Source organism: Cervus elaphus, chromosome X (genome assembly GCF_910594005.1).
Source record: "Cervus elaphus chromosome X, mCerEla1.1, whole genome shotgun sequence".
NCBI lineage: Eukaryota > Metazoa > Chordata > Mammalia > Artiodactyla > Cervidae > Cervus > Cervus elaphus.
In genome coordinates, this window is record NC_057848.1 from 144402099 (window position 1) to 144546277 (window position 144179).

At 39.4% G+C, this 144179-nt stretch overlaps 2 protein-coding genes and 1 pseudogene across 5 annotated transcripts; 1 reads left to right on the forward strand and 2 right to left on the reverse strand.

The window, feature by feature from the left end:
- Window positions 1-11281: 11281 nt before the first annotated feature.
- On the forward strand, window positions 11282-102486 carry TAB3 (TGF-beta activated kinase 1 (MAP3K7) binding protein 3). 4 transcript variants are annotated; one of them, XM_043895567.1, is made up of 11 exons: window positions 11282-11558; window positions 43738-43822; window positions 44055-44176; window positions 61487-61597; window positions 64693-64884; window positions 70629-72090; window positions 72914-73074; window positions 78434-78527; window positions 81858-81941; window positions 89394-89505; window positions 98359-102486. In XM_043895567.1, the coding sequence occupies exons 5-11, from the start codon at window positions 64783-64785 to the stop codon at window positions 98405-98407; spliced, it is 2064 nt and encodes a 687-aa protein (XP_043751502.1). In that variant the 5' UTR covers window positions 11282-11558; window positions 43738-43822; window positions 44055-44176; window positions 61487-61597; window positions 64693-64782; the 3' UTR covers window positions 98408-102486. The 4 variants fall into 4 exon arrangements, with proteins under 4 accessions (XP_043751502.1, XP_043751503.1, XP_043751500.1 ...); XM_043895565.1 differs by having other exon boundaries at window positions 11283-11558; window positions 89394-89495; XM_043895568.1 differs by lacking the exon at window positions 89394-89505.
- On the reverse strand, window positions 22813-23200 carry LOC122689286 (60S ribosomal protein L10-like). Its single transcript, XM_043895570.1, has one exon. It carries the CDS (start codon window positions 23182-23184, stop codon window positions 22882-22884), a length of 303 nt encoding a protein of 100 aa, XP_043751505.1. The 5' UTR covers window positions 23185-23200; the 3' UTR covers window positions 22813-22881.
- LOC122691084 lies at window positions 23244-23359 on the reverse strand (annotated as a pseudogene).
- Window positions 102487-144179: the final 41693 nt, after the last annotated feature.

The following is a 144179-nucleotide window of genomic DNA, read 5'->3' on the forward strand; positions in this document are numbered from 1 at the left end:
TTATGGGGGATTTCCCTGGCGGTCCAGTGGTTACTCCACATTTCCAAAGCAGGGGGCACAGATTCAATCCCTGATTGGGGAACTAAGATCCAGTATGCTGCATGGCATGGCCAAAAGGAAAAAGAAAACAAGGCATGCCTTGGGCAGCATCCCATCTAGCAGATAGAAAGGAGCTCCAGAATGCTATAAGAAGTGGAAGACTTACAGGTAGAAGGAGGCAGGACAAGGAAGTTATTCTAGCAAAGAGCTGATTGTTTCAAGCCAGGTCATCTTTCTTTGGGGGACAGAAGGGGATCTATCAGACAGATTACCTCACTACTACAGACCAGGTAATTCTAGATTGACTGGTTGAAGTTTCCATTTCTGAAAGAGGTTGAAACTGCAATTTAGATATTAAGTCTCAGTTTGGTGTTGTGAGCTTAGCACAAGTGACTCCATTTTAGGCCTGTTGTTCCCTTTTTAACAATCACAATATCACAAGAACTCACTGTCATATACCCTGATTTATCATCTCCCAGCTATCACCTTCCAATTTTGTATGCCGATGACCATAGGTCAGAAGATTATACAGTTAGAAGTTAAGGAAGAGCTCCCTCTGGGAACATAGGATTTGAGAGACAATCAGTGATCTTTCTAGGTATAAAAAGGACAAATTCTAAAAAAAAATTTTACGTGTAATTTCTCCTTGGTAAAATTGAAATAACAATATACTTTAACTGAATACTTATTGTTTCATTTATAAGAACTGAGCATATATTTACTTATTTTGAGTTTACACATGACCTCTTTCAAAACAATCTCCCCAAATGTCTTCTTCCTGTAACTTTTCCCAATTTTCCCTCTCCCAAACACTTTCTCCATAGTTTCTAGAACACCAAAGGCATGAACTATGGCTTCATTTTCTACACTCCATTATGTTTATTGGGCTTCCCTTGTGGCTCAGCTGGTAAAAAAATCTGCCTGCAGTGCGGGAGACCTGGGTTCAATCCCTGGGTTGGGAAGATCCCCTGGAGAAGGGAAAGGCTATCCACTTTAGTATTCTGGCCTGGAGAATTCCATGGCCTATATAGTCCATGGGGTCATGAAGAGTCAGACATGACAACTGAGCAACTTTCACTTTCATTATAGTTATTTGTTGATGTCACATTTTTCTCCAAAAGACTGGAAAATACCTCTAAGCCAGAAACTTTGTCTTTAGTTCTGTTCAGTCCCCCAGTCGTGTGCGACTCTGTGACCCCATGGACTGCAGTACGCCAGGCCTCCCTGTCCATCACCAACTCCCAGAGCTTACTCAAACTCATGTCCATTGAATTGGTGATGCCATCCAACCATCTCATCCTCTGACATCCCCTTTTCCTGCCTTCAGTCTTTCCCAGCATCAGGGTCCTTTCCAGTGAGTCAGTGCTTTGCATCAGGTGACCAAAGTATTGGAGCTTCAGCTTCAGCATCAGTCCTTCCGGTGAATATTCAGGACTGATTTCCTTTAGGATGGACTGGCTGGATCTCCTTGCAGTCCAAGGGACTCTCAAGAGTCTTCTCCAACACCACAGTTCAAAAGCATCAATTCTTCGGTGCTCAGCTTTCTTTATAGTCCAACTCTCACATCCATACATGACTACTGGAAAAACCATAGCCTTCACTAGATGGATCTTTGTTGGTTAACTAATGTGTCTGCTTTTTAATATGCTGTCTAAGTTGATCATAACTTTTCTTCCAAGGAGTAAGCATCTTTTAATTTCAAGGCTGCAGTCACCATCTGCAGTGATTTTGGATCCCAAGAAAGTAAAGTTTGCCACTGTTTCCACTGTTTCTCCACCTATTTGCCATGAAGTGATGGGACCAGATGCCATGATCTTAGTTTTCTGAATGTTGAGCTTTAAGCCAAGTTTTTCACTCTCCTCTTTCACTTTCATCAAGAGGCTCTTTAGTTCTTCACTTTCTGCCATAAGGGTGGTGTCATCTGCACATCTGAGGTTATTGATATTTCTCCCAGCAATCTTGATTCCAGCTTGTGCTTCATTCAGCCCAGCATTTCTCATGATGTACTCTGCATAGAAGTTAAATAAGCAGGGTGACATTATACAGCCTTGACGTACTCCTTTCCCAATTTGGAACCAGTCTGTTGTTCCATGTCCAGTTCTAACTGTTGCTTCTTGACCTGTATGGAGATTGCTCAGGAGGCAGGTAATTCCCAGCAAGGGACATAGATGTAAGCTGTTGGAAACCAGTAGCTCCAGCAACTTAGGAACAGGTACATTGCCCTGAAGAGGAAATCTTGGTGGCATCACAGTATTCACTACATATGTTCTGTACCATTGCTGTAATCTTAGGGAGGTCACTCCATGTGAAATTCTTCCTAATTTACCTATCCATTCATTCTCTTCCATCTGCCTAGTCAGAAATGGTGTCTTCCTCTCCTGTCTAGGAAGGGTCCTGTATACCATTTATCAACCCACTGGATCTGTAGCAAACATACCTTGCTGGCTTTCTAGAGAAGATATATATTTTTTTAATCTATTTGTGATTCTTTCAACCTAATGGTTGGGGAAAGTGAGCTCTCTCAGCCTGTGGATGAGGATTCTCTTACAGCATCACTGAGCTGATCTAGCATGAAGGAAAGTCACAATACGTTTATTTAGGAGTAAATATAGAGCATATTTTCTATTTGAAATGGACTTTAGGGAAATGAAATTAGAGATAACTTTGTACTGGTTTAGAGAACTGACTCCGTACATATTTTTATTCCTATTATTAATTGACTTTTGACCCCAGACAAGAAAATCAGATGGTGAGCCAATTTTAATGAGACTCTTTCTTCTGAGAGAAAGGTTACCACTGCTGAGATGACTGCCTTGGCAGAAATGATCCAGTGAGGAATTGACCACTGGATAGGAGCATTGGTGTTTAGAAATGGGGGCCAGCAGAGAAAGGGAGGAATGTGAAAGACTGATCCTGGTCATCAGCTGAAGTTGCTGAGATTGCTGTACTATAGGCATCCAGCTCAGGTCACAGCCTGAGCCCAACTCTATTCCTCTGGGTTGTTCCAAAAATAGTCCTGGTGAGTGTAGGTGAGTCAGGTACCAGGAGGAGCACTAACCCACTATCCATCCCCAGATACACAACTGTCAAGTTAGAGAATTTTGAAACAATGAGTACATTCTGCCCTGGGATCAGGGGTAAAAGGGTGGGATGATGGGCAACTGGTGTCTCTTTGTTCTTTGTCTTTTGCACTTCATTAATAATTTTTCCCCTCTTTAGGTGTCTTGGTATAAAAAGGCTCAATTTTGTTTTTCATTGTGGTTATGATAGGAAAAGTAAGCACAGGCTACCTTTAGTTCTTTCAGCAAGCTCAGAAAGCATTCTGACACCCTCATTATCAGGATGCTGGCCAATACTGAGGGAAGTGCTAAATGAAGGTTAGGTGGGAAGCAAAGTAGATTGTAGAAGAAAATTTAGATTATAAGGAACCCCTTTCTCATTGATACCCACCAAATCACAAAGTAAAAGTGAATCAAGGGCTTACACAGAAGTGAAAATTAACATAATTTAAATACAGTACTTTTAAAACAAATTTGTCTGAAAGTGATTCTGAAAATTCACGCTAGGAGAAGACATATGTATACCTATGGCTGATCCACATTGGTGTATGGCAGAAACCAACACAGTATTGTAATTATCCTTCAATTAAAAATAAATTAACAAAAAATTCATGCTGGATTTCAGGCATAAAGCTAACTGGAACCAGAGACCTGCCCTTCTCCCAAAGGGGTGGGTTGCACCGGAGCTCAGTTTCCCTTGGGACTTCCTTCTCTCACAGGAGGACTGTCACATCTCTTCAGCCTCAGAGTCCCAGACAATGCCACTAAGCAGCTGGCACCCCAAACCCAGATTTCCTGGCACCCAGCTGCCTATCACCAATGTTTCCTCGTAGGCTTGCTCTACGAGAACGTAGAGCCAGTCATCCTGTCAACAGAATCCAGGCTGGCTCTTCAGGTTTGACAAGGGTTCCCTCTCACTCAGGCACAATTAGCCACTGCTGGCCCAACCCACCACCTGCAGAAACCAACACTGAGCCACATTATGGCACCGTTTCTCAAGGAGACCAGCCAGTCACTTGAGCAAATTGATTGCTTTGGATCCCTTCCACATGGGGTGTGTGTGTGACTGTGGGGCAGAAATTCATTCTTTCCAGAACTGATTCATACTCTCATTATGAGTTTGCCTTTCCTATTCACAGTTCCCCCAGCAGCACCACCATTCAAGAGTTTACAAAATGGTCACCTATTGATGTGGTCTCCCACACCATATTGCTTAAAAGCAATGGACCCATGTTAACTGCAAAGAGGTTGCACAGAACCATCAGAATCACTGGTCTCATCACATACCTCAGACAGCCTAATGAAATGGCCCATTAAAGGCCCAACTAACTTTTTAGCTTTTAGACCATACTCTGTAGAGTTGGGGTGACTTGGTGAGAGGGAGCCCTTGTTGGTACCATGAATTGCCTCTATTCTTATCACCCTAAGTGACCCTGGGTGAGACCAGAAGTGCTGCCAGCTGAGCCCAACCCAAATTGCAAATCTGTTGCATAATGAGCAAATAAAATGGTTATTATTCTAGGCTATTATGTCTTAGAGTGCTCTGGTTACGTGGCAATAGTTTATTAATTCAACAAATGAAGCCAAAAATATCTTAAATGGTACACATCTCTGAAACAACTAAAGAGGATATATTACAAATTCTATCACATTCTTTTTTTAAATTAGTTTTTATTGGCATATAGTTGCTTTACAATGTTGTGTTGCATTCTGGTGTGCGGCAAAGTGAATCAGTTATACATATACGTGAAAAAGAACTAAAGAGCCTCTTGATGAAAGTGGAAGAGGAGAGTGAAAAAGTTGGCTTAAAGCTCAACATCGAGAAAACTAAGATCATGGCATCTGGTCCCATCACTTCATGGTGAATAGATGGGGAAACAGTGGAAACAGTGGCTGACTTTATTTTTCTGGGCTCCAAAATCACTGCGGATGGTGACTGCAGCCATGAAATTAAAAGACGCTTACTCCTTGGAAGGAAAGTTATGATCAACCTAGATAGCATATTAAAAAGCAGAGACATTACTTTGCCAACAAAGGTCCGTCTAGTCAAAGCTATGGTTTTTCCAGTAGTCATGTATGGATGTGAGAGATGGACTGTAAAGAAAGCTGAGTGCCAAAGAATTGATGCTTTTGAACTGTGGTGTTGGAGAAGACTCTTGAGAGTCCCTTGGACTGCAAGGAGATCCAGCCAGTCCATCCTAAAGGAGATCAGTCCTGAGTGTTCATTGGAGGGACTGATGTTGAAGCTGAAACTCCAATACTTTGGCCACCTGATGTGGAGAGCTGACTCATTTGCAAAGACCCTGATGCTGGGAAAGATTGAGAGCAGGAAGAGAAGGGGATGTCAGAGGATGAGATGGTTGGATGGCATCACCGACACAATGGACATAGGTTTGGGTGGACTCCGGGAGTTGGTGATGGACAGGGAGGCCTGGTGTGCTGCGGTTCATGGGATCGCAAAGGGTTGGACACGACTGAGCGACTGCACTGAACTGATATCCACTCTGGGTTTTTTTTAATAATTTATTTTTATTTTTGGCTAGGCTGAGTCTTTGTTGCTATGTGTGAGCTTTTTCTAATTGCAGCAAGCAGGGGCTACTCTCTAGTTGTGGTGTGTGGACTTCTCATTGCAGTGGCTTCTCGTTATAAAGCATGGGCTATGGAGGGCGGGGTCAGTAATTGTGGCACACAGGCTTAGTTGCTCTCCAGCATGTGAGATCTTCCCAGTTCAGTTCAGACACTCAGTTGTATCCGACTCTTTGCAACCCCATGGACTGCAGTATACCAGGCCTCCCTGTTGAGTAAACTCCTAGAGTTTACTCAAATTCATGTCCATTGAGTCAGTGATGCTATCCAACCATCTCATCCTCTGTCGTCCCCTTCTCCTCCCACCTTCAATCTTTCCCAGCATCAGGGGCTTTTCCAATGAGTCAACTATTCACATCAGGTGGCCAAAGTATTGGAGTTTCAGCTTCAACATCAGTCCCTCCAATGAATATTCAGGACTGATTTCCTTTAGGATGGACTGGCTGGATCTCCTTGCAGTCCAAGGGACTCTCAAGAGTCTTCTCCAACACCACAGTTCAAAACCATCAATTCTTTAGTGCTCAGCTTTCTTTATAGTCCAACTCTTACATCCATACATGACTACTGGAAAAACCATAGTTTTGACTAGACAGACCTTTGTCAGCAAAGTAATGTCTCTGCTTTTAATATGCTATCTAGGTTGGTCATAACTTTTCTTCGAAGGTGCAATTGTCTTTTAATTTCAAGGTTGCAGTCACCATCTGCAGTGATTTTGGATCCCAAGAAAGTAAAGTCTGTCACTGTTTCCACTGTTTCTCCACCTATTTGCCATGAAGTGATGGGACCAGATGCCATGATCTTAGTTTTCTGAATGTTGTGCTTTAAGCCAACTTTTTCACTCTTCTCTTTCACTTTCATCAAGAAGCTCTTTAGTTCTTCTTTGCTTTCTGCCATAAGGGTGGTATCATCTGCATATCTGAGGTTATTGATACTTTTCCCCGCAATCTTGATGCCAGCCTGGCATTTCTCATGATGTACTCTGCATATAAGTTAAATAAGCAGGGTGACAATACACAGCCTTGACGCAGTTCCTTCCTGATTTGGAATCAGTCTGTTGTTCCATGTCCAGTTCTAACTGTTGCTTCTAGTAAAGTGTGGGATCTTCCCAGGCCAGGGATCAAACCTGCAGTGTCCCCTGCATTGACAGGCAGATTCTTAACCATGGACCACCAGAGAAATGCCTAACCACTCATTTTTAGATTCCAGTCCCATTTAGGTCCAGAGCACTGAGTAGAGTTCCCTGTGCTATACAGTAGGTTCTCATTCTCTGCTTAATCACTCAGTTGTGTCCAACCCTTTGTGACCCTATGGACTGTAGCCTGCCAGGCTCCTCTGTCCATGGGATTCTCCAGGCAAGAATGCTGTAGTGGATTGCCATTTCCTTATCCGGGGGATCTGCCTGACTCAGAGATTGAACCTGGGTTTTCTCTATTACAGGCGGATTCTTTATCTTCTGAGCCACCAGGAAATAGTTACCTATTTTATACAGAGTAGTGCATATATGTCCATCTCAGTCTCCCAATTCATTCTGCTTCCCCTCTTGGTAACCATACATTTGTTTTCTATATTTGTGACTATTCCTACCCTGCAAATAAGTTCACTTGTACCATTTTTCTAGCTCCACATACGAGCTATATTATATTTGTTTTTCTTCCTGTGACTTAAACTTCACTCTGTATGACAATCTCTAGGTATACCCACGTTTCTGCAAATGGCACTATTTCTTTCATTTTTATGGCTGAGTAATACTCCATTGTATATATGTACCACATTTTTATCCATTCCTCTGTCGATGGACATTTAGGTTGCTTCCTGCTGCTGCTGCTAAGTTGCTCCAGTGGTGTCCGACTCTCTGCAACCCTGTGGACTGTAGCCAGCCAGGGTCCTCTGTCCATGGGATTCTCCAGGCAAGAATACTGGAGTGGGTTGCCATGCCCTCCTCCAGATTAGGTTGCTTCCATGTCCTGGCTATTGTAAATAGTGCTACAATGAACACTGGGGAGAGAGCTTCTAGGCCCTTCCCTAAAGGCTCATCAAGAGGTGGCAAAACTGGTTCTGTGACTATGTATAACTTAAACACTTCCTGTAGCTTAAATGAGAGAAGACTAGAAGGGAAATTTTTATTAGTTAACACATTTGAGAGTGTTGTAGATTTTCTCTTCCATTGGGGAAGGCAAAGCTAAGTGAGGGGACTTCTGAAAGCTGAGCGAGGAGTGTCTTCAAAATGTCATTGTCCAGCTGCTTGGTTACTGAACTGCAGCTGTTAATACCTATAGGTCCAATCTAGAGAGAATTTTAGGGGAGAGTCAACCACATATCTTTGGGGTTTGGAGACCTGTGGCAACATAGACAATACTGCCTACTTCTTGCCAGAAGAATTCTGAAGGCTGGAAGCTTGGTGAGCAGCAGTGACAGGGCGCCACATCTGTTGTTCAGCATGGCCAGGACATGTGAGTTTCTCACAGATCTAGTGACTTTCACAGAAAGCAAAAAAGGTTGAGCCTCTTGCTTGTGCCCTGCCAGTGGATGAGGGGATACTGGAAGTAAGAAGTTGTGGGTATTCTACAGGAGGCAGGAAGTGAGAAATTAGAAAAGCTTGATTCATATCAAAGAACTGAGCCACAAGGAAGGTGCTGAAGAATCATACTCACCCCATGAGAGAGCCAGCATTTGGATGCCTGTCACATAGAAGAAATTGACAGCCTAGAGAGGACTTAAAATAGCATCAAAAAGTAAAAGAGACAAGGGGCTGAGGAGAGAGAGGCCAAATAGAAGAAAGAGCATCATTTATGTCCTAGGATGTGCTATCACATCTTCTCAGTGGGAGCCTAAGAAGAACCCCCAAATGAAACAGCGAAAGAGCTAATTTTAGACATCTGTCATGTCCAGAGAGGACAAAGCTATCCTATGATTGTACCTGTCAAGTGATAATTTACCATCTTCATTGCCACCCTCTTCCCTAGAAAAGACTGTGGTTAGCAAAACAAGGGGAGAAATAGAAGCCTAAGGAACAGAAAGATAAGGGTTATACCTGCTTCTTTGGCTTTAAGCTCCTCACTGAGGGCAGGACCGAACTGGAGAGAGAAGAAGCAATTTTAAATCAAGGTCTGAGTTTTGATCATTTTGTGGAGCTGCTGGCTGTGTTCCCAACCTTTTTTCTAAAGTCATGACTGCTTAGAATAAGACCCTATTTTCCAGTCTACCCTGCATGTAGATACAATAACATGGTTAAGTGATGGTAGTCGCCTTAAAGGAAATGGGGAGGCCTTCCTTTTCCTAATGACTAGAATGTCATGTGATGCTCAGCCATACTGGACCAAATATACCAGGATGGCAGTCTAGGGTGGTGAAGGAACAGGATAGAAGGAAACTAACTCTTGCTCAGGGCTTCCCAGATGGCGCTAGTGCTAAAGAACCCACCTGCCAGTGCAGGAGATGTAAGAGATCCCTGGGTTTGATCCTTGGGTCGAGAAGATCCCCTGGAAGAGGGCATGGCAACCCACTCCAGTATTCTTGCCTGGAAAATTCCATGGACAGAGGAGCCTGGTGGGCCCCAGTCCATAGGGTCACACAGAGTTGGACATGACTGAAGTGACTTAGCGTGCAACTCTCGCTCACTTTGTGGGACAGAGCTACTGTATTAGTCCACATATGATATGTAATAAGCAAAAGCTTCAGTGCTGTACTACAATACAGGTTTATTGCTCACTCATGGTTTTTTGAGTTGGCTGGGGCAGTTCTGTTTGGTTTGAATCCTTGAACTTGAAGCAGGTTTGCTACAAATGTTTTAACACACTGGTTCCCACTATGTGTGGGTGTGTGACCTGACTGAATGGCCCCCTTTCGGACCACACCCAGCTTCCAAAATAAGTGGTTCTCAACACTGCAGCTGCTCTGCTTCAGGCCGTGGATCAGGTTCAGCTTTGCCCTGTGTCTCATTCTCATTCCCAGGCTGCACGGAGACTGGAAGCGCTCAGGACAGTGGCTCCTTCCCATAGCAGCAGTTGGAAGCAGTTTGCCGTTTTCCCAATTGCAGACACAGCATCTCAAGCCTCCCTCAGAGATTCCAGCATCAGGAGATGCTGCTTCCAGCTCAGCGGTTTCAGCTCCACAATGCCCCTGGTCTAAATATCCAAATTATAATGACTGGAATAATCCTAACTGCTTTCCTTGGTTCCACCAGCTCTAGGCATAGGAGCTGCTTCACACAGTTGCTAGGTCAACAACATATTAAAAAGAGTTCTCTTGCCTTTTGAACTGTGGTGTTGGAGAAGACTCTTGAGAGTCCCTTGGACTGCAAGGAGATCCAGCCAGTCCATCCTAAAGGAGATCAGTCCTGGGTGTTCATTGGAAGGACTGATGTTGAAACTGAAACTCCAATACTTTGGTCACCTGATGCGAAGAGCTGACTCATTGGAAAAGACCCTGATGCTGGGAAAGATTGAGGGCAGGAGGAGAAGGGGACGACAGAGGATGAGATGGTTGGATGGCATCACTGACTCAATGGACGTGAGTTTGAGTAAACTCCAGGAGTTGGTGATGGACAGGGAGGCCTGGCTTGCTGCGGTTTATGGGGTCACAGAGTCCCACACGACTGAGCGACTGAACTGAACTGAACTGAACTTGCCTTTTCAGTCATCTAATGATCAATTCTTTAAATTCTCTCCGTGAAAATAATCAGGATGGTTTGTTTCCTGACATCTCTCCGTCTAATTCACTGGACTAAAATCCCATGACTGTGAGACACCCCTCAAGAATTTTCTCACCCCCAGTATCAGTCTCTCCTCATTTCTATCATAGAATTCACTGTACTGAACTATCATAGTTTTTTCCTTGCCCGTCTCCATCCTAGGCCAACAAATCCCTGAGGTCAGAGCACATGTTTCCTCAGTGATTGGCACATATGAAAAACTTTGAAAAACACTGAGTTTGAATGGATGAATAAATGAAAGAGAGAGGAAAAATAAAACAGGAACAAAAGCAGCTGTTTTAGTATGAGATTTGGAAGGCTCCTGTAGCGCCAAAATGAAAGAGAAAGTTAGATGGTGCCGTGGGAAACAGGAGGACTGTGGTTGCACACAGCAAGCTAACCGAGAACAGGACGAACGGGCAGCTGAGGCTTTTTGCAAAGAATACTCGGTGACAGGGAGAGTAGGGAGAGGAAAGGGTTGGACAATCCCCAGAGTCTCCAAAGTGTGCAGGTTGTAAACGAGCTCTCGAGGGATGACCAAGCCTTAAGTGACGTCGCTCTCTTCGCCTCCGGGTCCCGCCCAGTTTTTGCCCGGGTTTCAGTTCAGGTTACTCCGCCCCCTCCGTCTCTGCCCCGCGCCTCCGAGGAAACAGGTAAAACCCGGAGAACTGGGTACTAGTTCAGTAGTTGTTTGGGGCATGCGTCCTCGTCGTTCCGCGCGCAGGCGCCGTAACTTTCGTCTGGTGCTGCCCGTTTCCGATTTGGGGTAGCGTTTGAAGTCAGTTCAGGCTACCCTCATTGACCGCCTTTCCCATGGGTCCCCGCCCTCCCGTGTTTGTGGGGGAAGCCTCGCGAGATCGCCACCGGCCGTCCCCGGCGGCGCCATCTTTGTGCCTGGCGAGCGACGGCGCTCAACGCGAGCTCTGAAGCTGGAGGTTGGCTTGCCAAGCTCTCGCCGAGACCGGATCCAGGAAATACGAGGCGGGCCTCGGTGGGAGGGACGCACTGAAGGAGGAGGGAGGAAAGGGGGCGGCGGCGGCTCTCACCGGACTCGGGCCCCGCTCGGCGCGCACCCAAGGGGGGTCGGGCGGGGAAGCGGCGCCGGGCCCGGACCCCCCGCGGGAGCTGGCGGTTGGTGTGAGGGCGAGGCGGCGGCAGCGGCCAACAGGGAGCAGCGGCTGCGGGTGAGTGCCCGCGAGGAGGCCCGGCACCTGCCCGAGCCGGGGCGTCGGGAGTGGCCCCCGGGTCGTCTCGGTGACCCCGCTCCCGGGCGGTGGGCGTGTGCTGGTCTGCGGGTGTCCCGGGGACTCGTCTCGGCCTTGGGCTGCGGCGGACTCGGAGCACTGCAGGGCTGCCGGAGGTCTGCGCAGGGCCTGGCGCGCCCGCCCGGGACGCCCCGGGAGGCCGAGAAGAGAGGGAGTGGCCGGGGGCCTGGGTTGGCCTTCGCCCCCCAGCAGAGGGGATGATGGTCCTTCCTCGCCGGACCCTGGGCATTGCAGATAGTGAACCTCTGTGTACTGGCTTCAAGCGCCCCCCCCCCCAAAAGCGTTTGGGAATGAAGACTAGCAAGGTTGGGGTGGTTGAGGGTGTTGAGAGAACCTGGGGAAGACTAGTAGCGATAGGAGTTAATTGTTCGAAAAGACGTTTGCCAGTGATTGTTGGCAGGTGTGGAGTAAGGCGAACATACTGTCGACGTTCTTTTAAAGAAGATCACACAAGCAGTCCTCAGAGGTCCAAAACAGAGTTATTCCCAGTTGGAGTTCTATAGTTTAGTGCTGTGTGCCAGCACATTAAAGTGCCTAAATAAACGCAGGACTTGGGCGGGGTTGGGGGAATGGGGGACAAGATGGGTTAAAAAGTAAGCTGCATGTAAAGTCAAAAGTTCATACCGTTGATGCAAAGCATTTTTGTCCTTACTGAAACGTAATTTATTTTAAATTGCTTAGGAAAACTTGTCACCTTTGGTCCAGACATGGCTTGTCAATTCCACGAGTTCCTCAGTGACATTTGTCAATCAGACAGTAATTTTGGCTTGTCATGTATTTCGGTTTGTAAAAGAACAAGAATGAATGGGCAAGAAGAACAACTTGACAAACTTAGTTTTTTTTACACACTTTTTCCTTTTAGAACGATAAGGGGATTTAGTTTATGTCTTTGCTTTGCAGATATTTTGCAATAATATACCAGAACATTTGTAAGAAGGAAGAAACATTTCTATTAAGAAAGGGCTTTTGAGAGGAGAGTTTAATGTTTCACAGTATTTGCTTTTAAAGGCATCATCCTAGCTTTTAAAAGCAGTACCATAGGCATCACCTCTGGTAAGGTGTTTTTTTTTTTTTAATGCACCTAAAATTTTTTTATTGGGGTATAGATGATTTACAGTGTTGTGTTAGCCATGGTAAGTTTTGTGATGGTATCTTTTATGAATACCTGAAGAATGCAAACATACGCATACATAATTTTAAATGCCAGTATGATAGGAAGTGTTTCCATTTTAGCCCCTTCCCCCTTACAGCCTTCTTAATCAATGGGCTTTAGTGAAGGTAAATATTACACATGTGATTTTTGTTTTTACATTTGACAGTATCTGTGTTGACAAATAATCTGTGTTCTGTCACTCTGAATTTTCTTCCACATGTTTCTTTGACACTGTCAGCACACTCTGTACAGTTTGTGTTGGAGCAAAGGGATCAAACATTGAGTATTCAGACACTGGGCTTGGTGGGTTATGTATGTTTGCATTTAATCCTCATAGTTACCGTGTGCTAAAGGTAATAATATTATCTTTGTTTTACAGATAAGGACACTAATCTCCAGTATTCTTCAGTAACTTTCCTGAGTAGGTCGTATAGCTGGTAAATTGTGGAGCTAGAACTCAAACTGATGTGTGTCTGATTCTAGAATATGTGCTTTTTCTACTGTACTCTGCATAAGTATATGTGCTGACTAATACACATTTTGGGAAAATGGAAATTTTTATTACAAAGAAATCTTTCAGTTCTGTTGGTAATCTTGAAAGCAGTTGGTGTCCTTGGTTGAAAATTATCTATTTTTTCTCCTTTTCATATGTGTCAATTTTCTAGCCAGGGTAACATTTTAGCACAAGCCTGCTGATTAGTGAGAGCTCCTAGTAGCCGGTAGTGACCTATCTGAAATTCAGATGTTTTCAGTAACTTTGCCTTCAGTTTCAGCATGCCAAAGATACTTCAGAGATCAAATATCTTGTTTATTCTTGTCCTGAGTAGTTTTTTAAATTATATGACTAAAATAAAATATAAACTATTTATAAGGATTTGAATTTGCATTATCATAATTTGGAGCTTTATGCACACATATCCACCCACCTGCTCACCCACCCACCTACCTTCTCCAGCAAGTGAAGTACTTGATAGCAGATGCTGTTTTTCTTCTCTTTAGTACAGAGGTTTTGGACCGAGTTTGTATTTTGCAGAAAAATACAGCAGCTGTTCTGGGATCCAGCATAATCTTTTACAGGGCTAGGGAGTGAAAGACCATCTGAGATGTTGGTGAAACAGTAGAAACATCTTCCCAGCATGTGGCCCTTTGTTCACTTTCATCCCCCACTGGTCTCTGCTCTTGCATGTTTGTCACGATGCTGAACTTGCCTACCTGACCGTTATCTCTGCTCAAGAGAGAGTTCAACTGGAAGAGTAGCCGCTGAAAGCTGAAATTAAAAAAAAAAAAAAAGAAAAGAAAACAAATGCTAAGTGCTGGCACTCATCTTCTAGCAGGTCATTTGGTTAAGTTTACCTGTCAAATTAATTAACCCAGGCTGGAAGTTCTGGAAACATGGGCATAAGAGGGTGGAGGAAAAAGAAGTCCTGCACTCCTCAGGACGCATCTGTTCATGTTTTATGGAGTTTGGAGCTTTGCTTGTAATATAATATCTTGAAGTCTTCATGGGTCATATTTGGTAATGATTGAGCAAGTTTTTCTTATTAAGAAAAGAACGGGTTAAATAAATTCCTTATTTGTGAAGGTTAATTACTCATGATATTTGGGTTATTGGGCCAGAAAAGTCAATAAATGATAATGTTGAGTGAGTGCTCACCAAGTAAATAAAAAAGATTTTCTGAAATGATTTATATTGCCACTGTATTAAAAAAAAAGATACCAGGAAATTGTCTCATATGTATTTAGAAGTTTAGCTTCATACCTTCCTCATAATAAGCCTCAGTTTATTACCATGACCACATATTCATGTCAGAAAGTGAAATGGTCCTGATGACATATTTGAAACAGCCAAAATGATTTCTAAATATTTAAGAACATATACTTTGATTCATTGGCGATTCTGTTAATTTATTTGTCTGACCCTCCAATATCTTATTTCCCCCCTGCTTCAAATTTCTGTCCTAATGTTTCTTCCTCTCTTTCTGACCCTGTTTTTGTTGGTACCTGGAGCTTTCCCTTAGTTCTCAGTTGACACTGAGGTCCTCGGCAGAATGGATGATGACAAAGAGGGCAATGAAACTCTTCTAGGTCCGCTCCCCTTCTCCAGATCCATGTGCTCTCTGAGGTCAAGAGGGACCCGGATAAGACCCCTTAACTCACTGCATTCTTTATTGCACAGGAGAACAAGAGTAGCCAAAAAGAGGGAGGCTTTGTCAAGACTCTTCCTGTGGTTTCTTTCTTTTCCTTGTCTCTCCTAAGCATTAAGGGGGAAAGCTTGTAACAGCCCATCTGCTGTCGGAGTAGCCACTGTTCCCTCGTTGTCTTTTGCAGTCCAGCCCAACCCTGACATGCTTTTGCCTTGCTCCTTTTAGCTGCCATCCCCCTCCTTCTTCCTTTACTCCCAAGTAAGTGTTGCCTTCTCGTCCCAGGATCTCCTTCCACCACAGCGCTGCCTTTTTGTCCTTCTAACTCTGAAGCCTAGTACACTGTCCACTGCCCTCTTTCATACCTTTCCTCCTGCTTGGTCTTGATCATGGAAGCCTAGGCCTGTGGTTCTAGGGAAGCTGACTCAGTTAAGATGAGGGAAGAATTCTTTTTTACTTCCAAGGTTTAGTGGGGCAGGGATATTCTTTTATTCTTGACTGCTAAATGAGTTTTCTGATAGAAACATTGCTCATGAAGGTTCAGTATTTTATTATATTTCTGTATCCTTATGGTTGTTTAAGCTTTAGTGGACTGTCTTGAAAGCTAGGCACATTGGATCTTTGTTTCCTGGGAAGGCAAGTTCGAGGCTCAAGTAGATGACTGAAAAAACCAGCTTGCGCTCCAGACGTTGTTTGGGGTTGTGTGCTTTTTGTTACTCAGTGGGATGGTAGGGAGCAGATGTTTAGCTATCCAAAATTACATGTTAGGGGAATCAGGTGGCTCTTTTCGGAGATAAGCTGATAGTCTTTTTAGATGGTCAGTGAAGAATTTCTGAATTTAGACACATGTTTTGAAATACAATTGAAGTTCAGTCTATCCAGGATTAATTAATGTTTGTCCTTGGAGCAGATGTTACAGTGTTGTGGAAAGAACAGAGTTTTTCTTTATCATAAAAGAATATCTTGTTCCCACTATTTCTTGCTGCTGTTCTGAAACTTTTCAAGGGTATTGGAACTATTGCAGTTATTTAACCCAAGTTTCTTTACTTAGTGATAAACATGGACAGTGTGTTTTAAGTTTTACTAGTTTGTTGTTCAAGTTGCATGCTGTTACCACCGTTTCTATTGTTCAAACAAGTAAGGAATTTCAAAGTGATAAAAGCAAAGCAAAACACATTTAAATTTTTTTTATCCCTAAATGTGTTCAGTCTTAGCTTGTTAGAAGGACATATTGCTAATAAGTGCTTCCCTGATAGCACAGTTGGCAAAGAATCCACCTGCAATGCAGGAGACCCCAGTTCGATTCCTGGGTTGGGAAGATCCACTGGAGAAGGGATGGGCCACCCACTGCAGTATTCTTGGGCTTCCCTTGTGGCTCAGCTGGTAAAGAATCTACCTGCAATGTGGGAGACCTGGGTTCAATCCCTGGGTTGGGAAGATCCCCTGGAGAGGGGAACAGCTACCCATTCCAGTATTCTTGCTTGGAGAATTCCATGGACTGTATAGTCAGTCCATGGGATTGCAAAGAGTCAGACACGACTTTCACTTATTCCTACTAAAAGGCAAGGTGGGCCCCCCTTTTTTTGTCTCCAAGCCACTCATTTTAAAAATGAATTAGAGTTAAGTGCCCTTCATTTAAGGTGGTGAAGAATCCACCGGCCAGTGCTGGAGACACAGTAGACACCAGTTTGATCCCTGGAGAAGATCCCCTGGAGGAGGGCATGGCAACCCACTCCAGTATTCTGGCCTGGAGAATCCCATGGTCAGAGGAGCCTGGCGGGCTACGGTCTGTGGAGTCACAAAGAGTTGCACATGACTGAGCCACCGAGCACACTCTCATGCCCTTTGTTTAAGAGTTTACCAAATTATTTAATTGCACACAGATTGCAGTGGCTAAAATGTAATCTCTAGGGGTAAAATTCTCAGATACTCAGATCTTACTTTTCACACTAACTAGCTCTGTGATCTTGGGCAAGTTGCTTAATCTCTGACCTGTTTCCTCATTTTTGAAATTGGAATAATGTAATATCTACCTCACAGGATTTTCATGAAGGTTAAATGAGCCAGAGGATGCATAGTATTTAGAACATGCCTGGCCATGGTAAAGGCTCAAAAAGAGTTAGTTCTGTTATTACTTTATCATCATCATTATTACTGCTGCTATTACTCCTTTAGCTACCTTCTGATATGATACCCCTTCTGTTCTGGGAGTTTGTGTGTATGTGTAAGATATATTTGTTTATTCTGTAATAGTTTTTTAATGCAAAACTTGGGGGGAGTGGCAGGGAGAGCAGTATATTCATTGTTGGATACATCCAAAATCAGCCACAGTACAGAAGATCCATAAAATATTAAGCTATTTTTTCCCAGTAACACTGTTTCTACTATGTTAGATAAAAGGAACTGCGCCACTTTGACTTTATGAGCAAAACTGGGTTATTTGAGTAGCCACAGTGTCTTTATTAAAATTTGTGTAAGTATAAGGCCAGAGTCTATGTAGCCAGAGCCTTAATTTCTAAATGGTTCGTTTATAAGTATTACTTTTTGAAAATCAGCACCAATTTCCCACAGAAATAATGTCCCATATGGCCTTCAAATTCCCAGGCCAGCCCAACATATCTGAATTTGAGGACTGATAGTACTATAAAAACGAACTTCTATGTATAACAATGTCTCAAGAAGAATATGCACTGAGTTCATCGGGTACAGAGAGATTATGAACACAATCTTGAAGATGGCGTGTTGGGGTCACATTCGTTCACAATTCTAGCAAGGACTCCCAAGCCTTGGGCAGAGAGCTTTCTTTTCTGGTGGAAGCTAAGCACAGGGTAAGTAGTGGGACCTGGTCTCTAGAAGGCAGGAGGTTTTTCTTGGCTTGCCTCCTCCAAAAGCTGTGTAGTATAGTTGTTGTTCAGTTGCTAAGTTGTGTCTGAATCTTTGTGACCCTGTGGATTGCAGCACGCCTAGTGGTTGCTGTCAAATTTCTGTTCTGTCACAGAACCTCTCATGTAAAATGTAAGTACTGCTTACTTCACAAGGTTTGGGGCAGTGTTAAATGTGTTAATACATATAAAGCAGTTAAAACAGCACCTGGCCCATTGGTGAGTGCATAAGAAATGTTTTATCTATATATATGTGTGTGTGTGTGTATGTATTAAGCTTTGGCTGTTCATTGCACATATCTGTTGTAGTTAAATAGTATTATTCTCCTCCCTTTCCACTGAGAAGTACTTTCATAGCTTTTTATTTTCATCCCTGCCTAAAATAAGCATCTTTTTTTTTGAGGCTTTTCTGGGAGTTTATTTTATAATATTGAAGCATTGGAGAAATAGGTGACTCTTAAGTAAAGAGTCCCTTCTGTGTATATCTCCTCATCCCCGTTTTAGGGGGGATCCTTGTAGGGATGTGGAGATGCATTGCCTGAAAATATTGACTGTGGATCAAAATTGAGATATAAACTTTTTGCCTTCTGGTAGTTCTTGCTAAGTTATTTTTTTAAACAGGCAAAAATAGAACAGAGTTCCCATATACTCTTCATCCAGGTGTATGTAGCAATGGTATGTTTGTCAAAACTAAGACACCAACATTGGTATATTATTATTAGCTAAACTGAGACTTATTTGATTTCACTAGTTTTCCTACTACTGTCCTATTCTGTTTTAGGATCCATTTGAGGGTACCATGTTATATTTAGTTACTAGGTCATTTTTAATCTTTAGGGGATACGTTTCTGTGGCCATAAAACCATTTTCTGATTTAACCTTTCTGCAGGTCCTCAAAAGGCCAGGTGTTTTCCCCTGGGGATGTCTAGTTCAGGGATTCATCTTGGCAGTGAACTTTATAGTTTGAAATAAAAGAAGAGTCCTACGACAGAGGAAAGAATGCTGTGGTGTTAGGGTGGAGCATAAAGCATTTTTATAATTTAGAAATATGTTGGACTAAACGGGTTATTTCATGTGCTGTTTGTTCGCTTTCGATGGATTTAGCTTCAGAATGACAAGACATCTTTTTAAATCATTGAAGATGTATAAAAGGCATACTTCATATTGGATATAGAAACTAACTGGAATGAATTGCAGAAAGTACTTGTAATTCTGGTTGAGAAATTAATGTTAAGTTTGTACAATAACTTGTTGCTAATTTAGCACATTTGTTTATTTATATGTATTGACCTCAGTGTGAGGTCATGATTGATCTTATTTTGTCTTTTTCAGGAGTACTGTATGCTATAGGTGCCATTGTCATTCTAAATTATCACATGTGCCTTACAGTTGATGTCACGGTCATCATTTAGTGTAAACAGAAAGTTATCTGTTAGGTTGCATGTCATGAACTTTACTTTAGAAAGTCTTATCTTTTCTGCCCCAGAAATAGTATTTGGCTATTAGTCATGGATGGCAAAAAAATTAATTTTGGGTTGGTAACATTTGGATGAAAATGTTTTAATTGAATGTGGTATGTATTAAGGGACCCTGCCAATAAACAAACCCTTGGTGGGTTGAAGTCCCCTAGAACTTATAGAAAACTGGGAGAGGGGAGAACTTAAATAGCTTCAGTTGTTTCTACTTATCAAGAGCTGCTTATGACTTTGGACAAATCACCCAATTTCAAAGGACCTTAGTTTCTTCGTTTGTGAATTTAGGAGATTTGACTAGATGTGTCAGTCTATTCATTTCTAAGATTTGAAAGAACCTCTTATTTAATGAAAAGCTATATAGCACAGGGAACTATATTCAGTATCCTGTGATAAACCATAATGGAGAAAAATGTGAAAAAGAATGTATATATAACTGAATCACTTTGCTGTACTGCAGAAATTAACACAACATTGTAAATCAACTTACTTGAATAAAATAAACTAAAACCCTTATAAGATCATGTTGCTTGTCTTGCATCTTTATGAATCAGCATTAGTCACTAATCTAGATATAAATCAGTTTATCTTTTGAGGTTTGAATAATTACAAACCACTGTTACTGTAAGTTTAAGAATCTCCAGTTGGTTTGAGAGCTCTAGCAATTAGCATATTGTCTGATAACCTGCTTTTTAAAATTTTTGTTATTTAATTTCTGTGATTTGCCCTGAAAGCAGTGGACTTCAAACTTTTTTGCTCTCATATCCTCTAATCAGTTTTGAAAATTAGTTACCCCTTTGTGTACCCTTTTGGTCACTTACTGCCCTCTAACCATTTCCCTGACTTTTAACATCAGAAATTGTTTTTGCCTATTTTGTATTTTATATAAATAGATTCCTACTGTAGTCTCTTGTGCAACATGAGAATATAGATAAACCTCAAATTATGAATGTGAGATTTATCTATATTGTGTATAGTTATTAACTGTTCTTTCTCATTACTGTATATTTCATTGTGTGACTATATCATTATGTATCATTCTATTGTTGATGGATATGTAGGTAGGTCTCAGTTTTTGACTTTGGAGTAGGCAAAAATTTCTTAAACAGGACTTTTTCAATGATACATATTTGTTTTAGAGTTGTGACTAGAGAATGAGAAAACTGGCTTGGCATCTGTAAACAATTTTGAAACCATTAATATATGGTAAAATGTTTTACTTTGTGAATCTTAAAGTGTCAATATTTATAACTAGATCTAGGTGTTGTGCTTTTATAACTGTTTTCGATGGAATTCCTTCAGAAATGTGTCATGTACCATGTACTTCCTTGCTTATTTTGACTTGCTGATTTGTAAAAGTTCTTTACTATGTGCTAGAAATGAGCCCTCATTGTGTATATATACCGCGGTTTCCTGCATTCATTCCTTGATGGACACTGAGGTTGTTTCCATATTTTCACCATTATAAATAATGCTGCAGTGAACGGGGGGGTGGTGCATATAACTTTCCAAATTAGTGGTTTTATTTTCTGTAGATAAATAGCCCAGCAGAATTGCTGTACTGTATATGCTAGTTTTATTTTTAATATTTTTGAGAAACCTCCCTGCTGTTTTCCATAGTAGCTGCACCAATTTACATTACCACCAACAGTGCACAAGTATTCACTTTTCTCTACATCCTTGCCAGCATTTGTTATTTCTTGTCTTTTTAATAGTAGTCATTCTGAGAGATGTTAGGTGGTCTCTCATTGTGGTTTTGATTTACATTTCCCTGATGATTAGTGATGTTAAACAGCTTTTCATGTACCTTTTGGCCATCTGTATGTCTTCTTTGGAAAAATGTCTATTTGTATCTTCTGCCAATTTTTTAATCAGATTTTTTTGCATGCTATTGAGTTATGTGAGTTCTTTGTCTATTTTGAATATTAGTCCTTTATCAGATACGTGATTTGAAAATATTTTCTCCCATTCTATAGGTTGCTTTTTCATTTCTTAATGGTTTTTTTCTCTGTGTAGAAGCATTTTTGTTTTGAAGTAATTCCACTTGTTTTTTTGCTTTTGATGTCAGATCCAAAAATAATAACCAAGACCTATGTCAAGGAGACTACTGCCTATGTTTTCTTCTAGGAGTTTTATGGTTTAGAGTATTATGTTCAAGTCTTTAATCCATTTTGAATTAATTTTTTGTATAGTGTAACATAGTGGTCCATTTATTGTTTTGCATGTGTGACTGTCCAGTTTTCTCAACACCATTTATTGAAGAGACTGTCATTTTCCCAATATATATTCTTGGCTTCTGTGTTGTAATGGACTGTCTATCTGCTCCATTGATCTATATGTCTGTATTTATGCCAACTCCATACTGTTTTGCTTGGTATAGCTTTGTAATATAGTTTGAAACCAGGAAGCATGATGCTTCCAGCATTTTTATTTCTCACGATTGCATTGATTATTGGAGGTCTTTGGTGATTGTGTATAAATTTTAGGATTGTTTGTTCTCTTTTTGTGAAAAATACCATTGGAATTTTGATAGGAATTTCATTGAATCTGTGGATTGCTTTAGGTAGTATGGACATTTTAACAATATTAATTCTCCCAGTTCATGGGCATGTACTATCTTTTTTTCTGTCTTCAGTTTCTTTCGACAGCGTCTTGTAGTTTTCAGTATATAGATCTTTAACTTCCTTCATTAGATTTATTCCTTGGTAGTTTATTCTTTTTGATGTGGTTGTAAATGGGATTGTCTTCTTAATTTCTCTCTGCTGTGCTGTACTTAGTCGCTCAGTCATGTCCGACTCTTTGTGACCCCATGGACTATAATATAGCCCACTAGGCTCCTTTGTCCATGGGGATTCCCAGGCAAGAATACTGGAGTGGGTTGCCATGCCCTCCCCCAGGGGATCTTCCTGACTCAGGGATCTAACCCAGGTCTCCCGCATTGCAGGTGGATTCTTTACTGACTGAGCCATCATTTTATTAGTAAAACGAAAGTTTTTTGTGTATTGATTTTGTATCTGTTAGTTTTATTGAATTCGTTTATTGGTTGTAACAGTTTTTTGATGGAGTCTTAAGAGTTTTCTGTATATGATACCATGTCATCTGCAAATATTGATAGCTCTTCTTTTGTTTCCAGTTTGAATGCTTTTTCTTTCTTGCCTAATTTATTGGCTAGGTCTTCCAATGCTGCATTGAATAAAAGTGATGAGAGTGGACATTTTTAGCTTGTTCCTGATCATAGAGGAAAAGCTTTCAGCTTTATACTTTTGAATATGATGTTAGCGGTAGACCTGTACATATATCTTTCCACTCCCTCTGTACCCACTTTCTTGAGAATTTTAATCATGAACGAATGTTGAATTTTGTCAAATGTTTTTTCTGCATCTATTGAGATGATCATATGATTTTTATCCTTTATCTTGTTAATGTAGTACATTGTATTAAATGATTTGCAAGTATTGCACCATACTTGCCTCCCTGGAATAAACCCTTTGATTATAGTATATGGTTCTTTTAATGTACTGTTGATTTTTTTTTTTTTTGACAGGAAATAGCATTTATTGGTGAGCGTGATTAAGGAGGGAACAGAGCTGATGCTCATGAGTGCAGGGCCCGCCATTTGTCCAGGGGACCACGATTAGGGATGTATTTGACCCCACAGCCGTCCGGGATGAGTCGCTTTTCTGCCACCATGTTCTCAAATTCATCCGCATTGAACTTGGTAAATCCCCACTTCTTGGAGATGTGGATCTTCTGACGGCCAGGGAACTTGAACTTGGCCCGGCGGAGGGCTTCAATCACATGCTCCTTGTTCTGCAGCTTGGTGCGGATGGACATTATGACCTGGCCAATGTGGACCCTGGCCACTGTGCCCTGGGGCTTTCCAAAGGCACCACGCATACCTGGTCTGGAGTCTAGATTGAGAAACAGCAGGCCAGTCATGAATGCCCACTAGGAAGAGTTGTCTCCAAGGTCCCTTAGGGCTACCTGTACAGGCAACAGGTTGCATACACTACCAAGGAGGCTGCTGTTTGCAGCCATTGCACACTGGTGTACTGTTGATTTTCATTTGCTAATATTTTGTTGAGAATTTTCTCTATGTTCATCAAGGATATTGGGCTATAGTTTCCTTTGTTTTGGTATCCTTGTCTAGTTTTAGTATCTGCCCAATTCTGGCCTTTTAAAATGAGTTTGGAGGGTCCTCTTCTGGTTTTTGTTGTTGTTGTTTTTTCTCTCTTCTGTTTTTTGGAAAGAGTTTGGAAGGGATTTGTATTAATTCTTTGAATGTTCGGTAGACTTCACCAATGGAGCTCTCAGATCCTGGATTCTTCTTTGTTGGGAGATTTTTGGTTACTGATTCAGTCTTCCTAATAGTAATTGATCTGTTCGCATTTTCTAGTTCTTCATGATTCACTCTTGGAAGATTGTGTGTTTGTAGGATTTTATTCATTTCTTTCAGGTTGTCCACTTTATTGGTATTTAATTGTTCATTGTGGTCTCTTATGATCCTTTGTCTTTCTGTGGTATCCCTTGTAAAGATTTGTCAGTTTTGTCTACTTTTTCAAAGAACCAGCTCTTAGTTTCATTGAACTTTTCTGTTGTCATTTTGGTCTCTATTTCATTCATTTCCACTCTGATCTTTGTTATTTCCTTCATTCTACTAACTTCGGACTTCCTTTTTTCTTCTTCTAGTTCCTTGAAGTGTAATGTTCTGTTGTTTATTTGCATCTTTATTGTTTCTTCAGGTAGGCCTTTGTTACTATGAACTTCCCTCTTAGAACTACTTTGTTGAATCTCATAATTTTGGTGTATTTTATTTTCATTTGTCTCAAGGTATTTTTTGCATGTTTGTGTTAGTTGCTCAATTGTGTCTGACTCTTTGCATCCCCATGGCCTGTAACCCACCAGACTCCTCTGTTCATGGAATTCTCCAGGCAAGGATACTGGAGTTGGTAGCCATTTCTTTCTCCAGGGGAATCTTCCCAACCCAGGGATTGAACCCAGGTCTCCTGCATTGCAGGCAGAATCTTTATCATCTGAGCCACCAGGATTTCTCTGTTGACCTATTAGTTGTTCAGTAACATGTTTAATCTCCACATGTTAGTGAATTTTTCAGTTTTCCTCTTGTGATTCATTTCTAATTTATATCATGTTTGGGAAAGATGCTTGATATGGGTTTATTTCTTCATAAAACTGTTTGGTAAGTTATATTTTTTAAAATTTGTCCTTTTAATCTGAATTTTCAGTTTATCAGCATTAAAATTATACTTCTGTCATTTGTTTTTCTTCAGATTCCTCAGTGAAGATCCCTCCTTTTATTCTTTTTTTAAATGGTCTTGAGGTATAACCATACAGCTTCCCCATTCAGTGGTTTTTATAACATTCACAGATTTGTACAACCATCAGCATAATCAATTTCAGGACAAAAAGATACACTGCACCCATTAGCAGTCACTCCCCATTTTCCACAAGCTACTTCTTGCCCCATCAGCCCTAGGCAGTCACAAGTCTTTTTGCCTGTATAGATTTGTTTCTTCTATAATTTTCATATAAATGGAACCATGCAATTTGTGGTCCTTTGGTGCTGGCTTCTTTGACTTAGCATAATGATTTCAAAGTTCATTTATGTTGTAGCATATATCAGTACAGTTGACTCTTGAACAATAGGAGTTTGAGTTGTGTGGGTCCACTTACATGGGGACTTCTATCAGTAGAAAATGCTGCAGTACTACACAATCCACATTTGGTTTAATCTGCAAATATGGAACAGTGAATATAGAGGAACTGTGTATATGGAGGAATCATGTATATGGAGGACCAACTATAAATTATGCTCAGATTTTCAACTGTGTGAAGGGTTAGTGACCTTAATCCCTATGTTGTTCAAGGGTCAACTGTACTTTGTTTCTTTTTGCTGCCAGATAATATGCTGTATGGATATACCATATTTCATTTGATCATTCATCAGTGGATGGACATTTGAGTTGTTTTTGCTTTTTGGCTAGTAGGAATAATGCTGCCATGAATATTCATGGACAAGTTTTTGGGTAGATATATGTATTCATTTTTCTCGGACCTTCTTCATTTTTGATACTGGGTATATTGCCTTTTTTTCCCCTCCCTCTATTTTTTTAATTTTTATTTTACATTGGAATATAGCCACTTAACAATGGGTTGTGATAGTTTCAGGTGGACAGCTAAGGGACTTAGCCATACATGTTATCTGTTCTCTCCCAAACTTCCTTCCCATCCAGGCTGCCACATTACATTAAGCAGGGTTCCCTGTCCTATACAGTAGGACTTATGTCAGTTATCCATTTTAAATATAGCAATGTGTACATGTCAGTCCTAACTCCCTAACTATCCCTTCCCCCAACCCTTCCCTTGGTAACCATAAGTTCATTCTCTAAGTTGTGAGTCTGTTTCAGTTTTGTAAATAAGTTCATTTGTATAATTTTCTTTTTAGATTTTGCACATAAGGGATGTCTGATGATATTTCTCCTTCTCTGACTTAACTTCACTCAGTGTGATAATCTCTAAGTTCATCCATGTTGCTGCAAATAGCAGTATTTCACCTTTTTTAATGGCTGAGTTATACTCCATTGTATACATGTACCACATCTTCTTTACCCATTCCTCTGTCGATGGACATTTAGATTGCTTCCATGTTATAGTTATTGATAATAACAGTGCTGCAGTAAACATTGGGATGTATGTATTCTCTCAGACCATGTTTTTCTCTAGATATATGTCCAAGAGTGGGATTGTAGGGTCATATGGCTTTATTTTTAGCTTAAGGAATGTCCGTACTGTTCTCCGTAGTGGCTGTACCAATTTACATTCCCACTAACAGTGTTGGAGGGTTCCTTTTTCTCCACACCCTCTCCAGCATTTATTTGTAGACTTTTTGATGATGGCCGTTCTGAGTGGTGTGAGGTGATAACCTCATTGTAGTTGTGGTTTGCATTTCTCTAATAATTAGTAATGTTGAGCATCTTTTCATGTTTCTCTTGGTCATCTCTGTGTAGTCTTTGGAGAAATGTCTATTTAGGTCTTCCACTCATGTTTTGATTGAGTTGTTTTTTTGGTATTGAGCTGCATGAGCTGTTTGTAGATTTGGAGATTTATCCCTTGATCACATGGTTTGCAAATATTTTCTGCCATTCTGTGAGTTGTCTTTTCATTTTGTTTATGGTTGCCTTTGCAAAGGCTTTTGAGTATAATTAAGTCCCATTTGTTTATTTTTGTGTTTATTTCCATTACTCTAGTAGACAGATCGAGAACGATACTGCTGTGATATATGTCAAAGAGTGTTCTTCATATGTTTTCCTGTAAGAGTTTTATAGTATCATGTCTTATATTTAGGTCTTTGATTCATTTTGAGTTTATTGTTGTAAATGGTATTAAAGAATGTTCCAGTTTATTATTTTTATTCATTTATTGATTGACAGATTTATGGCTGTGTTGGGTCTTTGTCACATATGGAGTTTCTCTAGTTGGTGTGAGGAAGGGCCACTCTTCATTGCTGTGTGTGGGCCTCTCATTGCAGTAGCTTCTCTTGTTGTGGAGCACAGACTCTAGGTGTGCAGGCTTCATTATGTGCAACTCATGGGATCTAGAGTGTGGGCTTAGTAGTTGTGATGCATGGGCCTAGTTGCCCTGAGGCATATGGGATCTTCTTGGACCAGGGATCAAGCCCATGTTGCCTGCATTGGCAGGCAGATTTGTAACCATTGGACCACCAGGGAAGTCCCAAGAATCTTCTAATTTAATTCTTTTACATGTAGCTGTCACGTTTTTCTCAGCACCACTGATTGAAGAGCCCTCCATTATATATTCTTGCCTCCTTTGTTGTAGATTAATTGACCATAGGTGGGTGGGTTTATTTCTGGGTTTTCTGTCTTGTTCCTTTGATCTGTATTTCTCTTTTTGTGCCAGTACCATAATACTGATTTGAAGACTGTAGCTTTATAGTATAGCCTGAAGTCAGGGAGCCTGATTGTTCCAGATCCATTTTCTTTTTCAAGATTGCTTTGGTTTTTTTGTGTCTTTGTACAAATTTTAAAATTTTTGTTCTAGTTCTGTGAAAAATACTATTGGTAATTTGATAGGGATTGCATTGAATCTGTATATTGCTTTGGGTGGTATACTCATTTGACTATTAATTCTTCCTATCTAAGAACACGATCTATCTATCCATCTTTCTATGTCATATTAGATTTTGTTTATCTTTGTCTTACAGTTTTCAGAGTATCAGTGTTTTGCCTCCTTAGGTAGGTATATCACTAGGTGTTTTCTTCTTTTTGATGTGATGGTAAATGGGATTGTTTCCTTAATTTGTCTTTCTGGTCTTTTGTTGCTAGTTTGGTGCCATTGCCTTCTCCATCTGATCTGCAGAGTTTCTGCTAGTAAATCAACTGATAATCTTGTGGTAATTATCTTATAGCTATTTGTTGCCTTTCCCTTTGTTGCTTTTAATTTTTTTCTTTTGTCTTTATTTTTTGTCAGTCTGATGACTGCGTGCCTCTGCATGCTTCATCTTAGACTTATCCTGCCTGGAACTCTCTGTACTTCCTGGACTTGGGTAATTGTTTCCTTCCCATGATAGGAAGGTTTTCAGCTGTTATCTCTTCACATATTTGCTCAGGTCCTTTCCCTCTCTCTTCTCCTTCTGTGACTCCTATAATGCAGTTCTTGGTACATTTAATGTTCTCCAAGAGGTCTCTTGGCTGGTTGGCTGGTTTGATCAAACCTGTCAATCCTAAAGGAAATCAATCCTAAATATTCATTGAAAGGACTGAAGCTGAAACACCAATATTTTGGCCACCTGATGCAAAGAGCCAACTCATTGGAAAAGATTCTGATGCTGGGAAAGACTGAAAGCAGGAGGAGAACAGGTGACAGAGGATGAAATGGTTCGATGGCATCACTGACTCGATGGTCATGAGTTTGAGCAAGCTCCAGGAGATGGTAAAGAACAGGGAAGCCTGGTGTGCTGCAGTCCATGGGGTCACAAAGAGTCAGACATGACTTAGCAACTGAACAACAACACAGAGGTCTCTTAGACGGTCTTCATTTTTTTCATCCTTTTTCTCTTTATCATGTAGCAGTGATTTCTGCCATTGCTGTTGGTTGCTTCTAATACATTTTTTATTTCAGGTATTTGTATTATTCATTTTGTATGTTCTTTAGTTCTTCTAGGTCTTTGTCAAGCATTTCTTGTATCTTCTCAATCTGTGCATCCATTCTTTTTCCAAGACCTTGGATCATCTTTACTACCATGACTCCAGATTCTTTTTTGAGTAGTTTGCCTGTCTCCACTTAGTTGTTCTTCTGGGGTTTTATCTTTTTTCTTTTTATTTATTTTTAAATGAAACAAAGATGAACATTTTTAATGATGAAAGGTACAGTTCACAAAGAAGATAGACCTCATAAACCATTAGACACCTTATAACTAAGAAAGGTACATAAAGCAAAAATCAGAAGAAATATAAGGGAAAAGAAAATATATATATATATAATCATAGTGAAACATATTAACATTCCTCTGAGAATATTTTATCAAGTGCAGAAAAAAGAATCAGAGCATCTTGAATGATGTCATTAATAATTTCAATGTAATAGATTTGTATTTATATCAATTTATATTAATCTTCTGTCCTACACAAATATATTTAAAATATTGTATCTCATACCTTGTTATTAGATTTCTACAGGACATTTTGAAAAACTGGCAAAAAGATAAACACTCCTAAATTTCAAAAAGTAGAATTCTTTTTCTGTGTGATTTAGTTATACATATACACATATATTATTTTTGAAATTATTTTCCATTGTAGGTTATTACAAGATATTGACTATAGTTACCTGTGCTATACAGTAAATCTTTGTTGTTTGGTGCATATCTAATTTTTAAATTAGAAATCTAGTATTCTGTTAATAATTGAAACAGGTGGAATCAAAATGTCATAAATTTTTTAGCTAGGCAAAAATTCATAAGTTTTCTAAAATATATGTATAATATGTTATTTATATATGTATACAAAAGCTTTTCTACTATGTTTGATAAAGGCTTGAGAAAGAAAAAGTGAAAGTCCCTTAGTCATGTCCGACTCTTTGTGACCCCATGCACTGTAGCCTGCCAGGCTCCTCTCTCCATGGAATTCTCCAGGCCAGAATACCAGAGTGGGTAGTTGTTCCCTTCTCCAGGTGATCTTTCCAACCCAGGATCGAACCCAGGTCTCCCACAATGCAGGCGGATTCTTTGCCAACTGAGCCACCAGGGAAGCTCAAGAATACTGAAGTGGGTAGCCTATCCTTTCTCCAGGAGATCTTCTGACCCAGGAATTGAACTGGGGTCTCCTGCATTGCAGGTGGATTCTTTACCAACTCACCTATCAGAGAAGCCCTAAAAGGCTTGAGAAAGAACATCAAAACAAAAGAGATGGAGAAATTGGAAAACATAAACTAAGTGAAATGGGAGCACTGAATATGAAATAGATAAAGTGAAACAAACTAGATAAAAGTAAAAGATCCTTATATAGTCTAGTTGTTTTTAAATATGACTGCTCACTAGAAACATATCTGGAGCTCTAGTGAAAACAACACCTGGGCATTTGTATTTTTCAAAAAATTCCAAGATAATTCTGGTATGCATCTTTTAAAAAGTGATTACAGATCTTTCTATTGAATGGTAGTTTGGTGATACAGAATTCTGTTATTTTTCTGTTGACCAGTCATGATACAATGGTATTGAGTGAGTAATAGTTACATAATCACAGTAGTAAAAGATGTTTATTAGTTTTCACAATCAATAGCCACACAAAAAATAAAAGATAATACAATTGCAAACAGTAATAGGAACATGATTAACCTAACAATATGAAATAATTACATGCAATTTCAGGGGTCAAGCAGAGTGATGTGGTAAGTGGAAGTTCATACATGCACATGTTTTCTTCTTCTCAGCCAGTCTATGTCTTTTGGTTGGTGCATTTAATCCATTTACATTTAAGGTAATTATCGATATGTATGAGCCTATTACCATTTTTCTTAATTGTTTTGTGTTTATTTTCTATAGGTAAGTCTTTTCCTTCTCTTGTTTCCTGCCTAGAGAAGTTCCTTTAGCATTTGTTGTAAAGCTGGTTTGGTAGTGCTGAATTCTCTTTAACTTTTGCTTATCTAGAAAGCTTTTGATTTCGCCATCAGATCTGAAGGAGAGTCTTGCTGGGTAGAGTATTCTTGGCTGTAGGTTCTTCCCTTTCATCACTTTAAATATATCATGCCATTCCCTTCTGGCTTGTAGTTTCTGTTGAGAAATAAGCTGATAGCCTGATGGGAGTTCCCTTGTATGTTATTTGTCATTTTTCCCTTGTTGCTTTTAGTATTTTCTCAATGTCTTTCATTTTTGTCAGTTTGATTACTATGTGTCACAGGGTGTTCCTCCTTGTGTTTATCCTGCCTGGGACTCTCTCTGCTTCCTAGACTTGGTAGGCTATTTCCTTTCCCAAATTAGGGAACTTTCAGCTATTATCTCTTCAGATATTTTCTCAGATCCTTTCTCTCTCTCTCCTCTTTCTGGGACCCTTATAATGCGAACGTTGGTGTGTTTAATGTTCTCCCAGAGGTCTCTTAGGCTGTCTTCATTTCTTTTCATTCTTTTTTCCATATTCTGCTCTGTGGCAGTGATTTCCACCGTTCTGTCCTCCAGGTCATTTATCCATTCTTCTGCCTCAGTTATTCTGCTATGTATTCCTTCTAGTGTATTATTCATCTGTCTATGGTTTCTTTAGTTCTTGTAGGTCTTTAGTAAACATTTCTTGCATCTTCTCAGTCTTTGCCTCCATTCTTTTTCTGAGATCCTGAGTCATCTTCACTTATCATTTTTCTGAATTATTTTTCTGGAAGTTTGCCTATCTCCACTTCATGTAATTATTTTTCAGGGGTTTTATCTTGTCCCTTCATCCGAGACATAACTTTCTGCTTTTTCATGCTGATTAATTTTCTGTAATTGTGGCTTTTCTTTTAGTCTCTCTGGGGCTGTGATTCTTGCTTCTTCTGTCTGCCCTCTGATGGAGGAGGAGGCTCAGAGGCTTGTATAAGCTTCCTAATGAGAGGGACTGGTGGTGGGAATAACTGGATCTTGTTCTGGTGGACAGGACCTTGCTCAGTAAAGCTTTAATCCAATTATCTGCTGGTGGGTGGGGTTGCGCTCCCTCCCCGGTAGTTTTTTTGGCCTGAGACAACCGAGCCCTGTGGGCTCTATGGGCTCTGGGCTCCATTTCGGGGTTAATGGTGACCCCTAAGAGTGTTAACACCAAGGGGAGTCTTCCAGGACTGCGGCTGCCAGTTCCCTCATCCCTGTGGTGAGCCCCTGTTGACCCATGCCTCCACAGGATACCCTCCAACACTAGCAGCTGGTTTTGGCTCAGTCTCCTATGGGGTCACTGCTCCTTTCTTCTGAGTCTTGATGTATGCAAGGTTTTATATTTGCCGTCCAAGACTGGAGTCTCTGTTTCCCCCAGTCCTGTGGAAATATTATAATCAAATCCAGCTGGCCTTCAAGGTCACATTCTCTGGGGATTCCCAGTCCCTTTGTCAGATTCCCAGGCTGGGAAGCCTGACATGGGGTTCAGAACCTTCACAACAGTGGGAGAAGTTATTTGGTATTATTTTTCTCCAGTTTGTGGGTCACCCACCTGGTGGGATTGGGATTTAGTTTTTAATCGTGATTATGTCCCTCCTACCGTCTTGCTGGGGCGGCTTCTTAGTCTTTGGACATGGGAGTATCTTTTTTTGGTGGGTTCCAGCATCCTGTTGATGGTTGTTCAACAGCTAGTTGTGATTTTGGTGCTCTCATGGGAGGAGATGAGTGCACTTCTTTGTACTCCACTATCTTGAACTGGAAGCCTAAGGTTTTCTCTTATTCCTCCATTTGGGACATACTCATCTACCATCTCATTTTGTCTTAACTTTCTGTTGTAGTAGCTTCTATTCTGCAGGCTGCAGAGTTGTGGTTCTTGTTTCTGCTGTCTCCTTTGGTGAATAAGGCTGTCTTAGATGCTTCTGCAGGCTTCCTGGTGGGAGGGCCTTGTTCCTGCCCATTGGTGAGTGCAGCTGGGTCTTGTCCCTCTGGTGGGCAGGGTCCTGTCAGGTGTTGTGCTTATCAGGCAGCTGTGGGCTCCAGAAAACTTTATAAACAGCCTGTCTGCAGATGGGTGGGGCTGTGTTCCCGCCCTGTTGTTTGGCCTGAGGCATCCCAGCACTGGAGCCTGTAGGTTGTTGGGTGGGGCCAGGTCTTGGTGAGAAGATGGCTACCTCCAAGAGGGCCCATGTCAATGAGTACTCTCCAGAACTCTTGCCGCCAGTGTCTTTGTCTCTGCAGTGAGCCACAGCCACCCCCTGCCTCCACAGAAGGCCCTGAAATACCAGCAGGTGAGTCTAGCTCAGGCTCTTATGAGTCACTGCTTTTTGGCCCTGGGTCCTGGTGTGTACAAGATCTTGTATTAACCCTCCTTTGGGAATTTCTGTTTCTCCCAGTCTGGTGGAATTCCTGCGGTCAAAGCCCTCTGGCCTTCAGAGCTAGATTCTCTGGGTGTGCTTCTCCTGTTGCCCTACTCTCAGGCTAGGGAGCCTGACTTGAGGCTCAGACCTTTCATGTCTGTTGGAGAGCTTCTGTGGTATAATTTTTCTCTTAATTTGTGGGTTGTCCACCTGGACGTTACGGGATTTGATTTTATCACGATTGCATTCCTCCTACCATCTTGTGACTTCTTTGTCTTTGGATGTAGAATATCATTTTGGAAGGTTCCAGTGTTTTTTTGTTTTTGTTTGTTTTTTTCAATGGTCATTCAGCAGTTAGTTGCGATTTTGATCTTTTTTAAGAAGAGGCCAGCTCTTTTTCTTCTACTCTGCCATTGTGTCTCCCTTCCCTTACTTTTCACTCTTGATTGGTATTTTCTCTGTATGGGAATACTAGGTTGGCAGTTGTTTTTGTTTTTGCTACTTAGAGATTCCATTACACATGTTTTTAGCATCCATCTTTATCATTGAGAATTAAGCATTGTTGCTTCTTTCAAAGTAATCATCTTTCCACCTTAGGATGCCTTAGTGGCTTTTTCTTTGTTCATTTTCAGCTAATAACTCATTAATATTCTTAAATTTGTGGCTTGACATTGTTCATCAGTTTTGGAAATTTTCAGCCATTCAAATGTTGCTTCTACCCCGTACTCTCTCTCCTTTCCTTCTGGAATTCCAGTTAACTGTATTGTATGTTAGATCTTCACACCATTTCCCCATGTTTTTTTCTGTCTTTTTATCTGAGCTTTTTTCCTACCAGCCCTTCTCTGACTCACCGTCTCAGCTGTGTCCATTGGCTGTTAAACCTGTTCATTGAATGGTTAATTTCAGTTTTTGTATTTTTCAACAAAATAATTATTTGCTTCTAATGAAAATCTGGTATATCAGGTTTTATGGTTTCATGTTCATTGTTGAGATTTTAAAGTTTTCATCTCCTTGAACGTGTTAAGTATAAAGTCTTTGTTAATTCTATTATTTGGAGTCTCTGTGAGCCTCTTGTTATTTTATGTTTCTGTTGCTTTTGATCTTATGTGTCTTGTTTCCCCAAGTGCCTGGTTGTCATTAATTGTTTACTGGGCATTGAAGTTGAAAAATTACTTGAGAAATCATGAGCCACGGATGATATCTTCCAGGAAGGATTTTTTGGGGGGAGGTCGGAGGTACTGGCATCTGCTTGAGGGAATCTAGGATTACTTAGACAAATCTCTGCTCTCAAGATATTTTTGGCCTAACCAGATGACTCAGAGCCAAATTGCTTTCAATTTATGGACTGTTTAATTTCTGGCTCACCTGTATTCTTAAGCTCCCTTCAGGTTTCTAATCTGAGGTTAGTGAAGAGGATTTTCCTGTTGTCCCTCTGGGCCTACCTAGCTGTAAGGTACAAGTTAACTTTCAGTTTCTTCTGAATTGCTGGTTTCACCTCTCTGAATTCCAGTCCTTTAATGGATCGGAAAGCATTATCCCGTTCATTCTTTGATCCTTTAAGAAAGTCATTTTTTATATTTTGTCCAGCTTTATTATTTGTCTTTAGTGGGAAGTTTGGTTCAAATTAGCTAATATGCCATAAACAAGAGAAGGAGCCTTCCCTTTGGCTCTTATGACAGAACATGATTTTGTCTTATTTTCTAGGTCAGACTCAGACCCTTGTTTTCATTAAATTTTGTTTCATGTAGCTGTAGTCACTTGGTTAACTTTGTTCATTTTAATTAAAAGGTTACATCCCATATGTGTGTGTGTGTGTGTGTGATTATAAATAAATTGTTACCTGAATACTCAGCAGAATTTTAGTCTCTTACACCTAGGCAAGTTTCTAGTCCTTGACAATGGACAAATTAAAGTTTCAGCTAAAAATAAGTCTATGGAATGACAGAACGTGAAGTCCCTTTTAATTAATATTGAAATTGGGGTATACAATATCAATTAAGTTTTTTCCCCCACTTGTTGATAAGAATGGTTTTCTGGTTCTACTATTACCATTATGACTTCTGTTTTAGTATGCCCATTTGTAAATATAATGTGTTTGTCTTGGTGAAATAGAAAAAAGGAGGCAGTTCTGTTGAGATTCTTGTTTGATGCATTATTAAAGCTCTCAAGCATCCTCTCGGAGAAGGCAATGGCAACCCACTCCAGTATTCTTCCCTGGGAAACCCCATGGACTGGGGAGCCTGGTAGGCTATAGGCCATGGGGTCGCGAAGAGTCGGGTACGGCTGAGTGACTTCACTTTCACTTTTCACTTTCATGCACTGGAGAAGGAAATGGCAACCCACTCCAGTATTCTTGCCTGGAGAATCCCAGGGATGGGAGCCTGGTGGACTACCATCTGTGGGGTCGCACAGAGTCGGACATGACTGACGTGACTTAGCAGCAGCAGCAAGCTTCCTCTTGAATGAATATGGTGCTTTACAAATTACAGACATTTTCCTTCTGTGTAAAACTAATTTCTACAACATCTTGTGAGGTATGGTATTAAGCAAAGGATTTGGAAACAGGGGCTAACAGAGGTTAAGAAACTTGTCTGTGGCCCCACAGCTGGTGAGTGGTTTATGTCGTCTGTGACTATTACAGTGTTTCATTTCAGCTATTGTGGCCAGTTAACACCTATATATGTCACTGATTTCCCAGTTTTGTCACATTATGCTTTCTTTTTTCTGTGCACCATGTAATATAGTGATCTCATGACTTGTGTCCTAAAGACTGAGATAATTGGGACATTATTCCTTCATCCTCACTGCCTCTCACTTTACCTCGTTTCTAGAATATGGTCGTGCACTAGAATTTGCCAACCCCTCTGCTCTGTTGTAAAGTTTGCTTTGTCACTGATCCTTTATCACCCCACATGGATAGTTAACCCCATTCCCTGTTTGCTCATACCTCAATTTTTCTAATTCTAAAAAAGATGTCTCTTTTGTTTCCAATGTACTTGTCATCTTTCTTGTCACTCATGGTTAACCTCAAAGTCTCTGACCTTACTGGGTATTTTCTGTAAGCTTTCCTTTCTTTTCTAATCACTGTTTATGTGATCCTAGCCTAAATCTTACTTGTTTTGATCCTCTGAATCTTTTTTTTTTTCCATTTATTTTTATTAGTTGGAGGCTAATTACTTTACAATATTGTAGTGGTTTTTGCCATACATTGACATGAATCAGCCGTGGATTTACATGTATTCCCCATCCCGATCCCCCCTCCCACCTCCCTCTCCACCCGATCCCTCTGGGTCTTCCCAGTGCACCAGCCCCAAGCACTTGTCTCATGCATCCAACCTGGGCTGGTGATCTGTTTTACCCTTGATAATATACATGTTTCGATGCTGTTCTCTCTAAACATCCCACCCTTGCCTTCTCCCACGGAGTCCAATCCTCTGAATCTTATGGAAAGCAAAAAGCTTTTATGCCTCAGAAGCCTTTCCTAGCAGTAGTGTCAGTGTTTCTATATGTCTGGTGGTGCTTCTGCTTCTGAATGGTGCTCACATCTTATTTTCAGCATCCTTATAATGAAAGCCTTGAACAGTTATCTTACATTTTTGTTGTTCTTGCTCAGTCGCCAATTGTGTCTGACTCTTCGCGACCCCATGGACTGTAGCATGCCGGGCCTCCCCATCCCTCAACATCTCCCGGAGTTTGCCCAAGTTCATATCCATTGAATCACTGATGCCATCCAACTGTGAACATCAAATGCCCTTGTTTACTTGAAGCTTTTTCATTTACATAGTGTTCAGTTATTACTTGTTTACAGGTATGAGGATGCATCCTCCTCAAATTTAGTACTACTCCATTTTCTCTTGAGAACTGTTGTCACTGTAATTTTTTTGTCACTATCCAAGGATTCTTTTTTTTAATGTTTAATTAAATTTATTTATTTTTGATTGAAGGACAGTTACTTTACTATGTTGGTTTCTGCCAAGCATCAACACGAATCAGTCGTTCTGCTGCTTCTGCTAAGTCACTTCAACTCTTTGCAACACCAGGGGCTGTAGCCCGCCAGGCTCCTCTGTCCATGGGATTCTCCAGGCAAAATACTGGAGTGAGTTGCCGTTTCCTTCTGCAGGGGATCTTCCCAACCCAGGGATCAAACCCATGTCTCCCATATTGCAGGCAGATTCTTTAGTCTGTGCCACCAGGGAAGCCCTCCCTCTAACTATCCAAGGTTTCTTTTCTTGGAAGTTCATTCATTGGTTTTCTTCCCCATCTCATTCACAAAACTGTCATGCTTTAAAATGTTGATAGAACTGTGATTGGTACCAGTATCTTTTGAATGTCCTCCTATTTCAGACCTTTGCACTTTTCCCTCTTCCTTCTCTTTTAATCCTGTATCTTTTCTGTTGTCTGCTTTATTTTTCTTCAGTATACTTGATATACTTCACTCCATCTCTCCTTTCTCTGAACTCTTTTTGTTATCAGGGTACAGAGTGTGTATGTTATTTTTAACCAGCTCAAGAGTAAGCTTTAAGATATGGCATGGGCAGCTTAAAAAAATAAAAAGGGCATGGGCTTCACCATTTTGCCTTATCACTTATTTATTGCAGGGCCTTGCATATAAAAAGATTCAATAAATATTTAAAAGTTTGAATTTAACATAATTGTAAACTATGTTTACAATTAATAATATAATTATTAATCATAATATTAGTTAATATTAACTGACTTTAAATATAATGGTTTTGTCTCTAAGGATTTACCATCTCTGGACTGCCTTAAGAATCCTTTCAATTGTTTTTGTATTTTAAGCTTCTTTTTATGTGATCTCTATACAAAAGAATTAAAATCATCAGCTTTTAAGTATTATTTTGAATACATTGTTTTTTTTCTTCCTTAAAGGACTCTGTAGTGACCTTCAGTTGATCATTTTCTTTTTAAATTTTTATTTGGAACATTTTGAAATGTACAGGAGAAAAAGTTCAGTGAACATCTATGCTGCATTCATCAACATTTCACCATAGTTGTGTCATCGTCCCCTTACCGCTCTTTTTTGCTGAGAATTTATAGCATATCCAAGACATTATTTCATCCTTAGGTGACATGTATGTAAAACAACACATTTTTGTACATGACTGCAATGTGTTGTCATATGCAACGCACTTGATAGTGATTCCTTAATTACATATATAATACTTCTTAATCCATGTTCAAGTTTTCCTAGTTATCTAAAAAATTTCTTTTTGTAGTCAGTCTGTTTGATGCATGAGAAGGTTCAGATGTTGACAGCCTGATCCCTTCACAGAGCCCCAGTTTTCACCTAATGCTTTTAAGATTCATTATCTGCAATTGCATGGTGGTGGTGGTTGCTGTTTAGTTGCTAACTCATGGCTGACTCTTTGCGACCCCATGGACACAGGAGCTTGGGATTTTCCTGGCAAGAATACTGGAATGTGTTGCCATTTCCTTCTCCAGGGGATCTTCATGATCCGGGGATCAAACCCTAGTCTCCTGCTTGGCAGGTGGATTCTTTACCTCTGAGCCACCACAGAAGGAAGCCCTACAATTGTATGGATTAGTTATTAAATTAAAAATTGCAAAATAGTGTTGTAAATTGGTCACTTCTGCCATTATTAGCTGAAACTTTTGTCTCAAAGAACTTTTTACTCATTCACTTAGACTAGTTGGTTAACCTAAAATATCTCAGTAGTTCTTGAGTTGTTAATATCCTCTGTGGGGAAAGAAGACTGCTTTCTTTTTTAGTTAAGACTTTATATTATTTCACCAAGGCTTATAATAAAGTACTTTTTTTCCTTCCTGAGGAAGTTAAAAGTTATTCTTGAATGGAAGATTAATGATTTTGTGGATTGGTTTATTGGGAGGGCCTCCCAGTCCTAAGTGAGCAGTCACAATTCTCTTAAGGTGTAGTGGGGTGTGGAGGATGGGGAGACAAAGGGGAAAAATAATCCAAGCATACCCTCTTCACTGTTGGGTCTTGCGCTGAGGGTGTGGCACTCACTTGAGGTATGGAAATTTTTAAACATTCTTCTACTTTCCCAGAGACTAAATTAGACTCAATATAGAGTCTATATAGACTCATATAGAGTCATTTAAAGATCTATGGCCTTTAAACTGTCTTAGCACAGTTTTGTAATCAAACACATCAAAATTTAATAACTAGTATATCATGCGGTGCTGCAAGGACCCCTGCTGGTCTGCCAGGGATGAAGCAGAAACCTCAGAAAAGCTTTGGCCATTCCTTCAGCTGTTGTGAGCTGTGCCTTAGGCACTAGAGGTGACTGACTGGGAAGGGGATCAGAGTGGCTCAGGCAGTCAGATGAACATTTTGTTACTGATTGAATATAAACATCATTCATTGAAATTTCAGGTAGTGAATGTGTACAAATGGCTGCTTTCCTTTTTCTTGATCTTTTATTTGTATGCTGTATCACTTGCTCATGTAGCCTTCCTTAAGTCTTTCATAGTTTGAATCATACCTCTTCAGTCTTTCATTTGTTTAGGACAGTGTCTTCAGCATTTTCTTTATTTTTTTTTACCCTGAATTGTTGTTGCATGTCAAACTGGACAAGGTGTTTTAGTTGAAGTTTCACCAGTTCAAACATTGAAGATAAGGAATGTATTTTCTGTGTTTGTGTGTTTTTGTAATCATATTAGAGCAGAAAAGTTTTTTGAAAACTAATCTGTATTGCTGTCAACATGTTTGTTTACTCCATCTCCTTGCCCCCATCCCTTTTGTACATTTAATAACAAGGATGAAAAAATAAAAGATAGATGTCCAGATAGGTTCATATGTTAAAAATTAGGCCCTAAATCAGGACCCAAAGCAAGTTCTTTGTCCATTTCATTTGCTATTAGAAACTTCATCAGCAGATGAAAGAGTAACTTAGCTGTTGATTTTGAATAAAAAGGACTAATCCTACCCATGAAATTAAAAGACACTTGCTCCTTGGAAGAAAAGCTATGACCAACCTAGACAGCATATTAAAAGGCAGAGGCATTACTTTGCCAACAAAGGTCCATCTAGTCAAAGCTCTGGTTTTTCCAGTAGTCATGTATGGATGTGAGAGTTGGGCTATAAAGAAAGCTGAGTGCCGAAGAATTGATGCTTTTGAACTGTGGTGTTGGAGAAAACTCTTGAGATCTCTTGGACTGCAAGGAGATCCAACCAGTCCATCCTGAAGGACATCAGTCCTGAATATGCATTGGAAGGACTGATGCTGAGGCTGAAACTCCAGTAGTTTGGCCACCTAATGTGAAGAACTGACTCATTGGAAAAGACCCTGATGCTGGAAAAGATTGAAGGCGGGAGGAGAAGGGGACGACAGAGGATGAGATGGTTGGATGGCATCACCGACTCAATGGACATGAGTGAGTAAACTCCGGGAGTTGGTGATGGACAGGGAGGCCTGGTGTGCTGCAGTCCATGGGGTCGCAAAGAGTTGGACACGACTGAGTGACTGAACTGAGCTGAATCCTACCCAGGTCCCAGAACCCCAATGGTTTGAGCTGGTGAGATTTAAAAGACATTTTGCCCCAAGGAGTAACTGGGTGTGTGTGCCTATGCTTATCTTCCAGCTTGCTGGTTTTTATTGTAATATTTGTAGTCTCAGATACATGTTCAATAAATGAGTTTATATAGATGAAAAGTCTAGTATTATGAAAAAATAAGAGTATAATTTTAAAGTGGTATTATAGCCTAATTCTATTAGTACATCTATATCAAGAAAGACTGTATAACAATATGGCAGAAAGCGAAGAGAAACTTAAGAGCCTCTTGATGAAGGTGAAAGAGGAGAGTGAAAAAACTGGCTTAAAACTCAACACTCAAAAAGCAAAGATAATGGCATCCAGTCCCATCACTTCATGGCAAATGAAAGGGGAAAAAGTGGAAGTAGTGACAGATTTAAAAATGTTTGCTCCTTGGAAGAAAAGCTTTGACAAACATAAGACAGTGTATTAAAAAATAGAGACATCACTTTGCCAACAAAGATCTGTATAGTCAAAGCTATGGTTTTTCCAGTAGTCATGTATGGATGTGAGAGTTGGACTGTAAAGAAGGCTGAGCACTGAAGAATTGATTCTTTCGAACTGTGGTGTTGGAGAAGACTCTTGAGAGTCTCTTGGACTGCAAGGAGGTCAAACCAGTGAGTCCTAAAGGACGTCAACTGTGAATATTCATTGGAAGCACTGATGCAAAGAGCTGACTCATTAGAAAAGGCCCAGATGCTGGGAAAGATTGAAGGCAGGAGAAGGGGACGACCGAGGACGAGATGGTTGGATGGCATCACTGACTCGAAGCACATGAATTTGAGCAAGTTCAGGAAGATGGTGAAGGGAAGCCTGATGTGCTGCAGTCCATGGGGTTGCAGAGTTGGACATGACTGAGTGACTAAACAACAACAGTATAACAGTGTCAGCTTTAATGTCTATGGATAGTTTATTTTTCTTCCTTATAATAATGTTCCTATTCTTTTTAACATCTGTTTTCTAGAATAATCACATATGTGGGTTTGTGTTGTGAATTAAACACTGGAGATGTTATGAGACCTGTTTTGTAGTCTTGGCTTTCTAGCAAGTTTTTAAATCCCTCTAGCCTTCAGTTGGAGAAGGCAATGGCACCCCACTCCAGTATTCTTGCCTGGAAAATCCCATGGACAGAGGAGCCTGGTGGGCTGCAGTCCGTGGGGTCGCGAAGAGTCGGACACGACTGAGCGACTTCACTTTCCCTTTTCACTTTCACTCATTGGAGAAGGAAATGGCAGCCCACTCCAGTATTCTTGCCTGGAGAATCCCAGGGACGGCGGAGCCTGGTGGGCTGCCATCTAAGGGGTTGCACAGAGTCGGACACGACTGAAGCGACACAGCAGCAGCAGCAGCAACCTTCAGTTATCTTCTTGTGTGAAACAAGAGCATTGTATGGAGGTTGGGTTCAGGATTTCTCAGCCTCGGAGCTCTTGACATACTGGGCTAGACGATCCTTTGTTAACGGGGGTTGTCCTGTTTACTGTAGAATGATGAGCAGTATCCCTGGCCTGTGCCCACCACATCCCAACAGCAACTTTCCCAAGTATGGCAAACAGAAATGTCTCCAGACATTGCCAAATGTGCCTTGTGAGGCAAAACGCATCCCCAGTTGAGAAACACTGTGTTAGATGATGTGTAGATTTCTTTCCAGCTTTATAATTCTATGGTTTTTATTTTTAAAAATCCTGCTCTTTGCAACCCAGTTTAAATGTCGTCATCTCCATGAAGCTTTGCTCCCCACCCCCCCTTTTTTTTTGGTTCTTAATTAATTCTTTTACTGGCAAATTATAGGATTTAACCTCACTCTATTGTCTCTCTCAGTGCATTTCTCTCACTTTGAGGGTATTGGCCTCCTTTATCTCCAAGCTGAGTGCTCTGATTTTATTAAATGAATGAAAAATGGATTCAGGAGTATTGAAGGTTAGACATTGTAAAATAAATGTTTAAAATGGCTTTTTTTGTTGTTAATCTTTCCAATCAGAAATTACCACAGTTTCTGATCTTTAGTTTCTGGGTTAGTGAGATTGACAACTCACATTTTTTTGTCTTTAACAAAGGCAGGAGTCTCCTGGGAAGCCCCAAGTTTGAAGCACTCTGATACTTTCTATTATATTTATTTCCCTAAATACTAATCACCTAGATAATAAACTAGACAGTTTACTGTCACAGCCCACCATTTGTAAAACACTGTTCAAAGTAAACTCTTGAAGTAATAAAATGTCAAGATGATTTGCCTGTTGTATAGGTTACAAGTAGGTTGTCCTGTGTCTTTTTAGATGATGTCTTTTAATAATTGACCTAAGGAAAACCTTGGAACACCTCAACCAAAGCAAATTAGATTTGCACTTATTTGGAACTTTATACATTTATTTATTTAGTGTGCACAAGGCACTGTAGGTCAAAGAACATGTTTGGTTCTCATTCTCAAGGTTTACAGTTATAAAACCCAGAGGGAAAAAAAAGTTGATAAACATTATTTCAAGTGCTCAATATGGTAACAAACACACAATAGCTTTTATAGTCATTTAGGAAGGAGAGAAAACTGTTCTGATTAAAGTCGATAGGGATAAGGTTAACATGAATGCGGGGTGGATTTTTGTCATATCAGACATCTGAAAAAGCTATTTCACATGGTAGAAAACAGACTTCATGTAGGTACAAGCACTTCTTGCTCATACTTGAAGTTAAGTTTTCAGGTACTATTTAAGATAAAGTAACTGAGAAGTTAAAAATAAATATATAGTAAAACACTGAAAAAATACATTATAAACAAGAAATGTTATTTTAGGTCTGCTGTGGTTATAAAGAGGTTGTCAGTAGATTAATTGGAAACTTATATGCATGATGACTCTGATATGTAACACAAGCCAGTATTTGCCCTAAAATGATAAGGTTAACGTTTTATTAAGATTTACTAAGAATGAATATAGTTTCTAAATGATGGAGAGAAAGAATGCTCATCTGTCAAAATAAGCCAGTAAGATCACTATTGTATATAAAAATTGTTCCTTGTGGAGCAGAAATGGGTTATACAGTAGCATTGCTTTAAAAGTTATATACTATTTGCCTGTGTAATTGAAAATTTTGTACATGCTTGATAGGCCTGGGCTTCATCCTTTCTACTCTTGATGGAATGGGGAGCTCAAGGTGGTAAATCACAACCAGGTGTGTTACACAAGCCTTATGAGGAAACAGGCAGTGGACTTGTTGTCTTTCTGAACTGCTCTATTCTGTGGGATAATGTAGAATTTACTGTAGAAGATATTTGTGACCTAAAGGAAAAGAGGAGTCTGATTATGATGATACTTGGGAAAGAACCACTTGCCCCAAAAGTGTGGTCTAGCACCCTGTCTGCTTAAGTCACTGTATTGAGTTAGGAAGTTAATAAAAGGACAACTTATCTCCTCATTTTGTCAGATTTCCAGTCTACTGAAAAGAATGTGCTTTGAGAGCTGGAGATGTGAATAAGAGTCCTGTGCCACGGCTCATAAACCATTTTGAGGTAATTTAAAAACCAAAGTTTATTTTTTAGAACAGTTTTAATTTTTCAGAAAAATCGAGAAGTTAATAGTTCCTTTATACCCTGCACTCGATTTCCTTTGTTACTAATAACTTACAGTAGCATGGTATACTTGTTACAATTAATTAACCAATATTAAAACTGTTATTAACTAAAATTTATATCTTATGCAGATTTCCTTAGTTTTTAACCTAATGTATTTTTTCTCTTTCAGGATCCCACCAGGGTACCCTATTTCAGTTATCGTCATGTCTTTTTAGGCTCCTCTTGGCTGTGACAGTTTCTCAGACTTTCCTTGTTTTGATGACTTTGTCAGTTTTGAAGATAATTGATCAGGTATTTTATAGAATGTCCCTCAATTAGGATTTATCTGATGTTTTTCTCATGGTTAGACTGGAGTTACGGGTTTGGGGGAGGAAGACCATAGAAGTAAAGTACCATTCTCATTATGTTATATACAGGGTGTCATCATCATTTATCACTGTTAATGTTTACTCTGTAACCTGGCTAAGAATATATTTGTCAAGTTTCTCTGCACTGAAGTTAACTTTTTATTTTTAATAAAAACTCTGTTCCATGCTGTGTTGTTTAGAAATAAGTCACTAAGTGTAGTCCTATCTTAGTTCTAAGGAGTGGGAAGTTTGCTCTATCTTCTTGAGGGTGTTCTACATAAATTACTGGGAATTCTACATGGGAGATTTATTTATTTATTTATTCAGTCATTTGTTTATCAGTTCGGGCTTATGGATATTTCTTTTCTATGGTGGGTCATAATCCAATACCACCTATTTATTTCGTTGCTCAACTTTTTTATGTTTTGGCCATTAGGAACTCTCTTGGTTGGCTCTTGTTTCACTCTGGCATGCCCTCATCTTCATGTGTTTCTTGGTTTTTCTTTGTTTTTTTTGTTTTTGGAACATGTCCTTAACTTTCTGGTACTAAAAGACCAGGTTTCTTTTATTAGAGAATGCTATTGGAAGTGAAGATCTGGGTGCTAGGTGTGCATGTGGCTACTAGGGTTTTCCTGTTTCTAGGCCCTCTTAGCTGAAATCCTATGTATATGTTACCTGTATATTTATGCCTATCTGTAAGTATTTCTGTTTATTCATTTCTCTGTGTGTGTGTGTAGGTAAACATGAGTTCATATTGATGTCTCCAAGTCTAATCCATTATGACATAGGTCATTCTAGCCTCCTCCCCTTGCTTTTCTGCAACCTCCCACTCCAACAGTGAGAAATCTGGCTCCCATCATTCACCGTCCATTTACTTAGTTGTTTAATCCCATTGTACATGCATAGTTGTGTATCAGTTTTGCTAACCTGGACCCCTGTGGCAGCTTGATCAGCTGGAATACAATACTCATGTACAGTTCCTTTTGTCTTTAGCTTTACAGACTAGTCCGAAGTTATTTAGATTGGCAGCTTTCCCCCATCCCCTGCAGTGATAACTGTTTCCTATGCTAGTAATGCAGTTAGATTTTGTCATATGGTCTCCATTCCTTCCTGGGACTTCTAAAAGATTTTCAAAAATTTGTGTACTTTAAGGTTGGTTCTTTGTGTTAAAAAGTTCTACGGGTTTTGACAAGTGCATAATGTCATGTACCTCCCATTACAGTATGATGCAGAATTATTTCACTGTCCTAAAAATCTCTTATATTTCACCTATGAGCTCTCCTATCTTCCCCACAAACCTCTGGCAACTGTTAGTCTTTTTACTGCCTTCTATTGTTTTGCCTTTTCTAGAATGTTCTTGAAATATTTTTAAAGTCACTTTATAAAGGAAATCTTTGATTTCTCTAACCAAGATACCATTTTCTCTCCTACCACCAACTCATTCTTAATTGAACAAAATATTTCTAATAAGTAAGAATCAAGGCTTTCCCATTTCTTTTGTCCATTACCACTATATAAGGTCTTTAAGCTTTGTTTATCTTTTAATATCCAACCTCTTTGTTACCAGCCTCGGAATTGGGAGGAAATACCAAGTACCTTTATTTTTATTTCTGTTGGGGAGGTTGGTGGGGGAAGGCAGGCAGTGGCATGTATGGTATGTCCTGTATAGGTGGCAGCTGGCAAATAGATACTCATGGGGAGGGGCATTAAGCTTCCATTTAATCTGAATATGCTTCTGTTTCTTTCTGGGGATTTATATTTAACTTGAAAATAGCTTTGATGAATCTTTGAATATGAATATTACTTTGGTCTACAGTCTCTTGAGAATATAACAATTTGAGATAGATGCAGTGAATATGTGACTGTCAAAATAGTTTCTAATATGAATGAAAATCCTGTAGGATAGTTTTAGAAATTATTTGGAAGGCTCATTTAGGGGAAATAATAACTATCCTATTCCTATTTCTCACTTGTTTTTTGGTAGCATCCTTACGGGTATATGTATGAAAAATCCTCTTAGCTTTCGACTGAAAGATTATCTTAAAAGTTCTCTCACTATAAGGCTAACTTTTTTTCAAACCTGGGAAATGCTCACCTCACTAAACTTAACATGCTAGCAGTGATTGTCAGCCAGAGATACTGTTACCTCTCCTGGGGCCGTTTGGAGGTGCTATTGGGATTTTCCAGGGGGAGACCAGAATGCCAAACATCTTGTGTCACGTGCAGCGGACTTGCATGGTGAATCATTGTGCCTCACGTTACCACGTCAGTAGCATACTGTTGAGACACACTAGGCAGACTAATACTACCTTTCAGCTTCTCTGTTGAACACATTTCAGCTGTCAAGAGACCCAACAAGTATGTCAGTGAATGGAGTAAGACATGGCCTCTGTCTGGGACACGTGAGGGGAGTGTAGGGATTAGGCACGCTAGAAAGTATGTGTCCTTAGCTTCAGCTGGTTGTTGACTACTCCTGGTAAATCTGACTTTTTGGACAAAAGCTGGATACCCAAAGTTTTATGTAAAATTGTCCTAAAGTATGGCTCAACTTTTTTTCTTTTTATCACACCAAGGCCAAACCCAACAGATTGGTGGGCTGGTTTTGGCCCACAGACCATTGGGTTATAACCTGTGATGTAGTTATCTCAGAAAATGAGCTAAAATTTTGGCAGAGGTAAACAGTTAGGGTCATCACAGCCCTGAATATTTGCTGAGCTCAGAAAAGGCTGTGAAGACAAAGCGCTAGGTGTTGAGTTCATCTTCTATAGTGTAGAGAATTGTGGCATCAGAGTAGAGCTCTGGGGGAACTTCCTCTCTGGTTGGAAGGAGGAATTCTGTTGAGAGAAATTCTACACCGCTGGAGGACGCCTTAGGTAAGCCTGCCATCCCAGCCCTCCAGTTGCTGTAGTGCCCTAAGAAATAAGGAATCCTGCAAAGCTTGCAGGCAACAAAGGCTCAATGCTACAGAATCTCCTGGTTTATGTGGCTCTGGAACTGTGTGACAGTCGTAGGGTTTATGCCTTCGATATTTGTTCCTTCTTGATCTAGGGTTACTGCCTACACAGCTCCACAGTCCACAGCTGTGCCCATCTGTGGTGTAGTGGGGTTGTTTTCAGGGGTGTCCCAGGAGTTTGCTCATGTCCTAGTACAATTCAAATACTACTTGCATCTTCTGGCTGGTTTTAAGGTGTCACATCATGACTTATTTTAATATGATATGAAAAGTAGCAGCCCATTATAATATTGTTAAGTAATAAAGTCTGTATGTGTTTTGCATAGTTGTTAAATACTGTAGTATATATGAGCAGGAATCAATTGTATGTTTTAATCTGAATCATTCAAATCTATAATATGAGATCCTATATGACAGTGTGTAATTTTAGTTGTATTCTATGAGATTAAATACACAAATCCATTGTAGTACTTTACTATAAAACTTTGTGTTTTTTTTTAAGAAATTGGTTGATCTTATTGGTTGGAATATTTTCTGTTTGTAAACTATCTGTTGTCCTAACCTCCCTCTGAGCAGAAAGGAAATAGCTTTTTAAAAAGTATTTCAGTATTTTATCATCCCCAAAAGTCAAGTTTATTTGAGAATGTTATATATTGTGAAATACGTAATTGATTATTCATGTTAATTACTGCTTATGTGAGTGAATGTTTGTACAGAGCAGACTACTTATCATATTTAAGATTATTCACACAATCCCTTGAAGAGTGAGCTTTTATCAGTTTAGATTCCTACTCCTTGTGAAAAGTAGGTCTACTATTAATCATCTTTTCAGATGGTAGCCATCTTTGTGGGTTAGCAAGCTGTTGGCCTCAATTGTAAAGATGCTTTTTAATGTTTTTTCAAAGGCAAGTATTTGTAATCCTTAAAAAAGAAAATGGCAGCTTTTCCCCTTCAGCTGTTTCTTGTATGTCTGAAAACAGCTTATTTGCAGAAGGATTCTTTCCTGCCCTCTCTGTCTTCCACATCCTACACACCTATACCCCGCTATTTCGATGATAAATTGATGAGAGTTTGCTATCTTTTCCCCCCTACCAGCTAGTGAAAGAAGAGTGCTTGACATCACTCAGCTGGGAACATCCTTGATAGCTACCAGTGACATTGTGGAAAGAAAAAACGTTGAAGAAGGCAGGTTTGGGTTTGAGTCACGAATCTGCCATGTGCCCATTCTCTGAGTTTGATTTTGTATTTGTAAAGTGGAGGTAATTATAACTACTTTTCAGGGCATACCATAGTTGTCCAGTAAATGGTAGCTGATAAATAATGGTGATAAAGGCAGTAGTAACTTTGCTGTCAGTGCACCTGAGGTTCTGAATGGTAATAAAGCTACCCAGGATCTAGAAACCCCACAGAGGTCTGAAGTAGTCTGTGGATCCCAGGCTCTTGACATCTGAAATATCCTTGTTTTTATTGACCTTTGTTTTTCTTTCTTATAAAAAGGCAGTTGTTTTACCCATATATTTTAAGGACTTGAAAGTAGGGTTGAAAAATTAATAAAAACCGTTCTTTGAAGCCCCTTGGAAAGCTTGAGTGAAGCCTTCGGGTGCTTTTGAAGCTCTTTATTGATGATGATTAAATAGCCATCAGGTGGTCTGGATGTGGTTAAATCCCTTTTTGGTAGGAAAGCCATTATCATTTCTATAAATATCAGGAGATTTGATTACCTAAAGTCATGAAGCGTGAAGCAAAAGTCGCTCATTTGTGTCCAGCTCTTTGCAACCCCATGGATTATACAGTCCATGGAATTCTCCAGACCAGAATACTAGAGTGGGTAGCCTTTCCCTTCTCCAAGGGATCTTCCCAACTCAGGGATCGAACCCAGTTCTTCCATATTGTAGGTGGATTCTTCACCAGCTGAGACACAAGGGAAGCCCAAGATTACTGGAGTGAGTAGCCTATCACTTCGCCAGCAGATCTTCCTGGCCCAGGAATCAAACCAGGGTCTCCTGCATTGCAGGCAAATTCTTTACCAACTGACTTATGAGGGAAGACCATAAAGTCATTCCTATCATTAAATGTAATGAACTGCATTTTGTTCATTTCACCTAAGAAATATTGAACACCTTGTCTGTGCTAGGCCCTGTGCCCAGTAAATTTTATACTCTTAAAGAAGATACTGACTTGAGATTTAAGAGTTGTAGCTCTTAGCCTGTAATTTAAAATCAAAATCTGAAGGCCTTAGAGTTGCGCTGACCAGTAAGGTCAGTCAGTTCAGTCGCCCAGTTGTGTCTGACTCTTTGTGACGCCATGGACTGCAGCACACCAGGCGTCCCTGTCCATCACCAGCTCCCGGAACTTGCTCAAACTCATGTCCATGGAGTCGGTGATGCCATCCAACCATCTCATCCTCTGTCGTCCCCTTCTCCTGCCTTCAATCTTTCCCAGCATCAGGATCTTTTCCAGTAAGTCAGTTCTTTGCATCAGGTGGCCAAAGTATTGGAGTTTTAGCTTTAGCATCAGTCCTTCCAATGAATATTTAGGATGGATGTCCTTTAGGATGGACTGATTGGATCTCCTTGCTGTTCAAGGGACTCTCAAGAGTCTCCTCCAACACCACAATTCAAAAGCATCAATTCTTTGGTGCTCCCAGAGGGAGCGGGTAGAGAGGGAGGTGGGAGGGGGGATTGGGATGGGGAATACATGTAAATCCATGGCTAATTCAAGTCAATGTATGACATAGTGATGCTTCTTAAGGCCCACTTGAGTTCACGTTCCAGGATGCCTGGCTCTAGGTGAGTGATCACACCATCATGGTTATCTGGGTCATGAAGATCTTTCTTGTACAGTTCTTCTGTCTGTTGTTGCCACCTCTTATTAATATCTTCTTCTCTTAGGTCCATACCTTTTCTGTCCTTTAATTGTGCCCATCTTTGCATGAAATGTTCCCTTGGTATCTCAAATTTTCTTGACGAGATCTCTAGTCTTTCCCATTCTATTGTTTTCCTCTATTTCTTTGCATTGTTCACTGAGGAAGACTTTCTCATCTCTCCTTGCTATTCTTTGAAACTCTGCATTTAGATGGGTATATCTTTCCTTTTCTCCTTTGCCTTTTGCTTAGCTTCTTTTCACAGCTATTTGTAAGCCCTCCTCAGACAACCATTTTGTCTTTTTGCATTCCTTTTTCTTGGTGATTGTCTTTATCCCTGTCTCCTGTACAGTGTCACGAACCTCCATCCATAGTTCTTCAGGCACTCTATCAGATCTAATCTCTTAAATCTATTTGTCACCTCCACTGTATAATCATAAGGGATTTGATATAGATCATACCAGAATAGTGTAGTGGTTTTTCCTACTTTCTTCAATTTAAGTCTGGATTTTGCAATAAGGAGTTCATGATCTGAGCCACAGTCAGCTCCTGGTCTTGTTTTTGCTGACTGTGTAGAGCTTCTCCATTTTTGGCTGCAAAGAATATAATCAGTCTGATTTTGGTATTGACCATCAGGTGATGTCCATGTGTAGAGTCTTCTCTTTTGTTGTTGGAAGAGGGTAGTAACTTCAGGTGGATACTGAGCCCTTGCAATGCGTTATAAAGTATACACTGCACTCCCAGGACTTAGTTTGAAAAAAAAATTTGTGAAATATCAGTGATGTTTATATTGAATTTATGTTAAAAACAGTAGTCTTTTTGCTGTCTTGAATTAAATATATTTGAATTATTAATAATTTCACCTGTTTCTTTTTACTTATTGTAACTCCTAGGACAATTAAAACAAATCACATTATGGTTTAATTGGACTGCACTGCCTTAGTGCTTCAATGATTTGGCAAGTTTACTCACCCAGTTAGGACTCTGTGACTAGTGCAAGATATAGATCACCTTACTGTGAAAATGGCAGGTAGTGTTTGTTTTGATCAAAAAGGTGGAAAATTCAAACCTTGTTTCTGAAAAAACAGTTAAATAAACACTAAAGACTTTAAATACTTACATTTTATTTTATTTTTAATTTACTTTAATTGGAGGCTAATTACTTTACAGTATTGTAGTGGTTTTGCCATACATTGACATGAATCCACCATGGGTGTACATGTGCTCCCCATCCTGAGCCCCGCCCCCGACCTCCCTCCCCATCCCATCTCTCTGGGTCTTCCCAGTGCACCAGCCCGGAGCACCCTGTCTCATGCATCGAATCTGGACTAGAGATCCATTTCACATATGATAATATACATGTTTCAATGCCATTCTCCCATATCATCCCACCCTCGCCCTCTCCCACAGAGTCCAACAGACTGTTCTATACATCTGTTTCTTTCTTGCTGTCTCGCATACAGGGTTATCGTTACCATCTTTCTAAATTCCATATATATGCGTTAGCATACTGTATTGATGTTTTTCTTTCTGGCTTACTTCACTCTGTATAATAGGCTCCAGTTTCATCCACCTCATTAGAGCCGATTCAGATGTATTCTTTTTAATGGCTGAGTAATATTCTCTTGTGTAAATACTTAGATTTTAAATTAAAGCTTAAACTGGTAGAATCTCTTAGCATTTCAGATCTGAGAGGCTTTAAAAGGGGCAAACTAGAAACTATACCCAATAATTTAGTAGCCTAAACTTATTTTTCATTTTCCCTTAGCATTCACAAGTCATTACATAGGTGATCCCTGATCCCCCATTTTTTTTATTGGGAGATGGGGTGTACAGAAGGTAGGGGGCAAGGTTCATCTATATATTTTTCTTATCTTACTAGCTAGATTGCTTTAGTATTGTGAAATTCATTCTTCATTATGTAGCAAACATTTGAGCAGGTACTAGGTCAGACTCTGGAATGCAGTGGTGAACGAGGGATAATCCCTGAATAGAACTACAGGCTTTCCTTTCGGTTTTGTCTTGTTTCAGCTTTGTTTTTGGGAAATAATTCTAAAGCTAGAGAAGTTGCAAGAATAAATAAGGTATGGTACAAAGAATGCTGTATGCTCTTTGCACAGACTTATGTATTGTTAACATTTGTCGCTGTTTGCTTTTTAAAAAAACTGACTTATAGTAGATTTACAATATTATATTAGTTTCAGATGTATGATAGAATTATTCAGATTTTTGTATATTATACTCCATGTATAGTTATTATAAAACATTGGCTGTATTCCCTGTCCTGTGAAATATATCCTTGTAACTTATGTATACCTAGTAGTTTTTACACTTCTTATCCCCTGCCCCTATTTTGCCCCTCCCCCCTTTCCTCTCCCCCTTGGTAGCCACTGCTTTGCTTTCTATATCTGTGAGTCTGTCTTGTTATAGTAATTAGTTTGTTTTATTTTTTAGACTCCACATATAAATAGCATACATATGTCTCTTTCTGACTTATTTCACTAGGTATCATATCCTCTAGGTTCATGATCTATGTTGTTGCAAATGGCAAGTTTTCTTTTTTTATGGTTGAATAGTATTCCTTTATACACAGACATACATAGAACATTTTTATCCATTCATCTCTTGACGAACACTTGGGATGCTTCCATATCTTGGCTCTTGTCAGTAATGCTGCTGTGAACATTGGGGTGCACATACCTTTTCAAAGTGGTGTTTTTGTTTTCTTTGGATATATATCCAGGAATGCAATTGCTGGATCATATGGTAACTCTATATTCAGTTTTCTGAGGAACTTCCATACTGTTTTCCCCAGTGGCTGTACCAACAATACACATTCCTGCTAGCAGTATACAGGTGTTCCCTTTTCTTCACAGTCTTGCTCACATTGGTTATTTGTGGTCTTTTTGATGATAGCCATTCTGACAGGTGTGAGGTAATATCTCATTGTGGTTTTTATTTACATTTCTTTGATGATTAGCAGTGTTGAGCATCTTTTCATGTGCCTGTCAATCTTTGGATTGACATGTCTATATGTCTTCTTAGGAAAATTGTCTATTCAGGATGTCTGCTCATTTTTTAATCTAGTTGTATGAGTGGTTTGTATATTTTGGATATTATTAAGAACTCCTTACTGGTCATATCATTCGTAAATATTTTCTCCCATTGAGTAGGTCTTTTTCTTTTAGCAGTGGTTTTCTTTGCTGTGCAGAAGCTTTAAGTTTAATTATGTCCCATTTGTTTATTTTTGTTTCTTTTGTCTTAGGAGACAAATTAAAAAAAAATGTTGCTATGATTTAGGTCAAGGAGTGTTCTACTTATGGTTTACTCTAGGAGTTTTATGGTTTTCAGTCTCATATTTTGGTCTTTAATCAATTTTGTGTTTGTTTTTATTTATGGTGTAAGAAAATGTTCAAATTTCATTCCTTTATTTGTAGATACCAGTTTTCCCAGTATACTTATTGAAGAAACTGTATGTCTCCTTTGTCATAGATTAATTGACCATATGTGGTTTATTGTGGGCTCTCTGTTCTGTTGATAGGTGTGTCTGTTGCTCCCTGGCTCTCTTGTTTTTCATTTGTTTGGAATACTGTTTTCCATTCTCTCTCAGTCTGTGTATTTTGTTTGTTTGCTTTTAAATATTTATTTATTTAGTTTGTTAGTTTTGGCTGCACTGAGTCATAGTTGTGGCACACAGGCCTAGTTGCTCCGTGGCATGTTGGATCTTGGTTCCCTGACCAGGGATCAAAACCACCTCCCTTGGAGAAGGAAATGGCAACCCATTCCAGTGTTGTTGCCTGGAAAAGTCCATAGACAGAGGAGTCTGGTGGGCTGCAGTCCATGGTGTTACATGACTGAGCATGCATGCATGAGGAGGGTGGAGGGAGATGGGTTGGTAGCGATAAACTGGTAGAACTAAAAAAAAAAACGCATCCCTTGTATTTCAAGGCGGATTCTTTTTTTTTTTTTTTTACATTTTATTTTATTTTTTATTGGGTTTTGTCATACATTGATATGAATCAGCCATAGAGGTACACGTATTCCCCATTCCGATCCCCCCTCCCACCTCCCTCTCCACCCGATTCCTCTGGGTAGGCGGATTCTTAACCACTGGACTACCAAGGAAGTCCCCCTGTGTGTGTCTTTAAATCTGAAGTGAGTCTCTTATAGGCAGTATAAATATGGTTTTTGTATCTGTTCAGCTGTGTCTTTTGATTGGAGCATTTAATCTATTTACATTTAAGTATTATTTAAAATAATAAAGTTGGCTTTATGTATGTATTTATTTTTAGTTAACTTTATTATTTGCTGAGTCTTCCTTGCTGTACTTGGGTTTTCTCTAGCTGCTGTGAGCAGGGACTACTCTCCAGTTGTAGTGCATGGGCTTCCCATTGTGTTGGCTTTTCTTGTTGAGGAGTGTGGACTCTAGGGCCCAGGGGCTTCAACAGTTGCAGTGCCTGGGCTCTAGGGCACAGGCTCAGTAGTGGTGGTGCATGGGTTTGTTCGGTCCACGGCATGTGGAGTTTTCCCGGACCAGGGATGGAACCTGTGTCCCCTACACTGGTAGGCATGTTCTTAATTACTGGACTCCCAGGGAAGTCCTAAAGTAATTATTGATAGTTATTGATATGTACTTATTGCCATCTTGCAAGTTTTTTGGGGACTGGTTTTCTGGGTTTTCTTGTTGTTTTTTTTTTCTCTCCCACTTTGATGACCAAATTTAGTGTTATGTTTAGATTCCTTTCTCTTTTTTCTTTTCTGTTGCAAATTTTTTGGTTTGTGATTATCATGAGGTTTATATGTAGTCATCTATATATATATATACATGATTGTTTCAAGTTGCTGATCTTTAATTTTAAATGCATTATATCAACCTTTATTTTTACTCCAGTCCCCCTACAATTACTGTTTCTGACGTAGTATTTTATATCTTTTTGTCTTTTTATCCGTTAATGAGGATATAGATGATTTTACTGCTTTTGTCTTATGAACTTCCTACTAGTTTTGTACTTGGTTGATTTGCTACCTTTACTATGTATTTGCCTTTACTAATGAACTTTTTATTTTCATAATTTTTTATTGAAAAATAGTTGATCTACAGTGTTGTGCTAATTTCTGCTGTACAGCAAAGTGACTCAGTTATAAGCATATATACATTCTTTTTTATATTCTTTTTCATTATGGTTTATCCCTAGAGATTGGATATAGTTCCCTCTACTGTATAGTATGACAGTGTTGTTTACCCATTCTCAATGTCATAGTTTGGGCTTCCCTGATAGCTCAGTTGTTAAAGAATCTGCCAGCAATTCAGGAGACCCTGATTCGATTCCTGGGCCAGGAAGATCCACTGGAGAAAGGATAGGCTACCCACTCCAGTATTCTTGGGCTTCCCTTGTGGCTCAGCTGGTAAAGAATCCACCTGCAATGCAGGAGACCTGGGGTTTCGGTCCCTGGGTTGGATAGATCCCCTCGAGAAGGGAACGGCCACCCACTCCAGTATTCTGGCCTGGAGAATTTCATGGACTGTATAGTCCATGGGATCACAAAGAGTTGGACACGACTGAGTGACTTTCACTTTCACTTTCAATGTAATAGTTTGCATCTACTAACCCCTAGCTCTCAGTTCATCCCTCTCCCTCCCCCATTTCCCCTTGGCAACCATGGGCCTGTATTCTATGTTTGAGTCTCTTCTTATTTTGTAGATAGGTTCATTTGTGCCATATTTTAGATTCCATGTCTAAGTGATATCATATGGTATCTATCTTTCTCTTTCTGACTTATTTCAGTTAGTATGACAATCTATAGTTGGATCCATGTCACTGGAAATGGCATTGTTTCATTTTTATGGCTCAGAATATTCCATTTTTTATATGTAACACATCTTCTATATCCATTCGTCTGTTGATGGACACCTAGATTGTTTCCATGTCTTGGCTGTTGGGAATAGTGCTGCTGTGAACATAGGGGTACATGTATCTTTTTGAGTTACAGTTTGTCTGGGTATATGCCTAGGAGTGGGGTTTCTGGATCATACGCTAATTTTGTTAATTTTGTTTGGTAAAGAATCACCATACTGTTTTTCACAGTGGCTGCACCAACTTACATTCCTACCAGTAGTGTCGGAGAGTCCCCTTTCTCCACACCCTTTCCAGTATTTGTTCTTTGTAGACTTTTTAATAATGGCCATGCTCACTGGTGTGGCGTGGTACCTCATTGTAGTTTTCATTTGTGTTTCTCTAATAATGAGTGATGTTGAGCATGTTTGCATGTGCGTACTGGCCATCTATATGTCTTCTTTGGAGAAATGTCAGTTAAGGTCTTCTGCTTTTTCTTCCGATTGGGTTGGTTCTTGTGTTGTTGAGTTATAGAAACTGTTTGTATGTTTTGGAGATGAAGCCCTTGTCCATTGCATCATTTGCAAGTATTTTTTCCCGTTCCATAGCTTGTCTTTTCATTTTTTTATTGTTTCTGTAAACTTGATTAGGTCCTATTTGTTTTTGTTTTTGTTTTTCATTTATTTTTATTAGTTGGAGGCTAATTACTTTACAATATTGTAGTGGTTTCTGCCATACATTGACATGAATCAGTCATGGATTTACATGTGTTCCCCATCCCGATCCCCCCTCCCACCTCCCTCCCTATCTATTTGGCTGTGCTGGGTCTTAGTTGCAGTGATCTTCAATCTTCATTGCAGCATGCGGGATCTTTAGTTGTGGCATGCGACCACTTAATTGCTGCATGTGGAATCTAGTTCCTCGACCAGAGATCGAACCTGGGGCCCCTGCCTTGGGAACGTGGAGTCTTAGCCACTGAACCACTAGGGAAGTTCCCTATTTGTTTATTTTTTGTTTTTATTTCTATTGCCTTGGGAGATGGAAGTGACGGCTCATGCCCATACCAAAGCTTGTATAGGTGGTGCCCTGTTGCCTGAGAGCACATGCAGAGAAAGAAACTACTATGGCGATCCCTCCTCTTTCCTTGTGCACCCCACAGCAATGGCATCTTCCTCTGTGGTGGGCCCAGTCTTCTTCCAGTACTCCCTCAGTGTGGTGCACCACCCCCTAGCTCCGTCAGGCTATCTCCACGCAGCCAAGTGCAGTCCTCTGCCCAGTTCTGACCTCCAAAGCCCAAGCCTCAGCACCCAGACCCTGACTGCCCCAGGGAACAAGCATCTCAGGCTGGAAAGTGCTGGGTGTCCAGACCAACCATCTTTACAGATCTCACTCTGCTTTGCCCTCTACAGACTGGTTTTTGCACTGTACTCTGAGGCTCCGAAGCTCCCTCTCTGTCACAGATGATCGTCTTACCTCTGAGAGAACTTCCCAGTGTGTGGATACTTTTTTTTTTTCACAGCTCCCTCCTACAGGCTCCAGATTTCTCTTTTTTTTCTTTTGTCCTGTCTGGTTACATGGATATTTTCTTGCCCTGTCTGCATTGAGTAGATGTTCTGTGATAATAATTCCTCATGTAGGTGTATTTTTGATGTGTTTGTTGAAGAAGGTGAGATACATGTCCTTCCTACTCCTCTGCCATCTTGATCCTGTCTTGTCTTTCATATTTTTCATGTTTCTAGATGTGGTCTTTTCTTTTTCTCAGAAAAGACTCTTGAACATTTCTTGTAAAGCTGGTTTAGTAGTATTGAAGTCTTTCTAGTTTTCAATTCTCTGTAGAACTTTTGATTTCTCCATCAAACGTGGATAAGAGGCTTGCTGGTCAGAGTATTCTTGGTTGTTGTTTTTTCTCTTTCCTCACTTTAGAAAAGATCATGCCATTTTGTTTTGGCCTGCAGAGCTTCTCCAAAAAATCCTAGCTGATAGCTTTATTGAAGTTTCCATATACGTAACTTCTTTTTCCTTGCTATTTTTGCTTTTCCCTTGCTGCTTTTAATAGTCTGTCCTTGTCTTTAATTTTTGTGAGTTTAATTACATTGTATCTGGGTGTGACCTCTTTAGGTTTATCCAGTTGAATAGTCTTTGCTTCCTAGACCTGGATGTCTATTTCCTTTCCTGGGTTAGGGAAGTTTTCACTTACTATGTCTTCAAATATGTTCTGTTCCCCTTTGCCTCTGCCTTATCCTTCTGGGACGTTTGTAAGTTGAATGTTAGTATACTTGACAGTATCTTAGAGGTCCTTTTAAACTGTTGTCATGTCTTTTTTTTTCTTAACATTTGGTCAGCTCAGTGATTTCCACTATCCTCTCTTCAGCTCGCTGATCTATTCCTCTGTGTCATTTCGTCTACTGCTGATTCCTTTTAGCGTAATTTTCATTTCACTTACAATAGTCTTCATTTCTGTTTAGTTCTTTTTTATGTATTCTAACTCTGTTAAACTTCTCACTGTGTTCATTATTCTCTCAATTCTTTGATCAACTGTAGTTTATTGCCTTGAATTCTTTATTAGGTTTATTTCCACTTCATTTAGTTCTTCTTACTAGGTTTTATCTTGTTCCTTTGATTGGAGCATCTTACGCTGTTGACTCAGTGTTTCTAATTTGCCATTTTTATTTCTGTGTATCTGGTAGATTGGTTATATTTTCTAGCCTTGGAGAAGTGGCCTTTTGTAGGAGACATTGTACGTGGTTTAGCAGCACACTCCCCTCTGGTCATCAACTATATTCTCTGGGGAGAGCCCCCTGTGTGGGTTGTATGGGTCCTTCTCTTGTGGCAGGCTGGCTGTTGTTTTGTAGGTGTGTCTGGCCCCTGGTCTAGTTGGGCACCAGGCCCTGCTTTGTGCAGACATTGGGTGGGTGGGCTGGGTCAGGAGGCAACTGGCTGTAGAATGCCAGGTGTCCTTGGCCTAGTGCTGGCTCACTGGTGTAGGCAGACCCATGTTCAAGGGTGGGTAGTTATGGGGCTGGGGTTCCCTGCTTTTGTGTTGGCCTGCTGGTTATTAGAGTCAGTTCTCCACTCGACTGGCTGTGGGTTCCATGGTGTTCAAGGCTGATGCTGGCCTGCTGGTGAGTGGGGCTGGATCCCAGGGTGTCTGTCTGATGGACTCAAGGTGTCTCAGAGCTGGTGTGGGCCTGGTGGTGGGTGGGGATGGGACTTGGTGGGTCTTGTGGGTACTGCTGCTCTGCTGGTAGGTTGGTAGGTAGGGGCTGGTCCCCACCTGGCTAGTTGCTTGGCCTGAGACATGTACTGGTGCCTATAGACTGGTGGAAGGGACAGAGTGGGATCCTGAGGCTTATAAGCTAGATGGAGGATTCCAAAATGGCGCATGCCAGCCCCAGTGTGTATATAATAGAAGCAGCTTCCCAAAATGGGGGCCACCAGTTTCCCCTGGGAGAGTCTCTGAGGTCAGTGGGTGTGACTGACTCAGGCTCCTTCCCAATTTCTGTTTCTGTCATGGGTTTTTGGAGCTTGTGAGATTTAATGTGTGGATTTAAGAGAGTGGAGTCTCTCGTTTCCACTGCCCTTGGTTCTTCTGAAGGTGAGAACCGTCAAAGCCAAATATTCTGGGGGAGCTTGTCTTCCCACTGAAGGACACCAGAGCTGGGGAGCCTCATATGGGGCTCATATCCCTTGCTATCTGGGGAGAACCTCTGCGATTATAATGATCCTCCTGTTTGTGGATTGCCCACCTAGGGTTTTGGGTCTTGAGTGTACCGCGACTATCTCTTCTACTCATCTGTGTGGTTCCTTCTTTATATCTTTAGTTGTAGATCTTTTCTGATAGATTGCTGACTCTCTCATCAATAGTTGCTCTGTAAATAGTTGTGATTTTGGTTTGCCCGTGACAGGAGGTGAGCTCAGAGTCTTCCACCTCTGCCATATTGTTTTACGTCCTTTCCCCATGTGCTTTGTAACTTGCTCCCTCTCTCTGTGTACATGTGTGTGCATGCATGATGTATATATGCAGATATATACATATGTTGATTTTTTCTTTTCACAGAGCATTTGAAAGTAAGGTGTTTATGTCATGCGCTTTACTCCTAATTGCCTAGTTCCTAAAAATAGGGATACTCTTGTATATAACCACAGCACAATTATCAAGTCAGTAAATCTTTTCAGTTCAGTTCAGTCGCTCAGTCATGTCTGACTCTTTGCGAGCCCATGAACTGCAGCACGCCAGGCCTCCCTGTCCATCACCAACTCCCAGAGTTTACTCGAACTCATGTTCATTGAGTCGGTGATGCCACCCAACCATCTCATCCTCTGTCGTCCCCTTCTCCTCTCACCTTCAATCTTTCCCAGTATCAGGGTCTTTTCAAATAAGTCAGCTTTTCGCATCAGGTGGCCAAAGTATTGGAGTTTCAGCTTCAACATCATTCCAATGAACATTTGGGACGAATTTCCTTTAGGATGGACTGGTTGGATCTCCTTGCAGTCCAAGGGACTCTCAAGAGTCTTCTCCAACACCACAATTCAAAAGCATCAATTCTTCGGCACTCAGCTTTCTTTATAGTCCAACTCTCACATCCATACATTACTACTGGAAAAACCATAGCCTTCACTAGATGGACCTTTGTTGGCAAAGTAATGTCTCTGCTTTTTAGTATGCTATCTATGTTGATCATAACTTTTCTTCCAAGGAGTAAGCATCTTTTTATTTCATGGCTGCAGTCGCCATCTGCAGTGATTTTGGAGCCCCCCAAAATCAAGTCTGCCACTGTTTCCACTGTTTCTCCATCTATTTGCCATGAAGTGATGGGACCGGATGCCATGATCTTAGTTTTCTGAATGTTGAGCTTTAAGCCAACTTTTTCACTTTCCCCTTTCACTTTCATCAAGAGGCTCGTTAGTTCTTCACTTTCTGCCATAAGGGTGGTGTCATCCGCATATCTGAGGTTATCAATATTTCTCCTGGCAATCTTGATTCCAGCTTGTGCTTCATCCAGCCCAACATTTCTCATGATGTACTCTGCATATAAATTAAATAAGCATGGTGACAATATACAACCTTAACATTGGTAGAATACTTTTCTTGATGTATTGTCCACATTTCAGTTTTGTCCACTAATCCATTTATTTCTTTTATAATTTTTTCTCCATTTACTATAGGATGCAGTCTGTGATCTGATATTACATTTAGTTGTCATGCTTCTACTATTGTCTTTAATCTTTGATTTTTCTAGCCTTTGTCTCTTAGGACATTGGCACTTTTTTAACATGACATTCTCACCTTTCCACTCCCTGGGTTTTATTCTTAATAGAATGTTTCTCATTTTGGATTTGTCTGTTTTCCATGAATAGTTTTAGATGGCATATTCCTAGCTGGAATATTATAAAGTGATACATTCTTCTAGGGGTATCATATCTGGTGGTGTACACTGTCCATCTGTCCCTCATTGGTGATGTTAATTTTGATTACCCGAGATGACGATCAGTTTCTCCATTGTATAGGTAAATGTCCCCCTTGCAGCTAGCTAATAAGCAGTTCTCTAGGGAGACACTTTAAGACCATTAATATAGCCTAACTTCATCCAAATTTCCCCTTAGGTGCAGCATCCATTGGTGATTTCTTGAAGTAGTCTGTACTGTGATGGCTGCAAAATGATGATTTCTCCAGCTCCAGCGCTTCCTGCACATATTTACCAGTTGGATTCCACTGTAAGCAAAAGCCCCCACTTCTCCTTTCCTTTGTGCATGTGTGTATTTAACTGTTTATTATTGGGCTATATAACTCTTTATGTATTAGGACTCATGGGTTCCTCTTTCATACAGGTCTGTAATTCATTATTTTCCATTATTGGTGCTCAAATTGTCACAGGGTTGGCCAGTGGGAACCTTTTCAGGCTGACTCTCAGGTCCTTATAGCCAGCTCCAATCATCATTTGAGTACTTCCCCTCTCTCTGGAATAACACATTCTAGGTGGAGCTACACTTCCATATGCAAGGACTTTATATATGTGTAGCTTAAGTACACTGTGTTTGGCTCTCCTATGAGGATTAGCACAGCCTGCTGTGGCAGTATAGTGGAGAATCCTTTAGCCCAGTATAGGAGGAGGAGAGTTAATGCAGTAGGACTAAGTTGGGGGAGGGTGGTTGTCAATGGAAGCCTCCTTAGAGGAGGAAGAGCCATCAATACCAACTTTTGCAGCACCAATATGGCTTGGAGAAGCATTGAAGAGGGAAGAAAAGAGAAAAGCATCTCATTGAAAAAAAAAAAGAAAAGCATCTCAGGCAGATTATCATGGGCTAATGCCCTGAGAGGAGGCAGTGTGGGGCAGCCATGCACAGGATCACACATAGCTCCTCTGGTTGAGAGTAGAAAACAGATATTCTGGCTATGATGTGGGGGAAGGCAAGACCTGAGACAGGAAGAACAGCAGGAAGTTGCTGGTGTAATGTTGATGAGAACAGTATTCAGACATGCCCTAAATAATAGTAACTGATGCTTCCTGACTTATTACTGTTTGGTATTTAAATTTTGCTACAACCCTCCAACTATTTCCAATTTAAATATGAAGCTTTAAAGGCATAAAGCTGGAGTCTCTTTCCTAGATACTACTAAATGGCAGAACCAGGGTATATATCATCACCCATTTGATTTACTATTTCTGTTTAGTTGGTTGTTCAAGAATGGGAAGTCAAGGAGCACACTCTGGTTTCTAGTTATGTTAACTGAATAGTAGTAGTATTTATAGAATACTGTTTGGGGAAGGATTGTGGTCAAGAGTTCCGTTTTGTACATACTGACTAATATCTTTGCAAATATCCAGGTGGTGCTGTGTGTAGGCAGTAAACTCTCTGTCTAGAGTCCTAGAGGCAGCTCACATGGTACTTAAGAGCAATTTGGTAACCATCACCTTTAAATGTTTTTGAAACATTAGTAGTGAGTGCCATTACTGGGCACAAAGATGTAGAATAAGAAGAGGGCAAAATCCAGGTGAGCATTAATGTGACAAGAAAGATGGGTGGAAAACAGGCTATTGTGATGTTATAGACTGAGAAAAAAAAAGGTTTGATCAGTAGTGTCAGATGCTGCAGAGGTTAGGGAGTATAGACTCCAGAAGATATATTGTCTGGATTTAGCAGTGGAAAGATGATGAAGAGACAGTTTCACTGAACAGTGATTTGAGCCAGATTAGAGCAGATTTACTGCAGGGAGCAGAATTCCATAGGGAGGCCAGAAAGCCTAAATCTGTGCATGTATGTGTTATCTGTATCTGTATTATTTTCCCATATTTGTATTTTTTTTAGGTTCACTAAGTAGCCTCCATGTTAATGTTGAACATCATTAAAGTGGTCCTAATAGCTATTTTTACCTATGGTTAGGCAGAGTCTTACACATAGGGTTTTGTTGCCACCTCATAGATACAAAGAGTGTAGATTACTCTTGAAAGTCTTGGCTTAGAAGGAAGAAAAGAGAGAGCTTGATGCCCAGTAAAAGTCAACAGATTGCATGCAAAATGAAGGTCACTGCTTATAATTAAAGTCAAATTAGAGTTTGCGTGGTATTTTTTTTCTCCTTTTTTCTTAAATTTATTTATTTTTAATCAAAGGATAATTCATGGTATTTATTTTTAATTATATACTTATTATAAATCAGCAAAAGTAATTCAGTATTTTCCTTTAGCATTTTAAAGTTGTAAAATATTCTCTGTAGTTTCTATAGTACCCCAGGCAATGGTATTATTTAAAGTTCAGGGGGGACCTGTGCACAAGAGACAGATTTGATGTGAGATGACCCTCCCTTGTGTGTGTTGTTCAGCCTTGTATGTTAGATAGTCATGATTTCCATGCATCTTAGGAAGATGCTTCTCAGTCCTAGAAATATTTGACCCTATCATGATTGATCACAGCAGAAATACTATGAGATTGTGTGGTATACACTGAACAGTTTTCCCCTTATAAAAATGGAAAACAGAGACTAAAAAAGGGATCAGTTAATGATATTTGATGGTGCCACTTGATTTATGATTTCATTATTAAGTTCACGAGTTGCCTTTATTACATGGGTGCCTAACTTGTACCAGTGAGATTGGGGGTCACTTGCCTCTATTCAAAGTGTGCCCTCAAATCCTGGCATCTTAGCACCTGGGCCAGTCGCACCATAAGTAGGTGAGAACATAGCCAGGCACGTCAGGCTACTGACGGGCCACCAGCATTGTCTTTGAAAACAAAGGATTCTACATGTCCATGTTTGTTTGTTCAGTAGTTTCATTTAGATATTGACTTGCCTTTACTCAAACTGAAAATTCAAACCTTTTGACTTCAAAGTACAGGAAGAATGTAAGACAAACAGGACGTGTTTGATTTGTGGTGTTATTATCAATTCCTGTTATATTACTTCAGACACTGAAAATGATGAACCCCCTTTAGTGGAGTGACTGATGTGATAGGCCTTAGGAAAACATGAGTGATAGTATGTAAGTAGGACTTGTCAAGACTGAGAAAAATACGGTCACCAAACAGTAATACTCTATATTTTTTAATATAGCTGCTGCTTTTTTCAGTTTTTAACTATTAAAACGGAACTGAAGCTTTAGGACTTTTTTTGTTGTTTTTGTTTTGAAACCAGTGATTAGCTATATATTACATCAGAAAAATCTTTGGCTAAGTAGAATTTGTCAATGTCTCAACTGTAGAATTTGGTATACTTAGAATATGTAGATCTCTCTATTTTATGGTATTGATGGTTTCTTTTGGAATAAAGTGAAATACATGAATAAATTTAACCATACTTTAATTTTTTTTAATAGAAAATGACTGCAGTATTGGAAGACCATTACTATTGGAAGGCCGGTTAGCATCCATTTCCTAAGAGAAACTTGACCTCCATTTGCTCTGGCATGGCGCAAAGCAGTCCTCAGCTTGATATGCAGGTTCTCCATGACCTCCGACAACGTTTCCCTGAGATTCCAGAGGGTGTGGTGTCTCAGTGCATGTTACAGGTAGATTACCCACCAATGATAGTGATATTACATGACAGTTTTCCTTATTAGAGCTGGCTTTGTATCGTAGTGAGAACTCAGTTTTCTTGTTTAAGTTGGAGAGACATCTAGAGGATTTCTCAATCATGGCACAGTCAAGATTGTGGGCTGATACAGTGTTTGTTGTTGGGATCTGCCTGGTGCATTGTAGGATGTTTAGGACCTGCTAAATGCCATTAGTATCCCTGCACTTGTGACAACCAAAAATGTTTACATGGCAGCGAAAATCTCCTATGTTCCACGGGAGGCAAAGTCTTCCCCACTGACAACCAGTGATGTAGAGAAAAGAACAAAGGCATGTAGCAAAAAGAAGAGAAGTTTTCACGCATTTCACTTCTTACATTTTGGGCTTTGTGCTATCAGGCCCCAAGTCCTTAGAACTGAATTTTGAGTTGTGAGATTATCATTATAACTTCATAGACCATATACCTTTTTAAGCCTATTTTTTTAAGTTTTTAGAGAATTCTTGCCCCCCACCAGTTTTTTTCCTGTTTTTCTAGTTGATAAATGCTCACTAATATCCAATTTTAAGTATAAGACTTCTTTCTTTAATCATGTTAGTTTTGTCTTATTGTCTTCTATTGAAATAAATCTTTCATCTCTAATAGAATGTGTCTTCCCATTGAAAGGGCAGCAGAGAAATAGGCCTAACACTCCACCTATTGAGTTTTGCATCATCCTTCACAGAATCTCAGTGTGTTTGGGGTTATAGCATTTCCCTAGCTGGTTGAGCTTTGAGAGCAGCATTTCTGTCCTCCCCACTGAATTTCCTTACACGACCAGTTCAAACTCCACCTTACTGTATACAATCTGCAAGCTCTCCCGTGCAGTGTGAGTTGCCCGGGATATAATATAAACCTAGATGTAGCTGAGGTTATTTGAGGCTAGAGACTCCCAGATCAGTGGTGGTAACAGAGGTGCTTTCTTTGTTTGCAAGCCCTTCTACTAGGTCTTGTTTTTGTGTTAGAGCTTGTCTTTATTTTTTCTCACATACAATTCCAGTGTGAATTTCCACTCTTTAGCCCCATTTTGGTTTCTGGAGTGAAATCCTTGTGGTGTAAACCACTTCCTAGCAGTCAGTTTCATAACTAACCTAGGGCCCCACCTAGGTCTGACCTTGTTTTTTGAATATAATTTAATTTAGCCCTTTATTATCTGTAGTCTATTCATGGCTTGTTTTCATTTTACTAAGTTAAAAGAATGGAACTTTAAACTCAACTCAGTGAAGATGTGTTGATAACTTACATTGTCGTCAGTTTTTTAGTCTTTTCTTCATTTGGGATTACTGTTGTTTATCACTATGGAGACTTATCACCTACTCCCTCTGGAAAATTTCTGTTTGTGGGTAATATATATAAGACACAGTAGTTTACCTTTGTTTTCCCTTTAATTGTAGTATAGTTGATTTACAATGTTGTGTTAGTTTCAAGTGTGCAGAAAAATGATACAGCTTATATATATATAAACACACATATATAAAGCCTTCCTCAGTGATCAGTGCAAAAAATAGAGAAAAACAATAGAATGGGAAAGACTAGAGATGTCTTCAAGAAAATTAGTAATACCAAGGGAACATTTCTTGCAAAGATGGGCACAATAAAAGACAGAAATGGTATGGACCTAAGAGAAGCAGAAGATATTAAGAAGAGGTGGCAAGAATACACAGAAGAACTGTACAAGAAAGATCTTCATGACCCAGATAACCATGATGGTGTTGGTGTGATCACTCACCTAGAGCCAGGCATCCAGGAATGCGAAGTCAGGTGGACCTAAGGAAGCATCACTACGAACAAAGCTAGTGGAGGCAATGGTATTCCGGTTAAGCTATTTCAAATCCTAAAAGGTGATGCTGTGAAACTGCTGCACTCAATATGCCAGCAAATTTGGAAAACTCAGCAGTGGCCACAGGACTGGAAAAGGTCAGCTTTCATTCCAGTGCCAAAGAATGTTCAAACTACTGCACTCATCTCACACGCCAGCAAAGTAATGCTCAAAATTCTCCAAGGCTAGCTTCAGTACATGAACCATGAACTTCCAGATGTTCAAGCTGGATTTAGAAAAGGCAGAGGAACCAGAGATCAAATTGCCAATATCTGTTGGATCATTAAAAAAGCACAAGAGTTCCAGAAAAACATCTACTTGTGCTTTATTGACCATGCCAAAGCATTTGACCGTGTGGATCACAACAAACTGTGGAAAATTCTTCAAGAGATGGGAATACTAGACCACCTGACCTGCCTCCTGAGAAATCTGTGTGCAGGTCAAGAAGCAGCAGTTAGAACTGGACATGGAACAACAGACTGGTTCCAAATCGGGAAAGGAGTATGTCAAGGCTATATATTGTCACCCTGCTTATTTAACTTATATGCAGAATACATTATGCGAAATGCCGGGCTGGATGAAGTAGAAGCAATATCAATAACTTCAGATATGCAGATGACACCACCCTTATGACAGAAAGCAAAGAGGAATTAAAGAGCCTCTTGGGGAGAGTGAAATAGTTGGCTTAAAGCTCAACATTCAGAAAACGAAGATCATGGCATCCAGTCCCATCATTTCATGGCAAATAGATGAGGAAACAATGGATACAGTGACAGACTATTTTTCTGGACTCCAAAATCCCTGCAGGTGGTGACTGCAGTCATGAAATTAAAAGATGCTTGCCCCTTGGAAGAAAAGCTATGATCAATGTAGACAGCATAGTAAGAAGCAGAGACAATACTTTGCTGACAAAGGTCTGTCTAGTCAAAGCTATGGTTTTTCCAGTAGTCATGTATGGATGTGAGAATTGGACTATAAAGAAAGCTGAGTGCTGAAGAATTGATGGTTTTGAACTGTGGTGTTGGAGAAGACTCTTGAGAGTCTCTTGGACTGCAAGGAGATCAAACCATTTAATTCTAAAGAAAATAAGTCCTGAATATTCACTGGAAGGACTGATGCTGAAGCTGAAGCTGAAGCTCCAATACTTTGGCCACCTGTTGTGAAGAACTGACTCATTGGAAAAGACCCTGATTCTGGGAAAGAGTGAAGGTGGGAGGAGAATGGGATGACAGAGGATGGGATGGTTGGATGGCATCACTGACTCAATGGACATGAGTTTGAGCAAGCTTCAGGAGTTGTTGATGCACAGGGACGCCTGGCATGCTGTAGTCCATGGGGTTGTAAAGAGTCGGACACGATTGAGCGACTGAATTGATACATATATATCCCTTGTTTTTCAGATTCTTTTCCATTATAAGTTATTAAAGATGTTGAATATAAGATCGTTCCCTGTGCTATACAGTAGGTCCTTGTTTATCTGTTTTATCCCAAACTCTAAACATACTCCTTCCCTCCCTCCCTCTTTCTCCAGTAGTTTGAATTTAATAAACAAGCTTTAAAGCATCCCTCTAGGCTGTCATCCCCCAATGGAGGATCAGTTTTGTGGGATATGATGCCTTATTGCCTCAGTCCTTTCAGGAGTGTTCATGTATGTTTTCTTAAAAGTTCTGACCTCTTTGACTGGCTAAACAGATTATCATTTTTTATTCATATTTACTGTTTGGTAAATTTTTTATTCTTTTTTCTTTTTAAAACATTTAGCAGGTCTGATACAATGTTTGAATCTGTTGTGGTGTTATTATTAAAATATTTCCATAAAGAAAACACTTAACCATCTTTTATTTATGGTTTTAAATTTTTCCTCCTAAGAAAATATACTCAGCCTGTCACTTATAGACATGTGTATGAATAGGCTGACAACTTCCAACTTTGTATCATTAGAATTTGGTTCTTTTTTGTGGAAACTAAATCAGTGTAGAAAACATGAAATTTTAGGGTAATTGATTTAAAAAAAAGTGAAATAGTAAAGTGGCTGTAACTGCTTTAGATTTCAAATAAAACTCTAGATTTTGTTCTCCTTTTAATCCATAGATTTATACAAACCTTGAAGGAGCTATTTTCTCTCTTCTTTTTTTTCTTCCCGTCCCTTCACCTGTCAGTGACGTGTCTAGTCAGCAGCCAGTTTGAATCTTTTGGCTCCAAATTCACTGACTATCTAACAATATCTATTATCTATCTTAATATCTGTGTCCTCTCCGCCCTTGATCAGCATGATTTAAAGCAGGATAAGAAAAAGCCCAAACGTAATTCTTTTCTTTTTCAATGCCAACAATTCCTTTTTTCCCTGGCTCAGGTAATATTGTAAAAAGTATTTGAATTTTAGTATCAAAAGGTTTATAGAAGGAAAAGGAGAAAAGTTATTGTGGCGTTTTGATAAAGCCAATTTGTTGTATTTCTGGGAATTCATCTTACACAGGTTTGCTTGACTGAATTTTCTTTCACTCCCTAAAGTTTCAGTATAGCAGTGTACTTTTAGCATCATACACTAGCCCCTGAAATTACTGTATGACAATGGAAAGAGCACTGGGTGTCCGGAAACGAAGAATCTAGAACTGGCTCTCCAGCTAACTAGTTAAGTACTTGTCAAGTCTTGGAACTTTCCAGGCATGTCTTTTCTCATCTGGGAATGAGTTGAGTTGGAATCAGTAAACCCTACGAGTTCTCCCTCTAAAATTAAAGCATTTTATGTCATGCTGTTTATTTAGCTGTATTCGGTTCTCAGCAGAAGTGAAGTGTTTGCTTTTATTGCTTTCAATAAAATGTACTTCTCCCTAAAGTACAGTAATACGTGTATATGTGCATATTTGTATATATATTTATGAAGTACAGAGATGGTCATGATAATTGAGAAACTTTAACAGATTACTTCAAAGGCCATGAATAAATGTGTTTTAGACTAATACAATAGTTCTGAATTCTGTTGTTTAATGGAATACTGCTTTATCGCTGTTGATTGGAACATCTAAAATGGCAGTTTGTTATTTGCCATCTTTGTGTGTGTATGTAATTCTAAAAATTGAAATTTTGAAAGTTTACCAAGCTACTTTTGAGCAAGTAAAAATGTTTGAGACTGTGGGAATGTGAATGAATTTCATTAAGGCAGTCAAGACTGGGTGGGTTTTGTGTTAAATTACTATAAGTTTGGCATACTCCTGGAAACATAATTCAAAGAGTGGATTTGTTATTTTTTGTTTTTGTTTTTTTTTAAGTGATTTCTTCTGTTAACTTAATCTTTCATAATGAAACAGTTGAAGTGATATAGGGATAACTGTGGTGAAATAATAAAAAGTATAGACTGCTTGAGAATTTTTATTGTTTTGAATCTTTAGGAGTTGTATTGTTATTTTTTCACTTTGGGGTTTGTTTGCCTTTTGAAAACTAATGCATGGTTATTTTCCTGTGTATTAGTGTAAATATTAATAATGGATATGACTTATACTTGTAGATTACAGCAAGTGTGGTGAATCCAAGATTAGCCCAACATTGTAATTTGTTGAGATGCAACAAATGTAAGATGAGTCCTGGATTTGGAGTCAGAAAAGTTGGGGTTGAGTCACAAGGTTCATTAGTAGGTACTGTACATTTCTGTAGCAGTAGCAGTAGCGGTAGTACTCGTTATGTGAGCTAAATGTCTGTAAAATAATATGAATGGTTTGGGATCTGCCTTTCAGGATCGATGACCGTGAAACTTTGTGTGTGTAAAAATATTATTGTCTACTTATCTTCTGACAATTGTGTTTACATAAATCTGTGGCAAAGCTTCAGTTCCACTATTAGGATCTGTTAATGTTGCCAATGTTCTGTGTACCATTTTTTTCCCCTAGAATAACAACAATCTGGAAGCCTGTTGCCGAGCCCTTTCCCAGGAGAGTAGCAAATACTTATATATGGAATACCATAGTCCAGATGACAACAGGATGAATAGAAACCGTCTTTTGCATATTAACCTGGGTATTCATTCTCCTAGTAGCTACCACCCAGGAGATGGTGTGCAACTTAATGGCGGTCGAACGCTGGTACATAGCTCAAGTGATGGACATATTGATCCACAGCATGCAGCAGGTAAACAGCTGATATGTTTAGTTCAGGAACCACACTCAGCTCCAGCTGTTGTCGCTGCTACTCCCAACTACAATCCTTTTTTTATGAATGAACAGAACAGAAGTGCAGCTACTCCTCCTTCACAGCCACCTCAACAGCCATCTTCCATGCAAACAGGAATGACTCCATCTGCTATGCAAGGGCCTTCACCACCACCGCCGCCACCTCCTTCCTACATGCACATACCTCGGTATAGTACCAATCCAATTACTGTTACAGTATCCCAAAACCTCCCTTCTGGACAGACTGTACCAAGAGCTTTACAAATTCTTCCACAAATTCCGAGCAATCTGTATGGGTCTCCTGGTTCTATTTATATTAGACAGACATCTCAGAGTTCATCAGGAAGACAGACTCCTCAGAATACGCCGTGGCAGTCCTCACCACAGGGCCCAGTGCCTCATTATAGCCAGCGTCCTTTACCTGTGTATCCACATCAACAAAACTATCCACCTTCTCAGTATTCTCCCAAACAACAGCAGATCCCTCAACCTGCTTACCATTCACCACCTCCTTCTCAGTGTCCTTCACCCTTCAGCTCTCCTCAGCATCAAGTACAACCGTCTCCATTGGGCCACCCCAGTTCTCATGTCTTTATGCCACCTAGTCCTTCAACGACGCCACCCCATCCATATCAACAAGGACCTCCTAGCTATCAGAAACAGGGAAGCCATTCGGTAGCCTATCTCCCATATACAACATCTAGCTTACCCAAAGGATCCATGAAGAAGATAGAAATAACAGTAGAACCCTCTCAGAGATCTGGAACAGCCATGAATAGGAGTCCTTCACCTATCAGTAACCAGCCATCTCCACGGAATCAGCACTCATTGTACACAGCCACCACACCACCGTCAAGTTCTCCTTCCAGAGGGATATCCAGTCAACCGAAACCTCCGTTTACTGTCAATCCTGTGTATATTACATATACACAGCCCACTGGACCTTCTTGTGTTCCATCACCATCTCCTCGGATGATACCAAACCCAACGACCGTTTTTAAAATCACTGTAGGCCGAGCCACGACTGAAAATCTGTTAAATTTAGTGGACCAAGAAGAACGTTCTGCAGCCCCAGAACCTATTCAGCCCATTTCAGTGATACCAGGCTCTGGGGGAGAAAAGGGAAGCCATAAATATCAGAGAAGTTCCAGTTCTGGATCTGATGACTATGCCTATACACAAGGTAATTTCAGCCCTTTTATATGACATGTCTATGTGGGGTGATGGCAATCTCCTACTCAAAAGTAAATAATTTATATTAGGTGTTTAATTAATGTACTATGTATTAAATATTTAGCAGTAGCATTGCTATTAAGAATAGGGTTAGCACTTCAGAATCATCTACAGATTTTACTTTAAAATAGAAAAATGCAGTCATGATTAGAGTGCCCTCAAAGACTGTGTGTTAAGAAGTGCATTCATTGGGAGAAAATCGTAGGCCGGTGAAATCAATATGGTCCAAAACGCCAACTACAGAGTGGGAAAAAGTGACTCATAGAGGGTGGCCTAAAGTTTATCACAGGGAAACATTTGAGTATTTTTTAAGCGGATGCAATGAAGAGGGTGAGGAAGTTTTAAGTATTGTGTATTTATGGGAAGTAGGGTTGGTAATGAAGAACATTATTGGAGTAGTTCACAGTGGACCTAACTCAGTATAAAGAGAAGAAAGTATCTTAAAAGTTTGTTAAAAAGGTAGGGGAGAATTTACTATTCTTTCAGTATATGTGAAACAACACCCAGGGATCGTTAAAGAGAATCTTAGGGAAACTAAGGACACTAGAAGAGGAGGAATGTATAGATGATATTATTTTGGCAGAAAGAACCGGATCCGAATTAAAGCACATAGGAAGGCCAAATCACATTAGCAAGACTTTAGAATAAATGTCAACTGAAGTTGAATGACAGAGGTCTTTATGGGTATTTCATACATTAGCCATGCATGTACAGATGTCCCTGTGACTTGTTCAGTGTTATTTTCTGCAATGACTTTGTCTGTAATGCTATAGCCTTGCTGTTACATCAGCGAGCAAGGATGGAGAGGTTAGCAAAGCAATTGAAACTTGAGAAAGAGGAGCTAGAGCGCTTGAAGGCAGAAGTTAATGGTATGGAGCATGACCTGATGCAGAGGCGGCTCAGAAGGGTCAGCTGCACCACGGCGATCCCAACGGTAAGTAGGATCTACTAGGATGTATTGGGCGGGGGCAGGGCGGGCATGTTGCCTGTCTGGGCTTTTTCTTCTGATGTTCTCTTCCCGGTAGAGTTTTGTTCTGTCAGCAGCACATGAAGGATGTTTGCCTTTTGTTCTCAACCAAATAAATGGATAGTTTCTTTTGTTCTCTTGGGGGAATTCTGCAGTTTCATGAGTATTTTTAAAGATAATTAATGTATGGCAGCTCAGTCACTGTAGATTGCTTTCTTTTAGAATAGAAATGAGAAGTAAAACTTGACCAAATGCTTTATAAGTGTTCACAGGTGTTCATTTATGCATTTGTGTATTATGTACATATATATTTAAGACAGTTATTTTTCTCAGTACATTCATGTACATGAGTTAGAGCAAGATCAGTATGCATCTTTGGAAAGTTTGACTCTAGATCATTATCAAGCAGAGTAATTTTGAAGTGTAGATAATTGTAGAAACTAAGGTAACAGTATGAACAGGAGTTGTAACAGGGGTTATAGGAGTACTATCATGCATAGATTTGGGCCACATACTGTTAACAAATTGGTAGCTATGTTAGTTCAACAGTTCTTAAAAACCTCGGATCCCAAATATCATTTGACTCTTCAACATTGATTTAGCAAGCAATTTTTACAGCTTATGAGTGTGGTCCAAAGCAAGGAGTTTAGTGCATACCTGCTAGAGGGAAGAATCGAGTCATCCCTCAAGAAATAACTTGAATACTGTATATGGTAAGTGATCTGTGAGGTCATGCGAGAAGTCACTTCAACTAGTTGATCTGCATCCTCCATGTACTTTACTCTCACTAGGCGTCCTCTGAAGCTCTCTGTGTAGAACTCTTGTGTGTTCTTGAGGAATCACCTTGCTGTATTATTTTACCTGCAGGCATTCTTAACCTCTTTTGACCAAGGTTAAGTTCAGAGACAAAGGAGGGAAAGAGAAGCTAAGGGTTTGGGAGCTGCTAGCTGGTATAGTGGTTAGGACTTTGCCGCCGAAGGCAAGGGATATGGGTTTGATTCCTGGTTAGGGAAGTAAGACACGAGCTCTAATGGGAGACGACAGGAGACTTAGGGACTGCCAAGGTGATGCCGTATCCTTCTCTAGCATCACTGGAGACCTACGGATTGCAAACCTCATGCAGTATCCTTCTTTAGCATCCTCTCAGGAGACTTGGGGACTGCCAACCTGATGCCATATTCTTTTTAGCATCACAGGATACTTAGGGATTACAAACCTCATGCAGTATTCCTTCTCTAGCATCATCTCAGGAGACAGGAGATGCCTAAGGGATGGCAAACCTCATGCACTGTCCTCTCCCATCGTCTCTGGAGACTTAGGGACTGCCAACCTGATGTATCCTTCTGTAGCACTGTCTCAGGAGACAGGAGACTTAGGCATTACAAACCTTATACAGTATCCTTCTCTAGCATCATCTCAGGAGACAGGAGACTGAGACGACTTAGGGATGGCAAACCTCTTGCACTATCCTCTCCCATCGTCTCAGGAGACAGCAGACTTATAGACTGCCAACCTGATGCCGTATCCTTTTCTAGCATCACAGGAGACTTAGGGATTGCAAACCGCATGCAGTATCCTTCTCCTGCATCATCTCAGGAGACTTAGGGATGGCAAGCCTGATACAGTATCCTTCTCTAGCATCATCACAGGAGACTTGGGGACTGCGAACCTGTTGCAGTATCCTTCCCTAGCATCCCCGGAGATAGGAGATTTAAGGATTGCACACCTGATCCAGTATCCTTCTCTTGCATCCATCTCTGGAGACAGGAGACTTAGGGATTGCAAACCTCATTCATTATCCTTCTATAGAAACCCTCTATGGAGACAGGAAGCTTATTGTGTACAAACCTCATTCATTATCCTTCTATAGAAATGCTCTATGGATACAGAAGAGAAGAGACTTATTGATTACAAATCTGATTCATTTTCCTTCCTTAGAATCTCTCCATGGAGACAGGATACAGGAGACACTTTCATTAGTTACAAACCTGATTCATTATGCATCTATAGAATACCTCTGTGGAGACAGGAGACTTATTTATTAGAAACCTGATTCATTATCCTTCTATAGAATCCCTCTTTGTAGACAGGTAACAGGAGCTGTATTGATTACAAACCTGATTTAGTATCCTTCTATAGAATCTGTGTATATAGACAGGAGGCACAGGCAACAGGAGACAGGAGTCACAGGAGACTGTCAACAGCAGACAAAGGAGACAGGAGATGACACTTATTTATTACACTCCTAGTTCATTATCCTTCTATAGAAACCCTCTATGGAGACAGGGAAAGAAGATGACACAGTTTTATTGATTACAAACCTGATATATTATCCTTCTATAGAATCCCTCTATGGAGACAGGAGACACTTGATTACAAACCTGATTCATCATACTTCAATTCAAAATCAATTTTATGATGAAAAAACCCTCCCAGTGCACATGTGACTTTTCTTCTCCTATTTCACTTATACCTCCTTGGATAAGCTACTTTCTTTGTATTTGGTTTCTCTTCTACAATATCTATGACTACCCATCTCATAGAATTTTTTTACATTTCCAGAAGAACCTACGATAATATACATTACACAGTTTATATAATGTCTAACAAATAGTCTTCTGACTACAGAATTTTGGTTTACAAGACAGTGGAAAAATGTGCTTAAATCTGAAATATTTTGAAAACATTTGATTTTCTTTTCACTTTAGGAACCTGTATAACATATAAATGTCAAAGCATTTAGTCAGAATTCCCTTTTTGTTCCTAGAGGCTCATTGCTAATGCTTATATGGCTTCTTTAACCAGTAGTGCATGAAAACCTGGTTAGAAACCCATGTGCCTCGTCAAACTGAAATACATATTTGTGACCAATTATAGGTTGCAGAAACTTAGAGGATCAGCAAAATAATCTTTCCAAGGAGGACTGAAGTGAAAAATGCCTAACAGCCATCATTTCTCTCAGGCTGTTGTTTGCAAAGCCATTTATTAAATGTTGTGAGAGATGCCATCGCTTAACCACATCTGTATGCAAAAAGACATACATAGATCCATGAACCTGTACATGGGGGAAGAAAAGCTAATGTAACACAGTGAATCAATAGTGCTGGCCAACTGCATGGTAATGATATTAACTACTTTGAGAGTTCTGAGATAGAACTCAGTTAGCTTCTTGCTAGTAGGGTTCAAAGATGTGACAATTGCATGGAGAAGGGGGAAATTTAAGTTATACCTTGAAGGATAAGCAAGATTTTACTCATCAGCACTTCCACTTACTCCACCCCACAAGTTTTTTCCTCTTCATTGGTCTTCTGATTAATTGGGTGGTGGCATCAACCAACCCACAGTCCGGATGCATAATCAAGACCAAACTATGAAAGAACATCACTGGTCTTCAACCTTCTTCTCTCTGACAAATATTCTCCAACTGATAGAACAGGTGAATTAAGGTATTTCTGCCACATTTTGTACAAAAGGCTATTTTTTTCCTTAGAAATGTCAGATGTTAAGTATTCTGGAACTTTACAAACAAGCAAGGTTAAATTACACCAAACCCATCTTGACCCCACCTTCATGAAAGTACAGTATAGTTTCCTACAAATAGTAGTAATGATCCAGAAACAGCTATTGTCCCCTCATTCCAAGGCTGTTAGGAGGCATAGGAATCTGACAGATAAAATTGTAGTTTAGTGAGTACCAAGGGTTCTGTTGTCTTTGGAAATGAGCATGTTGACAAGAGCCTTTTTGTTGTTACCAGCAAATGTGCAGTGGCCTCTTGACTATAACATTTATTATAGTTATTTCCATACCTTATTACACAGTTTCACTGTTCAAGACCAATATGCCTGAAATAGCCCCCTCTGCCCGCAAATATGTTAGAAGGATTTGCTCCTTCAGGTACTTGACGTTCTCCAGAATTCTACAAAGCAAAGACTAGATTCTTTCATATGTTCCTAGGAAGATAGCATCACTTTTTGAAACCCTTGAACAAGTGCTTTACTACAATGCTCAGATGTGTTTTACACTTTTAAGTTAATATAGACAAGGTGTAAGCATTTATTATACATGTTAACATAGGAATGAGAAGAGCAATCCATAATAAGTATTTCTCAATGATGTTTTTGTTCGCCTATCATTCCAAGGGATTGTTGCACTTATTATAGACTGCCTGTTACATCACTTTTTAAAAATTTTTGACACCACCCCAGATATTCTGAGATGTCCTAACAGGATAGTATCTTGCGTCATTCGAAATTAACCCATTTCCCAGATTTTCCTTCACTTTTATATTTACCTTTTTAGTAAAACACCATGTTTAACAGAAGAAGATTTTCTTCTGTCTTCCTGTGGTAGCAAATGTTTATCTTTTACTTCATGTAGTTAGAGTCACCCTAGTAACTGGTTTCCTAGCTGTACTGTGCTGAAAGCTTCATTACTTCTAGAGTCTAAACTCTTAACTTCATTTTTTACTGTACATATATGTGAATAGTAAAGACATTCAGAACGTTGGGGGAAGTAGAGGCTTCCAAAAAGCTTTACCTAATCGAAAAATAGGGCTCTCTTCACATTTCAACATCTCATGTTCATGTCAAGGTGGAAAGAAACAGACTTGGGGGGAGAATGGAATCTATTTGTTCCCGCAGTTTTCATGTACTAGGCTACTAGCCTCCTTTTATCTAGAAAAAACAGAAGATGCAAAGATTCCTAGAGAAGTTTCTAAAAAAGACTTCTATATAAATCCTGGATCTGCCCATTACAAGTTTTTAAGAACCTTTGGAAAATTATATAAACTGTTTGTGCCTCAGCTTCATCATATATACACTGGGGGTGATATCAGTACTTACCTGGGAAGATTATTTTGAGGCAAGAATGAGAGACTTCTGGTGAACATAGTGCCTGACAATTAGTAACTATTCATTAAAAGAAGTACCATTGTAATTTTTACCAGCTTTGACAAGACTAAAATCATGGACACTGCTTGTTTACAAGGTTGATGCTTAGTTTCCCTTACCATGCAAATGTAGAAAGAAAATATTCTCAATGCTCTGTGATTAATATATGGTAGTATTTGTATGAGAGAACATAGTGTAGTGTGATAGCCCTGCCACATTATATGAGGATTTTGTTTTTATGTGTCCATATTGATGTCACCATTTCACCTATTCCTTGGAAAACATAGTATAAAGACTTCTTATACATGCCCTTTAAGGGATTAAGGCCATTTTCTTGGTAATTACCTATCAGAACAGTTAACATGAATACCAGTTCTTAAATGTTGGGCTTGATAATGACTTTCCCACAATTGCTATTTTGGGTCCTTTCTTACTAGCCTGAGGAAATGACAAGATTGAGAAGCATGAACAGACAACTCCAGATAAATGTTGACTGTACACTGAAAGAAGTTGACCTCCTTCAATCTAGAGGTATAGACTTGATTATTTGGTAAACCATAAGTAATACTGTGGTGTGTTATGCTGCTTCAATGGCAATCATTTTGGTTTTACAGATATAATGGGTAAAAACTACCTTTTACAAGATCACAGTCCTGGTATAGACATCCCTCACCCCACAGTCAGATCAGATTTGGGTGATCAAAAATAATTTTACTTTCACAACTTCATCATTAAGTTCTTACTGTTTAGACTGTTTGATGGTGGCACTCTATATTTATCCTCTTTTAGTATAGACTATTTCATAAACTGTTGGGTTTTATTTCTAAAACACAGTAGATTTATGTGATAGTCATCTAAGATGTCTGTGCAAACAGGGATCCCAACTCAGAACATCAGATTACTCAGTTTAAAAGGAAAATCTGTATGCCGTTTTCTTTGTTATCTGTTACATGAAAACTTTCAACTGTATCTTAGAGATTTCATTTTTGTGGCTTTCTGATTGAAGTCTACTACAGTAAAAGTTCCCTGAATTCACTTTGATTTACTCAGCTCACCAGGTATGCTTCATTTTCCTCTGTAAAATATCCAGCCATGAGGCTGCATTCTGGCAAGTCCACGTACTATTGCTCCCGTCAGTTGAATTGTCTGCTTACCAACAGACAGCTGTGCCCTTTCTCAAACCTGCTTAGATTACAAAAGGATGGTAACTGACATAATGTTTTTAAAATGGATATGGATGTAAGAAATGCTGCTCTTTCTATTAAAACGATAGGCAGATGCTTTATAAAGACTCAAGGGCAGACACTACAAAAACATAGAGGCTGTGAATTAGATACAGTGAAAACAACTGAAAAGGGCTATGAAGGAAAATCATAAACATCTAATAGGATTCTAGTCTCAAATTAACTGTTCTTAAAATATCTTTTTTTGCTCCATTCTAAAATGAAAACAGGATATTATAGATCGCGGTGCAGCAAACTAGCCTGCTGTCTGTTTTTGTAAATAGTTTCAGTGGAACATAGCCACACCCATTTCTCTACATATTGTCTGGGCCTGCTTTTGTGTTTCAACACTGCAGTTGAGGGCTTACAACTGTATTTCAGGACTACAAAGCTTAAAATGTTTATTGTCTGGCCCTTTACAGTAGAAGTTTGCCCACCCCCACTTTAGGTCATCATTACAGGTAGAGTTTATTTCTGAAAGACAATATAGAAGTCTGGTCAACACACACAAAGAAAAGGTCTTGGTCTAACACTGTAATATGGCTTTGGTCCTATTTTTCTATCCTTAACATTGTTGTGTGATTGTTAACAATTCTGTGTGCGAGTCAGCCAACCCAACATTACTTACTGTTCTAAATTATGGCAGCTGAGAGAGCTTCTACTCTCTTTTCAAGTACCCTGTTACCATTTTAAAGCAAGATTACACAGTAGAGGCAGGAGAATAAAAAGATATGGAACTTTGTACAATAGACAGAAGCACATTTCCATGTGAAACTTGAGGACTCTGGTTGAGTACCCTTATTTTCAGAAGCCTAGGAAATCTACAGCCTAGTAGCTGTAAGCAGTGAAAGACACTGTATGGGAGATTATACAAACTACTGTTACTATATTAGAAGGCTGCATCCATTATTTTGTTTCTGTGTTCTTTGAAGATAAACAAGAATCCCTGAAACATTTCATTAGGATATTTTTAGTAAAGGCCTTATAGGATCTGGAAATTAAATCAGCAGCTATAACTCAAGAAATTGAAGAAATAACATATACAGCATCTTAAACCATAAAAAGATCTAATTAATAAATTAAGTACCATTATGGCTTTCATGAGCCATCATGGGATTTGTTTTCAGAAAATTATTAAACACAGCATACCTAAATGGAATAAAAGTACTGCAAGGAAAACCGTTCTTAAGGTTTTATAAACAAAGACCTACCTGTGTTTTTGGTCTCCAGTGGGCTACAAAGAGCTCTTTTTGGTGCTGTGTTAGTCGCTCAGTGGTGTCTGACTGTTTGTGACCCCATGGACTGTAGCCCACCTCTGTCCATGGAATTCTCCAGCAAGAATACTGGAGTGAGTTGCCATTTCCTTCTCCAGGGGGTCTTCCCAACCCAGGGGTCGAACCTGGGTCTGCTACATTGCAGGCAGATTCTAATCTCCCTTCTTAAGGGGTCCAAATATATCTATTTTATACTGTTTCATTCTTATATCCTCTGGAAAATTTTGTACTGAGTTTCCAACCTCAGCTTTTCATCTAGAGATTCTAGACATTTTCTGAGGTGCAGCATTTGGATTTGATAGTTTTCAGTACATGACTTGATAAAAGGTAGCTTTATTTTTACTTTTGGTGAGCAAAACTTTCTTGGGGGAAAAAACTGGGTTTAAAATTCAGGAGATTCAATATATTTAAGCTATCAGTACCACACAACATCCTCTGTGAATAAGCATGGGTACAGTTTAAAAGCTTAACTGGAATTGTGCAGAACTTCTGGGAGGGTGCAGTGACAGTTTCACAGATGTGAACATAGGACCCAATGCTGGCATTGGATCAAAACCGACCATAGAGGAATCATGTCAGGAAAAGGAGCTGAAACAAAGACTGTATTAAGGAGTAAACAGTTTAAATGAGAGAGATGAGATTGTTCTGTTATTCTGAAATTGACAGCTTATCTTTTTTTTTTTAATTGATAAGTCTGTAGGCAACGTTCGGAGAAGGAAATGGCAACCCACTCCACTATACTTGCCTGGAGAATCCCAGGGACAGAGGAGCCTGGTGGGCTGCCGTCTGTGGGGTCACACAGAGTCAGACATGACTGAAGTGACTTAGCAGCAGCAGCAGCAGCATAGGCAACGTTTAAGATTCTCCTTTTCTTAAAGATTGGAATCCCTGAGCTGCTGATATCATATCAACTTGAGTAATCTTTATCAGTGTATACGTATAGCTGCTTCTTTACCTGAATTTATAATGAATAAAAATTTAAGGTAAATACGACAGAAACATAAGCTTTGTCATGGTTTTGTTTATTAACATCAAAACAAACAGGGAAATCATTTCAGTCACCTTTGATTTCTCTTCATTTAGCTAGCTGTACCACATACTTAATCCTGTGAAAACAGATAAGCTTTATAGTTAAAAAATGTTCCTTTAGGTGATACATTGTAGAAAGATGCTTGGGTCTTTTCTCATAATGCTTAAACACTTTCAGTGAGAGAACAGTAGAATACTATAATGAATTATAAACTCCTGGAAAACCAGCTCCCCTATTTAAGTGTTTATTTTTCCTCCTGTATTTTCCCTAACAAAAAAATGCATGTAACAGGAGAAAGACCCCTAAATGCCTGCTGATTTTATTTTCTTTATAGGAAACTTTGATCCAAAAGCTATGAATAATTTTTATGACAACATAGAACCTGGTCCAGTTGTACCACCCAAGCCGCCTAAAAAAGGTGAGTAGCAAGATGTCACAGACATCACAGAAATGTATGTGAAAGCCATTTGGGAGTTCATCTAAAAAGCTAAAGAAATTTCCATTAGAGATAGCATTTTAAATGTTATTCTATTGATAAACTTTACTTCCTAAAAATTACAAAAACTAACTCTGAGAGTTATTGTCAAGGGTAACTAAAATGGAATATATAATTTATTTTTTAAAAATAACTTTCAGTTCAGTTCAGTTGCTCAGTCGCGTCAGACTCTTTGCAACCACATGAACCGCAGCACACCAGGCCTCCCTGTCCATCACCAACTCCCAGAGTCCACCCAAACCCATGTCCATTGAGTTGGTGATGCCATCTAACCATCTTATCTTCTGTCGTCCCCTTCTCCTCCTGCCCTCAATCTTTCCCAGCATCAGGGTCTTTTCCAGTGAGTCAGCTCTTTGCATCAGGTGGCCAAAGTATTGGAGTTTCAGCCTCAGCATCAGTCCTTCCAATGAACACCCAGGACTGATCTCCTTTAGGATGGACTGGTTGGATCTCCTTGCAGTCCAAGGGACTCTCAAGAGTCTTCTCCAACACCACAGTTCAAAAGCATCAGTTCTCTGGCGCTCAGCTTTATTTATAGTCCAGCTCTCACATCCTTACATGACTACTTACAAACCATAGCCTTGACTAGACGGACCTTTGTTGGCAAAGTAATCTCTGTGCTTTTTAATATGCTATCTAGGTTGGTCATAACCTTCCTTACAAGGAGTAAGTGTCTTTTAATTTCGTGGCTGCAGTCACCATCTGCAGTGATTTTGGAGCCCAGAAAAATAAAGTCAGCCACGGTTTCCACTGTTTTCCCATCTATTTTCCATGAAGTGATGGGACCGGATGCCATGATCTTAAGTTTTCTGAATGTTGAGCTTTAAGCCAACTTTTTCACTCTCATCCTTCACTTTCATCAAGAGGCTCTTTAGTTCTTCTTTACTTTCTGCCATTAGGGTGGTGTCATCTGCATATCTCAGAGAAAGCAATGGCAACCACACCAGTACTCTTGCCTAGAAAATCCCATGGACGGAGGAGCCTGCTAGGCTGTAGTCCATGAGTTCACAAAGAGTCAGACACGACTGAGTGACTTCACTTTCACTTTCCACTTTCATGCATTGAAGAAGAAAATGGGAACCCACTCCAGTGTTCTTGCCTGGAGAATCCCAGGAAAGGGGGAGCCTGGTGGGCTGCCGTCTATGGGGTCGCACAGAGTCAGACACGACTGAAGCAACTTAGCAGCAGCAGCATCTGCATATCTGAGGTTATTGATATTTCTCCTGGCAATCTTGATTCCAGCTTGTGCTTCTTCCAGCCCATCATTTCTCATGATGTACACTGCATTTAAGTTAAATAAGCAGGGTGACAATATACAGCCTTGACGTATTCCTTTTCCTATTTGGAACCAGTCTATTGTTCCATGTTCTAACTGTTGCTTCTTGACCTGCATACAGGTTTCTCATGAGGGAGGTCAGGTGGTCTGGTATTCCCATTTCTTTCAGAATTTTCCACATTTTATTGTGATCCACACAGTCATAGGCTTTGGCATAGTCAATAAAGCAGAAATTGATGTTTTTCTGGAACTCTCTTGCTTTTTCTATGATCTAGTGGATGTTGGCAATTTGATTTCTGGTTCCTCTTCCTTTTCTAAAACCAACTTGAACATCTGGAAGTTCACGTATTGCTGAAGCTGGCTTGGAGAATTTTAAGCATCACTTTATTAGCGTGTGAGATGAGTGCAATTATGCGGTGGTTTGAACATTCTTTGGGATTGCCTTTCTTTGGGATTGGAACGAAAACTGACCTTTTCCAATCCTGTGGCCACTGCTGAGTTTTCCAAATTTGCTGGCATATTGAGTGCAGCACTTTCACAGCAGCATCTTTCAGGATTTGAAATAGCTCAACTGGAATCCCATCACCTCCAGTAGCTTTGTTTGTAGTGATGCTTCCTAAGGCTCACTTGACTTCACATTCCAGGATGTCTGGCTCTAGGTGAGTGATCACACCATCGTGATCATCTGGATCATGAAAATCTTTTTTGTACAGTTCTTCTATGTATTCTTGCCACCTCTTAATATCTTCTACTTCAGTTCAGTCCAGTCGCTCAGTCGTGTCAGACTCTTTGCAGCCCCATGAACTGCAGCACACCAGGCCTCCCTGTCCATCCCCAACTCCCGGAGTCCACCCAAACCCATGTCCATTGAGTCGGTGACACCATCTAACCATTTTATCTTCTGTCGTCCCCTTCTCCTCCTGCCCTCAATTTTTCCCAGCATCAGGATCTTTTCCAATGAGTCAGCTCTTTGCATCAGGTGGCCAAAGTATTGGAGTTTCAGCCTCAGCATCAGTCCTTCCAATGAACACCCAGGACTGATCTCCTTTAGGATGGATTGGTTGGATCTCCTTGCAGTCCAAGGGACTCTCAAGAGTCTTCTCCAACACCACAGTTCAAAAGCATCAGTTCTCTGGCACTCAGCTTTCTTTATAGTCCAGCTCTCACATCCTTTCATGACTACTTACAAACCATAGCCTTGACTAGACGGACCTTTGTTGGCATAGTAATCGCCCTGCTTTTTATTTTATTTATTTTTTTCATTTATTTTTATTAGTTGGAGGCTAATTACTTTACAATATTGTAGTGGTTTTTGTAATACATTGACATGAATCAGCCATGGATTTACATGTATTCCCCATCCCGATCCCCCCTCCCACCTCCCTCCCTGCTTTTTAATATGCTATCTAGGTTGATCATAACTTTTCTTCCAAGGAGTAAGCGTCTTTTAATTTCATGGCTGCAATCACCATCTGCAGTGATTTTGGAGCCCAGAAAAATAAAGTCAGCCACTGTTTCTACTGATTCCCCATCTATTTGCCATGAAGTGATGCGACCAGATGCCATGATCTTAGTTTTCTGAATGTTGTGCTTTAAGCCAGCTTTTTCACTCTCCTCTTTCACTTTCATCAAGAGGCTTTTTAGTTCCTCTTCACTTTCTGCCATAAGGGTGGTGTCATCTGCATATCTGAGGTTATTGATATTTCTCCCGGCAATCTTGATTCCAGCTTGTGCTTCCTCCAGCCCAGCATTTCTCCTGATGTACTCTGCATATAAGTTAAGTAAGCAGGGTGACAATATACAGCCTTGATGAACTCCTTTTCCTACTTGGTTTCAGGTATACAGCAAAGTGATTCAGTTTTACAGATACATATATCTATTCTTTTGCACATTCTTTTCATTATAGAGGTCATTATAGAGTATAAGTCTCTGGGCTATGCACTAGTTCTTTGTTGGTTATCTACTTTATATACAGTAGTGTGTCTGTTAACCCCAGGCTCCTAATTTATCCCCACCTTTCCCTTTTCATAACCACATCTTTGGTTTGGAAGTTTTTGAGTCTGTTTTCATTTTGTAAATTGTTTGTGTCATTTTTTTTTTATTCCATATATAAGAGATACCCTATGTATGACCATCTCTAGGTCCATCCATGTTGCTACAAATGGCTAAGTAATATTCCACTGTATATATGTACACATCCTCTTTATCCATTCCTCTCTCAGTGGACATTTCAGTTGCTTCTGTATCCTGGCTGTTATAAACACATGCACCCCAGTGTTCATTCCAGCACTGTTTTATGAAGTTATGAGTTATTTAAGTCATATATCTCCAGATATATGTCCTGAGGGGGGCTTGCTGGATCATATGGTAGGTCTGTTTTTTGTGTGTTGGGTTTTTTTTTTTTTTTTTGAGAAATCTCCATACTGTTTTCCACAGCTGCTGTACCAGTTTACACTCCCTCACTCCTGTGAGAGAACCTCAGCAGCACAATTATTTTTCAGTTTGTGGGTTGCCCTCCTGGTGGTTATGAGATGTCATTATATTGTGAAAGTGTCCTTCATACCATCTTGTTGTGGCTGCTTTTTTTGTCTTTGAACGTAGAATATCTTTGTTGGTAGGTTCCAGTCTTTCCTGTCACAGGTTGTTCAGCAGTTATTTGTGATTTTGGTGTCTGTGAGAGGATGTGAGCTCAAGTCTTTTTACTCTGCTGTGTTGTCTCCCTTCCCCGAAAATAAGTTGCAAAAGGGTGTTAGGTGGTGAATGTTACAAATGCAGTCAGCACTATAAAGACTATAGTCCTAAAAGATAGTTCTAACAATATGATGGGAATTTAAATGTTATTTTAAAATGGAAACTTTGATGTGCAGTAAATCTAGGATTATTTGAGAGGCCACAAAAGAATCCTTGTGTATTTAACAGGTGGGCATAGCAATTAGATTGACACTAGGTGTCTCCTCATCAAGGACAAAATAAATGCTACATAAGCAAGATTTGGAGGGGTCACTTTTGCATAATTCTTAAATCATTTCTGTGTGATATACTGAAGTTCCAATTAATCATTTTCTTCTCCATTCTAGTAATTCTCAAGAATGTCGTGAACTATGCATTTCATATCTTAATCTCTTTTGGTTAATCTTTTTTTGCTTTAAGCAACTCAAAATAGACTGATCATAAAGACATAATATTGATAATGGAAAATGCATTACCTAAGGATGTAACATTTTATAATCTCAAAACTTAAAGCAGAATTGAAAATTCTACACAAATAATGTTAGCTGCCCTACAGTACTTAAATTTTGGTTGAACAGCTTTGTGTGCAACACTCAGTACAAAATATTTTACGTATTTCATTTATAGGTTGCAATGAAGTACATGTTCTTTCCAATGTTTAATAGTACTATGGCTATTTCAACTGACCTGAATTTAAAATAGCCTCCTGCTGTCTAAAAACAGTGTGAAGAAGAATCAATGGATGACTACCAAGTACCAGATTTGTGTCTACTGGATTACCTAGTGGTAATCCAGTGAATTGATTCAAGGGCTGTCATGGAAGAATCACCCTATTTAAGGAATATATCCAGTGTGCACCACCTTTTTAGCATAAATTCTGTGGTTTGGAGGGCCCACCATATCTAATAAAAATACTTCTATCTCTTGGGAAATTTCAAAATTTTAGAGGTAATCTTCCAGGAGCTAGGGACAAAGCTAGACCTCTCTTTGAGCAAGGCCAGATTCTTTACAGTAGTCCATAGAAGGAACTTTATAGCTTTAAATGCTCATGTAAGACAAGGAAATCTAATATCAGTGACATACAATTCTACTTAAGAATCAAGACAAGAACCATTGATCTCACAAAAACAACAGAGAAAGTTATCAAAACCAAACATTTGATCTTTGAAGGATAAAAAACAGGAAAAAAAACAGATTATCAAAATCAGAAATGAAAAGATGGGATGAAATAACTTAATAGTTGTGTATGTAATTAAAGAAATTGAATCCATTATCAAAAGTTTCCCCACAATGAAAACTTCAGAACTAGATGGTTACACTAGTGATCCCCATAGATATCAAGTATTTAATGAAGAGATTAAAAAAAAATGAAGAGATAATACCAATCATACAAACTCTGAGGAAACAGAGAAGAAAGGAAAGCATCTAATTTTCTTATGAAGCCAGTAGGATTCTGATTCCAAAACCTGATGCACATTACCTACCTCCCAAAAAGAAAACAGACTTACAAATCAAATCGTCATGAACATAAAAGCCAAACAAAAAAATCGAATAAAATATTCACAATATAAAAAAGATAATATATCATGACCAACTTGGGTTTAGCTCAAGAATGCAATGTTCAGAAAGTAGAGGAGAAAAAGCATACAATCATTTCATTATACAGGAAAAAACATCTGATAGAATTCAGCAGCCATTCCAGATGACATGATTATTTGTGAAGAAAATCTAGAGATACCCAGAAACAATTAGAATAAGTGACACACTTATTAAATAAATTTAACCAGAGATATGTATATTGAATATGATTAAACACTACCAAAAGAAATCAAACAATGCCTACATGAAGTCATAAACCATGTCTTTTTTAATCAGTATTGTTAAGATACCTATTCTTTTCATATTGATGAAATACCAATTTTAACTAACTTTTCTTTTTTTCGTGTGCATTAATCTGATTCTGAAATTCATATGGTAATGCACAAGACTTAGAATAACCAAGTGGAATATAGATGTTTATCTGAATAAAAGGTGTGATAACTTAAGAGAAAGAAGGAAAGACAGAGAAACCTTTTTGGACTAGACTTTGCAGTTAAGCAATGTATGTGTAAGCTCTTCAGCTGATTCAGAAAGTATGCCCCCCCACCGTGACTTACAGTGGAGAGGGCACTGACCTTGCTGTCATACTGGTTCTGGTTGTCTTGGCCACCTGACCTTCTTTATATCCAGTTTGTACATAAATAGAGGTGATCAGTCCAAATATTTAGCTTCTGTACAGGGTTGTTAGAAGAATCAGTGAGAAGGAGGTATGTGATGCTATAAAGGGGGTTACAAATCTAAGAAATAGAACTTATTCTTAGGAGCCTAAAGGAGATGTTTACTCTGCTTCACAACACTTAGCATTGTGAAACACTGATCTCCAAAGGTTGGTTGAACTAGAGGACTGCTTATAGGCTCAGAGCTGATTACAAAATTTAAAATTTTTGTTTCTTAAGGTTAAATAATATGAAGTCTGCCTTTTTTGACTTTTGTGTATGTGTTAGTCGCTCAGTCCTGTCCAACTGTTTGTGATCCCATGGACTGTAGCCCACCAGGCTCCTCTGACCATGGGATTTCCCAGGCAAGAATACTGGAGTGGGTTGCCATTTCTTTCTCCAGGGGATCTTTCTGACCCAGGGATCGAATCCGGGTCTCCCACATTGCAGCCAGACTCTTTACTGTTTTTACTTAATGCAAAACACGGTTTACTGATTACCTAAAAATTAATAAAAACAGTATTCTAGCCAGAAAGGGGTATGCCTTCGTTCCATGTTGTGAGGGCTGCTGGACTTTTGCACATATAGGTAACTGGAATTTATGAAAAAACTGGGGAATATGTGTTACCAGTACATAATATTTGAGTTGGTTTTGATTTTTCAAGTACTATTTTGGTTCTTTATTCATAAAATGCTGTAGTCTACTGTTACCTTTAATGTGGATAGTGGACTTTAAACCCATAATTTTCTAGTAACTGTTGGTTAATCAGGGAATTTCTCAAGTATAATGTCCCAAATTTTGTGTTCATACTGACATTTAATTATTAGCACTAAGTTTGCACTCCAACTCACTCGAGCCTGGGAAATTGGTGAAATCAGGCATGCATTCCAAGTAATGAGAGAGGATGAAAAAACTTTTAAGAGCCATTCTGGATGGGTTGTAAAAGCAGTATTAAATATGGCCCTTGCCTTCCTGGGAGAACTAATGGTAGCATCAAGTAACACAAAGAATAAATACTGCATGTATCCTGTGAAAGATTCTTGAGAGCCTGTCCACTCTCTTCTAATGAACGGCTTGATCCCTTCTTCCTGGCTTTGCTTCTTCTCATGCAGACTCATCAGACCCCTGCACAATTGAGAGAAAAGCCCGAAGAATTAGCGTGACCTCCAGAGTACAGGAGGACGTCCATGACACCCAGGCAGCAGCCGCAGATGGTTTGTACTTGTATGTCTAGACTTTGTGCAGTGTCCAACCACATGTGTTAACCCATGTAGAGTTATCATAAGTAAAGGTCAACCTTTTTTTCCTTTAAGACATTACTCTTTACTGAGTTTCTAAGGCTGTGCAGTCTAATAGCAACACAATTAGAGCCACATACATGATTTAAAATTTTCTCTTAGCCAAAGTTTTATAAGAGTGAAGTGTTTTTTTTTTTACCTTTATTTCATACTAACTTTTCAAAATTTGGTATGTATTTTCTACTTACAGTACATCTCAGTTCAGAGTGACTGCATACCAAGTGGCTAGTGACCCACCATATTGGACAGATTCTTGTAAAATAATAGTGTCTAGTCTTCCCAGGTGGCTCAGACAATAAAGAGTCTGCCTGCAATGCGGGAGACCCAGGTTTGATCCCTGAGTCAGCAAGATCCCCTGGAGAAGGAAATGGCAATCCACTCCAGTATTCTGGCCTGGAGACCTCCATAGACAGAGAAGCCTGGCATGTCCCAATCCATGGGGTTGCAAAGAGTTGGACATGACTGAGTGACTAACACACTCAACACAGAAAACAAGGCCACACTTGATACTTCTTAAATTCCCCTTAATGCAGAAATAGTATATAACTAGGTGAAAAGGTCTCCACCATAGGAACAAACCAAGCATGAAACTACACTGTACTTCATATAATTACAGAACAAATCCTCCTTTCTTTGCCTAGTTGGCATATTTCCAGTTATTTGAAAAATAATTTTCTATGAGGTTATCTGTAAAACTATAGAAAATGTTGAGAATTGTTTACAGTTTGAGTTGCATCCTTTTGATCAGTTTCTCCTGTGTTCCCATTATTATATAATATAAACAATATGGATTAACCTGTAAGTTGCTAACTTTTGACATTTGTAAGGACAGTCATTTTTACAAAAAATTAGCCTATTAAGTTTAATCCATTTAAAAATAGTCTTAAACGTTCAGTTCTTATTTGTATATAAATATGCATATTCTTTAGATGTTTTGTTTTCCACGAGGCATGAGACATCTTTGCTTTTTAATATTCCATAAAACATTTCACACCTTAGGTCAAATGAAAGCAAACATCTAAAATGTCTTTGGGATTTTACTTGCTTTTATTAAAGCAGTTTCTCTACAGTGACTGTTAGTTGCTCAGCAGTGTCTGACTCTTTGCGACCCCATGGACTGACTGTAGCCCCCCAGGCTCCTGCCCATGGAATTCTCCAGGCAAGAATACTGGAGCGGGAACCCACTCCCTTCCCCAGGGTGTCTTCCCAACCCAGGGATCAAACCTGGGTCTCCTGCATTGCAAATGGATTCTTTACCATCTGAGCCAGCAGGGAATGTGGCGCTAGTGGTAAAGAACCCACCTGCAATGCAGGAGACCCAACAGACACTGGTTTGATCTGTGGGTCAGGAAGATCCCTTGAAGGAGATTTAAGGCATGGCACTCCAGGAACCCACTCCAGGATTCTTGCCTGGAGAATTCCATGGACAGAGGAGCCTAGCAGGTTACAGTCCCTAGGGTCACAGACAGTTGGACACAACTTAAGTGACTTAACACACAAGCATGCACTCTATGATGAAATGAGCAGTGTCTTTTTTTTGGACCAACAATAATTCTTAGATGCCTTTTACATATTTTTTGATTTGTTAATTCAGCATGACTTGCTGTTCCAAATTACATTGTTATGGTATTGAAGGGTAACAGAACATGCCATCCCAAAATATGCCTCTTTGGCATTAGGATTATTCTGAGCAACTGCAGATACTAGAAAGCTTGGAAAACAGAATATTAGTTATACCCTTTTGTAAGGGACATTTACATTAAAAAGGCAGTCTCCTTCTGTGTCTCCCTTGTGACTGTAAATGACAAAAGCATCAATGGAGAAGGCACTGACTAAACCTTGTGCTTATTTACTCTGCTTTTCCTGGTAAACTCCCATACACACTCTAACCTCTTCTGTCTTAGCTGAAGATGCTAAGATTTCAGCCATCCCAGGAAGTTACTCAGTTTTGCTGGGTATCACTCATGTATACAGGAGTATACATGTTAATAAACTTTAATCTTTTATTGCAGGGGTGTCTCAGCCAAGAACTCAGAAAGGTAGAGGAAAAAGAATTTTTCTCCCCTACAGTCAAAACAGTGAAGAGAGCCCCAGGTACCCTAGATTAGTTAGTTTAAAAGATTTTCCAGTTATTTCTGTAGGTTAGAAAAAAGGAGTTTGAAAAACCTTTACATATTAAACATTTGCGTTGCCACAATCTAAAACTGAAAGCTGTGTTTGGAGTTAGTTAGCACAGAAAGATGGAATATAACAGTTTATGGGTTTAACATCTGAACTTTTCTGACTGTGATAAATTCTTCACAAAATAACAAGTTGCCTGCCCTAGAAAAGCATAAAGACTACTATTCAAGAGAGGACCTTTTATGGAAATGGTATACAGCACATTTTTCCTCAAACAGAAGCTTCAACAGAAGTGTCTTTTATTCTTCCATATAAGACAAAAGATACAACTATTACATCTTTAGGAGTCATGAGCCTGTCGATGCAAAAAAAAAAAATAGTTGTTCTGCAGAAGAAATGAAAAATTTTATTTGAGCCAACCTGAGAATTATAATCTGGGAGAGTCTTTCAGAAAGTACTGAGGACTGTTCCATCCATTTGAGGTCAAAGCACAGTTATAAGGAAGAATACCATTGGGTTCATTAAGCAAACATGTGAACAATTATTAATTGGCATACTGGCCTGGCCCAGCATCTTGGATCAGCTGTCTACTTCCTGCGTGTCTTCTCATCCTGGTGATCTGGTAGCACTGGTCTTCATCAGTTTGGGGTGTCAGAAGTAGGAGTTGCAGAGCCTGATACAGCCCCTTCCAGTATGGCTGTAAAGAATCCTTTATCTAATGTATTTTCCAGTATGCATACTCTCTTCGTTGCAGGTCATGGGGCATTTGATCTTCATCCAAAGACAGATTACTGAAACAACCTTTACAGTAATTAGTCTTGGGCAATAAATACAAAAACCTTAAAGACAACATGAGAACATAATGTCCTTAGTAGAATTTTTCCCTCTAAAACTACCCTCATTTTTATAGAATGTCACCAAATTAAGATTTGCAAAATAAGTCTGGCTTCAGTAAACTTGACCTGATTATTTACATAAGTATAATTTATCATACTGACTCTTTTAAGTTGACTGTGCTTGAAAGTTGCTGTAAGTCATAATTAGCTTGAAGGGAAGGGTTTCCTTATATATGGAAAATACAAGTTAAAACCCAAAATATTTCAGAGGGAAAAATACTTATATTCATCAATTCACTGAGTCCTATGTGACTAATCTTTGATCTTGTTATTCTGTTAATCAGATTTAAGAAGCCATCAGGCTTGTCATTCTTTTAATTTCTTACCCAGTTCAGTGGTATGATCTGAAAGTTAATAGAAACCTATCTATACCAATGAGAAAGTCCTTTCTATATATCTTCCTGAAGATGAAGCATTTTTTTTTTTGCAGAATGCATCAGAATAAAGCAGTATCAAGATTGAGCTCTCAAAACAGCGCTAAAAATCAAAGCTGTTTCCTGTGAAGAAAAAAAAGTCCATGTATTGCACCTCAGATTGTCAGAAGGTGGAAACTGAAATAAATTATCTCTAAAAAGGAAAAAAAAAGAATAAAGCAGTAAAGGTCTCTACAGGACTTAAAAAGGCATCTTTAAAAGATCTGACTACAGTGCAAATGAACAAATATTTTCCTATTTCTGTGGAATACCACGATTTATGATAATAACTAGAATTATGACTGATAACATTTTGCTAGTGTGTACCATGTACCAGACTTTTAGGAGCTCAATATAATTTCTAGAGTATCTATATAAATAACATCTACCCACATAATATAACCTAAGATTTGTCACCATTTGACCATGCTTCCCATGTAATTTAACATACCAGATAAGCCTAATTAATTTATTATCTTTTCTTTGATAAGTAAACACTTCTCTTGAGGTGTTCCAGGGGCCCTTTGGAAAAACCTCAGTTATCTAAGAAGTCAAATGAATTTCACTTAGAATGTGATCTTAAGGAATTTTGTCAAAAATATTAAGGTTTCAAAGCACTTAGTCACAAACAGGATCACGAGTACTTCGTGATCATGCTTCAAGATTACTGTGAAGCAATGCTTATTTTCCCTTAGTCAAAATGACAATAAAAGATTTCAAAACCAAATACAGAAAGGTATAACACATTGCTTAAAATGTAATGGAACTTTACAATATGTTATCAGAAGCAGATTAATATGTATTAGAAGAAAATTTTGAAAACCAAATTCAGGTTTTGTACCATTTTTCCCTTTAATATTAAAATTCATATACTCAAATTTACTTAGTCCTGACCATCCACAGAATTCCATTCTAAAGATTCTTTTCTCATAAACTTTCTTCAACTTTCTATATTCATATTAATTTGTCCCTTATTTTCTTTCCCATTTAGAAATAACCAGTTTTATGACAAAATTACTTCCCATTCCATTAACAAAACACATTTTCGTTTCCTATACCTTTTTCTTCCTTTTTTATTTTACATTTTTTTCATTTATTTTTATTAGTTGGAGGCTAATTACAATATTGTAGTGGTTTTTGCCATACATTGACATGAATCAGCCATGGATTTACATGTGTTCCCCATCCTAATCGCATACAAAGATGTTTTCCTTATTAGAAACCTTAGTTTCTAGCAAAAACTTAAGAAACAAGTAATTATGAACTGTTTGCCAATCAGGAAATGCTGACATGACAAACTGTGGACATATATGATAACCCAGTTTCTTTTTTTTTTTTATTAACACAAGCCTCTTAAGATAAATAGAAGAGATTTGGGGCATGTTAAAGGATTGTGGGCTTTGGACTGTTCCTGGAGCCACACCTCTAGTTCTGTAAAAACTTGTTTGGTAAAACAAGCACAGCTCTTTTTAATTTCTCAAAGAAGTGCATGGCCACCTTAATGACATCAAAGGACTGATATGCCCATCCACCTTTGGTAGAATATTTCTCATTTCCTCATTTAACTTTGTGCGTGCATGCCCATTCATTCAATCATGTCTGACTTTTGCAACTCCAAGGACTGTAGCCCACCCAGCTCTTCTGTCCATGGGATTTCCCAGACAAGAATACTGGAGTTGGTTGCCATTTCCTTCTCCAGGAGATCTTCCCGACCCAGGGATCAAACCCGTGCCTCTTGTGTCTCCTGCATTGGCAGACGGATTCTTTGCTACTCAGCCACCTGAGAAAGCCCCATTTAGTTTGGGGAAAAGGCAAAAAAAATCCAGTCAGGCTCTCAATATCAGATACATGTCAGTTTAGTCAGAAGTGGCCTCCCATCTTGATTATCTGTTTACAAAAACTTTTGAGGGTCCACCCTGGGTTTAAGAAATTCTTTACCTAGAGCACTCAGTTTGGCCTTTGATCTGAAGACGCTTGCGTACAGCCTTAGGTGGTATCATTTCTAATCACTTACTACTCTCTTCAGAGTGGAAGGGTAATTCAGAGAATTACTAGAATACAAGGACTCAAAGGACAGAGGAGAGCATAATTATGTCAGCTTATAAAGTTTTTGTTTAGGTACCTTTTATATCATTAACCTTTAGCCTTCAACAATAAATCTTTCATTGAGATTATTTTGGGAGTTTTGGAGCCTTTGGGGCCTTCTGCATACCAATTAAAATAGCTATTAATACAGTATTTCAGGATGAGAGCTCTCTTAAATGTTAACAATTTAGAAGACTTAACCAATTTAAAGGATCCAAGGAGCTAGCTCTATATTTTCTCCTGCTAATCTCAGTTTGGAAAAGAGAACGACTCTCATCACTTTTATTTCCAGTAGACCCTGCAGGCAGGGATCCAGGAGAGAGTGATATGACAAGCCTGTTCTGCTGGGCTTTCTCTGAGTGCAGTTTTGGAGTGCCCAAGAATCCCATCTTGGCCATTCCAGGGTGGGACTTCCTTTAATTCCTAATTATGTAAGTACTTGTGAGCATACAGAAACCCAGCTGGTATCCCAGTAGGTTGCTGTCCGCCTGGAAGCTGTGGGGCCTGAGGCACAGGTTCCAGTACTGATTCAGCGGTCTCATTTCAATATGCATGTGATCTGAGCTTTCTGAGGACCTTGTGGTGGATCAGATAGATGCTGCTTCTGACTGTAGTTCCCCAAAGAGTTGCCCTTGGCTCAGTTTCTCCCTCTTGACAGTCTACTATGCCTGTGGGTCATCAGAGCACTGGATGATTTATCCTTACCATGTGCATCCTTAGAAGAGCAGTATTTACGGTTGCAGTGCAGTTCCCCTGCTGGACCACCACTGCCAGTCACAAGGATTGATCTTCAGACACTAACGCTAGGTTGTCAGTCACCCGAGAATGCCACATGGCTGAAAGGAGCAAATGTCCTGTGTTCTTAGGAGCTGAATAATGCAGTCTCTTGTTTTACTACCAGAAGTTTTTTTTTTCCAGCCATATAGCAACTTTTTTTTTCTTTATTTAGGCCAGTTTACCAAAAACGCAACCACCTGTGTTTCCCTGTGTCTCCGCCCAAGATCCCCTCCATCCTTGCATAGGAAATGCATGTGGGACTCTTAAGAGTCCAAGTCTTAAATAAAAACAGCTCAAATAAAATTTTTAGGATTATCAAGGCAATGAGATCCAGATATCAGAAGAACTCACTGGAACACCTAAGAAGGACCAAGAAGCTGGTGGGGCTTAATGGACCCACGTTGGCATCGAGTGCTGATTCAGGGTAGACTCCAGCTGTCCTTGTGAGCATCTCTGATATCCTGCCAGCTTCACTATGCATATATCAATGAAAAAATCAGTAGTTGATCTGAGAAAGAAATGGAAAATTTATTTGAACCTACCTGAGGATTATAACCTGGGAAACAGAAAGCTGTGAGGACTGTTAGGTGTCCAAGCACAGTTCTGTAAGTTGTTTTAGACAAAGGATTATACTTCAGATGATGTGTCAACAGTTTATACAATCCAGAACTGCATGTACAAAGTGAGGAGTGGGTCATCCTGACCCTTTACAAGATTGAGAAGGAATAGTATCTCCTAAGGAGGTTGGGTTGATACAGATGCACAATACAAACTAAAGGGGAAGGAGGAAGCCCAAACAGGCAGAAAATAATTTTCTGTTTAAATTCTTCTGGGCATGCCATAAAATACAACTATTACTTCATCAAGCCAAAAGATACAAGGTGGATGCTAATGGGCAGTTAAAAGCAATAGTTGAAGCCAGAGTCAACAAACCCATCTCCTTTTTATAGTCAAGAATAGGCTGGAAAAGCCAATGTTTTTCTGTTCTACTGGAAGGTTGAGAACACCTTCCTGATTGAGCCTGAGCCTTACAATACCTGCAAAAAGATTCAGGGTCTAGAACTCATTTCTCGTTACCTCTTGGGGAATAGTCACACAGCGATTTGTCATTAAAGACCAACTGATAAAGCGTATTTCCAATGGACAGTGTGCTTAACCCCAGATGGTAACTGATTAAAGCTTCCTCAGATCTCAATTTCTTTTGTCACCTGCTTAGGAAGGCTGCTTACCTTAGATCTTAATTCCATTTGCAGTTTTTAGTGAGGATTTCTAGGTGTATGGGTAGATTTCGCCAGCCTGCTGACCTTGTTCAGATTCCAGGGTGGTTTTCCAGCTGGAACTTGGGAGCCTGCTAGTCCCTAACCCCACTTTCAGTAGGTACTGTTCATGGAAGGCAACTCTAAAGGCAAAGAACCTTTTTGAGTACAAGGCCAGAGAGAATGAGGACCTAGGAGGAATGTAAATTTTAAGTTTTTTTAAATCCTGAGGACCAGCATAAGGCTGCCAGCATTTTATATTGCCAGGTATAGACATGTTTAATAACTCACATCTGAAAGATCTTTAAATTTATTGACAAAAGGCAGGGAAGAATTGAGGATATAAGTCATATTGAATGAATTTAGCTTCATGAAAAACCACAGTCTTCTATATTTCTGTTTTATATTTCTTTCTGGGAGAAACTTTTATGAACTGTCGCACCATTGACAAACCATGATTGTTAAAAACATGCATATTTTGGAGCTGAAAGTCTCAAGGAAGAAGGCACACATTTTATGAGATGTTTGATATACTATGGCTAGTATTGTGGGTGGTGGGAGTCACTGGCAGGCTGAGGTTGTGAGGGAGAACTTAGAAGGTAGAGTTTAACATGCTGTATGACATTTCTTTTTTTTTTTCCATTTGACTGGAATAGAGCATATCTGTGGAGAAAGCAATGGCAACCCACTCCAGTACTCTTGGCCTGAAAAATCCCATGGACTGGGCTGCAGCCTGCTGGGCTGCAGTCCCTGGGGTCGCAAAGAGTCAGACACAACTGAGCGACTTCACTTTCACTTTTCACATTTACGCACTGGAGAAGGAAATGGCAGCCCACTCCAGTGTTCTTGCCTGGAGAATCCCAGGGATGGGGGAGCCTGGTGGGCTGCCGTCTGTGGGGTCACACAGAGTCGGACACAACTGAAGCGACTTAGCAGCAGCAGCAGCAGTCACTGTCCACCTAGAGACAATAAACTTGGAAGGTAGTCTGTGCTGGACTTCTAGCTACTTAGAGGAATAAAATAGTTGAGAACAAATTAGATTGTGTATCATAAACTTACTGTTTGGTTCTTCATTTCTAGCAGCTGTGCATATGACTTGGCTTTCTCATTTCACAAAACCTTTTCCCTTGCTTGCGGCGGGGGGTAATTTTCAATTTCCATTTGGATTGTACTTCGAAAAAAAATTCAGTCTATTTTCTGTTTTCTCTCTTTCATTCCTTACTTCTCTTAGAGCACCCAGGTGGCTCCAAACAGAGTCCTCGGACACAACCCCGAGATGAAGACTATGAAGGGGCTCCGTGGAATTGTGATAGCTGCACCTTTCTGAACCACCCCGCACTAAATCGCTGTGAGCAGTGTGAGATGCCACGGTACACTTGAATTCCCAGGAGTCTGCACTAGGTTGAGAGTGTAACTTTGAGCACCCATTAGAAGAAAAGGAAACCTGGGGAATCTGTTCATCTACCCAGCCTTTTCATTTCAGACAACATGGGGTGGGGGGTGGGGAGAAGGACACTGTAGCCACTTGTGCTCAATAAATGAAAAATGGGGAGGGTTTTTCCCCCCTGCTGTCTTAACTCAGTGCAGTTAGAGATAGAAAGGGATACTTGAAATGGGGAAAGGATTCACTCCTGAAAGAATGTACACAGAGAAGTCAAGAGCTCTTCTGTGAAACCCCAATCATTCAAGTTACTGCTGAGTGACCCTTATTTTATAAACTAGAACTTTGAATAATGGTGTAACATGTTACAGTTTATGCAGACAAACTGTGAATTGCCAGAGCAGACTTACCTGGTCACAGATCTCTGGAAAACCCAGGCTCCCCAGGCTTCTTCCTGTTGCTTCCTACTAAGGAAAAGGACAGGGAAAGCACTCAGAGGATGTTTTTGGTGGGGAGCAAAACAATAAGGGTATTTGTAATTGCTGCTTTTTTCAGGGGTAATTTCAAACACAGAAACAAGATGTTTTAAAATGTGACTTGTAGCAGTCAGGAATTCGGCATATCGTGCCCTTTGTTCGAAAGTACAATCAGAGGTGATAAGATTCCTTTTGCTTGTACAATGATTCATCAAGCTATATCAACACTGGTAACTAAGACCTAATTATGCCGCAGAATAGATAGATTTTTTAAGTTACTGCATGCTTTTATTAGGCCACTCGTTTTTTAAAATAACCAACAAGTCCTTATGAATTCTGATTTTATGAATGACCTTCTCGTAAAACTGCGCTTTGCCAATAGCATAGTGAATGTATGCCGAATGTAAATCCATTCCAAAATCCACTTGGAATCTTGAGCTCAGCTGTGGTTCTATAAGAAACGTTTGCAGTCCATAGAGCCTCCCCACCCGGCCCTGCCTTCCAATTTTGTGATGAGTTCATGATGTTTACAGCACAGAGAATACTTGTGCCATAATCCTAATCTAGCTGAAAAAAAATTACTGTTACTCATTCAATAAAGATGTATTTGCACATATGTTAACAAATCAGTGTGAGGAAAATTATAGTTAGCCAATATCATAAAGTTGCACACTGCGCTATTTGGGGAGGAAGAAAAGGCTAGTTAAGAAATAAGAGAAAGGTGAATACAAAGGACTTTGAAATTAAGAACTTAATTTTTACCATACTGTATTCAGAGATGATACTAAGTTTGTTCAGATAGTTCAGATGATACTAAAGCACTCCTTATTTATGAAGTTAGAAACTTAGGGTATAAATAACTGAAGAGATATAAAATCATTTGACTCACTAAAGTGCACCACCAGAAAATTATTAATAGGACACTGAATTAGGGCAGTTGACGTTTCTTCCAAGCTCAAAATTGGATTTTGGAATCTCCCCTTATTTGGGTACATGTAAACAGCAATAAAATTGGTAAGTTTCCTAATCCTAAAGGATTTTCCCTCAGGTAAAATACCTGAGGAGTATCTGCTCTCCCATACCAGCTGTCCCCCTTCTCTTTCACTCACACACAGGCACGCACGCTCGCTTCAAGCTGTCATTATATGCTAATTTAGCAGTAATCTCTGGCAGATCTGGAAAAACAAGCTGCACTTAATAGCATAATGAAACCAAAGGCATAATAACTTATCATAGCTTTCCATCAAAATCACAATTTCACACTGTACCTGCAGCTCTGAAAACATTTTTTTCATATGTGGAAAATGTCCTGAAAGTATCTACTTGTCTCACAGAGTCAGCGTGGCTATGTAATTACACTGATAAAACATCTCTCATATAACAACTGTGGCAAAACTGTGAAAATAAAGGTGAGAAAGCAGATGGGCTTAAAAGCATTGACCTGAAAATAGCACTCATTCTCTAAAAGCTTTTGTAGCACTGGTGTCTGTCAATCTCCAGTAAGTCTATCAGTCCTGCTGTTCTGTAATAATGCCAATGCCTTTGCCTTTGTATGGTTTCATATCTCTTTAGAGATGGTAAACCCCACTTGGTATTAAGTAACAAAATAGGGTAAAAAATACATATATTGCTTGATGTTCTAGCTAAAGGTTTACCCAGTATTCTTAGTGATATGCTGAAGTGGCAGCAGTTAACTTGGCACTTGTCAGTTGAGGGTGAAGGTAGCATGTATGAAAACAGTTTGATGCTTTATTAAAACCATGTAGATGACTTTAAAACTATTGCATGAACATACATCCAGGTTATTGAACTGTTATCACACAGTAGATGCATGGTTCCAGTCCTTTGGTGATCTATCTAGTAAATCATTGTTTTCACCTGCCAGGAAAAATGAGATACCAGTCTTATTTGATAGGTGTAGAGGGTGGGGTTTGAGACATCAGAGATTGATGTTTAAGGGAGTTTTGTATACGTTCATTTCTGGTTCTGCACACGTTTCATACACCAACATAGGCTGTAGTCAGTTTTTAAAATTAGCAAAATTACTTGACACCAATACATTTGATATGTTTAACTATGTCCCATATATAGACTACTTCTGGCTTGTGACCAGTTTGAACAAGAATTCTGTCACCTTTCAAGATGCCTTTTCAGAAGGATCTGGCTGCTGAGGTGCCTATGCTTTTTGGATCAGTTGGTGCACTTCTTGTTCCTAGTAAAAAGGTGTTTTCTTAAATTACAACCAGTTTGATGTATCTGGTAACATAGACCTGACTATACATTTTACATTATTTCACCGTTTTGTAAACTGAGTTTTTTGAAAGCACATTTGTCATTTTGTCCCAGTACATTGCCCCTTACATTTTGAGGTAGGTCTTAAAAATTTAAAGTGGCAAAAGAGGAGCCAGAAACTTTCTAAGCCTTGTAAAATGTTTCAAATAATGACCTTGTTTGAGAGAGTTAGAGGCAGTGGTGTTTTAAACAAAAGAAATGCATTGTAATAAAGGTAGTTTTAGAGCAGATTAATGATGGTGGGGAAAGTGTTGCTAATTTGTTTATTTCCCTGAAAAGATGGGAGTGTGATGAGCAGTTTAATAATTTTAAGGAGCTGGTCTCAACTTTAGTACTTATAATTATTATAAGAAATCAATATTTCCTTAAATTTTGACATTGCTTTGTCCCGGTTATCTAAGGTTCATATTCCAACTTTCTGTGGCAACTGAACTTTATATAGTATTTTAAAAGGTAATTGTAATGTTTTTGACAGTATAAACAAAAAGCAAGAATATAAGGCCTAGAAAAATTGTCCTTTGAAAATATCAATGATGCACCCTGGAATGTGAAGATGTCCCCTTATAGTTTAAATTGATTTATTTGAATATTGTAATCATTCTTCAGACTTTGAATGAGTCGTTACAGTGTGTGTCTGTATATCCATAGAGAAAAATGACAATTGAAATGTAACTTTAAAATCAGAATAAATTTGGCACTGTCTGTTGCACCACTACTGTATCTTTTTGAAAGAATTAACAGTATTTTCTTATTGTAAAAGATAATTCTGATAATTTCACATTCACCAGACATGTATTTTTTTTCCCTGTATTATTTGCATCCCCAAATATTTAATACAAGTAGGTTTTGCACGGCTTGAGCATTCAGAGATTAACAGAATGATGACTCAATTTTAATTTCTAAAGCCATGAAATGTTGCTTTGAGACTGAACAATTCTGAATTCTTATTTATAATGACACCCAATGTCCATGTTTCCCTACTGTAAAAGAACTGATCAGTTTCTTGCCTACAACAGCAAGAACTTATTAAATCTTGTAAATACCGTGTCTCTTTTAGATTTCTGTGTATGCTGTGAATCAAATTATTTTGAGGTGAAATTGTATTAAGACAAAGGCATTTTAAAAGGCTATGCATGCATCAAACCTCCAAACAGTACATATTCGGAAAGTCAAAGAATCCTGCAAAATAAATTAATAAAGTAAAAGCAAACACTACATTCTGTATCCTTTCTGTGTAGCTAGAAATGATTTATAATATCAAACCAGTCTAGTTCCTACATTCATATTTCTGGACTGAAATAGGCTGTCTCAGAAACCTCATCTTTCATCGCATCTCTGTTCTTCTGTTAGAAAATGTAGTCATGTTATATTTGGGGTACTAAGTATTTGTACATTGCTGTAACTTAGAAATTGGTTAAAAGTATAAATAAGCAAATTTTATATAAAAGGTGGCATAGGTTAAGAATTTACATTTTTCACTCTTCATTAATACATCTTACTTACAAAAGAATGACTGGTTCTTTTTCTTTATATAATTTGTCATTAGTTTTTCAAAGGGAAACAATCACCCTCCTAATCTCTAGTCACCCTTCCCAACTTGTACACAGAGAATATGGCAGATGAATTTTTGAAGACAGCTTTTTCAATGATTAGGCTTATTTAAAGTCAGAATCACTTCCACTACATTTTTTACATATATGAAAATTGGCAGACATACATACAAGTTCAGCTCAGTCACTCAGTCATGTTCGACTCTGTGACCCCATGGACTGCAGCACGCCAGGCCTCCCTGTCCATCACCAACTCCTGGAGTTTTACTCTAACTCATGTCCATTGAGTCGGTGATGCCATCCAACAATCTCATCCTCTGTCGTTCCCTTCTCCTCCCACCTTCAATCTTTCCCAGCATCAGGGTCTTTTCCAATGAGTCAGTTCTTCGCATCAGGTGGCCACAGTATTGGAGTTTCAGCTTCAACATCAGTCCTTCCAATGTATAGTCAGAACTGATTTCCTTTAGGACTGGTTGGATCTCCTTGCTGTCCAAGGGACTCTCAAGTGTCTTCTCCAACACCACAGTTCAAAAGCATCAATTCTTTGGCACTCAGCTTTCTTTATAGTCCCAACTCTCACATCCATACATGACTACTGGAAAAACCATAGCCTTGACTAGACATACCTTTGTTGGTAAAGTAATGTTTCTGCTTTTTAATATACTGTCTAGGCTGGTCATAGCTTTTCTTCCAAGGAGCAAGCCTCTTTTAATTTTATGGCTGCAGTCACCATCTGCAGTGATTTTGGAGTCCAAAGAAACAGTCTGTCACTGTTTCCATTGTTTCCCCATCTATTTGCCATGAAGTGATGGGACTGGATGCCATGATCTTCCTTTTCTGAATGTTGAGCTTTAAGCCAACTTTTTCACTCTTCTCTTTCACTTTCATCAAGAGGCTCTTTAGTTCTTCTTTGCTTTCTGCCATAAGGGTGGTATTATCTGCATATCAGTTTATTGATATTTCTCCTGGCAATCTTGATTCCAGCTTGTGCTTCCTTCAGCTCAGCGTTTCTCATGATGCACTCTGCATGTAAGGTAAATAAGCCAGGTGACAATATACACCCTTGATGTACTCCTTTTCCTATTTGGAACCAGTCTGTTGTCCATGTCCAGTTCTAACTGTTGCTTCCTGACCTGCATATACATTTCTCAAGAGGCAGGTGAGATGGTCTGGTATTCCCATCTCTCAGAATTTTCCACAGTTTCTTGTGATCCACACAGTCAAAGGCTTTGGCATAGTCAATAAAGCAGAAGTAGAAACCAGAATCATAGAAAACTAACCAATCTGATAACATGGACCACAGCCTTGTCTAACTCAAATGAAACTATAAGCCGTGCAGTGTAGGGCCACCCAAAACAGATGGGTCATGGTGGAGAGTGCTGACAAAATGTGGTCCACTGGAGAAAGGGAATGGCAAATCACTTCAGTATTCTTGCCTTGAGAACCCCATGAACAGTATGAAAAGGCAAAAAGATAAGTACAGAAGGATCCTATAATCCTTGTTTACTCATTTCCCCACTTCCAAAATTATCCATATAAGCAATCTTATTTCATCTACATTCTCATCCACCACCACCCTCCATTATTTTAAAACAAACCCTAGACATTGTAGCAACTCCTCTGTAAATAAACTTGTTATGTTATCACATCTTACAAGATAATATCCAGTGTGAAATTTCCCTAACGGTTTCACCATTTTTTATAAGCATGTCTAAATTGGGGTTTCAATATTGAGACTACTTGAAATTGATTCTTCTGTACCGTACATCTTTAACCTGCATGTATACCTTCGCTCCCTCTCAGAAGTTATAAGGAAACTACCTCATCAAGTATTTGGTTACCCTCCATCACATCTTAGTGTAAAGTAACACAAAGAACATCAAAGATGACTTCAAACATAGTATGTGAGGTTTGTTTTTTTTCCCCCTCTTCTCATCATTTCCCACATCCTGTGTTGTCCCTTTTAAACAATCTGTTTTGAAATAGAAACTTACTTCAAATCTCAATACCATAATAGTGATTTCCTTATGTTGCTCACTCTGCTACTTAGGCATCTTGTGAGACCTCCACCATCTACCTGTAATCCCAGTGCCCATATAGTGATTTCCCTTCAGTACTCACCAGTTCCGTTTCCCACACAGAAGTGTGGGGAGACTGCTGGCTGTGGGATGTGTTTGTCTCACACTCAGATTCTTCCCAAGACTTCCTGACTTCACTTGGACCAAGAGGCCTTTTCCTAAGACACTGTCCAGGTGGTATGTCAAGATGGAGCTTTCAAAGGTTTTAATATGGTATATAATGTATGGGTGGGATTTGGGTTCGCCAGTTTCAGACTCAGAGTGTTCAAACCATCTCACTTGTTCTGCTTCAGAAAAGCAGTGGGTGTACTTTTAGCCAGCCTCTCCTGACATTCTAGTGGTAAGAAAAGAGAATGTGGGAACATCAGGTGATGCAGCCTAGCTTACTCGGTTTCATATGGTGATTTGGGAACAATATCAGTTCAGTCGCTCAGTCATGTCCGACTCTGCGACCCCATAAACCGCAGCACGCCAGGCCTTCCTGTCCATCACCAAGTCCCGGAGTCAACCTAAACCCACGTCCATTGAGTTGGTGATGCCATCCAACCATCTTATCCTCTGTCGTCCCCTTCTCCTCCTGCCCTCAGTCTTTCCCAGCATAAGGGTCTTTTCAAATGAGTCAGCTCTCTGCATCAGGGAACAATATACTACTCACTATATGTTGTATTACTTTGCTTTCTTTTCACTTAGAGACTGAACCTGATTTGAGGTACTCCTATTCCCTTGACCAAGAACCACTAACATAGCCATTTCTAAATCCCATCCCCCAGTTATTATTTCTTTAAGTCACTAAAAATAGTCTGCTCTGGGTGTACATGACTCAAAAAAAGGTATTTGAAAGGCACTTGAGGTTGGGGGAGGAGAAAATTGGATCAGCATAATGAAATAACCTTATATTCTCTGTACACTCTCACAATGAATCAAATGGTCACAGCTGGCAGGGGTACTCCTATTCCGAGAGTATCATTTGAGTTTCTCTTCCCAAATTCTATTGAAATAACTAATGATAACATTTTTAAGGGTTGGAGAACAGGTTAGGCTGCACTCAGGGTAGGAAATGACAAGATGCAGATGTTCAGTTGCTCAGTCATGTCCAACTCTTTGTGACCTGATGGCCTGCAGCACGCTAGGCCTCCCTGTCCTTCACCACCTCCCAGAGTTTGCGCAAACTCATGTCCATTGAGTCAATGATGCCATCCAACCATCGCATCCTCTGTCGCTCCCTTCCTCCTGCCCTCAGTCTCTCCCAGCATCAGGGTCTTTTCCAGTGAGTCAGCATGCAGACGGGGGGTGTACTGAGGGTGCTAGCAACCAGTGTCAAGCAGCGCACAGTGCCAGCTGCCAGTGAAGGTTAACCTATAAATCAAATCTTTGGGGCTCCCAAACGGAGGCTATAGAGACCCCTAGATTCTGAGTAGCACATGGATCTGTGCTGAGCAGAAAGTGTTGGGAGACTGTGGCAACTGCCTTCTGTCTCACTTGCCCCACAGCTGACTGACTAAGAAAGGTTTACTTAGGGCAACTTGTTTGGCCACGTTGTTAAGGAGCCTGAGGCACTCAAGTCACTTCAAGCTGCCGTATGAATATGGAGTAAAATCTTAGCCTAGCTCAACATTGCAAGGAGCAAGCTTCAACCCTGCAGTAAACACCTAAAAGCAGCACCCACCAGCATTTGCTTATTGACTGGCTAGAAGCAAATGCTTAGCAAAACATTGGATGTCAGGGGGTGCTAGTGGTAAAGAACCCATCTGATAATGCAGAAGACATTAGAGACTCAAGTCCGACCCCTGGGTCGGGAAGATCCCCTGGAGGAGGAAATGGCAACCCACTCCTGTATTCTTGCCTGGGAAATCCCATGGACAGAGGAGCTTGGTGGGCTACAGTCTATGGGGTCACCAAGAGTAGAACATGAGTGAGGCGACTTAGCATGCACACATCTTTCCTATACTCTGTAACCAAGTAATTTCTGAGAAGAAGCTACAGAAAAAAGTAGAAAACTTAATGTTTTTTTGTCATTTAGGATTGTAAGATTTAAGCAGTATGACCACATTATCTTTTTAAACATTCCTTAAAAATCAGTCAACAAATGAAAACATTTAGTCTCCTGGAAAAGGGACTTCATTCTAACCAGAATCAGAGCAGAAGAGCAAACTTTGATTTCAAATCAAAACATAATTTACTGCTATGTCATATCTTTCAAAAAGTATTAATCAAATCAGGAATGGTTGTTTTTGAATAAAATTTTTTCTGAAGTTCTAAACCAAAAATGTAGGTAGTAAGACTTCACAGAACTGAGTCAGGAAACTATTCTAGAATTAAGAGCCAACACACAAAAAAATGTGATTTCTAGATCCAGGAAATACAGTAAGGCATGCCAGAAGGAATGAACACAGCAGATAGAGAGGCAAGAAATACAGAAGAAACATGGAGATGAGAGTTTTTAAATATTACCTATCAAGATAAACAATAAACAAAGGTGACATCAGAATTCTAAATTTGTAAAACTTGAACATATCTAATTTTGACATGCAGAACAGACTAGTACATATTATAATCAGTATAATTAAATCTCCATATAATAAAATTTTCCATCTCATGTGAACTAAACGTTTTTTCAAATGCTCACCATTTACAAAAAGATTTATCAAGAAAATCTCAATTTTTACAATAATTATACAGGCCACATTTTTCTGACTGCAAGACATTAAAGCTTTAAAATTTACTTAATCAAATCAAGCCACTCAATGGACATGAATTTGAGTAAACTCTGTGGCTCAGATGGTAAAAAAAAAAATCTGCCTGCAATGCGGGAGACCCAGGTTCAACCCCTGGGTCGGAAAGATCCCCTAGAGGAGGGCATGGCAGCCTACTCCAGTATGCTTGCCTGGGAAATCCCATGGACAGAGGAGCCTGGTGGGCTACAGTCCATGGGGTCTCAAAGAGTCAGACATGACTGAGCAACTAAACAACAACAACATAAAAGGAAAGAAAAAAAAAAAAAGCTTCATCCAAAAACTAGAATTGAAAACAAAGTCAGATTTAGTGCAGGCAAATCTTCAACAAGAGGCTTTGGCAAAGATGTTATGTTGAAAGCAAGCTTTGAACTCCCAGAAAATGGCAGATTAAAAAATGTAGTATCTCAGTGATGTTTTAGAAAATGCATCTACTGAAATATTTCTAGATGCAGATACATGATCCACACTTGTAACAGAACAAGCTGCACAAAGAAATAATTCAGAACTTGAGTTGATGAAATACATTTCCAACATTAGATGTCTTTGTGCTAATAGTGAAACCAAAATGTGCAGTCAGTTCAACTATACTCCAGGAGAAAATACACACTACCTAATACAGCCAGTGTTAAGAATCCTTAGGAGCTGGAAAGCTCCAGGAAAGAGCTGGATTGGAGGTTTTCCAAAGGCAAGCTGATGTGCAACATATATGGAGAAGTGGTTTTAGAAGCCAGCAGCTTGAGAACGCACGTGAGTATACACAAAGGACTCAAACTCTACCTCTGCCACATGTGTGGGAAGAGATTCACCTGGTGTAACCAGCTGAAAACTCATACTGGTGAGAAACCATATGAAAGAATTATGTGATAGAGGCTTTGCTCAAAAATGCCAGGTTACTCATCATTCATTGTGGTGAGAAAAAACCCTTTAAGTGTGATTTATGTGATTGACAAGTTACAGCTTCTGCAATTTCAAGATTCACACGTGGACAGATAGTGGAGAGAAGCCGTAAGTCTAAGAGTGGACAAAGATTGGCCCAACCCAGAACATTGACCTCTCACAGAGCAGGCTTACTGAGGGAAAGCTTCCAGGCCTCAAGGAGACCCATGCTCTAGCTCTCCTATCCCACACTCTCCAAGTGTGCAGGGGAAAACCGTAATAGGCAGTTGTCTGTGGGAACATTTCAGCACAAAAAAAAACTTTCGATCTTATGGGTAAGGCCATTTGTTATGTAGAAACACAGAGCTATTAAAAATGGAAAGAATCATAAAATCCAAGTCCAGTCAAGGCAGAACTCTATATTCCAGTGCTAGATTCCATATGGAAACATCCAGTATGGGAAACTATAGCTGGGAGGCTTTTTGAAAGAAAAAAAAAAAAAACTATAGCTGGGAGGCAGGCTTTCTGAAATGACTTAACCAGATGATAATCAGACTCTTTAAGCAGATACTTATTTGGTTAGCTGGAATAAGAGTTAATTTGGAGGGGGTGGTAGCCACAGTTAACTGACTTTGTGAGCAAAAGAAAATTGCTTGTATGTCTCTTAGGTGTTAGGAAACAAAACTATCTCTGGTAAAACTTTCTGCATCATCAGTGTGCAATGCTTGTTTCAACATTTTGCTTTTGAAGTCTAATTATACACACAGCTTTTAAAGGAATGAATGACTATGGCAATACATCTGAATAGAGTGCTATTTTGCTTTTTAATTTGTTAATTTTCAAGCTGCCTTCATTCCATTTTTATTTTGCATTCACTACTGCCTTTCATTTATTTAAGTAGAATCTATCTTATGGGTATCAACATATAATCTATTCATGATTCATTTTTGACCTAGGAAATTTTTTTCTCTCCTCAAAATGTAAGCAAAATTCTTAAGAATATCAGCCCAAGAGTGTTGCTGTTTGTAAGCCCAATAGACCAATATGTAACCAATGGAGAAAAAATGAAATTTTACATTTCTAAGATATTTGGGCTATTTTTCTTAACATATTTAACTAGAGTATAAAAGTTTCTCATAAAAAGCAAAACAGTATATAAGTTTTAACATTGTTTTGTTGAAGTATAATGGATATGCTTGTACAGAACTCAGTATTTTAGAGAAAATTCAAAGACACTGGTTTTGGTTTGAGACATTTTCAAAATTAATTTTAAATAACTATCTGGTGTTTTTATGTTGCCAAAGACAATTTCAAAATTCAACTTGTCTCAATTTTAATAGATTAATTTGATGAACATAAGGAAAATATACTGAGTTTTGAAATTTTTTGAGAATCCCTTGGTGTACCTGTTGCACATTTTTTAAAATGCATATTAAAATCTAAATATAAACAATGCATAATTGGAAATCCCTTTTTTTCTGAATTGGATGCATTATCTTCTATAAAGAGTGAGAAGTTAATTATGATATTTTGAGCTACTAGAAGGCAAATTTATTTTACATTTGAGTGTCTATAAGCTGTACATTTAAAAATTTTCATGTATTAAAACATAGCATTTGGTTATAGTTTCACAGGGCCCTTTTCTTGCTTAATGGATATTTTTTAAATGTAGGATTATCCAGTGTTAATTATTATCCTTCCCCTTTATTCTTTGATCCTGCACTGATTTATTTCACTGTCTGATCTTTCTTCATTAAGTAATCAGTTCCACAAATTCAGTTCCTATACTGCTGACCAAACCACCAGTGACAGTGTTTCTTATTTCTGCCCAGCATTACCTGTGGTTTATTTATTTCCTAGTTTTAAACTACACCTGTAATAAAGTTAGTGTATTTTCTATTTGTAGCGATTTCTTTAATTATAATTTTCTCTGTTTAGAGGTCCAGGTCAGAAGAATCAATCTAATATAGCTTGAATTCAACAGTAATCTATTCAAACAAATACTACAGTAGATACATGAAAAATGTAATACCCAGAACTTGAGGGCCTTCCCACACTGCTAGACATCAGTTTGGCAACATTTAAAAATGTGGGTCCATCAATTTCCCTAGTGGCTCAGTGTAAACAACCCGCCTGCCAGGGCAGGAGAGACAGGTTTGATCCCTGATCCGGAAAGATCCCACATGCCAAGGATCAGCTAAGCCCGTGCACAACTACTGAGCCTGCAGTCTAGACCCCTCGAGCCACAACTACTAGCCCTGTGAGCCTAGAACCTGTGCTCCCCAGCAAGAGAAGCCACCAGAATGAGAAGCCCACACACCACAACAAAGAGGAGCCCCTGCTCAACGCAACTAGAGAAGGCTCACACGCAGCAACAAAGACCCACTGCAACCCAAAACAAAGAATTAAAAACTGAATGTGGGTCCAGTTCTGGCAAGTTTTAAAAAAAGAAATCATTGGACTGTTCTTATTTTATGATGAAAAGTGAAAGTGAAAGTCCCTCAGTCGTGTCCAATTCTTTGCAACCCCATGGGCTATACAGTCCATGGAATTCTCCAGGCCAGAATACTGGAGTGGGTAGATGTTCCCTTCTCCAGGGGATCTTCCCAACCCAGGGATCGAACCCAGGTCTCCCACATTGCAGGTGGATTCTTTACCAGCTGAGCCACCAGGGAAGACCGGGCATGTAATAATTTTGTAATCACAAGTATCAAAAAGTCTAAGGAAAGGAAATTGGCCAAGATGGCAGATTGGCCAACACCTTGAATTCATTTCTTCTCACAGGTACACCAAAATTGTATCTAAGAACACCTAACAACAAAAAAGAGTAGAGAGTAAAGACCTTCTACAACTAAAGACGTAAAGAAGAAACCACAAGATGGGTAGGGGGAGCGGAGCCATAGTATAGTCAAGACCCAAACCCCAGGTGGCTGACCCACAAATCAGAAGATAATACAGTTGCAGAGGTTTTCCTCAAGGACTGAGGGGTCAGAGCCCCACATCAGGCTCCCCAGCCTGAGGGTGCTGCAGCAGTAATATTAAACTCTAGAACACTTGGCTTTGAATGCCAGAAAGACTTACCTATGGGAGTTCCAAAGGGCTGTAGGAAATAGACTCCACTCTTAAAAGACCAAAAAATGCATACACTCTGAGACCCAAGGCAGAAACAGTAATTTTAAAGAAGCCTGGGTCAGACTTACCTGCTGATTTTGGTGAGTCTCCCAGAGAGGCAGGAGGCCAGTGGCACTCATCCTGGGGTCATAAACACTGGTGGCAGCCATTTGGGGGAGCTTGTTCTATCATGTGGACACTGGTGCTGGCAAGTGCTATGTTGGAATCCCCCATCTAGTTTGTGAACCTCAGGACTCAGCCCTACCCTCGCCTATTAGCCTGTAGGCACCAGTATTGAGAAACCTCAGTCCAGTCAACTAGCCAGGTGACCACACAGCCCTACCCACTAGCAGACAGGCTGCTGGAAGACCCCTTGAGCCCACAGATGCCCCTGGACACAGTCCTGTCCAATGCTCAGTCAGTTAGTTGCTCAGTTGTACCCAACTCTTTGCAACCCCATGGACTGCAGCATGCCAGGCCTCCCTGTCCATCATCAACTCCTGGAGTTTACTCAAACTCATGTCCATTGAGTCGGTGATGCCGTCCAACCATCTCATCCTCTGTCGTCCCCTTCTCCTCCCATCTTCAATTTTTCCCAGCATCAGGGTCTTTTCATATGAGTGAGCTCTTTGCATCAGGTGGCCAAAGTATTGGAGTTTCAGCTTCAACATCAGTCCTTCCAGTGTATATTCAGGACTGATTTCCTTTAGGATGGACTGGTTGGATCTCCTTGCAGTCCAAGGGACTCTCAAGAGTCTTCTCCAATACCAAAGTTCAAAAGCATTAATTCTTCGGTGCTCAGCTTTCTTTATAGTCCAACTCCCACATCCATACATGACTACTGGAAAAACCAAAGCCTTGACTAGATGGACCTTGTTGGCAAAGTAACGTCTCTGCTTTTTAATATGCTGTCTAGGTTTGTTATAGCTTGTCATCCAATGAGCAATCATCTTTTAATTTCATGGCTGCAGTTACCATCTGCAGTGACTTTGGAGCCCAAAAAATCAAGTCTGCCACTGTTTCCCCATCTATTTGCCATGAAGTGATGGGACAAGATGCCATGATCTTAGTACTCTGAATGTTGAGCTTTAAGCCAACTTTAACTTCTCTTTCACTTTCATCAAGAGGTTCTTTAGTTCTTCTTCACTTTCTGCCATAAGGGTATCATCTGCATATCTGAGGTTATTGATATTTCTCCTGGAAATCTTGATTCCAGCTTCTGCTTCATCCAGCTGAGCATTTCTTATGATGTACTCTGCATATGTTAAATAAGCAGGGTGACAGTATACATCCTTGACGTACTCCTTTCCCAATTAGGAACCAGTCTGTTGTTCCACGTCCAGTTCTAACTGTTGCTTCCTGACCTGCGTACAGGTTTCTCAAGAGGCAGGTCAGGTGGTCTGGTATGCCCATCTCTTTCAGAATTTTCCACAGTTTTTTGTGATCCACATAGTCAAAGGCTTTGGCATAGTCAATAAAGCAGAAATAAATATTTTTCTGGAACTCTTGCTTTTTCAGTGATTCAGCAGATGTTGGCAATTTGATCTCTGGTTCCTCTGCCTTTTCTAAAACCAGATAGAACATCTGGAAGTTCATGGTTCACATATTATTGAAGCCTGGCTTGGAAAATTTTGAGCATTACTTTACTAGTGTGTGAGATGAGTGCAATTGTGCAGTAGTTTGAGCATTCTTTGGCATTGCCTTTCTTTGGGATATCCAATGCTAGGAGATTAGAAATCAACAACAACAAAAAAATAGGGCTTCCCTGGTGGCTCAGATGGTGTAGAATCTGCCTGCAAGGTGGGAGACCTGGGTTTGATCCCAGGGTTGGGAAGATTCCCTGGAGGAGGGCATGGCAACCCACTCCAGTATTCTTGCCTGGAGAATTTCCATGGACAGAGGAGCCTGGCAAGCTACAGTCCATGGGGTCCCAAAGAGTTGGACACAACAGAGTGACTAAGCACAGCACAAGAAAAACAACTGCGAAAACACAAATATGTGGAGGATAAACAATATACAACTAACCAACCAATGGATCACTGAAGAATTCAAAGAGAAAATAAAAATTAAAAAACCTGGAGACAAATGAAAACAAAACCACAATGATCTAAAAACCTATGATTCATATCAATGTATGACAAAACCCACTGAAATGTTGTGAAGTAATTAGCCTCCAACTAATAAAAAATTAAAAAAAGAAAAGAAAAGATAAATATAGTTCATAAAAAAATAAATAAAACCTATGGCACAAGGCAAACACAGGTTTAAAAGACAAATTTGGAAAAAAAAAAAAAAGACAAATTTGTAGCAATACAAGCTTACCTCAGGAAACAAGAACAGTCTCAAATAAACAACCTAGACTTACACCTAGAGCAACTTGAGAAAGAAAAACAAGCAAAACTCAAAGTTAGGAGAAGGAAAGAAATCATAAAGATCAGAGTAGTAATACATGAAAGAGACTTTAAAAAAATAATAAAAAGATCAATGAATCTAAAAGCTGGGAGATAATTAAAATTGATAAATCTTTAGCCAGACTCATCAAGAAACAAGGGGCAAGGACTCATATCAATAAAATTAGAAATCAAAAAGGATGAGGTACAACATACACCATAGAAAAACAAAGGATCATAGACACTACTACCAACAACTATATGCCAATAAGATGGACAACCTAGAAGAAACAAATTCTTAGGAAAAAATCTCCCAAGAATGAACCAGAAAGAAATAGAAAATATGAACAGACCAATTATAAGAACTGAATCTGTAATTTAAAAACTTTCAACAAACAAAGTCTAGGGTCACATGGCATCATGGGTGAATTCTATCAAACATTTATCAAAGGGTTAACACCTATTCTTCTGAAACTATTCCAAAAAAACTTCCAAACACATTCCATGAGACCACAATCACTCTGATACTAAAACTAGACAAACATACCAAAAAAAGAAGAAGAAAATTACATGCCACTATCACTGATGAACATGTATATGCAAAAATTCTTCAGAAAATACCACCAAACAAAATCCAACAAATTATTTAAAAGATCATATACCATGAACAACGGATTTATCCCATGGATGCAAGTATTTTTCCATATTTTTCCATATTCTCAAGTCAGTGTGTTATACCACATTAACAACTTTAGGAATAAAAAGCATATGTTCAACAAAACAGATGCAGAAAAAGTTTTTATAAAATTCGACATCTATTTATGATAAAAACTCTCTAGAAAGTTGGCATAGGAGGAACCCACCTCAACATAATGAAAGCAAATATGACAGGCCCCTAGCTAACATCATACTCAACAGTGCAAAGCTGAAAGCAGGAATAAGACAAGAAGGTCCACTCTGAGCAATTTTATTCAACACAGTTTTGGAAGTCCTAGCCACAGCAATCAAAGAAGAAAAAACATAATAAAAGGAACCCAAGTTGGAAAAAATGTAAAAATATCACTGCAGATGACATGATGCTGTACATCAGTCAGTCACTCAGTTCAGTCACTCAGTTGTGTCCGGCTCCTTGCAACCCCATGGACTGCAGCATGCCAGGCTTCCCTGTCCATCACCACTTCCCAGAGCTTACTCAAACTCATGTCCATTGAGTTGGGGATGCCATCCAACCATCTCAGCCTCTGCCATCCCCTTCTCCTCCTGCCTTCAATATTTCCCAGCAACAGGCTCTTTTCAAATGAGTCAGTTCTTTGTATCAGGTGGCCAAAGTATTAAGAGTTTCAGCTTCAGCACCAGTCCTTCCAATGAATATTCAGGACTGATTTCCTTTAGGATGGACTGGTTGAATCTCCTTGCTATCCAAGGGACTCTCAAGAGCCTTCTCTAACACCACAGTTCAAAAGCATCAATACTAAACATAGAGAATCCTAAAGACATTACCAGATAACTACTAGAGTTCATCTATCAATTTGGTAAAGTTGCAAGATACAGAATTAATACACAGAAATCTATTGCATTTCTACACACTAACAACAAAAGATAAAAAGAAGAAATTAAGGAAACAGTCCCATTTATCACTGCATGAAAAATAAGAAAATACCTAGAAGCTAATCTACCTAAAGAAGCAAAAGACCTGTACTCTGAAACTTCTAAGGCACTAATGAAAGAAACTGAAGATGAAATAGATGGAAAGATAGCCCATGTTCTTGGATTGGAAGACTCAATATTGTCTAAATTCTATACTAAAGACATTCAATGCAAGCCCTATCAAAATACCAATGACATTTTTCACAGAACTAGAAAAAAAAAATTTAATTTGTATGGAGACACAAAAGGCCCCAAATAGCCAAAAAAATATTGAGAAAGATAACTGGAACTATCCGGCTACCTGACTTCAGACTACACTACTAAGCTACAGTAATCAAAACAGTATGTATTGCTGCAAACCAGAAATAAAGATCTATGGAATAGGATTCAAAGTTCAGAAATGGACCCACACATCTATGGTTAACTAATCTATGACAAAGGAAGCAACAATATACAATGGAGAAAAGACAGTCTCTTCAGTAAGTGGTGTTGGGAAAACTGGACAGTCACATGTAAAAGAATAAAATTAGAACATTCTCTAGTACCATGTACAAAAGTCAACTCAAAACAGATTAAGGATCTAAATGTAAAAACAGACACTATAAAATTCCTTGAGGAACATAGGAAAAACGCTCTTTGACCTGCATCACTGCAATATCTTTTTGGACTCACCTCCTAGAGTAATCGAAGAAAGAACAAAAATAAACAAATGGGACCGAATTAAACTTAAGTGTTTGCATAGCAGAGAAAACCATAAATAAAATGAAAGGAAAACCTAGAGAATGGGAGAAAATATGTGCAATACAATGCAATCAACAAGGGATAAATTCCCCCAAAACACACAAATAGCACATATAGCTCAATATAAAAAAACACAAAGCAACCACAAATTGGGCAGGATATTTAAATGGACACTTTTTCAAAGAAGAGATACAGATGGTTAAAATGCACATGAAAAGATGCTCAACATTGCTAATTATTAGCAAGTGCAAATCAAAACTATCTCATATCAGTCAGAATACCCATCATCAAAAAGCCTGCAAACATTACATGTGGGAGAGGATATGGCGAAAAAAGAAATCTCCTACACTGTTGGTGGGAAAGTAAATTGGTGTAGCTGCTATGAAAAACAATATGGAGGCCACTTTAAAAACTAAAACTAGACTTATCATGTGATCCACAATCCCACTCCTGGGCATATATCCAGAAAACACAAAAGAAGTAATTCAAAGAGACACACGTACTCCAATGTTCACAGCAAATGTATTTACAATAGCCAAGACATATAAGCAACCTAATTATCAACAGATGAATGGATAAAGAAGATGTGGTATATATATATATATAAAATATACAACTCAGACATATAAAGAATGAAAAAATGCCTTTTGCAGCAACATGGATGGACCTAGAGATGACCATCCTAAGGGAAGTAAAGTCAGAAAGAGAAACAAAAACATCACATGATATTACTTATATGTGGAATCTAAAAAAAGATACAAATGGATTTACAAGACAGATTCACAGATTTAGAAAACAAACTTATGATACCAAAGGGGAAAGGTAAGGGGAAGGATAAACTAGGCATCTGGGATGAACACATACAGACTACTACATATATATAGCAATATTACACAGCCATAAAAAGAAATGGCATTATTTGCTGCAACACAGATGGACCAAGAGATTATATACTATGTGAAGTCAAAGAAGTATATGATATCACTTATAGGTACAATCTAAAAAATGATATAAATGAACTGATTTCAAAACAGAAACAGACTCACAGACTTAGAATACACACTTATGATACCAAAGGGGAAAGGTTAAGGGATGGATTACTTAGGCATTTGGAGTTAACATATACACACTAGTATATGTAAAACAGAGAATCAACAAAGACCTACCATATAGCAGAAAGACAAACCTAGACAGTGTATTAAAACCTAGACACTGTATTAAAGAGAAGAGACATCACTTTGCTGACAAAGGGCAATATAGTCAAATTTATGGCTTTTCCAGTAGTCATGTACGGATATGAGAATTGGACCATAAAGAAGGCTGAGCACCAAAGAATTGATGCGTTTGAACTGTGGTGCTGGAGAAGACTCTTGAAAGTCCCTTGGACTGCAAGGAGATCAAAGCAGTCAATCCTAAAGGAAATCAACCCTGAATATTCATTGGAAGAACTGGTGCTGAAGCTGAAGCTCCAATACTTTGGCCACCTGATGTGAAGAACTGACCACTGGAAAAGACCCTGATGCTGGGAAAGATTTAGGGCAAGAGAAGAAGGGGGCAACAAAGGATGAGATGGTTGGATGGCATCACTGACTCAATGGACATGAGTTTGAGCAAGCTCAAGGAGATAGTGAAGGACAGGGAAGCCTGGAGTGCTGCAGTCCATGGGGTCTCAAAGAGTTGGACATGAATGAACAACTGAACAACAATAGCACAGAGAACACTACTCAATATTGCATAATAACTTAAATGGGAAAACAATTTGAAAAGAAAAGATACATATATATGTATAGTGAATCACTTTGCTGTACACTAGAAACTAACACAATATAGTTGTAAATCAACTATACTCTAGTATAAAATAAAATTTTCTGAAAACTGGGAGAAAATAAAAAACCTAAAAAAAGGGAGTCATGTTGATGGCCAAAGGGCCCCTGAAAAGAAATTCAACATCACTAATTATTAGAGAAATGCAAATCGAATCTATAATGAGCTAACACCTCACACCAGTTAGAATGCATCTGGTCTCATCTTTACTGTGCTTAGTCACTCAGTCATGTCCGAGTCTTTGAGACCCCATGGACTGTAGCCCACCAGACTCCTCTGTCCATGGGGATTCTCCAGGTAAGAATACTGGAGTGAGTTGCCATGCCCTTCTCCAAGGGATCTTCCCAACCCGGGGATGGAACCCAGGTCTCCCGCATTGCAGGCGGATTCTTTACCATCTGAGCCACCAGGGCAGCCTCACACCATAAAAACTCTACAATTAGGAAGAGCTGGAGAAGGTGTGCAGAAAAGGGAATCCTCCTCCATTTGTTGGCACAAATGACAATTTGTGCAGCTGCTATGGAAAACAATATAGAGGTCCTTAAAAAAATTAAAAATGGAGTTACCATATGATCCACAATCCCACTTTTGGGCATATATCCAGAAAAGACAAAAACTATTTTAAAAAAATGCATTCATCACAATGTTCATTATAGCTCTATTTACAATAGCCAAGACATGGAAGCAAACTAAATGTTCACAAATGGATCAATACATAAAAATGATGTGCATATGTATCTGTGTGTGTGTATATATCTATATGGAATATTACACAGCCATAAAAAGAATGACATAATACCATCTGTAGCACCATGGATAGACCTAGAGATTATCATTCTATATGAAATAAGTCAGACAGAGAAAGACAAGTATCATATGATATCACTTTTATGTGGAATGTAAAAAATGATGCAAGTGACCTGATTTACAAAGCAGAAATAGACTCACAGATATAGAAAACAAACTTATGATACCAAGAGGAAAACATAAGAGGAGGGATAAACTAGGCATTTGGGATTAATATATACACACTACTATATGTAAAATTGGTAATCAACAAGGACCTACTTTATCACACCGGGAACACTACTCAATATTCTATAATAACCTAAATGGGAAAATAATCTGAAAAAGAATAGATACATGTATACGTATAAGTGAATCACTTTGCTGCACCCCTGAAACTAACACAACATGGTAAATCAACTAAAATCCAATATAAACTTTTTTAAAAAAAGAAGAAACAACTGTGACAAAAGAGAAAAAGCTTAGAACAAAAATAAGACATACAGATGGCCAAAAGTCCCATGAAAAGATGTTGAACGTCACTAAATATTAAAGAAATGCAAATCAAAACTACAATGAGGTATCACCTCACACCAATCAGAATAGCCATCATCAAAAAGTATACAAATAATAAATGCTGGAGAGGGTGTGGAGAAAAAGAAACCCTCTTACACTACTGTTGGGAATGTAATTCTTACAGTCACTATGGAGAACAGTATGGAGGTTCTATAAACTAAAAGTAGAGTTAACATATGACCCAGCAATCCCATTCCTGGGCATATATCCAGAGATAACCATAATTTGACAAAATACAAACACCATATCATTCATTGCAGCACTATTTTAATAGCCAAGACAAGAAAGCAACCTAAACATCCATCAAGAGATGAATGGATAAAGAATAGGTGGTATATATCCAGTGGAATATTACTCAAAAAAAAAAAAGAATGAAATAATACCATGTGCAGCAACATGAATGGACCCAGAAATTATTATACTAAGCAAAGTAAGCAAAGCAGAGTAAGACAAATGTTATATGATATCACTTATTTGTGGAAGCTAAAAAATGATACAAATGAACTTATTTATGAAATAGACAGTCACAGATGTAGAAAACAAATTTATGGTTACCAAAGGGAAAGGAGAGTGGGAGAAGGGATAAATTAGGAGTTTGTGGTTAACATATACACATTACTATATATGGAAAATAGATAACCAACAAGGACCTGGTGCATAGCACAGGGAATATACTTAGTATTTTGTAATAACCTATAAGGGAAAAGAATCTGAGAAACAATGTGCATTGCATTAACTGAATCACTGTGCTGTATAGCTGAAACTAACCCAACATTCTAAAACAACTACACTTGAGTATTCAAAACTCACCTGAAAAAAATTTTCTAAAGCTTACCTGATAACAAATGCAAAAACAAAACAAAAACAGTGGCATTATTCCAACCACAAAAGGAAGGGATAATTATATAACATGATGGGGTGCTAGTTAGTGCTAAAATGGCAATCATATTACTATATATATCCATAAATTTATCAAATTTACACGCTGCATCCCTTAAATGGACACATCACATACAAAATATATTTTAATAAAAAATAAGTAAAAAAAATATTATTCAAAAAATAAGAGAAACATTGCTTAATTCATTTTTAAAATCTATGGCATTAAAATTTGCATGTCGTTTTTCTGTTGGGGATATGTCTTTGTCACATCCTGATTTCAAACTATTTTAAAAATATATAGTATAGATTTTCCTGGTGATCCAGTGGCTAAGACTCCACACTCCCAATGCAGGGGGTCTGGGATGGATCCCTGGTCAGGGAACTAGATCCCACATGCCGCAACTAAGGGTCTGCATGCTGCAACTAAGCTCTGATATGGCTGAATAAATAAAATTAATGAAAAAGGTCACATTCTTGTTTCTAAGTAATCCTTGCATTCAAGCCAGTGGTACTTGAAAAATAAATAAATAAAAGAAAAAATCTATGTTAATCAAAACAGTATGGTACTGACAGAAAAATAAAACACGGATCACTGCAACAGAAGACAAAGCTCAGAAAGTAACCCATGCATATGTGATCCATTAACTTATGACAAAGGAGCCAAGAATATACAAGGGGAAAAGGACAATCTCTTATACTCATTGAGATTGATGATCTTAATACTCAATAAGTGGTATTGAGAAAACTGGACAGCCATATGCAAAAGAATGAAACGGAACACTGTCCTACTCTGTACACAGGCTTTTCTCAAAATGGATTAAAAACTTGAATATTAAGACCTGAAACCATTCAATTCCTAAAAGAAGGCAAAATTGGCAAGCTTCTGGACATTGATTGTGGTGATAATTTTTTGGGATTTGACACCAAAAGCAAAGGCAAAAATAAATCAGACTACATCAAACAAACAAAAAGCTTCAACGCAGGAGACACAGGTTCAAACCCTGATCCGAGAAGATCCCACATGTCGTAGACCATCTAAGTCCATGTGCCCCCCTTACTGAGCCTGTGCTCTAGAGCCCACGTGCCCTAGAGCCCACGCTCCACAACAAGAGAAGCCCAAACACCACAACTGAATTGTAGGCCCTGCTCACCGCAACTACAGAAAAGGCCACACAGCAATGAAGACCCAGCACAGCCAAAAATAAATAAAATTATTTTAAAAAATGAACAGGCCACCTACTGAATGAGAGAAAATATTGAAAATCATATACCTGATAAGGGGGTTATATCCAAAATATATGAAGAACTCATAAATATAACTAGCAACCTCCCCCCCCCCCACCACAGCTCAAGGAACAATCCAATTTAAAAATCGGCAGAAGATCTCACTAGACATTTTTCCAGTGACAACCTACAGATGGCCAACCAGTACATGAAAAGATGCTCAATATCATTAATCATTAGGGAAGGGCAAATTAAAACCACAATGAGACAACTCCTCATACCCATTAGAATGGCTATTATCAAAAAGACTTTAGATAACAAGTGTGGTGAAAATGTGGAGAAAAGGGAACCCTTGTGCAATGGTAGTGGGAATATAAATTGGTATAGCCACTATGGAAAACAGTATATAATTAAAAAATTAAAAGCGGAACTACCTTCTGACCCAGATACTCCAATTCTGGGTATTTATCTGAAGAATATAAAATACTAGTTTGAAAAAACATATGCACCCCTATGTTCATTGTAGTAATATTTATAACAGCAAGATATGAAAACACCTATGTGTCCTTTGATGGGTGAATGAGTCAAGATGTGGCATAAACAATACTAAACCATAAACAAGGAAATTCTGCCACTTACAACAACAGGGATGGACCTCGAGGATATTATGCTAAATGAAGTCAGAGAAAGACGATATTGTATGATCTTACATATCTGCAGAATTAAAAGCAAACCAAGTTCATAGTTACAGAGAACATATTGGTGTTTGCCAGCGACAGGGGTAGAGGCAATAGGGGTGAGCCAAATGGATGAAGGAAGTCAAAAGGTATACACTTCCCATTATAACATAAGTAAGTCATAGGCATGTAATGTATGGTGACTATAGCTAATAGTACTGTATTGTGTACTTGGATGTTGCTAAGCAGGTCAATCTTAAAAGTGCTAATCACAAAGAAAAAATTCCTGTAACTATGTATGGTTGATGAATGTTACCTAGACTTATCATAGAGATCCTTCTGCAACATACGCAAACATCAAATTGCTGTGTTGTACACCTAAAATTAATGTAATATTGTATGACAATTTTACTTCAGTTTTAAAAATTACATGACCTTGTGCTCTCAGGGCTTCCCAGGTGGCACTAGTGGTAAAGAACTCTCCTGCCAAGGCAGGAGATATAAGAGACATGAGTTCGATCCCTGGGTCAGGAAGATCCCCTGAAGGAGGGCATGGCAATCCATTAAATTATTCTTGCCTGGAGAATCCCATGGACAAAGGAGCCTGGCAGTTCATAGGGTTTCACAGAGTCAGACATGACTGAAACAACTTAGCACACATGCATGTGCTCTTGGGAATGTGCAACTTTGTTCCATTCATAGAGAAACATAGGACACCAAAAAGATGTACCCTATCTACTTACATTTCTACTTTCCCCCAGAATTATTATGTGTGCCCTAAAGACAATTTCTTACACATCATGCCTTACTTTCCTATTGGAAATTAATTCCACATACTCTCTCCCCCTGGAAGCTGAAATGAAATAAATGAAGCCACGTGTATTGTAGGTGTAAAAGTGTGTGTGTGTGTGTGTGTGTGTGTGTGTGAAAATGCTATCACTTAAAATATGTCTACTTTTTAAGGCTTTTGAATTGTTTCACACACCAAAAAAAAAAAAAATAGGTTTACAAAATTGTAACTGAAGTTCACAGTTTCAAAACCAAGCTAAAAATCATTACAGTTTTTCACAGAAGGAGGATTAGGCAAACTTCAGCAGCAGATGACTTCACAAGAAGTGAAGAAGTTAGGACTCTTCAAAGGACTGCTTTTTTATGTTCCTTAGTGTGATGTACCTCACAAATGAGTTTTGCTTTTTTTTTTTTTTTTTTTTTTTTTAACAAAAGCACCTGCTGATCTCATTTCTGATCTCTAGGTCTCCTCTCAGCGAACCCTATGTCTCATCTCCAACAAGATGGAACTAGTCCATCTCTATCTTAGAAACTCAATGAGATTAAGTTTTATACCCCCAGCTTTGAGCAGATGACCTTTGTCCTTAGTTCGGTCTTTAAGGACATTTGCTTGGAGAATGATACCTGATGATTGGTTCCCCTAAGATTGCTGAAGTTATGGAATTTCAGTTGATGGATGGCTTGTTGTTTTAGTCCCTTTATTATCTTTTTAGACCAAGGTGGATGACAGAAATTTATTTCCCAACCTTCTAAGGCACAGTGTTGCTCTACAGGATTAGATCTCAGTCAGACCTCACCCTAGTCCACCTGAATCAGAATGGAATCAGTATTTTAACAAAGTTCCCTAGTCAATGGTAATCTCTAGCCAAGGATTAGAACCACTGGACTAGACCAGCCTCTTTACTTTAAAATGTAAATGCACTAGGATTTTGCCCTCCTGACATACCACATACTTCAGTGAAATACCTGAGATCCTGTGTGCATGAAGCAAGTGTCTCAACAATTTAACTTTGCCAATCTCGTGGGAGTGGGGCTCTTTCCCTGTGAGACTTCTGAGCATATCCTCATTGGAAGTGAGTCATAGATTTGGTTCAATCACATGCTTATCAAAATATATTTGGCTTGAAGTACCCTTACATTGGGGCACAGTGGTAAAGAATTGCCTGCCAATGCAGGAGACACAAGATACATGGGTTCAAAACCTGAGTCAGGAAGATCCCCTGGAGAAGGAAATGGCAAGCTGCTCCAGTATTCTTGCCTGAGGAGCCTGGAGGGCTACAGTCCATGGGTTTGCAAAGGGTCAGACACAACTGAGCACACACACACACACCCCCTTACATCATTAACTCTCTTTTTAAACTGACAAATTTTGTGTTGCTGTTTTTGGCAAAAGTCAAATTGAAAGAACTCTCTCTCATTCAAAAATTTACATACACGCATACACAAACCACACACACACAGGCTTACTTTTCTCAGTTGTTTTCTGATAACTAGTTATCGGAATACTATAAACATGAGAAATGGAATATTTCTGGCCATATCAGTAAACAAAGGATGTCGCAGTCATTAATTGCAGTCCTCCAATGTGAGCAGGCAAGCCCTGAGGACACTCAGGAAGGAAAAGAACCCCTTCCATCTACCAGCTATTGGACTGCAGCCACTCCCCATGATGAGCCTTGAGGGAACTCAGGATGTGATAACACAGGATCCTGACCCCAGATAGTTGAGGTGCATATCAAAGGAAAGGCTTCTGTGAGCCCAGACTCTGGAATCTTCCCACACATAGAAAAGTGCTATATTCCTTGAGATATCTGATTTTAACTAACAATAATGTTTTGATGCTGACAAGCTGGATTGTGGAGGAACCAGAGATCAAATTGCCAACATCATAGAAAAAGCAAGAGAATTCCAGAAAAACATCTACTTCTTTTGCATTCACTATGCTAAACCCTTTCACTGTGTGGATCAAAATAAACTGTGGAAAATCCTTAAAGAGATGGAAATATCAGACCATCTTACTTGCCTCCTGAGAAACCTGTATGCAGGTCAAGAAGCAACAGTTAAAATCAGACATGGAACAACAGACTGGTTCTAAACTGGGAAAGGAGTACGTCAAGGCTGTATATTGTCACCCTGCTATTTAATTTATATGCAGAGTATATCATGTGAAATGCTGGGCTGGATGAAGCACAAGCTGGAATCAAGATTGCCAGGAGAAATATCAATAACCTCAGATATGCAGATGACACCACCCTTATGGCAGAAAGTGAAGAACTAAAGAGCCTCTTGATGAAAGTGAAAGAGGAGAGTGAAAAAGTTGGCTTAAAACTCAACATTCAAAAAAATAAGATCATGGCATCTGGTCCTACTACTTCATGGCAAATAGATGGGGAAACAATGGAAACAGTGACAGACTTTATTTTCTTGGGCTCCAAAGTCACTGCAGGTGGTGACTACAGCCACGAAATTAAAAGAGGCTTGCTCCTTGGAAGAAAAGCTATGACCAACCTAGACAGCGTACTAAAAAGCAGAGACATTAGTTTGCCAACAAAGGTTCCATCTAGTCAAAGCTACGGTTTTTCCAGTAGTCACATATGGATGTGAGAGTTGGACCATAAAGAAGGCTGAATGCCAAAGAATTGATGCTTTTGAGCTGTGGTGTTGGAGAAGACTCTTGAGAATCCCTTGGACTGCAAGGAGATCAAACCAGTCAATTCTAAAGGAAATCAATCCTGAATATTTATTAGAAGGAATGACGCTGAAGCTGAAGTTCCAATACTTTGGCCACCTGATGTGAGGAACCAAGTCATTGGAAAAGACCCTGATGCTGGGAAAGACTGAAGGCAGGAGAAGGGGGTGACAGAGGATGAGATGGTTGGATGGCATCACCGACTCAATGGACATAAGTTTGAGCAGGCTCTGGGAGATGTTGAAGGACAGGGAAGCCTGGCATGCAGGAAGTCCATGCAGTCCATGGGGTTGCAAAGAGTCAGACATGACTGAGCAACTGAACAACAACAACAATCTTTTGATGTTCCTGAGTACCTGCCCTTTGTTGCAAAACTTCTATATAACCTGGCTCCTCCCCTCACCTCCTGTGAACAGTTTCTCAGAGCTATCTGAAATGCTGCCTCTGGGGCTGCAGTCCTTGTTTTGCCTCAAATAAAACTTAACTTGCAACTCTCACATTCAGTTACTATTTTTAACACATTTACTTTGAGTAATGGACAGGCTTTCCACGTGGAATAATCTAAATTCACCGTCTCAGTTATAAGAAAATGTAACTGAGCATTTTGGCTGACTTTGGGCTGGGACTTGATTCTTCTTCCAGTAGGTAGATTTGAGCAACACCCTCTTACCACCTAAGTCCATCCTCTGATAGATGTGCTGCTAAAGGACAACTCAGGGCAGAAGCAAGTCAACCTACATCCCCACTAATGTTTTGTATATACATATGAAGTGTACACATTGCCTGGTAAACATTAATAATAAATGCTTAATAAAGACTTGGTTGAATGAATGTATGGGATACTTGAGTCAATGAGCAGAGGGGGCTGCTGGGAGACAGGACGGGCAACTGAATATAGTCATATTTTATGAATGAATAATGGCCAACTTCCCCGGTGGTCAAAAATCTACCTGCCAATGCAGGGGACATAGGTTCAGTCCCTGGTCCAGGAAGATCCTACATGTTGCAGGACAACAAATCCTGTGCCCCAAACTATTGGAGCCTGTGTACTTAGAGCCTGTGCTTCACAACAAGAGAAGCCACCATAATGAGAAGCCTGCACACCGCAACTAGAGAGTAGCCCCCACTCACAGAAACTAGAGAAAGCCAACAATACACCAATAATAGCAAACAATGGGACCACTGAGAGAGATTTGGTCATAGGGTAAAGAGAAGCTTGGTACAGCAAGCCAGTCTCAGCTGAGGGTTGAAAGGAAGTGATGATTTCGACCCTATGGTGACAATACACTTGTGTGGTGGTGCCAGAGCCACGCTGGCCTAAACTTCCAAGGAGGGGTGCCTTGCCCTGAGAACAAAGCCTGCAGGCATGAGCTGAACTAACTGTAAACATTCCCAGGCCCCAGGACCCTTCTCTGGGACCCTCCTCTTTCTGAGAAAAACACCAGAGGGTCCTGTGCCCTTTCTTTTTAGGAACATAACTGGTAGAGAAATTTTTGCATCATCAGGAATGAACAAGATGGCACAGCTGAGGACTGTAGCTCCAGGGGCATGGTTCATCACTGAAACACCAGCTCCTCTAGCCAGGACGGCCTTCTTTACCAGAACTGTGGACACATATAAAGGGGCTTGGGATCCCCAGAAATACTTGGTCTATACAGCCTCCTAACTGTGCCGCAGGATTAATTTTCCACATCTTCCTCTTAGTTCTAGAACCCCCCGCCCCAAGTTCCAGTTTATAGCATATAAGTATATGGCTTCTGTTTGTGGTATATATGTGGGTTTTGTTGTTATGAAAATGAAAAAAGAGGAATGAGTTTTTCTTTTTCCCTTTTCTGAGAACAAAGATAAACAGAACAGTGAGCAGGCCTGAACATTCTTAGTTTCTCACTTTAATTGCTCCTAAGTCTGCACGTCTGTAACTAAGTCTGCTTTTTTGCCCCCTAACTCTGCAGGAGCTATAATTCACATTTTCTTCTATTGGCTCTATGTTAAATGCATCCCCTATCTAGTGTTTTACCCTTACAACAATGCTTCCCCTTGTAGTTACATATCAGAAAGTAGGCCGCAGGGCCACCGAACTGCCAGACTCAATTACTGGGTTACTGACTCCAGTTTATGGCTGTCTTTGAAACAATGCAAGAGGAAGAAATCAAGATCCTATTACCTCATTACCAACTCCTGACTCTGAGCCCTTGCCTTACATAAGTCCCCAGACTCCCCATGGAGAGGGGGCACAGTTCTTGAGGCATGAGCCTACTCTGTTCCTCTCTCTACTGGCTGAGAATAAAAGCCACCTTTCTATTTCCCCCAAACTCTCTCTCCGTATACTTCATTCGGCTTCAGTGGGCAGAGAAGCCCAAGATTTTGGCCAGCAACAGTTTCTGTTATTTAATGAAAAATTTTAACTCTCTACATTATTCCAGTTTACTCCAGAATCCCAACCACAGTACCAGATCAGGGATTTTACTAATACTCTATAATGCAAAGCTAGAGGGGAATGTACAAGAGAAATTTTGGGGAAAAAATACACATGTAAATAAATATGGACTCAAGAGACCAAGTGGAACATGAGATCAAGTGGAAGAGAGAGAGGCCGGTGTCTGTTTTTTTGTAACACCACTCCAATTTTCAGTGGACAATGACCAATGTTCTACAATTCAACTCAGTTTTGATACTATCAACCTGAAGATAGCATGAGATTACATCGGTTAAGTCCTACAAGACTGCTCCTCCCCAACATATACACACACACTTTAGATGCCAGTCTCAAATCCAGGTTGTTACTTGTTGTTCTGACCCACCTGTCATAGGTCAGAGGTTCCCACAACTCCCTCCTCAGGTTCTATTAATTTCCTAGAGTAGCTCACAAAACTCAGAGAAACATCTATTAATAGATCATGGATGAGATGGTTGGATGGCATCACCGATTCAATGGACATGTTTGAGCAAACTCTGGGAGATAGTGAAGGACAGGGGAGCCTGGCGTGCTGCAGTCCATGGGGTTGCAAAGAATCAGACACGACTGAGTGACTGAACAACAATATGATAGAAGGACAAAACTCAGGAACCGCCAGATGGAAGAGATGAGTAGGACAAGGCATGGGGAAAGAGGGAGGAGCTTTCATGCTCTCTCTAGGTGAGCCACTCCCCCCAAATCTCTCAATGTTCACCAACCTGGAAGCTCTACAACCCATAAACTCATAAACACTTTTGAGTGTTTATGGAGGCATGATTGATTAAATCGTTGGCCACTGGTAACTGAACTAAATTCCCAGCACCTCTCCTCTCCAAGAGACCTGGGGGTGGGACTAAAAGGTTCAACCCTCTCATCACCGTGTGGATTCCCCTGGCAATCAGCCCCCATTTTTGGAGACAGAGGTTTTCCAAGAACTACCCTTAACATAACAAAGGCATCTTTATCACTCTCATTCCTAAGGAAATTCCAAGCATGTTAGTTCTGCGCCAGCAAAGGGACAAAGACTAAATATACATTTCTCATTATAAATCATAATGTCACAGATGTCAAGAAAAGAATTCTTTTAATGAGAGAGGATAAGGGACTGTTTCCTTAAGTTATTAATAGTATGCAAAAGTACATAAATTTTAAGAGCACAGTCTGAAAAACTTTATATATATAGACTCTCGTGTAACCACCAACCACATCACAGTATGGAACATTTTCAGTACCTAGAAGGTTTTTTTGTGTCCTCTCCACATTTATTGTCCCCAAAGGGTAACCATTATTTTAATGTATCGTCATAGACTAGTTTTGCCTATTTTAACCTTTATATGGAGGCATCATACTTTGTGGGGTGTCTGTTTGCTGTTTTTTGTTGAGAGGACAGTTTTCAACTAAGGTTGTTACAGCCCAGATGACATTTAATGGTGGGATTCAGAAGCAAAAACAAATGCAAAAACAAATGTAGAATATAAGGAGTCCCTTTCCAAGTCTAACTCAAAAAGAGTGTTCTCCTATCAAAAAAGCTAGGCTGAGCCCTAAAAACCCCTGTCATAGAAGCAAAGGGAAACACTGTTTATATGACAAGAAGGATTTATTCCTGAGTATAGTCCCATTGGAGGTAAGTGTCTATTTAATATTTCAGTCCAACATAGACCTGAAGAGGAAAATGGGATCAATAAAAGCTATAGAGATGCAGTTGCTGTGATATGTGAGTGGAGATGGAGAGAACCCTTTATAATCAAGATGCCCCCTCTATACCAAGGAATCCCAAGGGTTTCAAATGGTACTGGGCATATGGCTGGCCTTCAACAAATATCTGATGAAAGAGTGTTGAACTAAATGAATGATGAATAGCGTAGAAGGAAGACTTCTAAAATATTATCATATTATACATCAATATTATACACCCACCACTCAGAAAGTGGGAGTAAGCTGATAGACAACGGTATTTGTTTTGGTGAAACTTCAAATTTTCTTTTTAGAAATACTCCAGTTCTGGGACTTCCCTGGTGGTCCAGTAGTTAAGACTCTAGGCTCCCAATGTAGGGGGCATGGGTTCATCCCTTTTCAGGGAACTAGATCCCCTATGTCATAAGTAAGAGTTCACATGTCACAACTAAACATACTATGTGCCACAACTAAGACTTGGCGCAGTCAAATAAATAATTTACAAAAAAAAATATTCCAGCTCTAATTCTGTCTCTATGAAGAAAGCTGAGCACAAAAGAATTGATGCTTTTGAATTGTGGTTTTGGAGAAGACTCTTGAGTATCCCTTGGACAGCAAGGAGATCCAACCAGTCCATCCTAAAGGAAATTAGTCCTGAATATTCATTTGAAGGACTGATGCTGAAGCTGAAACTCCAATACTTTGGCCACCTGATGCAAAGAACTGGCTCATTCAAAAAGACCCTGATGCTGGGAAAGATTGAATGCGGGAGGAGAAGGGAATGACAGAGGATGAGATGGTTGGATGGCATCACCGACTCAATGGACATGAGCTTGAGTAAGCTCTGGGAGTTGGTGATGGACAGGGACGCCTGGCGTGCTGCAGTCCATGAGGTTGCAAGAGTCGGACACGACTGAGTGACTGAACTGAACTGAATTCTCTCTCAAGCAAATAACTGTGAAATATTATGAGCACAATTCCTTAAGTAGTTTGAAATACCTAATGGCTGATCAATTTACTCGTTCAATTCTTTTCTCTGGGTACTAGGGCATCTCTTCCTACAAGAGTAGGACAATCAATATTGTTTGTTAAATGGGTGGATTTGGATATCATCGTCACATGCAAGTATTTTAGTATCAGAAAGAATTTTTCTATAATTTTAAATTGTCTAACATGATGAATTCTTATAATTTAAATAATGCCATAATTAAATCTACTGTGGTATCATGGACTAGATTTTGAAACAGAAGAACATTAGTGATAAAAACTGGTGAAATCCAAATAAAGTCAAGAGTTTTAGTAAGTAGTAATGTACCAGTATCCATCTCTTGCTTCTGACAAAGGTATCATGGTTGTGTCAGATGTTAACATTAAGAGAAACCAGGTGAAGGATATATGAGAACACTATACTATCTTTACAACTTTTTTGGAAATCCAAATTATTACAAAATTTATGGTTTATTTTAAAAAGCACAGTGAGACCTCCCTGGTAATCCAGTAGTTAAGACTCTGCACTTCCAATACAGGGCGCAAGGGTCACTCCCTGGTCAGGAAACTAAGACCCCATATGCTGTGCAACACAGCCACTATTTTTTTTTTTTACTTTTTTAATTTAAAAAAAAAATACAGTAAGTCCCGCTAGTTTTTGCTGTAGATGATGATGAATGTTTGCTATTTACTTGACTTTTTGAGGCATATGAAGGGAGGGAGAAGCAAAGGATCTCTTATACTTCTTTACCTATACCATAGGAGCACACATCCAAAAAGAGCTTGGCTTCATTAAACACACATTCACATATTGATGATAGCTATGCTCACAGGTGTAGTGGAAGGATAAGGGTGAGAGGGAAGTAGGAATGATTATAAAAGGGGAACATAAGGGATCTCTGTGATGCTGGAAATGTTCTGAATCTTCAGTCTCAATGGTACACAATTAGGATACTAAACTCTAGTTTTGCAAGATGAGAAGAACCTGGGTGAAGGCTACATAGGATCTCTCTGTATTTTAGTTTAGTTTTTTTGACCATGCTGTGCAGACTATGGGATCTTAGTTTCCCAACCAGGATGGAAACCAGGCCCACAGCAGTGAAAGTGTCAAGTCCTAACCACTGATCCACCAGGGAATTCCCTCTGCATTATCAGCTTTCTCAGAATAAAAAGTTTATTAAAAAGATTTACAGACAGAGGAAAGGTAAAAATAGATAAAGGGAAAAATAGATGTGTTCAAACAAAATATTGATAATACTACAAATATAACATTTGATAATTATGAGCCATATTAGCATTGATTTCCAAGGCCAAATTGAGCTTGTAAAGAGAAGAAATTATCAAACTACTTTTTAGAACAGTAAGAAAATGTTTTCTTTTGTAATCTATAGTCTATAATGAGCAATGTAACTGATCCCAAGGTTCATCATCCAGATGTCACACAAAAGCACAGAATAAAAACTGTGAATTATATGTGAATCAGATCTACAATTCTTGGTGAATAAGTTACACAATGGAATGAATGAATAAATGAATGAATGAATCAATCAATGGAACCACTTCTTCCCAACCTCCAGGATTCCATACTTTCAATTATCTTCCCTAATTTTGCTTCTCCACTGGCTCCTTCCTCCTCAAACATGCTCAGAGCTTCCCTACACTTAAATCCCCTGATCTCTTCACAAATAGCTTGTAATTTACAAGAGAAAAGACCAGTAACTTCACAGTGGAGCAAACCAGTGGACACTGACTTACATGAGTGATCAAAGCTACCATCAATAGTAAGTGACCAACTGACTTCATGTGGCTCCTGACAGGACATGCTGAGAAGGAAACACCACACATGTGGTGTTATTTCTGCCCAAACTGCTCAACTCCATTGAATTGTAAGTAAATATCAAAGAAACCCAATATTAAGCAACATTCTACAAACCAAAGGCCTCAAAATATCCATGTGATGAAAGACAAAGAAGGCAGAACAACTGTTGCATATGACAGACATGACAACTAAATGGAATGTGTCAGATTCTCAATTTGATTCTATACCAGGAAAATGTGTTATGGAAAATTTATCATGAAAACTGCCAACATTTTGGGACTTCCCTACTGGTCCAGTGGTTAAGAATCTGCCTTCCAATGCAGAGGACTCAGGTTTGATCTCTGGTTTGGGAACTAAGATCCCACATGCCACAGGGCAACCAAGTTGGCATGTCCCAACTACTGAGCTCCTGAACTTTAAAGTACAGCGGTCATATTTTAAAATAACAACCTTCTATGTAAATCCAGGGGCCAACAAGTATAAGACTAAATATCAGAGTCAACAAAAATGTTAGTCCATCCTATAAGTTTTGCTTAGTTACATGGTTTGAAAGTGAGACATTCTATCACACAAATGATATGGGAGATCAATGTTCAATTAGTATTTGGTATATAAAGATAAAATCAAGACATTAAAAACGGCAATATTTTACTACTGTAATCATAAAACTGAATCACTACTGAAAGAGATTGGGTATTTGATATTTTGCTTACCAAAAAAAAAATCATTTTCTACTTTTAAAAAAGCCTATTTTATTCTTTGCAAAGAACATACATTATTTAACTTGTTATTCTTACTTAAATCACAAATTCCTTTCCCCTCATTTTTTTGGTTTCTAAACTTTTTATAATTAAATATTATAAACATTATTCCAAGATGCCATATGGTCATTAATTCAATAGTAAGCAGCAGTTTAGTACTTTTTTATATTCTGATTTCCTGCCATTCCCATCTGTCTCATTAATGACCTAGATATCAGATTTTGATTAATTTTCCCCCAGTTCTTATGTTTATTTCTAGTTTTCTAAAATCCTCTCTGGTCCATTGGTTGCATAAAATGAATTTTCCTAAATATTTGGTCTCAAATACTTCACTATTGTACAAGGGTAGTCTTGACTTCATCGTGAAAAGAAAAAGCAATGAAAAACAGTTATTCTGAATTGGGGGCAATTGAATCAAATTTGATTAGCATATATCTTGTCAATGTTCCTAGTATGCTCTGAGAATATTTTGTTTTTGAAGTTGTCCCCACAACTTAACTTTTTTATTTTTTTCCAGCCAAACTAGAATTGTCCTGCTTGGCCTAATTAGAACTGAACTATTTGGTTTTCATCAAACAACACTGCTCAGTATTTTGTGGTTTTAAGTTGTTACAAGTCATTTAAGATTTTGTATTAGATCACATATCTGGGTTAAAGGAACCCCAAACACTCAGCTTTAATTAAGGCATATCTCAATTGATTACATGTCGTTTTTGAGATGATTTGTGTAAAATACCATATATGAACTATGGATATCAATGTTTACTTAAGAAAATTACTACTTTGTAGAGTAGTCCCAATAAATGTAGTTAATGAATGGATGAATGAAATATAAAATGGAACACTAAATAAACAGATTCATATACTAGTAAAAGCATGAATTAGGTAACTGAGTTCAAGGCTTAGTTTCTTGATTAACTGCATATGTAACTTTAGTCACAGATCAAAAAGGTACTGTAAAGTTCATCATACTGGTTGAAATGAATCTAACTGGAAAATAAAGGTACCAAACTAGAGGTGCCTATGATTTCATAAAGGGTTATGGCCTTATTGTTGTGATATGAATGCCACAGTTTGTGCATGACAGGGTGTACATGTGGGAAAGAAGTTCTCCTTACATGCCCTGTTCCTTTCATTGATGTGGGGATCGGTGGGAAGGAATCTTTCCCAGAAGCCTGCTATACTTTCCCTTTTATCTCATTGGCCACAGCTGAGTCATATGGCCAATTTTGACTGCAAAGTTGGTCGTGAAGACTGGGTATTTTCAACCTCTATATGGAGATAGGCAAGGAAGAAGACTGGGAATGGCTGTCAACTAGGCAGTCGACAGTCTGCCACAAGCCAGCTCACTGGTTTTAATGATGATGAAAATGAATCCAGAGAAGTGACTTACAGCAATTCAGTGTAGGGCCAGAATCAAAACTAGAACTTATACTTTCTCATTGTGCAGTTCTGAGCATCCCCTAGTAGCCACAGTGCTTCTTCAAAGGTACCATACTGGGACTTCCCTCATGGTCCAGTGGTTAAGAATCTGCCTGCCAAGGCCGGGGACACACGTTCAACCTCTGGTCCAGGAAGATCCTATGTTTCATGGAGCAACAAAGCCCACGTACCACAACTATTGAGCCTACGTGCCTAGAGCCTGGAAGCCACAACGAGAGAAGTCACCATGATGAGAAGGCCCCACTCATCACAGTTAGAGAAAGCCCGAGCAAAGCAACAAGGATCCAGTGCAGCCAAATATAAAAATAAATTAATTTAAAAATAGTCAAAGTGAGGTCGCTCAGTCACTCAGTTGTGTCCAACTTTGCAACCCACGGATGGAGAAGCCTGGTAGGCTACAGTCCATGGGATTTTCCAGGCAAGAGTACCAGAGTGGGTTGCCATTTCCTTCTCCAGGGAATCTTCCCGACCCAGGGATCGAACCTGGGTCTCCAATGTTGCCAGCAGACGCTTTACCCTCTGAGCCACCAGGGAAGCTCTTATTTAAAAATAAGTTACTATTTATTAAAAAAAAGAGTATATCTTCAGCTCTGATTGACTAGAAGCAATTAATTCAGCAATGTATAAATGGGCATCAATTGAGCACTAAATATATCCCACATAATGAGTGAAGTACAGGAGATCAAAAGATGATAATTTCTTCCCTCAAAATCTGAATGATCTTAATATTTTACATTCATAGATAACAATTATAATTTTAAAGCAATAAAGTAAATCAATTACCCATTCTGAGAAAAGGTTTAGAAGGTACATATAAATCAGAAAATATTGCTACTAGCTTACAATATTATCTAAGGCAGGGGTTAACAAACTGTAGCCTGTGGACCAAATCCAGCCCACTGTTTGGATATAAATAAAGTTTTATTGGAACACAGCCATACCCATTTATATATATTTATTCTATGACTGCCTTCCTAATACAGTGGCATAGCTGAATAGTTGCAACAGAATCGAATAGTTGAGATGGAAACCATAGATTGCAAAGTCTAAAATATTTACTATCTGGCCCTTTACAGAAAATGTCTGCCAATCCCTTATTTAAGGGGGAAAGGAAGAATGTTTATATAAAATAATAGATGGTTCTTGTTTATCTCATCGTGTCTTCCAAATGTTTTACTAACATTTGACTCTCTGGTTTTTGGCTTCGTACCAATTCAGCAGATTGGACACCAACATCAGTAATATAAGACTTTGATTACTTGTGCCACTGCTACTTTGAAAATATTAAAAGAATGCCTCAGTTAGCAGATTAAGTTATTTTTGTTTCAGAGAGCACTTATTCACTCTGTTCAAGATGACAAAGATTTGATTCGGTTGGCTTAAATGACATTTTTGGAGAACTTGAATTTATCAGTGCATATATAAGTATATTGTGTGAGGCAAGTCAAATTCAGCTGACTCCAGTTTGTTTCCTGGCATCGCCCAAGACACCTGGAAGTTTCCCTTCATCTGGTGGCTGAATATCCACACTTAAATGCTTGTCCGTGTCTCAGATATAGGTTTCAAGTTCAACTCAACCCTTCTCTCCACCCTGTCCCATGTTTGTTTATAGTGTCCCCCACCTAACCAGATGTTCCACAGGCTGGGGTTCTAATTCTGACTTCACCACTCTTGGAACTTGGGCCCACTTTTCAAACTGTCTCAAGCTTCAGCTTTCTCTTTTGTACAATGGGGAGAATTGTATTCACCTCACTTAGGTTTGGTGTAAAAATTAAAGGAGACATTGAGTATAAAGTGCTTGGCTCACAGCAGATATAAAAAATTACTTCTTCCACACACTTCTCAAAACATTAGGCTTTAAATCTTGAGAATTCAGCTTCTGCTGCAGGCTTCAAATCTTTTCCAAAAACGCGGCTATCACCTTGCTTCTTCCCTGTGTATGTGCTAAGTCGCTTCAGTCATGTCCAACTCTTTGAGACCGCATGGACTGTAGCCTGCCAGGCTCCTCTGTCCATGGGTTTCTCTAGGCAAGAACACTGGAGTGGGTTGCCATGCCCTCTTCCAGGGGATCTTCCTGACAGGGGATCGAACCAGCATTTTTTGCATTGGCAGGCCGATTCTTTACAACTAGGGCCACCTGGGAAGCCTCTCTAAATGGCTGCAATTATCTCCCATCTCTTCTTCCTTGCTCTGATTGCATGCTTTTTGAGCCATCTTACTACAATTTTGCTTAGCAATCTACATTTACAACAAAATTAAACTCCATTCTTAGTTTGCTACATTTGTTGATCAATTCAATCATGATCTGCCTTCCTCTCCAAGCCCATCTCTGCTCCACCTGGTGTCTTACCTTCCAATCGGCCAGCCCAAGCATCTTCTAATGGTAGACTGGGGGTCCAAAGAGCAGAAGAAAAGTCCCAGTGAGTTAGCACTTTTCGAGTCTCTGTGTCTTTTTCTTATTGCAGTATATTATATTATACCTGCTTGTGTCTTCTTTGTTTATGTCTGATTGGATGTAACAAGTTACATGGCCTAGAGTCAGTGTGGATAAAAAAGTATGTATATAAGTAGAGATTCTTCTTCGGGGGGGGGGGGGCATTACTCTAACAATCTAGCCCAGTCACTTCCTGCTTATGTGACACTTGACAAGTCACTGTTGTGACTTGTCACAACACTGACACTGTTTCTTAAATGTGTACAATGCAGACACCATTCATAAGATCCCTGTAAAGATGAATACTTTTTAATTCCTTACATGTATTGTGCCTTACACATAAACCCATTGTTATAGAAACTAAGGAGAACTAAAGAAAAACAAAGAGTGTCAGTAAATATCTGTTGTTTATATAAATGAAATGATTGCCTTGAGAAATGGACTAGTTGTAATATGGTCTTTGTCAGAGATGTTTTCCACTTTAATGACTTTTCTCCTCCCAATTTAGAAGTGTATCTTTAGAGTAGAAAAATAGAGGAAAGTACAGAGGAAAGTAAAATTAACTAAAATCCCCTTCGTAAGAGAAGCACTCTTAACATCCCATCAGATTCCTCTTCAACCTTGTTTTCTATGGATTTTTTTTAAATTTGGATTTCAAGCTCATTAATAGCTTACAAGCAAAGTTAAAACATCTTCTGAAAAGAGAAAATGGTTTAATTATTTCCACTTTTAAAACTTATTAAAAACATTTGTGTGTCGAAATAAAAGCCAACTTACTGACACACCATATAATTTTTGTTAATAAGGCATCAAGAATGGTGACTGAGAGATTGCCAGGAGACAGAAAAACATTCACTTGCTTGTTTGGCAGCTAATAAGTCACAGCCATAAAACTCACAATAACTGACAAGTGATAAATATGCCCTATTTTCAGTCTTTAAAAAAATTCCTCATAATCAAAATCATTTCCTTTACTTGACTCATCACAGGCGCCTTCTGCCAAGAGTATCTTCTCCATGCAAGAGTGAAAAAGCAGCTCCACCTTTTTAAAGTTTTTTGTTTGTTTTTTACAGAGGCTACTATTGTCTAATCTTTCAGCAGTTTCTGGTTTTTCATGTGTTCCTTATTCATCTCTTGGCCACCCTGATCAATTTCATTGAACTTTTAGCAAGTGTATTGGTATGTCCTTGGGGTCTCTCCCATTCAAAACTGTTGCAAATACACATGAGCCACATGAATGCAGTTTAAACCATCTCAATTTATCAGATTTCCACTTCATTAGTGAGACTTTACGCATGGTTAAAAAAGTAATATGGGCAAATATAAAGAACTTTACCCTAATTGCAAACCCATTATTGACGTAGTGACCTGTTACTAATCTAACAAGGACGATTTCAGAGGTATTACATTTATTACCAATAGACTGGAAGGGAGGAAGGGAGGAGAAAAGGAGGAAGGACTAGTAAATAATGTCTAATTTCCCTACCGTGAAGAATTAAGTCATGTTTCCATGTCTATGTGAATATGCATCTTTTTGGAATGCATTTTCAAAGGTAACCAAGTAAGCTAGGACTACTCGGTTTCAGAATCACAATCATGATTGAATGGGTTGAGGGAGTTCAGATAGCCTAAGGGGTAAGTTCAAAGAGTTGATTTTAGAGGAGTTGGAAAAAATGTTTTTGGCCAACCATATAGATTATTTGGCTGGGACAAGGCTGGGCATACACTTTCACCAAGACATCTGTTGAGTAGTGACCAAATCTCTACCTGAAGTTAATCGATCTCACCCATCAAGCAATCAGTGAATAAATGAGGAGCACTGTCAAAAGCTGGGGCTTCCTTGGTGGCTCAGCGGGTCTAGAATCTGCCTGCAATGCAGGAGATACAGGTTCGATCCCTGGGTCAAGAAGATCCCCTGGACAAGGAAACGGCAACCCACTCCAGTATTCTTGCCTGGAGAATCCCCATGGGCAGAGGAGCCTGGCAGGCTGCAGTCCATGAGGTCACAGTTGGACACGACTGAACGACTAAGCACATACACATGGCCAAAAGTTGTTGTGCATCATTTCCTTTTCAAAAGGTAGTTTCAAGTGAAACCCTGTTAAAATGGTGAAGTCACTCTAGGCTAATCCCTTCCTCCAAGGTTTACTCCCATTCAAAATGTGCCTGCTTTGGTTCACTCTCTGGAGCCTTAAGGCAGTTATTTCATATTTTGCTCGAGTTTTTAGTTCTCTTTGCTGAGTCACTTTATTAGGAGCCTCCTTGGCCACACAGGAAGTGGAATTCCAGGTGAATCACGTTTAGCTCAGAGAACATGACCGGTATGGTACTAATTCTTTGGCCTATGTTGATACTTGTTTCATGGACCAATTTTCGCAAACTGTGTGTTTGAAAAGAATATGTAATTCTGCCACTATTGGGTGCAGTGTTTCTTTCATGTCAAATGGGATTATGTACTTCAAATTGTCCGTGGCCTTAAAGTTTTCATCTTTGTGATATAGTAAATCAGAAGAGTACATTAATATTTTCCACTATGATTGTGGATTTGTCTACTTATCCTTGTATTTCTATCATTTTGACTATATATTTGCAGTCTGTATTAAGTGCATAACATTTTTAGTTGTTTTGACTTCCTGGCATATTGAAACTTTTATAATAATCATTTTTAAAAGTCTTTGGAAAAAAATTTTTTAAGGGAGGATAGGGGAAAAAAAACGTCTTTCGGGCTTACCTCATGGTCCAGTGGTTAGGAATCCACCTTGCAATTCAAAGGACACTGGTTCAATCCCTGGCTTGGGAAGATCCCACATGCCAAGAGGCAACTAAACCAGTGCACAACTAATGAATCCCTCACATTCTAGAGCCTGTGCTCCACAACAAGACAAGTCACCACAATGAGGAGCCTGCACACAGCAACTGGAGAGTAACCCCCACTCGCTGCAACTAGAGAAAGCTCCTGTGCAGCATGAAGACCCAGCATAGCCCCCCAAAAGAGAATCTTCACAGAGGTCCTTTGCAGTGTAATTGTATTCTGTTCTCTGTTTAGATCTCTTGGTTCACAGCTGTATGATAGACTTGATTTAGAGAACATTTAGCATCCATCTCATCTGAACAATGACCTTCTTTAAGGATATGCTCCTCCCTCACTTCATCCAATTTCTGGAATTGTCGACCATAGTCCCTCTGTCAGCTTGTCCACGGTACGTAGTCTGAGAAGTGAGCAAATGGCCCCAGCTGGGCCAAAGTTCTTCCCCCAGACTTTTCTGGATCATTAGCTAGACAGAAAGTTTCCCTTCTTCAATAGTCAGAAAACTACTGAGATGGATGCCCAGGATTTCCAGGTGAGGTACTCTCTCTGGAAAATTCTCTCTGCTGTGGAAGAGAATGAGACCAGCAGTGAGAGGGCAGCAGAGATAACACAGTATATGTGTGTCTGTGTGTGTGCGTGCGTGTGTGTGCGGGAATGGGGGTAGACACCACTCCTGCCCGTCTAGCTCCACTGCTGGGGGCTTACGTGAGACGGTAAGTTTCTACTTCATCCTTTTCCCACGAGGCTGTCTGTATGTCCGTTGCAATGAATGAACACCTTCATGAAGTCCTTTAAAAGGGTACTACGAAATTCTGGCCAAAGAAGACAGTGTAGTAACCAATAGCCATCGTCATCATAAGTTCTAAAATTTCATAGGAAGGAAAGGAGTGCTTTTCTGTTTAATAATAAAAGTATTCATACTTACAGGAACGCAGTGATAAAATCTTCAAGAGACTTCCCTGGTGGTCCAGTGGTTTAGACTCCCTACTCCCCTATGCAGGGGGCCCAGGTTTGATCCCTGCTTCAGGGAACTAGATCCTGCATGCTCCAAGTAAAATCTCTCATGCCATAACTGGAAAAAAACAAAAAACAAAAAAAGATCCTGCATGCCACAACTAAGACCCAGCACAGCCAAATAAACAAATAAATATTTTAAAAAATCTTTAAAGTATGCAGAGCTTCCTGGGAGGCTCAGTGGTAGGGAGTTCACCTGCTGATGCAGGAGACACAAGTTCAACCCCTGGTCCAGGAGGACCCCACGTGCTGCAGAGCAACTAAGCCCACATGCGACAACTACTGAGCCTGTGCTCCAGAGCCTGTGAGCTGCAACTACTGAAGCCTGCACACCCTGGAGCCCATGCTCGGCAACAAGAGAAGTCACTGCAATGAGACCCCACCCCCACCCCCCATACTGCAACTAGAGAATACCCCCTGCTCACCACATCACCGCGACTAGAGAAAGGCCTGTGCGGGCCTGCACAAACACCCAGCACAGCCAAAAGCAAACATAAATAAATGAAAATGTGCAAAAAAATTTTTAATGCTTAATATACCTGAATACGTGAGTACACATAATTTGTGCTTTTGGAATATACCAGGCAATGACTTGAAGGAAAACATATCGATTTAATCAAGAAGATAGAACTAATTTTAAAAATAATGATTATGATTTTATGTAGGTGGTAAAGCAATGATGTCATTTATAAACACAAAAGCCACACAAAAATAGAAAAGTGCAGTCTGGAAGCACTAAAGTCTTGATATGAAACAGGGTTTTGCATAAACAAACTAATCAAAAAAAGGCCAAAGTTTAATTTACTGGTAACATAAATTATTCTTAGCATATGCAAAAAATAATCATGAAAATGCCCTTTGAAACCAAATTGCATGTTTCAAAAAGGACAAATCTATTGAGTAAGATCAGAATCACTAATTTTAAACTTGATATTCAATTGCCACAGATACAGATAGATACTTCTCATAACATAAATATTGCATAATCAAATACTACTTTATGCAAAAGCTATTCAGCACACTAAACTCCATAATATGTCATGCTTTTTAGTAATTGTCTTTTTCTCTCCAGCATGCAATATTTAATTCAAGAATAATTTACTGAAGGAAATACACAAAACATGTTGGTAAATTTCTGATTGAAAGAAGCATGTTTATTAACTCAGTTTGTATATCTTAATGATTCTTGCTTATAATCACATTCTCCCTGCCCTTTATTTATCTCCCTGTCTTCTATTTTATCTCAAAGAAAGACAAATGAGATAAAGAGAAGCAAGTTGCTGGACTAGACCTATACTGGAGTCTTGCTTTACACTTAGTCAAATGCAAGACCTAGAGTGCTTCTAAATGTGGTCACTTTCTTCCATTCAGTTTTTTGCTGTAGGAGTAATATCAGATAAATAGAAAACACTGATATATATATACACACACACACACACACAATTTACATAATACATATTTATCTATTTAAAGCAATACCTGACATGTTATTCAAATCTTGGTTGTGTGAAGTGAATCAAACTTTTGACAGTGATTTGAGTGTGTGTGTGTGTGTATGTGCAGCTTTCAAATATGTGATTTATACTAGTAAGAATATGCCCTAAAAGTAATATTCCGTAACTAACAAGCAAGCTCATTTCCCAGGAGAAATCATTTAGCAGCTTCTAGCTAACCCCACTTGTGAGTTCCCACTCATAGCATTAAAATCACTAAGACAGCAAATTTTAGTATCAGTTCAGTTCAGTTCAGTTCAGTCGCTCAGCCATGTCCGACTCTTTGTGACCCCATGAATCGCAGCAAGCCAGGCCTCCCTGTCCATCACAAACTCCCGGAGTTTACTCAAACTCATGTCCATCAAGTCGGTGATGCCATCCAGCCATCGCATCCTCTGTCGTCCCCTTCTCCTCCTGCCCCCAATCCCTCCCAGCATCACGGTCTTTTCCAATGAGTCAACTCTTCGCATGAGGTGGCCAAAGTATTGGAGTTTCAGCTTCAGCATCAGTCCTTCCAATGAACACCCAGGACTGATCTCCTTTAGGATGGACTGGCTGTATCTCCTTGCAGTCCAAGGGACTCTCAAGAGTCTTCTCCAACACCACAGTTCAAAAGCATCAATTTTTCAGTGTTCAGCTTTCTTCACAGTCCAACTCTCTCATCCATACATGACCACTGGAAAAACCATAACCTTGACCAGATGGACCTTTGTGGACAAAGTAATGTCTCTGCTTTTTAATATGCTATCTAGGTTGGTCATAACTTTCCTTCCAAGGAGCAAGCATCTTTTAATTTCATGGCTGCAATCACCATCTGCAGTGACTTTGGAACCCAAAAAAATAAAGTCTGACACTGTTTCTACTGTCTCCCCATCTATTTCCCATGAGGTGATGGGACCAGATGCCATGATCTTAGTTTTCTGAATGTTGAGCTTTAAGCCAGCTTTTTCACACTCCTCTTTCACTTTCATCAAGAGGCTTTTTAGTTCATCCTCACTTTCTGCCATAAGGGTGGTGTCATCTGCATATCTGAGGTGATTGATATTTCTCCCGGCAATCTTGATTCCAGCTTGTGCTTCTTTCAGCCCAGCGTTTCTCATGATGTACTCTGCATAGAAGTTAAATAAGCAGGGTGACAATATACGGCCTTGACGTACTCCTTTTCCTATTTGGAACCAGTCTGTTGTTCCATGTCCAGTTCTAACTGTTGCTTCTTGACCTGCATACAGGTTTCTCACGAGGCAGGTCAGGTGGTCTGGTATTCCCATCTCTTTCAGAATTTTCCACAGTTTATTGTGATCCACACAGTCGAAGGCTTTCGTGTAGTCAATAAAGCAGAAATAGATGTTTTTCTGGAACTCTCTTGCTTTTTCGATGATCCAGCAGATGTTGGCAATTTGATCTCTGGTTCCTCTGCCTTTTCTAAAACTGTCTTGAAC

Excerpts from the sequence above, each read along its gene's own strand:
- LOC122689286 (XM_043895570.1), bottom strand. The coding sequence starts at position 23,184 with ATGCGTGGTGCCTTTGGAAAGCCCCAGGGCACAGTGGCCAGGGTCCAC.
- TAB3 (XM_043895565.1), top strand. The coding sequence starts at position 64,783 with ATGGCGCAAAGCAGTCCTCAGCTTGATATGCAGGTTCTCCATGACCTC. Across the intron at positions 64,885-70,628 it reads TGTCTCAGTGCATGTTACAG|AATAACAACAATCTGGAAGC; the intron begins GTAGATTACCCA and ends TTTTTCCCCTAG. Across the intron at positions 81,942-89,393 it reads ACCCAAGCCGCCTAAAAAAG|ACTCATCAGACCCCTGCACA; the intron begins GTGAGTAGCAAG and ends CTTCTCATGCAG.